We start from the raw sequence: 144179 nt of genomic DNA on the forward strand, positions 1-144179 counted from the left end.
ATTCCCATCATGGTTTGAAGGGCCAAAAGTATACATATATTGGTTAATGATTTGGAGATTCTCAAATATTCAGTAAATCTTACCAATGTAATGTATGGTAAATAATACGTGTAGTGTACTCTCTTTTTTTTTAGATAAGTGGGTGATGATGTGGTGTTTTATTTAGGTAATAGAATCTAGCTTTTTGGTCACCTTATTTCACTTTTTAGTTATATATATACACTCTTAACTCTTCTTCCCATTTCCATTGGTGCATTATGAAACTAAGTGCTTGTGATTGCCTCTCTATTCAAAGGAAATCTTGAGTTCCAATTCTAACAAGTTCTGGCTTCTTGTAAACAAACCAATGAAAGAGACTAATGTTCAAGGAGAAGTCTTCAAGAGTAATGGTAAGAGTATATAAAAATTTGTCTTGTCATAAAAATAATTAGCGTATACTATACACTTTAATAAAGCTTGATCCTTAAGAATACCATTCAAGTGTAATTTGGTTTGGTAAGCACTTCCTTTATTTCTTGTATACTATATACTTTAAAGCTAAGAAAAGTAAGAATTCTGCAGGAAACACAATTTCTGTGAAAAAGTATGCACTTTCGCCTGAAGAACATAACAAGCTTATTTATGTGATACATAAAACTCTAAATGATCACAACCATGTTATTGAGGATGACAAGCTACAGTTAGTTATAAACACAATCATGAAACATTATGTAGATGTCTTCACTGTTGGTTCTACCATAACATGTGAAAGCAATCAATGGTGGATTGGAGGCTTTCGTCCTTCTCAAATTCTTCAGGTAATGTACCAATAGAGCTACAAATCTGAATTATGCTTTCTTATAAGTACTATATGTGTTTTAATTTGGATACATACAGGTTATTCTACCTCAACTTCAACATATGTACACCCAGCAACAACTTAGTGATATTTATAATCTTGGACAATCATGTCAACAAGCAGAATATGCTCTTGCACAAGGCATGGTAAAACTAAAGCAAAATCTTGATATATCAGCAACAGCAGATGGCAAAGGGTTTCAGTTGTCGTATGTACCTCAACAACTAAGCTTCTTTAAAGAGGCTGATAATCTTCGCCAAGAATTCTTACTTCAGTTTTGTCGTCTCCTTACGATTTCTCAGCAAGCTGAATTTGTAGTTGCTCTCGAGGAACATCTGCATAATCCGCAGCCTCGGAGCTCACTGTGAGGATTCTCAAGAGTCGAGACAAGTGAAACGAAACTATATAAATTAAATAAACTTAGTTTGCAGCCAATTAATTTGGTATCAATGTGTTGCATCTAATGAATTTGGTATCCATAAAACAAATTGTATTATGAAAAATACTCTGGAGAGTGTCTTACTTGCTTACTCCTGTTTGTAATCAATGCCCATATTGAGGTTTAGTGTATATTTGTTTTTATGGTGAAATTTCATTGAACGCAAATTCTACTTTAATTAAAATTCTGAGTTCAAAATAACTAAACCTTTTCAGTAGGCATGACAATTTGACTTGCATCGGCGTGAGTCCATCGGAACCCGCACCCATCAAATATTTATGGGTACAGCAGGCAAGTTGTTGGTGGCATAAACTGGATGTAAATAAGTCGAGAGGAAATGACAGGGGAAACAAACAAGCCCCAAACAACTCAATTCTAGTATAACTTAAAAATACTCATAATGCCTTAAAAAATGTTGTCTATGCTTACTATAGAACTTGTACTAAGACTGAACTTCAAATTCTTATAGATAGTTCTGGTTTAAAGCAATCAATATTTCCGTGCTCTAAATTTTTATGGAACCTGCAAAAGGGTTATGTGCAGAAAAGCAACAAAAAAAATGCGACAAACAGACTGAACTGACCCCTCACAACTGAAAATGCAGTTTGTGTGCCATACAGATATTATTAGAGAGCTTTACTGTAAATATGCATAGGAGTAAAAAAAATTATGTCCTAGTATAACTAACTAATCACCAAAGTGTGTCAAAGGAATGTTTTGTTCCATGTTAGCATTCTTCATAAGGGGAAATAAAGAGGAACCTTGGGATGTGAAGGATAAAAAAAGATGATACTGCCAAGAATATATGAATTCTGCAAATCACTTCTCATTCAAACACATCTGAGAAACCAGTTTGATAACTTCCCACATAGGCGCGTCATTCTGCAGGAAAAAAAGTAATTTTCAAGTTACAATTAGCTACTCAATCATCTCTTACCTGGTTTTTCACTTCAATTTAACATAACGTGTTCTATGAAATAGTTTAGTTTAGTATGATGTAATTCTTCAGTATTGCAGACACACTTATAGAAGTCAATAGTAATAGGATTGTGCATACAAAAATTGGAAGATGATGGCCAAGTATTCAGTGCTCCAAAAGTTCAATCTTTGCAAGATGATTATTCATACGATGAGTATCGTCAGCTGACAATCGATCACCAACCATAAGTTTGTACTGTTCAAATTTTGCTTTTTCGCACTTCAATGCGGCGGTTTTAGAAGCCTGTAAATTTCCTGAACCAAAGTTACAATTTCATTAGATTTATACGTTCCTGAATCAAACTAATATGCAGAACATGATAGCGTGATGCATCATGAATTCTTGTTAATTGAAAAATAAAGAAAAGCAATGCAATCTGTATCTAAATGTTACAAAACACAGTCCATCATGTAGTATTTGTTCTTACCAGATAAATCAAGTAAATTAAACACCACTGGAAAATTTCCAATACTTCTAACCATAGTAATAGAAGCCCATACTTTTTCATGCTCCTCTCTTGAAGCTCTAATAATGCACACATTAGTGATTGGATTCACATACTTAACTGCACACAGATCCAAAAGTGAAAACTATCAAATACAAAAATTAGAATTTAACTCGATGACATTAGAACAAGAATTATCAGCAACAGGTTTGTTACTCACCCTGAAATGATCCTAGTGATGCCGCCAAACCACACTCCCCAAAATTCACCATGATGCTATCTTTTATAGCATTAGAGATATTAAACTGAGTAATTATAATAGAATCACCCGATGCTTGTTCTCTATTAGGATTCATAAAAACCTCCATCACCATGTACCTGTTTTTGAACACCATCGCTCTTTTTCTAGAACCCAAAAACAAAGTTTCAAACTATCACAATAAAATCAAATTTGAAAAACCGAGAATACAAACTAAACCTAACCGATGCAAAATCCAGAAAATCAAAAGCAATTGCGCAAGTAAAGACGAAGATGGCAAACCTGTGAGAATCGCACAACCGAGAAGTTTAGGGTATGGAGAATCTACTGTAAATATGGTGCACCGATTCAAATCGGTTGAGTCTGAAACATGAATAATTGTCATATCGACAGGATTTTGTAAATTGTGTGCATAATAAATGTCACGAGAATATTTTTTTTCAAAAATTATACTTTTAAAGTTAAAATTTGTTACAAAAGTAAAAATATCGAAATACCGATTTCGATTCGAAAGAGTGAAAATGGTATTTTACTAAAAAAAAATCAGATTTTTAATTTTTAAAATAGTGAAAGCAGTTTCTAAATTGAATAAGAAATCACTCATTTTTAAAAGAGGTTTTAAATTTGTAATTTGTATCACGCGAAAGCGGACAATTAGAGTTTAAAATTTGGTAATGGACACGTGAAAGCGGACTTCGATGGATACTTTGAGCTTAGTTTTTCTATTAAAACTAATTTTCTTGTTACAATAAAGTATTGCAATTTATAAGAGTAACAATGATAAATAAATAAAAAAATCATGTTCCTGTCTCTCGTCATTAGATTTGAATTAAAATGATATCTTCACTTTTACACAAACAAACAAATCACTATCGATAATTGGTATTGGTTTCTATGAGATGGATCAAATTTTTATACTAAAACCGATCCTTGCATTTATGGCCTATCTATGTTTTAATGGAAGTGCCAATAACAAAAATATTTGCACTACTCATTGCGATGCCTATCATTCTTGGCTTCTTTCCTTTTTTGGACAAGATCACTCTTGAGCTTTCTAGTCATTGATATTTCAAAACTTGGGCTAAAGAATATCATTTTGCATGTTTAAAATGGAAGAAAAAGTTTTACAAAAGCAATAAAATTAAACAGAAAAGTAAAATACAAATTGCAATGTTGATTTTGCTTTTATACAGCAAAATTATGTGGAAACTTACCCCGTGGTTCAGAGCTTTCCTTGTGCATGTGATCGTTTATACGAGAAAACACATTGAAATCTGATTCGTATTCATTGAGTAGTAAATCATTGAGTCCTAAAGTATTGAAGCAAAAATTGATGCATTCTATTAATCTGTTTGTGGCATCGTCAGTCGGGTATATATATGGACTGAATTCACAGTAGCAATTGCTTGCCATGTATTCATCAGGCTTGTGGAAGAGCAGCAGGGAGGACAATTATTGTGCATTTTCAAGATTAGGTGCAGTAGTAGGCAGATGGCTTGAGGAGATATTGACAGTGCGGGATATGTGCCAATTTTAGTCTCGGTATAAATTCATTAGCTGGAGTTTGAGCAGTGGTTGAAACAGTGCGTAGGAACTTGCGGAATTGACGGAATATCTAACTATAAGAGTTTAAATCGAAGTGTATTTCAATGCTACATGAATTACGATTTATGCTCCAAAGGTATTATTTGGTCGGTTACTTGTCTTGGATATGGGAGATTCGACCGGTTGGCGTTTGTATCATCAGTGTGCTACTCGGGTGCATTAATTTTGGGCCGGTTCTTGGCATTTCTTGTGCTTATTCATTCAGTTTGCCTGGCAGCTAGAGTGGAGTATGGTGACTGTGAATATCATACTGGATACTAAAAGCTGATTTTGCATTGAGTTGAAGGGTGAAGATATTCGGAGCTTTCTGGCTATTTTACATCAGTGTGGGTTTGGTTGATGTGCTAGCAGTTTGATTCTTAGAATTCTAAAAAACACTATTTGAAATGAGTATAAATGCTAAAAATACATTGTATCACTTCCTAGAATTCTAGAAAATTGAAGTGAAGACCAAAAGAAACTACCTGCACACTCAAAAGTAAAAAATGAACTACAATAGATTTGAATTAAAATGATATCTTCACTTTTACACAAACAAACAAATCACTATCGATAATTGGTATTGGTTTCTATGAGATGGATCAAATTTTTATACTAAAACCGATCCTTGCATTTATGGCCTATCTATGTTTTAATGGAAGTGCCAATAACAAAAATATTTGCACTACTCATTGCGATGCCTATCATTCTTGGCTTCTTTCCTTTTTTGGACAAGATCACTCTTGAGCTTTCTAGTCATTGATATTTCAAAACTTGGGCTAAAGAATATCATTTTGCATGTTTAAAATGGAAGAAAAAGTTTTACAAAAGCAATAAAATTAAAAAGAAAAGTAAAATACAAATTGCAATGTTGATTTTGCTTTTATACAGCAAAATTATGTGGAAACTTACCCCGTGGTTCAGAGCTTTCCTTGTGCATGTGATCGTTTATACGAGAAAACACATTGAAATCTGATTCGTATTCATTGAGTAGTAAATCATTGAGTCCTAAAGTATTGAAGCAAAAATTGATGCATTCTATTAATCTGTTTGTGGCATCGTCAGTCGGGTATATATATGGACTGAATTCACAGTAGCAATTGCTTGCCATGTATTCATCAGGCTTGTGGAAGAGCAGCAGGGAGGACAATTATTGTGCATTTTCAAGATTAGGTGCAGCAGTAGGCAGATGGCTTGAGGAGATATTGACAGTGCGGGATATGTGCCAATTTTAGTCTCGGTATAAATTCATTAGCTGGAGTTTGAGCAGTGGTTGAAACAGTGCGTAGGAACTTGCGGAATTGACGGAATATCTAACTATAAGAGTTTAAATCGAAGTGTATTTCAATGCTACATGAATTACGATTTATGCTCCAAAGGTATTATTTGGTCGGTTACTTGTCTTGGATATGGGAGATTCGACCGTTGGCGTTTGTATCATCAGTGTGCTACTCGGGTGCATTAATTTTGGGGCCGGTTCTTGGCATTTCTTGTGCTTATTCATTCAGTTTGCCTGGCAGCTAGAGTGGAGTATGGTGACTGTGAATATCATACTGGATACTAAAAGCTGATTTTGCATTGAGTTGAAGGGTGAAGATATTCGGAGCTTTCTGGCTATTTTACATCAGTGTGGGTTTGGTTGATGTGCTAGCAGTTTGATTCTTAGAATTCTAAAAAACACTATTTGAAATGAGTATAAATGCTAAAAATACATTGTATCACTTCCTAGAATTCTAGAAAATTGAAGTGAAGACCAAAAGAAACTACCTGCACACTCAAAAGTAAAAAATGAACTACAATAGATTTGAATTAAAATGATATCTTCACTTTTACACAAACAAACAAATCACTATCGATAATTGGTATTGGTTTCTATGAGATGGATCAAATTTTATACTAAAACCGATCCTTGCATTTATGGCCTATCTATGTTTTAATGGAAGTGCCAATAACAAAAATATTTGCACTACTCATTGCGATGCCTATCATTCTTGGCTTCTTTCCTTTTTTGGACAAGATCACTCTTGAGCTTTCTAGTCATTGATATTTCAAAACTTGGGCTAAAGAATATCATTTTGCATGTTTAAAATGGAAGAAAAAGTTTTACAAAAGCAATAAAATTAAAAAGAAAAGTAAAATACAAATTGCAATGTTGATTTTGCTTTTATACAGCAAAATTATGTGGAAACTTACCCCGTGGTTCAGAGCTTTCCTTGTGCATGTGATCGTTTATACGAGAAAACACATTGAAATCTGATTCGTATTCATTGAGTAGTAAATCATTGAGTCCTAAAGTATTGAAGCAAAAATTGATGCATTCTATTAATCTGTTTGTGGCATCGTCAGTCGGGTATATATATGGACTGAATTCACAGTAGCAATTGCTTGCCATGTATTCATCAGGCTTGTGGAAGAGCAGCAGGGAGGACAATTATTGTGCATTTTCAAGATTAGGTGCAGCAGTAGGCAGATGGCTTGAGGAGATATTGACAGTGCGGGATATGTGCCAATTTTAGTCTCGGTATAAATTCATTAGCTGGAGTTTGAGCAGTGGTTGAAACAGTGCGTAGGAACTTGCGGAATTGACGGAATATCTAACTATAAGAGTTTAAATCGAAGTGTATTTCAATGCTACATGAATTACGATTTATGCTCCAAAGGTATTATTTGGTCGGTTACTTGTCTTGGATATGGGAGATTCGACCGGTTGGCGTTTGTATCATCAGTGTGCTACTCGGGTGCATTAATTTTGGGGCCGGTTCTTGGCATTTCTTGTGCTTATTCATTCAGTTTGCCTGGCAGCTAGAGTGGAGTATGGTGACTGTGAATATCATACTGGATACTAAAAGCTGATTTTGCATTGAGTTGAAGGGTGAAGATATTCGGAGCTTTCTGGCTATTTTACATCAGTGTGGGTTTGGTTGATGTGCTAGCAGTTTGATTCTTAGAATTCTAAAAAACACTATTTGAAATGAGTATAAATGCTAAAAATACATTGTATCACTTCCTAGAATTCTAGAAAATTGAAGTGAAGACCAAAAGAAACTACCTGCACACTCAAAAGTAAAAAATGAACTACAATAGATTTGAATTAAAATGATATCTTCACTTTTACACAAACAAACAAATCACTATCGATAATTGGTATTGGTTTCTATGAGATGGATCAAATTTTTATACTAAAACCGATCCTTGCATTTATGGCCTATCTATGTTTTAATGGAAGTGCCAATAACAAAAATATTTGCACTACTCATTGCGATGCCTATCATTCTTGGCTTCTTTCTTTTTTGGACAAGATCACTCTTGAGCTTTCTAGTCATTGATATTTCAAAACTTGGGCTAAAGAATATCATTTTGCATGTTTAAAATGGAAGAAAAAGTTTTACAAAAGCAATAAAATTAAAAAGAAAAGTAAAATACAAATTGCAATGTTGATTTTGCTTTTATACAGCAAAATTATGTGGAAACTTACCCCGTGGTTCAGAGCTTTCCTTGTGCATGTGATCGTTTATACGAGAAAACACATTGAAATCTGATTCGTATTCATTGAGTAGTAAATCATTGAGTCCTAAAGTATTGAAGCAAAAATTGATGCATGCTATTAATCTGTTTGTGGCATCGTCAGTCGGGTATATATATGGACTGAATTCACAGTAGCAATTGCTTGCCATGTATTCATCAGGCTTGTGGAAGAACAGCAGGGAGGACAATTATTGTGCATTTTCAAGATTAGGTGCAACAGTAGGCAGATGGCTTGAGGAGATATTGACAGTGCGGGATATGTGCCAATTTTAGTCTCGGTATAAATTCATTAGCTGGAGTTTGAGCAGTGGTTGAAACAGTGCGTAGGAACTTGCGGAATTGACGGAATATCTAACTATAAGAGTTTAAATCGAAGTGTATTTCAATGCTACATGAATTACGATTTATGCTCCAAAGGTATTATTTGGTCGGTTACTTGTCTTGGATATGGGAGATTCGACCGGTTGGCGTTTGTATCATCAGTGTGCTACTCGGGTGCATTAATTTTGGGCCGGTTCTTGGCATTTCTTGTGCTTATTCATTCAGTTTGCCTGGCAGCTAGAGTGGAGTATGGTGACTGTGAATATCATACTGGATACTAAAAGCTGATTTTGCATTGAGTTGAAGGGTGAAGATATTCGGAGCTTTCTGGCTATTTTACATCAGTGTGGGTTTGGTTGATGTGCTAGCAGTTTGATTCTTAGAATTCTAAAAAACACTATTTGAAATGAGTATAAATGCTAAAAATACATTGTATCACTTCCTAGAATTCTAGAAAATTGAAGTGAAGACCAAAAGAAACTACCTGCACACTCAAAAGTAAAAAATGAACTACAATAGATTTGAATTAAAATGATATCTTCACTTTTACACAAACAAACAAATCACTATCGATAATTGGTATTGGTTTCTATGAGATGGATCAAATTTTTATACTAAAACCGATCCTTGCATTTATGGCCTATCTATGTTTTAATGGAAGTGCCAATAACAAAAATATTTGCACTACTCATTGCGATGCCTATCATTCTTGGCTTCTTTCCTTTTTTGGACAAGATCACTCTTGAGCTTTCTAGTCATTGATATTTCAAAACTTGGGCTAAAGAATATCATTTTGCATGTTTAAAATGGAAGAAAAAGTTTTACAAAAGCAATAAAATTAAAAAGAAAAGTAAAATACAAATTGCAATGTTGATTTTGCTTTTATACAGCAAAATTATGTGGAAACTTACCCCGTGGTTCAGAGCTTTCCTTGTGCATGTGATCGTTTATACGAGAAAACACATTGAAATCTGATTCGTATTCATTGAGTAGTAAATCATTGAGTCCTAAAGTATTGAAGCAAAAATTGATGCATTCTATTAATCTGTTTGTGGCATCGTCAGTCGGGTATATATATGGACTGAATTCACAGTAGCAATTGCTTGCCATGTATTCATCAGGCTTGTGGAAGAGCAGCAGGGAGGACAATTATTGTGCATTTTCAAGATTAGGTGCAGCAGTAGGCAGATGGCTTGAGGAGATATTGACAGTGCGGGATATGTGCCAATTTTAGTCTCGGTATAAATTCATTAGCTGGAGTTTGAGCAGTGGTTGAAACAGTGCGTAGGAACTTGCGGAATTGACGGAATATCTAACTATAAGAGTTTAAATCGAAGTGTATTTCAATGCTACATGAATTACGATTTATGCTCCAAAGGTATTATTTGGTCGGTTACTTGTCTTGGATATGGGAGATTCGACCGGTTGGCGTTTGTATCATCAGTGTGCTACTCGGGTGCATTAATTTTGGGGCCGGTTCTTGGCATTTCTTGTGCTTATTCATTCAGTTTGCCTGGCAGCTAGAGTGGAGTATGGTGACTGTGAATATCATACTGGATACTAAAAGCTGATTTTGCATTGAGTTGAAGGGTGAAGATATTCGGAGCTTTCTGGCTATTTTACATCAGTGTGGGTTTGGTTGATGTGCTAGCAGTTTGATTCTTAGAATTCTAAAAAACACTATTTGAAATGAGTATAAATGCTAAAAATACATTGTATCACTTCCTAGAATTCTAGAAAATTGAAGTGAAGACCAAAAGAAACTACCTGCACACTCAAAAGTAAAAAATGAACTACAATAGATTTGAATTAAAATGATATCTTCACTTTTACACAAACAAACAAATCACTATCGATAATTGGTATTGGTTTCTATGAGATGGATCAAATTTTATACTAAAACCGATCCTTGCATTTATGGCCTATCTATGTTTTAATGGAAGTGCCAATAACAAAAATATTTGCACTACTCATTGCGATGCCTATCATTCTTGGCTTCTTTCCTTTTTTGGACAAGATCACTCTTGAGCTTTCTAGTCATTGATATTTCAAAACTTGGGCTAAAGAATATCATTTTGCATGTTTAAAATGGAAGAAAAAGTTTTACAAAAGCAATAAAATTAAAAAGAAAAGTAAAATACAAATTGCAATGTTGATTTTGCTTTTATACGGCAAAATTATGTGGAAACTTACCCCGTGGTTCAGAGCTTTCCTTGTGCATGTGATCGTTTATACGAGAAAACACATTGAAATCTGATTCGTATTCATTGAGTAGTAAATCATTGAGTCCTAAAGTATTGAAGCAAAAATTGATGCATTCTATTAATCTGTTTGTGGCATCGTCAGTCGGGTATATATATGGACTGAATTCACAGTAGCAATTGCTTGCCATGTATTCATCAGGCTTGTGGAAGAGCAGCAGGGAGGACAATTATTGTGCATTTTCAAGATTAGGTGCAGCAGTAGGCAGATGGCTTGAGGAGATATTGACAGTGCGGGATATGTGCCAATTTTAGTCTCGGTATAAATTCATTAGCTGGAGTTTGAGCAGTGGTTGAAACAGTGCGTAGGAACTTGCGGAATTGACGGAATATCTAACTATAAGAGTTTAAATCGAAGTGTATTTCAATGCTACATGAATTACGATTTATGCTCCAAAGGTATTATTTGGTCGGTTACTTGTCTTGGATATGGGAGATTCGACCGGTTGGCGTTTGTATCATCAGTGTGCTACTCGGGTGCATTAATTTTGGGGCCGGTTCTTGGCATTTCTTGTGCTTATTCATTCAGTTTGCCTGGCAGCTAGAGTGGAGTATGGTGACTGTGAATATCATACTGGATACTAAAAGCTGATTTTGCATTGAGTTGAAGGGTGAAGATATTCGGAGCTTTCTGGCTATTTTACATCAGTGTGGGTTTGGTTGATGTGCTAGCAGTTTGATTCTTAGAATTCTAAAAAACACTATTTGAAATGAGTATAAATGCTAAAAATACATTGTATCACTTCCTAGAATTCTAGAAAATTGAAGTGAAGACCAAAAGAAACTACCTGCACACTCAAAAGTAAAAAATGAACTACAATAGATTTGAATTAAAATGATATCTTCACTTTTACACAAACAAACAAATCACTATCGATAATTGGTATTGGTTTCTATGAGATGGATCAAATTTTTATACTAAAACCGATCCTTGCATTTATGGCCTATCTATGTTTTAATGGAAGTGCCAATAACAAAAATATTTGCACTACTCATTGCGATGCCTATCATTCTTGGCTTCTTTCCTTTTTTGGACAAGATCACTCTTGAGCTTTCTAGTCATTGATATTTCAAAACTTGGGCTAAAGAATATCATTTTGCATGTTTAAAATGGAAGAAAAAGTTTTACAAAAGCAATAAAATTAAAAAGAAAAGTAAAATACAAATTGCAATGTTGATTTTGCTTTTATACAGCAAAATTATGTGGAAACTTACCCCGTGGTTCAGAGCTTTCCTTGTGCATGTGATCGTTTATACGAGAAAACACATTGAAATCTGATTCGTATTCATTGAGTAGTAAATCATTGAGTCCTAAAGTATTGAAGCAAAAATTGATGCATTCTATTAATCTGTTTGTGGCATCGTCAGTCGGGTATATATATGGACTGAATTCACAGTAGCAATTGCTTGCCATGTATTCATCAGGCTTGTGGAAGAGCAGCAGGGAGGACAATTATTGTGCATTTTCAAGATTAGGTGCAGCAGTAGGCAGATGGCTTGAGGAGATATTGACAGTGCGGGATATGTGCCAATTTTAGTCTCGGTATAAATTCATTAGCTGGAGTTTGAGCAGTGGTTGAAACAGTGCGTAGGAACTTGCGGAATTGACGGAATATCTAACTATAAGAGTTTAAATCGAAGTGTATTTCAATGCTACATGAATTACGATTTATGCTCCAAAGGTATTATTTGGTCGGTTACTTGTCTTGGATATGGGAGATTCGACCGGTTGGCGTTTGTATCATCAGTGTGCTACTCGGGTGCATTAATTTTGGGGCCGGTTCTTGGCATTTCTTGTGCTTATTCATTCAGTTTGCCTGGCAGCTAGAGTGGAGTATGGTGACTGTGAATATCATACTGGATACTAAAAGCTGATTTTGCATTGAGTTGAAGGGTGAAGATATTCGGAGCTTTCTGGCTATTTTACATCAGTGTGGGTTTGGTTGATGTGCTAGCAGTTTGATTCTTAGAATTCTAAAAAACACTATTTGAAATGAGTATAAATGCTAAAAATACATTGTATCACTTCCTAGAATTCTAGAAAATTGAAGTGAAGACCAAAAGAAACTACCTGCACACTCAAAAGTAAAAAATGAACTACAATAGATTTGAATTAAAATGATATCTTCACTTTTACACAAACAAACAAATCACTATCGATAATTGGTATTGGTTTCTATGAGATGGATCAAATTTTTATACTAAAACCGATCCTTGCATTTATGGCCTATCTATGTTTTAATGGAAGTGCCAATAACAAAAATATTTGCACTACTCATTGCGATGCCTATCATTCTTGGCTTCTTTCCTTTTTTGGACAAGATCACTCTTGAGCTTTCTAGTCATTGATATTTCAAAACTTGGGCTAAAGAATATCATTTTGCATGTTTAAAATGGAAGAAAAAGTTTTACAAAAGCAATAAAATTAAAAAGAAAAGTAAAATACAAATTGCAATGTTGATTTTGCTTTTATACAGCAAAATTATGTGGAAACTTACCCCGTGGTTCAGAGCTTTCCTTGTGCATGTGATCGTTTATACGAGAAAACACATTGAAATCTGATTCGTATTCATTGAGTAGTAAATCATTGAGTCCTAAAGTATTGAAGCAAAAATTGATGCATTCTATTAATCTGTTTGTGGCATCGTCAGTCGGGTATATATATGGACTGAATTCACAGTAGCAATTGCTTGCCATGTATTCATCAGGCTTGTGGAAGAGCAGCAGGGAGGACAATTATTGTGCATTTTCAAGATTAGGTGCAGCAGTAGGCAGATGGCTTGAGGAGATATTGACAGTGCGGGATATGTGCCAATTTTAGTCTCGGTATAAATTCATTAGCTGGAGTTTGAGCAGTGGTTGAAACAGTGCGTAGGAACTTGCGGAATTGACGGAATATCTAACTATAAGAGTTTAAATCGAAGTGTATTTCAATGCTACATGAATTACGATTTATGCTCCAAAGGTATTATTTGGTCGGTTACTTGTCTTGGATATGGGAGATTCGACCGGTTGGCGTTTGTATCATCAGTGTGCTACTCGGGTGCATTAATTTTGGGGCCGGTTCTTGGCATTTCTTGTGCTTATTCATTCAGTTTGCCTGGCAGCTAGAGTGGAGTATGGTGACTGTGAATATCATACTGGATACTAAAAGCTGATTTTGCATTGAGTTGAAGGGTGAAGATATTCGGAGCTTTCTGGCTATTTTACATCAGTGTGGGTTTGGTTGATGTGCTAGCAGTTTGATTCTTAGAATTCTAAAAAACACTATTTGAAATGAGTATAAATGCTAAAAATACATTGTATCACTTCCTAGAATTCTAGAAAATTGAAGTGAAGACCAAAAGAAACTACCTGCACACTCAAAAGTAAAAAATGAACTACAATAGATTTGAATTAAAATGATATCTTCACTTTTACACAAACAAACAAATCACTATCGATAATTGGTATTGGTTTCTATGAGATGGATCAAATTTTTATACTAAAACCGATCCTTGCATTTATGGCCTATCTATGTTTTAATGGAAGTGCCAATAACAAAAATATTTGCACTACTCATTGCGATGCCTATCATTCTTGGCTTCTTTCCTTTTTGGACAAGATCACTCTTGAGCTTTCTAGTCATTGATATTTCAAAACTTGGGCTAAAGAATATCATTTTGCATGTTTAAAATGGAAGAAAAAGTTTTACAAAAGCAATAAAATTAAAAAGAAAAGTAAAATACAAATTGCAATGTTGATTTTGCTTTTATACGGCAAAATTATGTGGAAACTTACCCCGTGGTTCAGAGCTTTCCTTGTGCATGTGATCGTTTATACGAGAAAACACATTGAAATCTGATTCGTATTCATTGAGTAGTAAATCATTGAGTCCTAAAGTATTGAAGCAAAAATTGATGCATTCTATTAATCTGTTTGTGGCATCGTCAGTCGGGTATATATATGGACTGAATTCACAGTAGCAATTGCTTGCCATGTATTCATCAGGCTTGTGGAAGAGCAGCAGGGAGGACAATTATTGTGCATTTTCAAGATTAGGTGCAGCAGTAGGCAGATGGCTTGAGGAGATATTGACAGTGCGGGATATGTGCCAATTTTAGTCTCGGTATAAATTCATTAGCTGGAGTTTGAGCAGTGGTTGAAACAGTGCGTAGGAACTTGCGGAATTGACGGAATATCTAACTATAAGAGTTTAAATCGAAGTGTATTTCAATGCTACATGAATTACGATTTATGCTCCAAAGGTATTATTTGGTCGGTTACTTGTCTTGGATATGGGAGATTCGACCGGTTGGCGTTTGTATCATCAGTGTGCTACTCGGGTGCATTAATTTTGGGGCCGGTTCTTGGCATTTCTTGTGCTTATTCATTCAGTTTGCCTGGCAGCTAGAGTGGAGTATGGTGACTGTGAATATCATACTGGATACTAAAAGCTGATTTTGCATTGAGTTGAAGGGTGAAGATATTCGGAGCTTTCTGGCTATTTTACATCAGTGTGGGTTTGGTTGATGTGCTAGCAGTTTGATTCTTAGAATTCTAAAAAACACTATTTGAAATGAGTATAAATGCTAAAAATACATTGTATCACTTCCTAGAATTCTAGAAAATTGAAGTGAAGACCAAAAGAAACTACCTGCACACTCAAAAGTAAAAAATGAACTACAATAGATTTGAATTAAAATGATATCTTCACTTTTACACAAACAAACAAATCACTATCGATAATTGGTATTGGTTTCTATGAGATGGATCAAATTTTTATACTAAAACCGATCCTTGCATTTATGGCCTATCTATGTTTTAATGGAAGTGCCAATAACAAAAATATTTGCACTACTCATTGCGATGCCTATCATTCTTGGCTTCTTTCCTTTTTTGGACAAGATCACTCTTGAGCTTTCTAGTCATTGATATTTCAAAACTTGGGCTAAAGAATATCATTTTGCATGTTTAAAATGGAAGAAAAAGTTTTACAAAAGCAATAAAATTAAAAAGAAAAGTAAAATACAAATTGCAATGTTGATTTTGCTTTTATACAGCAAAATTATGTGGAAACTTACCCCGTGGTTCAGAGCTTTCCTTGTGCATGTGATCGTTTATACGAGAAAACACATTGAAATCTGATTCGTATTCATTGAGTAGTAAATCATTGAGTCCTAAAGTATTGAAGCAAAAATTGATGCATTCTATTAATCTGTTTGTGGCATCGTCAGTCGGGTATATATATGGACTGAATTCACAGTAGCAATTGCTTGCCATGTATTCATCAGGCTTGTGGAAGAGCAGCAGGGAGGACAATTATTGTGCATTTTCAAGATTAGGTGCAGCAGTAGGCAGATGGCTTGAGGAGATATTGACAGTGCGGGATATGTGCCAATTTTAGTCTCGGTATAAATTCATTAGCTGGAGTTTGAGCAGTGGTTGAAACAGTGCGTAGGAACTTGCGGAATTGACGGAATATCTAACTATAAGAGTTTAAATCGAAGTGTATTTCAATGCTACATGAATTACGATTTATGCTCCAAAGGTATTATTTGGTCGGTTACTTGTCTTGGATATGGGAGATTCGACCGGTTGGCGTTTGTATCATCAGTGTGCTACTCGGGTGCATTAATTTTGGGGCCGGTTCTTGGCATTTCTTGTGCTTATTCATTCAGTTTGCCTGGCAGCTAGAGTGGAGTATGGTGACTGTGAATATCATACTGGATACTAAAAGCTGATTTTGCATTGAGTTGAAGGGTGAAGATATTCGGAGCTTTCTGGCTATTTTACATCAGTGTGGGTTTGGTTGATGTGCTAGCAGTTTGATTCTTAGAATTCTAAAAAACACTATTTGAAATGAGTATAAATGCTAAAAATACATTGTATCACTTCCTAGAATTCTAGAAAATTGAAGTGAAGACCAAAAGAAACTACCTGCACACTCAAAAGTAAAAAATGAACTACAATAGATTTGAATTAAAATGATATCTTCACTTTTACACAAACAAACAAATCACTATCGATAATTGGTATTGGTTTCTATGAGATGGATCAAATTTTTATACTAAAACCGATCCTTGCATTTATGGCCTATCTATGTTTTAATGGAAGTGCCAATAACAAAAATATTTGCACTACTCATTGCGATGCCTATCATTCTTGGCTTCTTTCCTTTTTTGGACAAGATCACTCTTGAGCTTTCTAGTCATTGATATTTCAAAACTTGGGCTAAAGAATATCATTTTGCATGTTTAAAATGGAAGAAAAAGTTTTACAAAAGCAATAAAATTAAAAAGAAAAGTAAAATACAAATTGCAATGTTGATTTTGCTTTTATACGGCAAAATTATGTGGAAACTTACCCCGTGGTTCAGAGCTTTCCTTGTGCATGTGATCGTTTATACGAGAAAACACATTGAAATCTGATTCGTATTCATTGAGTAGTAAATCATTGAGTCCTAAAGTATTGAAGCAAAAATTGATGCATTCTATTAATCTGTTTGTGGCATCGTCAGTCGGGTATATATATGGACTGAATTCACAGTAGCAATTGCTTGCCATGTATTCATCAGGCTTGTGGAAGAGCAGCAGGGAGGACAATTATTGTGCATTTTCAAGATTAGGTGCAGCAGTAGGCAGATGGCTTGAGGAGATATTGACAGTGCGGGATATGTGCCAATTTTAGTCTCGGTATAAATTCATTAGCTGGAGTTTGAGCAGTGGTTGAAACAGTGCGTAGGAACTTGCGGAATTGACGGAATATCTAACTATAAGAGTTTAAATCGAAGTGTATTTCAATGCTACATGAATTACGATTTATGCTCCAAAGGTATTATTTGGTCGGTTACTTGTCTTGGATATGGGAGATTCGACCGGTTGGCGTTTGTATCATCAGTGTGCTACTCGGGTGCATTAATTTTGGGGCCGGTTCTTGGCATTTCTTGTGCTTATTCATTCAGTTTGCCTGGCAGCTAGAGTGGAGTATGGTGACTGTGAATATCATACTGGATACTAAAAGCTGATTTTGCATTGAGTTGAAGGGTGAAGATATTCGGAGCTTTCTGGCTATTTTACATCAGTGTGGGTTTGGTTGATGTGCTAGCAGTTTGATTCTTAGAATTCTAAAAAACACTATTTGAAATGAGTATAAATGCTAAAAATACATTGTATCACTTCCTAGAATTCTAGAAAATTGAAGTGAAGACCAAAAGAAACTACCTGCACACTCAAAAGTAAAAAATGAACTACAATAGATTTGAATTAAAATGATATCTTCACTTTTACACAAACAAACAAATCACTATCGATAATTGGTATTGGTTTCTATGAGATGGATCAAATTTTTATACTAAAACCGATCCTTGCATTTATGGCCTATCTATGTTTTAATGGAAGTGCCAATAACAAAAATATTTGCACTACTCATTGCGATGCCTATCATTCTTGGCTTCTTTCCTTTTTTGGACAAGATCACTCTTGAGCTTTCTAGTCATTTATATTTCAAAACTTGGGCTAAAGAATATCATTTTGCATGTTTAAAATGGAAGAAAAAGTTTTACAAAAGCAATAAAATTAAAAAGAAAAGTAAAATACAAATTGCAATGTTGATTTTCTTTTATACAGCAAAATTATGTGGAAACTTACCCCGTGGTTCAGAGCTTTCCTTGTGCATGTGATCGTTTATACGAGAAAACACATTGAAATCTGATTCGTATTCATTGAGTAGTAAATCATTGAGTCCTAAAGTATTGAAGCAAAAATTGATGCATGCTATTAATCTGTTTGTGGCATCGTCAGTCGGGTATATATATGGACTGAATTCACAGTAGCAATTGCTTGCCATGTATTCATCAGGCTTGTGGAAGAGCAGCAGGGAGGACAATTATTGTGCATTTTCAAGATTAGGTGCAACAGTAGGCAGATGGCTTGAGGAGATATTGACAGTGCGAGATATGTGCCAATTTTAGTCTCGGTATAAATTCATTAGCTGGAGTTTGAGCAGTGGTTGAAACAGTGCGTAGGAACTTGCGGAATTGACGGAATATCTAACTATAAGAGTTTAAATCGAAGTGTATTTCAATGCTACATGAATTACGATTTATGCTCCAAAGGTATTATTTGGTCGGTTACTTGTCTTGGATATGGGAGATTCGACCGGTTGGCGTTTGTATCATCAGTGTGCTACTCGGGTGCATTAATTTTGGGGCCGGTTCTTGGCATTTCTTGTGCTTATTCATTCAGTTTTCCTGGCAGCTAGAGTGGAGTATGGTGACTGTGAATATCATACTGGATACTAAAAGCTGATTTTGCATTGAGTTGAAGGGTGAAGATATTCGGAGCTTTCTGGCTATTTTACATCAGTGTGGGTTTGGTTGATGTGCTAGCAGTTTGATTCTTAGAATTCTAAAAAACACTATTTGAAATGAGTATAAATGCTAAAAATACATTGTATCACTTCCTAGAATTCTAGAAAATTGAAGTGAAGACCAAAAGAAACTACCTGCACACTCAAAAGTAAAAAATGAACTACAATAGATTTGAATTAAAATGATATCTTCACTTTTACACAAACAAACAAATCACTATCGATAATTGGTATTGGTTTCTATGAGATGGATCAAATTTTATACTAAAACCGATCCTTGCATTTATGGCCTATCTATGTTTTAATGGAAGTGCCAATAACAAAAATATTTGCACTACTCATTGCGATGCCTATCATTCTTGGCTTCTTTCCTTTTTTGGACAAGATCACTCTTGAGCTTTCTAGTCATTGATATTTCAAAACTTGGGCTAAAGAATATCATTTTGCATGTTTAAAATGGAAGAAAAAGTTTTACAAAAGCAATAAAATTAAAAAGAAAAGTAAAATACAAATTGCAATGTTGATTTTGCTTTTATACAGCAAAATTATGTGGAAACTTACCCCGTGGTTCAGAGCTTTCCTTGTGCATGTGATCGTTTATACGAGAAAACACATTGAAATCTGATTCGTATTCATTGAGTAGTAAATCATTGAGTCCTAAAGTATTGAAGCAAAAATTGATGCATTCTATTAATCTGTTTGTGGCATCGTCAGTCGGGTATATATATGGACTGAATTCACAGTAGCAATTGCTTGCCATGTATTCATCAGGCTTGTGGAAGAGCAGCAGGGAGGACAATTATTGTGCATTTTCAAGATTAGGTGCAGCAGTAGGCAGATGGCTTGAGGAGATATTGACAGTGCGGGATATGTGCCAATTTTAGTCTCGGTATAAATTCATTAGCTGGAGTTTGAGCAGTGGTTGAAACAGTGCGTAGGAACTTGCGGAATTGACGGAATATCTAACTATAAGAGTTTAAATCGAAGTGTATTTCAATGCTACATGAATTACGATTTATGCTCCAAAGGTATTATTTGGTCGGTTACTTGTCTTGGATATGGGAGATTCGACCGGTTGGCGTTTGTATCATCAGTGTGCTACTCGGGTGCATTAATTTTGGGGCCGGTTCTTGGCATTTCTTGTGCTTATTCATTCAGTTTGCCTGGCAGCTAGAGTGGAGTATGGTGACTGTGAATATCATACTGGATACTAAAAGCTGATTTTGCATTGAGTTGAAGGGTGAAGATATTCGGAGCTTTCTGGCTATTTTACATCAGTGTGGGTTTGGTTGATGTGCTAGCAGTTTGATTCTTAGAATTCTAAAAAACACTATTTGAAATGAGTATAAATGCTAAAAATACATTGTATCACTTCCTAGAATTCTAGAAAATTGAAGTGAAGACCAAAAGAAACTACCTGCACACTCAAAAGTAAAAAATGAACTACAATAGATTTGAATTAAAATGATATCTTCACTTTTACACAAACAAACAAATCACTATCGATAATTGGTATTGGTTTCTATGAGATGGATCAAATTTTTATACTAAAACCGATCCTTGCATTTATGGCCTATCTATGTTTTAATGGAAGTGCCAATAACAAAAATATTTGCACTACTCATTGCGATGCCTATCATTCTTGGCTTCTTTCCTTTTTGGACAAGATCACTCTTGAGCTTTCTAGTCATTGATATTTCAAAACTTGGGCTAAAGAATATCATTTTGCATGTTTAAAATGGAAGAAAAAGTTTTACAAAAGCAATAAAATTAAAAGAAAAGTAAAATACAAATTGCAATGTTGATTTTGCTTTTATACAGCAAAATTATGTGGAAACTTACCCCGTGGTTCAGAGCTTTCCTTGTGCATGTGATCGTTTATACGAGAAAACACATTGAAATCTGATTCGTATTCATTGAGTAGTAAATCATTGAGTCCTAAAGTATTGAAGCAAAAATTGATGCATTCTATTAATCTGTTTGTGGCATCGTCAGTCGGGTATATATATGGACTGAATTCACAGTAGCAATTGCTTGCCATGTATTCATCAGGCTTGTGGAAGAGCAGCAGGGAGGACAATTATTGTGCATTTTCAAGATTAGGTGCAGCAGTAGGCAGATGGCTTGAGGAGATATTGACAGTGCGGGATATGTGCCAATTTTAGTCTCGGTATAAATTCATTAGCTGGAGTTTGAGCAGTGGTTGAAACAGTGCGTAGGAACTTGCGGAATTGACGGAATATCTAACTATAAGAGTTTAAATCGAAGTGTATTTCAATGCTACATGAATTACGATTTATGCTCCAAAGGTATTATTTGGTCGGTTACTTGTCTTGGATATGGGAGATTCGACCGGTTGGCGTTTGTATCATCAGTGTGCTACTCGGGTGCATTAATTTTGGGGCCGGTTCTTGGCATTTCTTGTGCTTATTCATTCAGTTTGCCTGGCAGCTAGAGTGGAGTATGGTGACTGTGAATATCATACTGGATACTAAAAGCTGATTTTGCATTGAGTTGAAGGGTGAAGATATTCGGAGCTTTCTGGCTATTTTACATCAGTGTGGGTTTGGTTGATGTGCTAGCAGTTTGATTCTTAGAATTCTAAAAAACACTATTTGAAATGAGTATAAATGCTAAAAATACATTGTATCACTTCCTAGAATTCTAGAAAATTGAAGTGAAGACCAAAAGAAACTACCTGCACACTCAAAAGTAAAAAATGAACTACAATAGATTTGAATTAAAATGATATCTTCACTTTTACACAAACAAACAAATCACTATCGATAATTGGTATTGGTTTCTATGAGATGGATCAAATTTTTATACTAAAACCGATCCTTGCATTTATGGCCTATCTATGTTTTAATGGAAGTGCCAATAACAAAAATATTTGCACTACTCATTGCGATGCCTATCATTCTTGGCTTCTTTCCTTTTTTGGACAAGATCACTCTTGAGCTTTCTAGTCATTGATATTTCAAAACTTGGGCTAAAGAATATCATTTTGCATGTTTAAAATGGAAGAAAAAGTTTTACAAAAGCAATAAAATTAAAAAGAAAAGTAAAATACAAATTGCAATGTTGATTTTGCTTTTATACAGCAAAATTATGTGGAAACTTACCCCGTGGTTCAGAGCTTTCCTTGTGCATGTGATCGTTTATACGAGAAAACACATTGAAATCTGATTCGTATTCATTGAGTAGTAAATCATTGAGTCCTAAAGTATTGAAGCAAAAATTGATGCATTCTATTAATCTGTTTGTGGCATCGTCAGTCGGGTATATATATGGACTGAATTCACAGTAGCAATTGCTTGCCATGTATTCATCAGGCTTGTGGAAGAGCAGCAGGGAGGACAATTATTGTGCATTTTCAAGATTAGGTGCAGCAGTAGGCAGATGGCTTGAGGAGATATTGACAGTGCGGGATATGTGCCAATTTTAGTCTCGGTATAAATTCATTAGCTGGAGTTTGAGCAGTGGTTGAAACAGTGCGTAGGAACTTGCGGAATTGACGGAATATCTAACTATAAGAGTTTAAATCGAAGTGTATTTCAATGCTACATGAATTACGATTTATGCTCCAAAGGTATTATTTGGTCGGTTACTTGTCTTGGATATGGGAGATTCGACCGGTTGGCGTTTGTATCATCAGTGTGCTACTCGGGTGCATTAATTTTGGGGCCGGTTCTTGGCATTTCTTGTGCTTATTCATTCAGTTTGCCTGGCAGCTAGAGTGGAGTATGGTGACTGTGAATATCATACTGGATACTAAAAGCTGATTTTGCATTGAGTTGAAGGGTGAAGATATTCGGAGCTTTCTGGCTATTTTACATCAGTGTGGGTTTGGTTGATGTGCTAGCAGTTTGATTCTTAGAATTCTAAAAAACACTATTTGAAATGAGTATAAATGCTAAAAATACATTGTATCACTTCCTAGAATTCTAGAAAATTGAAGTGAAGACCAAAAGAAACTACCTGCACACTCAAAAGTAAAAAATGAACTACAATAGATTTGAATTAAAATGATATCTTCACTTTTACACAAACAAACAAATCACTATCGATAATTGGCATTGGTTTCTATGAGATGGATCAATTTTTATACTAAAACCGATCCTTGCATTTATGGCCTATCTATGTTTTAATGGAAGTGCCAATAACAAAAATATTTGCACTACTCATTGCGATGCCTATCATTCTTGGCTTCTTTCCTTTTTTGGACAAGATCACTCTTGAGCTTTCTAGTCATTGATATTTCAAAACTTGGGCTAAAGAATATCATTTTGCATGTTTAAAATGGAAGAAAAAGTTTTACAAAAGCAATAAAATTAAAAAGAAAAGTAAAATACAAATTGCAATGTTGATTTTTCTTTTATACAGCAAAATTATGTGGAAACTTACCCCGTGGTTCAGAGCTTTCCTTGTGCATGTGATCGTTTATACGAGAAAACACATTGAAATCTGATTCGTATTCATTGAGTAGTAAATCATTGAGTCCTAAAGTATTGAAGCAAAAATTGATGCATGCTATTAATCTGTTTGTGGCATCGTCAGTCGGGTATATATATGGACTGAATTCACAGTAGCAATTGCTTGCCATGTATTCATCAGGCTTGTGGAAGAGCAGCAGGGAGGACAATTATTGTGCATTTTCAAGATTAGGTGCAACAGTAGGCAGATGGCTTGAGGAGATATTGACAGTGCGGGATATGTGCCAATTTTAGTCTCGGTATAAATTCATTAGCTGGAGTTTGAGCAGTGGTTGAAACAGTGCATAGGAACTTGCGGAATTGACGGAATATCTAACTATAAGAGTTTAAATCGAAGTGTATTTCAATGCTACATGAATTACGATTTATGCTCCAAAGGTATTATTTGGTCGGTTACTTGTCTTGGATATGGGAGATTCGACCGGTTGGCGTTTGTATCATCAGTGTGCTACTCGGGTGCATTAATTTTGGGGCCGGTTCTTGGCATTTCTTGTGCTTATTCATTCAGTTTGCCTGGCAGCTAGAGTGGAGTATGGTGACTGTGAATATCATACTGGATACTAAAAGCTGATTTTGCATTGAGTTGAAGGGTGAAGATATTCGGAGCTTTCTGGCTATTTTACATCAGTGTGGGTTTGGTTGATGTGCTAGCAGTTTGATTCTTAGAATTCTAAAAAACACTATTTGAAATGAGTATAAATGCTAAAAATACATTGTATCACTTCCTAGAATTCTAGAAAATTGAAGTGAAGACCAAAAGAAACTACCTGCACACTCAAAAGTAAAAAATGAACTACAATAGATTTGAATTAAAATGATATCTTCACTTTTACACAAACAAACAAATCACTATCGATAATTGGTATTGGTTTCTATGAGATGGATCAAATTTTTATACTAAAACCGATCCTTGCATTTATGGCCTATCTATGTTTTAATGGAAGTGCCAATAACAAAATATTTGCACTACTCATTGCGATGCCTATCATTCTTGGCTTCTTTCCTTTTTTGGACAAGATCACTCTTGAGCTTTCTAGTCATTGATATTTCAAAACTTGGGCTAAAGAATATCATTTTGCATGTTTAAAATGGAAGAAAAAGTTTTACAAAAGCAATAAAATTAAAAGAAAAGTAAAATACAAATTGCAATGTTGATTTTTCTTTTATACAGCAAAATTATGTGGAAACTTACCCCGTGGTTCAGAGCTTTCCTTGTGCATGTGATCGTTTATACGAGAAAACACATTGAAATCTGATTCGTATTCATTGAGTAGTAAATCATTGAGTCCTAAAGTATTGAAGCAAAAATTGATGCATGCTATTAATCTGTTTGTGGCATCGTCAGTCGGGTATATATATGGACTGAATTCACAGTAGCAATTGCTTGCCATGTATTCATCAGGCTTGTGGAAGAGCAGCAGGGAGGATAATTATTGTGCATTTTCAAGATTAGGTGCAGCAGTAGGCAGATGGCTTGAGGAGATATTGACAGTGCGGGATATGTGCCAATTTTAGTCTCGGTATAAATTCATTAGCTGGAGTTTGAGCAGTGGTTGAAACAGTGCGTAGGAACTTGCGGAATTGACGGAATATCTAACTATAAGAGTTTAAATCGAAGTGTATTTCAATGCTACATGAATTACGATTTATGCTCCAAAGGTATTATTTGGTCGGTTACTTGTCTTGGATATGGGAGATTCGACCGGTTGGCGTTTGTATCATCAGTGTGCTACTCGGGTGCATTAATTTTGGGGCCGGTTCTTGGCATTTCTTGTGCTTATTCATTCAGTTTGCCTGGCAGCTAGAGTGGAGTATGGTGACTGTGAATATCATACTGGATACTAAAAGCTGATTTTGCATTGAGTTGAAGGGTGAAGATATTCGGAGCTTTCTGGCTATTTTACATCAGTGTGGGTTTGGTTGATGTGCTAGCAGTTTGATTCTTAGAATTCTAAAAAACACTATTTGAAATGAGTATAAATGCTAAAAATACATTGTATCACTTCCTAGAATTCTAGAAAATTGAAGTGAAGACCAAAAGAAACTACCTGCACACTCAAAAGTAAAAAATGAACTACAATAGATTTGAATTAAAATGATATCTTCACTTTTACACAAACAAACAAATCACTATCGATAATTGGTATTGGTTTCTATGAGATGGATCAAATTTTTATACTAAAACCGATCCTTGCATTTATGGCCTATCTATGTTTTAATGGAAGTGCCAATAACAAAAATATTTGCACTACTCATTGCGATGCCTATCATTCTTGGCTTCTTTCCTTTTTTGGACAAGATCACTCTTGAGCTTTCTAGTCATTGATATTTCAAAACTTGGGCTAAAGAATATCATTTTGCATGTTTAAAATGGAAGAAAAAGTTTTACAAAAGCAATAAAATTAAAAAGAAAAGTAAAATACAAATTGCAATGTTGATTTTTCTTTTATACAGCAAAATTATGTGGAAACTTACCCCGTGGTTCAGAGCTTTCCTTGTGCATGTGATCGTTTATACGAGAAAACACATTGAAATCTGATTCGTATTCATTGAGTAGTAAATCATTGAGTCCTAAAGTATTGAAGCAAAAATTGATGCATGCTATTAATCTGTTTGTGGCATCGTCAGTCGGGTATATATATGGACTGAATTCACAGTAGCAATTGCTTGCCATGTATTCATCAGGCTTGTGGAAGAGCAGCAGGGAGGATAATTATTGTGCATTTTCAAGATTAGGTGCAGCAGTAGGCAGATGGCTTGAGGAGATATTGACAGTGCGGGATATGTGCCAATTTTAGTCTCGGTATAAATTCATTAGCTGGAGTTTGAGCAGTGGTTGAAACAGTGCGTAGGAACTTGCGGAATTGACGGAATATCTAACTATAAGAGTTTAAATCGAAGTGTATTTCAATGCTACATGAATTACGATTTATGCTCCAAAGGTATTATTTGGTCGGTTACTTGTCTTGGATATGGGAGATTCGACCGGTTGGCGTTTGTATCATCAGTGTGCTACTCGGGTGCATTAATTTTGGGGCCGGTTCTTGGCATTTCTTGTGCTTATTCATTCAGTTTGCCTGGCAGCTAGAGTGGAGTATGGTGACTGTGAATATCATACTGGATACTAAAAGCTGATTTTGCATTGAGTTGAAGGGTGAAGATATTCGGAGCTTTCTGGCTATTTTACATCAGTGTGGGTTTGGTTGATGTGCTAGCAGTTTGATTCTTAGAATTCTAAAAAACACTATTTGAAATGAGTATAAATGCTAAAAATACATTGTATCACTTCCTAGAATTCTAGAAAATTGAAGTGAAGACCAAAAGAAACTACCTGCACACTCAAAAGTAAAAAATGAACTACAATAGATTTGAATTAAAATGATATCTTCACTTTTACACAAACAAACAAATCACTATCGATAATTGGTATTGGTTTCTATGAGATGGATCAATTTTTATACTAAAACCGATCCTTGCATTTATGGCCTATCTATGTTTTAATGGAAGTGCCAATAACAAAAATATTTGCACTACTCATTGCGATGCCTATCATTCTTGGCTTCTTTCCTTTTTTGGACAAGATCACTCTTGAGCTTTCTAGTCATTGATATTTCAAAACTTGGGCTAAAGAATATCATTTTGCATGTTTAAAATGGAAGAAAAAGTTTTACAAAAGCAATAAAATTAAAAAGAAAAGTAAAATACAAATTGCAATGTTGATTTTTCTTTTATACAGCAAAATTATGTGGAAACTTACCCCGTGGTTCAGAGCTTTCCTTGTGCATGTGATCGTTTATACGAGAAAACACATTGAAATCTGATTCGTATTCATTGAGTAGTAAATCATTGAGTCCTAAAGTATTGAAGCAAAAATTGATGCATGCTATTAATCTGTTTGTGGCATCGTCAGTCGGGTATATATATGGACTGAATTCACAGTAGCAATTGCTTGCCATGTATTCATCAGGCTTGTGGAAGAGCAGCAGGGAGGATAATTATTGTGCATTTTCAAGATTAGGTGCAGCAGTAGGCAGATGGCTTGAGGAGATATTGACAGTGCGGGATATGTGCCAATTTTAGTCTCGGTATAAATTCATTAGCTGGAGTTTGAGCAGTGGTTGAAACAGTGCGTAGGAACTTGCGGAATTGACGGAATATCTAACTATAAGAGTTTAAATCGAAGTGTATTTCAATGCTACATGAATTACGATTTATGCTCCAAAGGTATTATTTGGTCGGTTACTTGTCTTGGATATGGGAGATTCGACCGGTTGGCGTTTGTATCATCAGTGTGCTACTCGGGTGCATTAATTTTGGGGCCGGTTCTTGGCATTTCTTGTGCTTATTCATTCAGTTTGCCTGGCAGCTAGAGTGGAGTATGGTGACTGTGAATATCATACTGGATACTAAAAGCTGATTTTGCATTGAGTTGAAGGGTGAAGATATTCGGAGCTTTCTGGCTATTTTACATCAGTGTGGGTTTGGTTGATGTGCTAGCAGTTTGATTCTTAGAATTCTAAAAAACACTATTTGAAATGAGTATAAATGCTAAAAATACATTGTATCACTTCCTAGAATTCTAGAAAATTGAAGTGAAGACCAAAAGAAACTACCTGCACACTCAAAAGTAAAAAATGAACTACAATAGATTTGAATTAAAATGATATCTTCACTTTTACACAAACAAACAAATCACTATCGATAATTGGTATTGGTTTCTATGAGATGGATCAAATTTTTATACTAAAACCGATCCTTGCATTTATGGCCTATCTATGTTTTAATGGAAGTGCCAATAACAAAAATATTTGCACTACTCATTGCGATGCCTATCATTCTTGGCTTCTTTCCTTTTTTGGACAAGATCACTCTTGAGCTTTCTAGTCATTGATATTTCAAAACTTGGGCTAAAGAATATCATTTTGCATGTTTAAAATGGAAGAAAAAGTTTTACAAAAGCAATAAATTAAAAAGAAAAGTAAAATACAAATTGCAATGTTGATTTTTCTTTTATACAGCAAAATTATGTGGAAACTTACCCCGTGGTTCAGAGCTTTCCTTGTGCATGTGATCGTTTATACGAGAAAACACATTGAAATCTGATTCGTATTCATTAAGTAGTGTCATACGGTGAACTGGACTTTATTGGATTTTTAATCGCAATGTCGCGGTTAGCAAGAGTCGCCACCGACTTTTCTTTTATCCCATAAGGAAAGGTGGAAAAGAACAGGAAAGACCTTAATTTTAAATTCTTAGGTTCGGGAGGTACTTTATACAAAGGGAAGGTATTAGCACCCTTTGTATCCATGGTTATCCATGGGCTCTTAATTGCTCAATCATTTATGTTTTCTAGTTTGAAAAAGGTGGTTGAGAAATGTGTGAAAAATGTTTTGAAAATGAGAATTTAACTTTGTAATGATTCTTGCATGAATGTATACAAAGTGGTTATCTCGTATAGTTTTTGAAAGTAGTTTAGAAAAATATAACTCGGCAATGATCCTAGTACGGATGTATGCTAAGTGATGATTTTCCAAAAGATGTTTGAAAGGTGTGAGGTGTGAAAAGTATTTTTTTGTTATGAATGAGCAATTAAGGTTACACCTGTCCGAGGTCTTTCCGGGCATTTCCTATCCTTATGAGGGTAAAACTGTCCTGACTATTGAGAAGTAAGTAGTTTTATCCTTGGGATGTAGAAGGGTCATCGTAGGGTCATTGATAGGTCATTGAAGGCAACAGTAGTGAGGATACCTTAGCATTCGAAGGGACGATCATCATTTAACCGTAGGCTACACCGAAGGGTCATCGAGGGACAAAATCGTATTTTCGAAGGCAACATCCGAGGGACTATGATGATTTAACCGAAGGGTCTTTGCTAAGGATATCCCCATATTCGCGGGACATGACCGTATTACGTAATCGTGGGGTAATAAAGAGAGGTCCGATATCATTTATTTAAAGTCCGGATTTTAACAATTAATTAAATAGCCGTAATCAGTTAGGTAATTAGGTCCACAGGAAATCAATGAAATCAATACATTAAAAATCAAGCTTGGTGATTCAAGATGAATCTCCATATTAAACTTAGGTCATCCAAAAGCCATCTCCTCAAGAATGTCCACACCTAAAGCGGCATGCCTAGCCGGTTATTTCTTTGGAAGTATGCTAGCCTTTACATCATGCAACACACGGATTAGAGCATTGAGGCAAAATACAATTGGAAATTGCCCCATAAAATAAATATAACAGTCAGAAATTTAAGCCAAATAATGCAGAATCATGATTAGATGAACATAAAATGGACAACAAAGAGACAAAACAGCCACTGTCCCGTTCGCCTCTGCTTCGCCTAGCGAAGGCTCGCTGCAGGCTCGCCTAGCGATGAGCTAGCGAGCGACCACGGGTTTGGAATTTGAGAACAGTATGACCTCAGCCTGCGGCATGGCTTATGACATCCAACACATAATTACATGGTTCAGCATTCACAATATTCAGGCACACTTAAATTCACATGCAAAACTTCAAATATGTTTATGAATTCAATTATAATATCATCCACAAGTTAAGAACATGAAGCGGTACCACATGCCAAATGAGAACACAAAGCGATATCACATGCAGATTAAGAACCTAAAGAGGTACCACATGCAAAATAAGAACATAAAGTGATAATCACATGCAGATTAAGAACCTAAAGCGGTACCACATGCAAAATAAGAACATAAAGCGATATCACATGCAAATTAAGAAAATAAAGCGATAATAGTGATGCAAACCTGTTTGCAATCGAATTGCAACCTTGAATTGGCGAGCCGGATTGAGTTGGGCGGCGGTAGCTTCAGAGCGGGTGAGCGGCCTTCAGGGTTTCCGTCTTCCGAATTCTCTGGATCAGCAGGGTTTCAGTGTTTCTCCCTCTGGGTCTGTGTGTGTGTTCGTCCGTCCGTCTGTTTTTCGTGGCAGAGGAGCTGGTATTTATAGTGGTAGTGGTGGTGACCTAATGGGCTTAAAATGAGGTCCAAAACTTCAAATTTTCGCAAGCTTCGCTAGGCGAAGGGATTGCTCGCCTAGCGAGCAAGCTAGGTCTGGGCTTTTTCTGGACCTGGTGCTTCGCTGGGCGAGTGGCATGATGAGATATTCGCTAGGCGAAGGAATTGCTCGCCTAGCGAGCAAGCTATTTTGGGCCACTTTGGATTAGGCCTGTTGTGAGCTGGGCTTTTGTCCATTTGATATCAGTGCCTTGCAGATCAAGTCAGAGGGTCTTGGAAAATGCTTTGTAATATCAACGGGCAAATTTTAGGGTATGACAGCTGCCCCTGTTCAATATTCTTGAACCGAGAGAGTAGAATGGTATGTGCCGTTCGTGATCTGGAGGTGAAAGATTATTGAACACTAGAATGCCCCTAAAATTTGCGATTGTCAATCAGGAGCTAGTCTTGAGGGAGATGGGCTTAGAGATGCCATCCAGGAAGTTTGATGACGAGCTTCCGATGGTGTCGTACGTTAGACGATGTCTGAAGCCATGGATGTCATGCCGGGTCATACGCTACGCCGTATAGCGAATCATCCATCATGCTGTTGACTTCGTTGGGGAGTCAGAGTATGCTATACACTGCTAGGGATGAGGGATCAGATTGGATCGTATATTAGACCGTGTCTGAATACCAGAGTGAGTTATTCATTAGGCGGATGACTTTGCTGGGGATGAAAGATCAGAATGGATCGTACGCTAGATCGTATCTGAGTTGAAGATCCAAATGGGCCTTATGATAGACTGTATTGGATGAGCCGTCCATTAGGCTGAATCTGATGATAAAAGGGGGTAGTCGTACACTAGACTACACTTCAGAAATGTACCGTACACTAGGTAGCATCTGAGAAGATGAAGGTTTAACTTGGTCGTACATTAAACCATATCTGAGCAGAATGAGCCGTCCATTAGGCTGAATCTGCTGAAAAGGGAGTAGTCGTACACTAGACTATGTACCTGTTCGAAGGTAGCATCTGAGCAAGGGAGTAGTCGTATACCAGACTACCATTCAGGAATGTACCTGTCCGAAGGTAGCACCTGAGCAAGGGAGTAGCCGTATACCAGACTACCATTCAGGAATGTACCTGTCCGAAGGTAGCACCTGAGCAAGGGAGTAGTCGTATACCAGACTACCATTCAAGAATGTACCTGTCCGAAGGTAGCACCTGAGCAAGAGGAGTAGCCGTATACCAGACTACCATTCAGGAATGTACCTGTCCGAAGGTAGCACCTGAGCAAGGGGCGTAGCCGTATACCAGACCACCATTCAGGAATGTACCTGTCCGAAGGTAGCACCTGAGCAAGGGAGTAGCCGTATACCAGACTACCATTCAGGAATGTACCTGTCCGAAGGTAGCATCTGAGCAAGGGAGTAGTCGTATACCAGACTACCATTCAGGAATGTACCTGTCCGAAGGTAGCACCTGAGCAAGGGGAGTAGCCGTATACCAGACTACCATTCAGGAATGTACCTGTCCGAAGGTAGCACCTGAGCAAGGGGAGTAGCCGTATACCAGACTACCATTCAGGAATGTACCTGTCCGAAGGTAGCACCTGAGCAAGGGAGTAGCCGTATACCAGACTACCATTCAGGAATGTACCTGTCCGAAGGTAGCACCTGAGCAAGGGGAGTAGCCGTATACCAGACTACCATTCAGGAATGTACCTGTCCGAAGGTAGCACCTGAGCAAGGGGAGTAGCCGTATACCAGACTACCATTCAGGAATGTACCTGTCCGAAGGTAGCACCTGAGCAAGGGGAGTAGTCGTATACCAGACTACCATTCAGGAATGTACCTGTCCGAAGGTAGCACCTGAGCAAGGGGAGTAGCCGTATACCAGACTACCATTCAGGAATGTACCTGTCCGAAGGTAGCACCTGAGCAAGGGGAGTAGCCGTATACCAGACTACCATTCAGGAATGTACCTGTCCGAAGGTAGCACCTGAGCAAGGGGAGTAGTCGTATACCAGACTACCATTCAGGAATGTACCTGTCCGAAGGTAGCACCTGAGCAAGGGGAGTAGCCGTATACCAGACTACCATTCAGGAATGTACCTGTCCGAAGGTAGCATCTGAGTAAGGGAGTAGCCGTATACTAGACTACCATTCAGAAATGTACCTGTCCGAAGGTAGCATCTGAGTAAGAGAGTAGTCGTATACTAGACTACCATTCAGAAATGTACCTGTCCGAAGGTAGCATCTGAGTAAGGGAGTAGCCGTATACTAGACTACCATTCAGAAATGTACCTGTCCGAAGGTAGCATCTGAGTAAGGGAGTAGCCGTATACTAGACTACCATTCAGAAATGTACCTGTCCGAAGGTAGCATCTGAGGAGATAAAGGTCTAACTTGGTCGTACATTAGACTGTATTTGCAGAATCTGACTTGAAGGTCTAACTTGGTCGTACGTTAGACTGTCTTTGAGTGGTATTTGAAGATTTAAAGGTCTAACTTGGTCGTACATTAGACTGTCTTTGAGTTATTGAAGGTCAGAATGGATCGTACGCTAGATCGTATCTGAGTTGAAGGAGTCATGTGTTGAGATGAATCAGGGTGGACCGTATGCTAGGTAGTACCTGAGAAGTGAAGGTCCAACTGGGTCATACATTAGACCGTGTTGGGAGTAGTTGAAGATCAGAATGGATCGTCCGTTAGATCGTATCTGAGTGGAAGGAGTTATATGTTGAGCCGAATCAGAACGAACCGTACGCTAGGCTATATCTGCTAGTATTTGTATATGTTGTATTTGCAATGAATATTTGGGATGGGCTTATAGATGCCATCGTTAGGAGGATGTCAGAATGGATGTTGACATGGAGCAGATCTGGAAGATGTATCTGAAGAAGAAAGTAGTCGTACGCTAGACTACACCTCGGAATGTACCATATGCTAGGCAGTATCTGAGGGATATAGTTAAATCTTGAGTGTAATTGATAAAGATGTCCGCCTGAATGGACCTTTGTTTTGACTGTGTCAGGAGGATGATTAACCTGAAAAGTAAAGTTAGCTTCATGCCATGTCATGATGCATGAGATGCAAATGTTGTATGTATGCGGGTGTTGTGAAATGATGTAATGAGTGAATTATGCGTCTGGAATAAATGAGAGCATTGTATGATGTAATGCATATGATGCGGAATGAAAATTGTAGGTAGGTATGTGATGTGAAATGATGTAATGAATGCACTATGCGTCTGAAACGTTCTTCCAGGGGACTCTACTGGGGGAATAAATCTCAGTCTTCTGGTCGGAGATATTTGTATTGATGACCCTTCCTTAGCTAGGGGTATTTGACTTCTGTCTGATGGCAGAGATATTCAACAGAGCCTGGCTGGGGGTAGAAGAGATGACCAATTCGTTTAGTGATGCCCATTTCTTCTGGGGAATAACTGGCTTTGGCGGGGAATAGAATTGGCAACGGATTCATTGGGAAGCGTGATTAGACCTTCTCCTTGATCCTAAAGTCCTTTCGTAATTGCTATTGCCATTTTAGGCATGCATTTTTTTGTAAACATTGATCATATTCAAAGGCATATATCAATTCAAGTTAAATCAATGGACGTTTACGCAAACAAAGCAGAGAAAGTAAAACAAAAGCATCTTTTTGGATTGTATTGATTTTGAAAGAGGGCCCATGAACAGGCAAATCGTGTACAAGGAGATAGAAATCCTAGTAAGAGGAAATTGCCGAGAAAACAAAGAAAAAGCTATGCAGGAAAAGTCCTGTTGATTTTAAATCCACTACCGTCATTATGTCTTCAAGCATCTCATCTCCTGCTGTCGGATAGAAGTGATTGGCTTGTTCGGTCCCTTGAAACTTGGGTGAAGCTGACAGAGAACGGGACATAGTCATACGCTTTAATCCCTAATTTTTGCCTGGACCGCCTTTTCAGGTTTTCAGTCCACCAGGATACCCCTTTTTGCCCAAGCCGCCTTTTCAGGTTTTCGACTTGCCGGGTGTACATTTGTATATTTTTATCCCTAATTTTTGCCCGAACCCTTTTGGTTCGCCGGGATGCCCTTACTTTTGCCTAGGTACGTCGACCTAGCGGGTCTCTTTTATGCGTAGTATATTTTTTTTGACTATGTCTGCATTCACGGAGTGCGGGAAATCTTCGCCATCCATTGTAGCAAGTATCATGGCTCCACCAGAGAATACCTTCTTAACTACACATGGCCCTTCGTATGTGGGAGCCCATTTGCCCCTGGGATCACCTTGCGTTAGAATGATACGCTTGATAACTAAGTCGCCGATTTGGTACACTCGTCTCTTGACCTTTTTGTTGAATGCTTGGGTCATGCGCTTCTGATATATCTGCCTATGACAAACAGCCGCGAGTCTCTTCAATCAAATTTATCTGATCGAGTCGAGTCTGAATCCGTTCATCTTCATCTGAGCTTATCTCTTTCCTGATTCCTAGAGAGAGAATCTGAACTTCCACTGGTAAACGGCTTCCATTCCATAGACTAAAGAGAAAGGGGTTGCCCCTGTCGAAGTGCGGTAACCATGAAGAGCAGAAGGTAACATCATGCCAGTCTTTGTATGTTACTGCTATATTCTTGATATTGTTAGCAGCCTCCACGGCGCCGTTCGTCTTTGGCCGGTACGGAGAAGAGTTATGGTGTTTTATTTTGAACTGCATGCAGCGTTCAGTTTAGTACCATTATCAGTGATAACTCTTTCAGGAGACAGCAGGTTTCTCGAATGTATATTTGATAAGATCCATCTTAGAAATCAATAAAGTGGTATGATTCAACATATACTGTCTTAGTCGGCGAGCAGCCCAAGCCAAAGCGCAGCAAGCTTTCTCGAGCTGTGAGTATCTTGTTTCACAGTCGGTACCTTTTGCTAAGGCAGTGTATGGCATGCTCTTTTCGACCAGACTCGTCATGTTGCCCCAGCACACCCTATTGAATTTTCTAACACGGTCAAATACATAGTTAGAGGTCTTTCTTCAGCTGGTGGCATCGGAACTGGAGGTTCTTGGAGATCATTCCATACCATCTCTTGATTTTTCCTTTTTAGTAATTTGAAGATGGGTTTGCAGGTAGCAGTCAAGTGTGGAATGAATCGGGCAATGTAATTCGAGTGCCCCAAGAAACTTCTGACTTCTCTCTTGTTTATTTCAGTACCCAGATTTACAATTTCAATTGATTCCTCATGCGGCTGTATGGTCCTTTCTTCTTGTGGTAACAGTCTGGCAAGTTCTCCAGGGACTTCACAATCTTCCTCACTTCCATCCTCGGCTTGGTAGATCGGATTTTCAAAGTCATAATGAGCAGTAGCAGAGCTATTATCAACAGGATCCAGAGTGGATATGGATCGGAAAACTGTTACGTGCGTGTGTGCAAGAAAACATAGCTTGTTTTGAAAAAAATGACAGGAAAGATAAAGAGCGCAATATTTGAATGCAAAAAGTCCATTGATTTATTGAATATGAATATGCTTATGAAATGACAAAACCCTTGAAAAATTAGCTATTATGCCCCGGGTATAGACACAATGCTTTGAAACACAAAAATAGCAATAACAATTACTCCTGACTAAAGGAAATCGGGATAGTGTCTTCAGCCTTCCAATTATTGGGTCCGTCACCAATTGTTGGGAAAATCCAGCTATCCAAGTCATAATCGTTATCAGTATCCTCCACAGCATTGACAGTCTTGTCATGATTAGGCAGAGGGGCAGCGATGACATTAGGAGTCTCAGGCGGATCAAATTCAAATTCTCCGGCGTCGATCATATCCTGAATTTTGTTCTTCAACGACCAACAATCGTTTGTATCATGCCCGGGGCTATCGGAGTGATAGGCACACCTGGCATTGGGATTATAACGAGGAGAAGTAGTGTTGGGTTTTGCAGGAGGATCTCTGAGGGTAATTAAATTTGCTTTTAGCATACCCTGCAGTGCTTGTGCTAAAGTCATATTGATCTTCGTAAACTGCCTTCTTCTCGGGTTAGTGTGCCTCACAGATTTCTTGTCTTTTTTCTTCTCGAGCAAAAGAGCCTTCAGTTCCTTCTGCCCCCTGGATAAGTTCAAGATTATCTTCTGGAGTTGAGCATTCTGAGCCTGGAGGTCTTTGACAATTTGTTCGAGGTCCATTTTTCTGTGTGGAGGAAAACCGTGAGAACACTGATCCCTTTAGAGTACCTGTTATGCTATGTTATGCTATGCAATGCATGAAATGTTTTCAAGGACTTTTGGACTTTAACTTTGCATAAACTACCAAAAAAGGAAACTTTTTTTTTTGTTTTTTTATTTTTTTTTTATATTTTTTTTTATACAAAACAGAGCAAAGTTAAATCCCTAAGTCCTTGAAATGGTTAGTACAATGTTATGATGTCATGATGTTATGCAAGCACAAGCATGTCACACAACAATTATAACTAGGTTTTAAGGCTTGCATGAGTTCCATAGGTAAGTACCCTCCCCACTGAAGTTTGGTTGGTTCAACCTGTCCTAGAATAGTAACCGGGTTCTAGAAGGATCTCAGATCATCGACCTTTCTTTAAGTCCACTTCAGTGCAACGCCAAGTGGTTGACCGAAGCTTCCCTAAAGTCCAATCTCAAAGAGTGTAGTATCGAGTATCAACCAACCTCAGTCGGAACCGAAGCCAGTTATCTCACTACTTTCTAATGGCTAGGATGAGTCAATTAGGGTTCTAAAGGTCTGGTTAATGCTTTGATGACACCACGCGGAAGCCAAATTTTTCCTCAAGTAACATGAGGAACATCAGGACAACCAAAGTGTCACATTAACCGTAGCCATCATTTTAACCATTCCAGTATACGCCGGATAGTCGCGATGATCTATTGCTACTTACCTAAGGTACACTAGATCCGGGTGTAGGATCTTTCACTCAAACAATCCCTTAAACGAAGGAACAATTTAAAACATAAATGATTTTTTTTTTAAGATGGACCTCTCTTTAATCGTCCCCAGCAGAGTCGCCAGTTCTGTCATACGGTGAACTGGACTTTATTGGATTTTTAATCGCAATGTCGCGGTTAGCAAGAGTCGCCACCGATTTTTCTTTTATCCCATAAGGAAAGGTGGAAAAGAACAGGAAAGACCTTAATTTTAAATTCTTAGGTTCGGGAGGTACTTTATACAAAGGGAAGGTATTAGCACCCTTTGTATCCATGGTTATCCATGGGCTCTTAATTGCTTAATCATTTATGTTTTCTAGTTTGAAAAAGGTGGTTGAGAAATGTGTGAAAAATGTTTTGAAAATGAGAATTTAACTTTGTAATGATTCTTGCATGAATGTATACAAAGTGGTTATCTCGTATAGTTTTTGAAAGTAGTTTAGAAAAATATAACTCGGCAATGATCCTAGTACGGATGTATGCTGAGTGATGATTTTCCAAAAGATGTTTGAAAGGTGTGAGGTGTGAAAAGTATTTTTTTGTTATGAATGAGCAATTAAGGTTACACCTGTCCGAGGTCTTTCCGGGCATTTCCTATCCTTATGAGGGTAAAACTGTCCTGACTATTGAGAAGTAAGTAGTTTTATCCTTGGGATGTAGAAGGGTCATCGTATGATAGGTCATTGAAGGCAACAGTAGTGAGGATACCTTAGCATTCGAAGGGACGATCATCATTTAACCGTAGGCTACACCGAAGGGTCATCGAGGAACAAAATCGTATTTTCGAAGGCAACATCCGAGGGACTATGATGATTTAACCGAAGGGTCTTTGCTAAGGATATCCCCATATTCGCGGGACATGACCGTATTACGTAATCGTGGGTAATAAAGAGAGGTCCGATATCATTTATTTAAAGTCCGGATTTTAACAATTAATTAAATAGCCGTAATCAGTTAGGTAATTAGGTCCACAGGAAATCAATGAAATCAATACATTAAAAATCAAGCTTGGTGATTCAAGATGAATCTCCATATTAAACTTAGGTCATCCAAAAGCCATCTCCTCAAGAATGTCCACACCTAAAGCGGCATGCCTAGCCGGTTATTTCTTTGGAAGTATGCTAGCCTTTACATCATGCAACACACGGATTAGAGCATTGAGGCAAAATACAATTGGAAATTGCCCCATAAAATAAATATAACAGTCAGAAATTTAAGCCAAATAATGCAGAATCATGATTAGATGAACATAAAATGGACAACAAAGAGACAAAACAGCCACTGTCCCGTTCGCCTCTGCTTCGCCTAGCGAAGGCTCGCTGCAGGCTCGCCTAGCGATGAGCTAGCGAGCGACCACGGGTTTGGAATTTGAGAACAGTATGACCTCAGCCTGCGGCATGGCTTATGACATCCAACACATAATTACATGGTTCAGCATTCACAATATTCAGGCACACTTAAATTCACATGCAAAACTTCAAATATGTTTATGAATTCAATTATAATATCATCCACAAGTTAAGAACATGAAGCGGTACCACATGCCAAATGAGAACACAAAGCGATATCACATGCAGATTAAAAACCTAAAGAGGTACCACATGCAAAATAAGAACATAAAGTGATAATCACATGCAGATTAAGAACCTAAAGCGGTACCACATGCAAAATAAGAACATAAAGCGATATCACATGCAAATTAAGAAAATAAAGCGATAATAGTGATGCAAACCTGTTTGCAATCGAATTGCAACCTTGAATTGGCGAGCCGGATTGAGTTGGGCGGCGGTAGCTTCAGAGCGGGTGAGCGGCCTTCAGGGTTTCCGTCTTCCGAATTCTCTGGATCAGCAGGGTTTCAGTGTTTCTCCCTCTGGGTCTGTGTGTGTGTTCGTCCGTCCGTCTGTTTTTCGTGGCAGAGGAGCTGGTATTTATAGTGGTAGTGGTGGTGACCTAATGGGCTTAAAATGAGGTCCAAAACTTCAAATTTTCGCAAGCTTCGCTAGGCGAAGGGATTGCTCGCCTAGCGAGCAAGCTAGGTCTGGGCTTTTTCTGGACCTGGTGCTTCGCTGGGCGAGTGGCATGCTGAGATATTCGCTAGGCGAAGGAATTGCTCGCCTAGCGAGCAAGCTATTTTGGGCCACTTTGGATTAGGCCTGTTGTGAGCTGGGCTTTTGTCCATTTGATATCAGTGCCTTGCAGATCAAGTCAGAGGGTCTTGGAAAATGCTTTGTAATATCAACGGGCAAATTTTGGGGTATGACAAGTAGTAAATCATTGAGTCCTAAAGTATTGAAGCAAAAATTGATGCATTCTATTAATCTGTTTGTGGCATCGTCAGTCGGGTATATATATGGACTGAATTCACAGTAGCAATTGCTTGCCATGTATTCATCAGGCTTGTGGAAGAGCAGCAGGGAGGACAATTATTGTGCATTTTCAAGATTAGGTGCAGCAGTAGGCAGATGGCTTGAGGAGATATTGACAGTGCGGGATATGTGCCAATTTTAGTCTCGGTATAAATTCATTAGCTGGAGTTTGAGCAGTGGTTGAAACAGTGCGTAGGAACTTGCGGAATTGACGGAATATCTAACTATAAGAGTTTAAATCGAAGTGTATTTCAATGCTACATGAATTACGATTTATGCTCCAAAGGTATTATTTGGTCGGTTACTTGTCTTGGATATGGGAGATTCGACCGGTTGGCGTTTGTATCATCAGTGTGCTACTCGGGTGCATTAATTTTGGGGCCGGTTCTTGGCATTTCTTGTGCTTATTCATTCAGTTTGCCTGGCAGCTAGAGTGGAGTATGGTGACTGTGAATATCATACTGGATACTAAAAGCTGATTTTGCATTGAGTTGAAGGGTGAAGATATTCGGAGCTTTCTGGCTATTTTACATCAGTGTGGGTTTGGTTGATGTGCTAGCAGTTTGATTCTTAGAATTCTAAAAAACACTATTTGAAATGAGTATAAATGCTAAAAATACATTGTATCACTTCCTAGAATTCTAGAAAATTGAAGTGAAGACCAAAAGAAACTACCTGCACACTCAAAAGTAAAAAATGAACTACAATAGATTTGAATTAAAATGATATCTTCACTTTTACACAAACAAACAAATCACTATCGATAATTGGTATTGGTTTCTATGAGATGGATCAAATTTTTATACTAAAACCGATCCTTGCATTTATGGCCTATCTATGTTTTAATGGAAGTGCCAATAACAAAAATATTTGCACTACTCATTGCGATGCCTATCATTCTTGGCTTCTTTCCTTTTTTGGACAAGATCACTCTTGAGCTTTCTAGTCATTGATATTTCAAAACTTGGGCTAAAGAATATCATTTTGCATGTTTAAAATGGAAGAAAAAGTTTTACAAAAGCAATAAAATTAAAAAGAAAAGTAAAATACAAATTGCAATGTTGATTTTTCTTTTATACAGCAAAATTATGTGGAAACTTACCCCGTGGTTCAGAGCTTTCCTTGTGCATGTGATCGTTTATACGAGAAAACACATTGAAATCTGATTCGTATTCATTAAGTAGTGTCATACGGTGAACTGGACTTTATTGGATTTTTAATCGCAATGTCGCGGTTAGCAAGAGTCGCCACCGACTTTTCTTTTATCCCATAAGGAAAGGTGGAAAAGAACAGGAAAGACCTTAATTTTAAATTCTTAGGTTCGGGAGGTACTTTATACAAAGGGAAGGTATTAGCACCCTTTGTATCCATGGTTATCCATGGGCTCTTAATTGCTCAATCATTTATGTTTTCTAGTTTGAAAAAGGTGGTTGAGAAATGTGTGAAAAATGTTTTGAAAATGAGAATTTAACTTTGTAATGATTCTTGCATGAATGTATACAAAGTGGTTATCTCGTATAGTTTTTGAAAGTAGTTTAGAAAAATATAACTCGGCAATGATCCTAGTACGGATGTATGCTAAGTGATGATTTTCCAAAGATGTTTGAAAGGTGTGAGGTGTGAAAAGTATTTTTTTGTTATGAATGAGCAATTAAGGTTACACCTGTCCGAGGTCTTTCCGGGCATTTCCTATCCTTATGAGGGTAAAACTGTCCTGACTATTGAGAAGTAAGTAGTTTTATCCTTGGGATGTAGAAGGGTCATCGTAGGGTCATTGATAGGTCATTGAAGGCAACAGTAGTGAGGATACCTTAGCATTCGAAGGGACGATCATCATTTAACCGTAGGCTACACCGAAGGGTCATCGAGGGACAAAATCGTATTTTCGAAGGCAACATCCGAGGGACTATGATGATTTAACCGAAGGGTCTTTGCTAAGGATATCCCCATATTCGCGGGACATGACCGTATTACGTAATCGTGGGGTAATAAAGAGAGGTCCGATATCATTTATTTAAAGTCCGGATTTTAACAATTAATTAAATAGCCGTAATCAGTTAGGTAATTAGGTCCACAGGAAATCAATGAAATCAATACATTAAAAATCAAGCTTGGTGATTCAAGATGAATCTCCATATTAAACTTAGGTCATCCAAAAGCCATCTCCTCAAGAATGTCCACACCTAAAGCGGCATGCCTAGCCGGTTATTTCTTTGGAAGTATGCTAGCCTTTACATCATGCAACACACGGATTAGAGCATTGAGGCAAAATACAATTGGAAATTGCCCCATAAAATAAATATAACAGTCAGAAATTTAAGCCAAATAATGCAGAATCATGATTAGATGAACATAAAATGGACAACAAAGAGACAAAACAGCCACTGTCCCGTTCGCCTCTGCTTCGCCTAGCGAAGGCTCGCTGCAGGCTCGCCTAGCGATGAGCTAGCGAGCGACCACGGGTTTGGAATTTGAGAACAGTATGACCTCAGCCTGCGGCATGGCTTATGACATCCAACACATAATTACATGGTTCAGCATTCACAATATTCAGGCACACTTAAATTCACATGCAAAACTTCAAATATGTTTATGAATTCAATTATAATATCATCCACAAGTTAAGAACATGAAGCGGTACCACATGCCAAATGAGAACACAAAGCGATATCACATGCAGATTAAGAACCTAAAGAGGTACCACATGCAAAATAAGAACATAAAGTGATAATCACATGCAGATTAAGAACCTAAAGCGGTACCACATGCAAAATAAGAACATAAAGCGATATCACATGCAAATTAAAAAATAAAGCGATAATAGTGATGCAAACCTGTTTGCAATCGAATTGCAACCTTGAATTGGCGAGCCGGATTGAGTTGGGCGGCGGTAGCTTCAGAGCGGGTGAGCGGCCTTCAGGGTTTCCGTCTTCCGAATTCTCTGGATCAGCAGGGTTTCAGTGTTTCTCCCTCTGGGTCTGTGTGTGTGTTCGTCCGTCCGTCTGTTTTTCGTGGCAGAGGAGCTGGTATTTATAGTGGTAGTGGTGGTGACCTAATGGGCTTAAAATGAGGTCCAAAACTTCAAATTTTCGCAAGCTTCGCTAGGCGAAGGGATTGCTCGCCTAGCGAGCAAGCTAGGTCTGGGCTTTTTCTGGACCTGGTGCTTCGCTGGGCGAGTGGCATGATGAGATATTCGCTAGGCGAAGGAATTGCTCGCCTAGCGAGCAAGCTATTTTGGGCCACTTTGGATTAGGCCTGTTGTGAGCTGGGCTTTTGTCCATTTGATATCAGTGCCTTGCAGATCAAGTCAGAGGGTCTTGGAAAATGCTTTGTAATATCAACGGGCAAATTTTAGGGTATGACAGCTGCCCCTGTTCAATATTCTTGAACCGAGAGAGTAGAATGGTATGTGCCGTTCGTGATCTGGAGGTGAAAGATTATTGAACACTAGAATGCCCCTAAAATTTGCGATTGTCAATCAGGAGCTAGTCTTGAGGGAGATGGGCTTAGAGATGCCATCCAGGAAGTTTGATGACGAGCTTCCGATGGTGTCGTACGTTAGACGATGTCTGAAGCCATGGATGTCATGCCGGGTCATACGCTACGCCGTATAGCGAATCATCCATCATGCTGTTGACTTCGTTGGGGAGTCAGAGTATGCTATACACTGCTAGGGATGAGGGATCAGATTGGATCGTATATTAGACCGTGTCTGAATACCAGAGTGAGTTATTCATTAGGCGGATGACTTTGCTGGGGATGAAAGATCAGAATGGATCGTACGCTAGATCGTATCTGAGTTGAAGATCCAAATGGGCCTTATGATAGACTGTATTGGATGAGCCGTCCATTAGGCTGAATCTGATGATAAAAGGGGGTAGTCGTACACTAGACTACACTTCAGAAATGTACCGTACACTAGGTAGCATCTGAGAAGATGAAGGTTTAACTTGGTCGTACATTAAACCATATCTGAGCAGAATGAGCCGTCCATTAGGCTGAATCTGCTGAAAAGGGAGTAGTCGTACACTAGACTATGTACCTGTCCGAAGGTAGCATCTAAGCAAGGGAGTAGTCGTATACCAGACTACCATTCAGGAATGTACCTGTCCGAAGGTAGCACCTGAGCAAGGGAGTAGCCGTATACCAGACTACCATTCAGGAATGTACCTGTCCGAAGGTAGCACCTGAGCAAGGGAGTAGTCGTATACCAGACTACCATTCAAGAATGTACCTGTCCGAAGGTAGCACCTGAGCAAGGGGAGTAGCCGTATACCAGACTACCATTCAGGAATGTACCTGTCCGAAGGTAGCACCTGAGCAAGGGGCGTAGCCGTATACCAGACCACCATTCAGGAATGTACCTGTCCGAAGGTAGCACCTGAGCAAGGGAGTAGCCGTATACCAGACTACCATTCAGGAATGTACCTGTCCGAAGGTAGCATCTGAGCAAGGGAGTAGTCGTATACCAGACTACCATTCAGGAATGTACCTGTCCGAAGGTAGCACCTGAGCAAGGGGAGTAGCCGTATACCAGACTACCATTCAGGAATGTACCTGTCCGAAGGTAGCACCTGAGCAAGGGGAGTAGCCGTATACCAGACTACCATTCAGGAATGTACCTGTCCGAAGGTAGCACCTGAGCAAGGGAGTAGCCGTATACCAGACTACCATTCAGGAATGTACCTGTCCGAAGGTAGCACCTGAGCAAGGGGAGTAGCCGTATACCAGACTACCATTCAGGAATGTACCTGTCCGAAGGTAGCACCTGAGCAAGGGGAGTAGCCGTATACCAGACTACCATTCAGGAATGTACCTGTCCGAAGGTAGCACCTGAGCAAGGGGAGTAGTCGTATACCAGACTACCATTCAGGAATGTACCTGTCCGAAGGTAGCACCTGAGCAAGGGGAGTAGCCGTATACCAGACTACCATTCAGGAATGTACCTGTCCGAAGGTAGCACCTGAGCAAGGGGAGTAGCCGTATACCAGACTACCATTCAGGAATGTACCTGTCCGAAGGTAGCACCTGAGCAAGGGGAGTAGTCGTATACCAGACTACCATTCAGGAATGTACCTGTCCGAAGGTAGCACCTGAGCAAGGGGAGTAGCCGTATACCAGACTACCATTCAGGAATGTACCTGTCCGAAGGTAGCATCTGAGTAAGGGAGTAGCCGTATACTAGACTACCATTCAGAAATGTACCTGTCCGAAGGTAGCATCTGAGTAAGGGAGTAGTCGTATACTAGACTACCATTCAGAAATGTACCTGTCCGAAGGTAGCATCTGAGTAAGGGAGTAGCCGTATACTAGACTACCATTCAGAAATGTACCTGTCCGAAGGTAGCATCTGAGTAAGGGAGTAGCCGTATACTAGACTACCATTCAGAAATGTACCTGTCCGAAGGTAGCATCTGAGGAGATAAAGGTCTAACTTGGTCGTACATTAGACTGTATTTGCAGAATCTGACTTGAAGGTCTAACTTGGTCGTACATTAGACTGTCTTTGAGTGGTATTTGAAGATTTAAAGGTCTAACTTGGTCGTACATTAGACTGTCTTTGAGTTATTGAAGGTCAGAATGGATCGTACGCTAGATCGTATCTGAGTTGAAGGAGTCATGTGTTGAGATGAATCAGGGTGGACCGTATGCTAGGTAGTACCTGAGAAGTGAAGGTCCAACTGGGTCATACATTAAACCGTGTTGGGAGTAGTTGAAGATCAGAATGGATCGTCCGTTAGATCGTATCTGAGTGGAAGGAGTTATATGTTGAGCCGAATCAGAACGAACCGTACGCTAGGCTATATCTGCTAGTATTTGTATATGTTGTATTTGCAATGAATATTTGGGATGGGCTTATAGATGCCATCGTTAGGAGGATGTCAGAATGGATGTTGACATGGAGCAGATCTGGAAGATGTATCTGAAGAAGAAAGTAGTCGTACGCTAGACTACACCTCGGAATGTACCATATGCTAGGCAGTATCTGAGGGATATAGTTAAATCTTGAGTGTAATTGATAAAGATGTCCGCCTGAATGGACCTTTGTTTTGACTGTGTCAGGAGGATGATTAACCTGAAAAGTAAAGTTAGCTTCATGCCATGTCATGATGCATGAGATGCAAATGTTGTATGTATGCGGGTGTTGTGAAATGATGTAATGAGTGAATTATGCGTCTGGAATAAATGAGAGCATTGTATGATGTAATGCATATGATGCGGAATGAAAATTGTAGGTAGGTATGTGATGTGAAATGATGTAATGAATGCACTATGCGTCTGAAACGTTCTTCCAGGGGACTCTACTGGGGGAATAAGACACAATGCTTTGAAACACAAAAATAGCAATAACAATTACTCCTGACTAAAGGAAATCGGGATAGTGTCTTCAGCCTTCCAATTATTGGGTCCGTCACCAATTGTTGGGAAAATCCAGCTATCCAAGTCATAATCGTTATCAGTATCCTCCACAGCATTGACAGTCTTGTCATGATTAGGCAGAGGGGCAGCGATGACATTAGGAGTCTCAGGCGGATCAAATTCAAATTCTCCGGCGTCGATCATATCCTGAATTTTGTTCTTCAACGACCAACAATCGTTTGTATCATGCCCGGGGCTATCGGAGTGATAGGCACACCTGGCATTGGGATTATAACGAGGAGAAGTAGTGTTGGGTTTTGCAGGAGGATCTCTGAGGGTAATTAAATTTGCTTTTAGCATACCCTGCAGTGCTTGTGCTAAAGTCATATTGATCTTCGTAAACTGCCTTCTTCCCGGGTTAGTGTGCCTCACAGATTTCTTGTCTTTTTTCTTCTCGAGCAAAAGAGCCTTCAGTTCCTTCTGCCCCCTGGATAAGTTCAAGATTATCTTCTGGAGTTGAGCATTCTGAGCCTGGAGGTCTTTGACAATTTGTTCGAGGTCCATTTTTCTGTGTGGAGGAAAACCGTGAGAACACTGATCCCTTTAGAGTACCTGTTATGCTATGTTATGCTATGCAATGCATGAAATGTTTTCAAGGACTTTTGGACTTTAACTTTGCATAAACTACCAAAAAAGGAAACTTTTTTTTTTGTTTTTTTTTTTATTTTATTTTTTTATATTTTTTTTTTTATACAAAACAGAGCAAAGTTAAATCCCTAAGTCCTTGAAATGGTTAGTACAATGTTATGATGTCATGATGTTATGCAAGCACAAGCATGTCACACAACAATTATAACTAGGTTTTAAGGCTTGCATGAGTTCCATAGGTAAGTACCCTCCCCACTGAAGTTTGGTTGGTTCAACCTGTCCTAGAATAGTAACCGGGTTCTAGAAGGATCTCAGATCATCGACCTTTCTTTAAGTCCACTTCAGTGCAACGCCAAGTGGTTGACCGAAGCTTCCCTAAAGTCCAATCTCAAATAGTGTAGTATCGAGTATCAACCAACCTCAGTCGGAACCGAAGCCAGTTATCTCACTACTTTCTAATGGCTAGGATGAGTCAATTAGGGTTCTAAAGGTCTGGTTAATGCTTTGATGACACCACGCGGAAGCCAAATTTTTCCTCAAGTAACATGAGGAACATCAGGACAACCAAAGTGTCACATTAACCGTAGCCATCATTTTAACCATTCCAGTATACGCCGGATAGTCGCGATGATCTATTGCTACTTACCTAAGGTACACTAGATCCGGGTGTAGGATCTTTCACTCAAACAATCCCTTAAACGAAGGAACAATTTAAAACATAAATGATTTTTTTTTTAAGATGGACCTCTCTTTAATCGTCCCCAGCAGAGTCGCCAGTTCTGTCATACGGTGAACTGGACTTTATTGGATTTTTAATCGCAATGTCGCGGTTAGCAAGAGTCGCCACCGATTTTTCTTTTATCCCATAAGGAAAGGTGGAAAAGAACAGGAAAGACCTTAATTTTAAATTCTTAGGTTCGGGAGGTACTTTATACAAAGGGAAGGTATTAGCACCCTTTGTATCCATGGTTATCCATGGGCTCTTAATTGCTTAATCATTTATGTTTTCTAGTTTGAAAAAGGTGGTTGAGAAATGTGTGAAAAATGTTTTGAAAATGAGAATTTAACTTTGTAATGATTCTTGCATGAATGTATACAAAGTGGTTATCTCGTATAGTTTTTGAAAGTAGTTTAGAAAAATATAACTCGGCAATGATCCTAGTACGGATGTATGCTGAGTGATGATTTTCCAAAAGATGTTTGAAAGGTGTGAGGTGTGAAAAGTTTTTTTTTGTTATGAATGAGCAATTAAGGTTACACCTGTCCGAGGTCTTTCCGGGCATTTCCTATCCTTATGAGGGTAAAACTGTCCTGACTATTGAGAAGTAAGTAGTTTTATCCTTGGGATGTAGAAGGGTCATCGTATGATAGGTCATTGAAGGCAACAGTAGTGAGGATACCTTAGCATTCGAAGGGACGATCATCATTTAACCGTAGGCTACACCGAAGGGTCATCGAGGAACAAAATCGTATTTTCGAAGGCAACATCCGAGGGACTATGATGATTTAACCGAAGGGTCTTTGCTAAGGATATCCCCATATTCGCGGGACATGACCGTATTACGTAATCGTGGGGTAATAAAGAGAGGTCCGATATCATTTATTTAAAGTTCGGATTTTAACAATTAATTAAATAGCCGTAATCAGTTAGGTAATTAGGTCCACAGGAAATCAATGAAATCAATACATTAAAAATCAAGCTTGGTGATTCAAGATGAATCTCCATATTAAACTTAGGTCATCCAAAAGCCATCTCCTCAAGAATGTCCACACCTAAAGCGGCATGCCTAGCCGGTTATTTCTTTGGAAGTATGCTAGCCTTTACATCATGCAACACACGGATTAGAGCATTGAGGCAAAATACAATTGGAAATTGCCCCATAAAATAAATATAACAGTCAGAAATTTAAGCCAAATAATGCAGAATCATGATTAGATGAACATAAAATGGACAACAAAGAGACAAAACAGCCACTGTCCCGTTCGCCTCTGCTTCGCCTAGCGAAGGCTCGCTGCAGGCTCGCCTAGCGATGAGCTAGCGAGCGACCACGGGTTTGGAATTTGAGAACAGTATGACCTCAGCCTGCGGCATGGCTTATGGCATCCAACACATAATTACATGGTTCAGCATTCACAATATTCAGGCACACTTAAATTCACATGCAAAACTTCAAATATGTTTATGAATTCAATTATAATATCATCCACAAGTTAAGAACATGAAGCGGTACCACATGCCAAATGAGAACACAAAGCGATATCACATGCAGATTAAGAACCTAAAGAGGTACCACATGCAAAATAAGAACATAAAGTGATAATCACATGCAGATTAAGAACCTAAAGCGGTACCACATGCAAAATAAGAACATAAAGCGATATCACATGCAAATTAAGAAAATAAAGCGATAATAGTGATGCAAACCTGTTTGCAATCGAATTGCAACCTTGAATTGGCGAGCCGGATTGAGTTGGGCGGCGGTAGCTTCAGAGCGGGTGAGCGGCCTTCAGGGTTTCCGTCTTCCGAATTCTCTGGATCAGCAGGGTTTCAGTGTTTCCCCTCTGGGTCTGTGTGTGTGTTCGTCCGTCCGTCTGTTTTTCGTGGCAGAGGAGCTGGTATTTATAGTGGTAGTGGTGGTGACCTAATGGGCTTAAAATGAGGTCCAAAACTTCAAATTTTCGCAAGCTTCGCTAGGCGAAGGGATTGCTCGCCTAGCGAGCAAGCTAGGTCTGGGCTTTTTCTGGACCTGGTGCTTCGCTGGGCGAGTGGCATGCTGAGATATTCGCTAGGCGAAGGAATTGCTCGCCTAGCGAGCAAGCTATTTTGGGCCACTTTGGATTAGGCCTGTTGTGAGCTGGGCTTTTGTCCATTTGATATCAGTGCCTTGCAGATCAAGTCAGAGGGTCTTGGAAAATGCTTTGTAATATCAACGGGCAAATTTTGGGGTATGACAAGTAGTAAATCATTGAGTCCTAAAGTATTGAAGCAAAAATTGATGCATTCTATTAATCTGTTTGTGGCATCGTCAGTCGGGTATATATATGGACTGAATTCACAGTAGCAATTGCTTGCCATGTATTCATCAGGCTTGTGGAAGAGCAGCAGGGAGGACAATTATTGTGCATTTTCAAGATTAGGTGCAGCAGTAGGCAGATGGCTTGAGGAGATATTGACAGTGCGGGATATGTGCCAATTTTAGTCTCGGTATAAATTCATTAGCTGGAGTTTGAGCAGTGGTTGAAACAGTGCGTAGGAACTTGCGGAATTGACGGAATATCTAACTATAAGAGTTTAAATCGAAGTGTATTTCAATGCTACATGAATTACGATTTATGCTCCAAAGGTATTATTTGGTCGGTTACTTGTCTTGGATATGGGAGATTCGACCGGTTGGCGTTTGTATCATCAGTGTGCTACTCGGGTGCATTAATTTTGGGTCCGGTTCTTGGCATTTCTTGTGCTTATTCATTCAGTTTGCCTGGCAGCTAGAGTGGAGTATGGTGACTGTGAATATCATACTGGATACTAAAAGCTGATTTTGCATTGAGTTGAAGGGTGAAGATATTCGGAGCTTTCTGGCTATTTTACATCAGTGTGGGTTTGGTTGATGTGCTAGCAGTTTGATTCTTAGAATTCTAAAAAACACTATTTGAAATGAGTATAAATGCTAAAAATACATTGTATCACTTCCTAGAATTCTAGAAAATTGAAGTGAAGACCAAAAGAAATTACCTGCACACTCAAAAGTAAAAAATGAACTACAATAGATTTGAATTAAAATGATATCTTCACTTTTACACAAACAAACAAATCACTATCGATAATTGGTATTGGTTTCTATGAGATGGATCAAATTTTTATACTAAAACCGATCCTTGCATTTATGGCCTATCTATGTTTTAATGGAAGTGCCAATAACAAAAATATTTGCACTACTCATTGCGATGCCTATCATTCTTGGCTTCTTTCCTTTTTTGGACAAGATCACTCTTGAGCTTTCTAGTCATTGATATTTCAAAACTTGGGCTAAAGAATATCATTTTGCATGTTTAAAATGGAAGAAAAAGTTTTACAAAAGCAATAAAATTAAAAAGAAAAGTAAAATACAAATTGCAATGTTGATTTTGCTTTTATACAGCAAAATTATGTGGAAACTTACCCCGTGGTTCAGAGCTTTCCTTGTGCATGTGATCGTTTATACGAGAAAACACATTGAAATCTGATTCGTATTCATTGAGTAGTAAATCATTGAGTCCTAAAGTATTGAAGCAAAAATTGATGCATGCTATTAATCTGTTTGTGGCATCGTCAGTCGGGTATATATATGGACTGAATTCACAGTAGCAATTGCTTGCCATGTATTCATCAGGCTTGTGGAAGAGCAGCAGGGAGGACAATTATTGTGCATTTTCAAGATTAGGTGCAGCTAGGGCTGGACAACGGGCCGGGTTGGGCGGTTTCGGGCCTAAAAGCCTCACCCATCCCAACCCGCGGTTAAGCCATATAAGCCCATTTTCGCCCATTTTTGTATTCGGTTTGGACGGGTTGGGTTAGGACGGGTTGCGGGTTATGCAATCGGTTTAATCGGTTTTATTGGGTTGATATTATTTTGAGCCCAATAATACATTTTGATAATATTTTGAGCTACAAATTACTACAATTTAGATTCAAAATAAATTCAAAGTATCAAAAACTTCAATCCAAAATAACAAATGTTATGCTACTTCCACACAATGAGAGGTTCATGTGTTCTCCAGTCTAGCATCCATTGAAGCATCCATTGACGCTTGACGAAAGAGTTCTTCAATAGCTCGAGGAATAATCCCTAACTGCTCATTTGTACCATCCTAAAATTAATCATATACAATCAGAAACCACAACATACATTGGATAACATTAAGAAGAAAGAAGAAAGGAGGATACCATAAAAGATCCATTAAAATAATAGATCTTGCATCCATTGTTATGGGCCTTTCAATCTTCTTTATCTGTTCTACTGAATGGATAGATCTTCCAATGCCACCATGCATACATATAATTTTCTTTTCAATAAGTGCAGCGAGTGGAAGATGGTTAAAAAGTTGATTGAATCTTGTCCACGCCCATATGCCGTCATTTTCACCCTACAAGCACCTAGTTAGCTGCAGAATTGAATCTAAAAACACAATCAAAACAAGTATGTCTTCGCCTTTACCATTCGTTTAATGCACTCTATACGAAAACCAAATAATGCATTTATGTCAGCAGCTTCATGATTTCCACATATCAAGTGAACATTGTCAGGATATTCAATCTGTACAATCACAAGAACAACAGTAAAAGTCAATTATAACGACAATGGATGCTTAAACGTTAACGTTAACTAGAAAATGAGTTATTTACACGACAAACTGAAACAAACCAAGGCTGCATTTGGATTGGCTTATGAACAACGTATTTTAACTTATCTATTGACATGGGCACTTGTTCGATAGTAGTTTATGAAAATAGGAGGTTGTGACATATCCATAAGATGTTTACATTTTATTTCAATAAGCACACCATTATAGGTTATAGGAAAACAATTTAATTATGTTTTCTCTTGGATTATAGAAATGGCTTATACATAAGCGTTAATCCAATCAACAATTAATTAAGTTGTTTATCCAAATTCACCTCAAGGGATGAATTAAACTATTGTGTTAAGAAACAAACTGCACATATTAACTTAACACACAACATCACCCTGCATGTTTTACTGCAAATCACAATAAAAGTAAACATTTCTACAAATGGTTTTTGGATGGAAACATTTTTTGACATGTTGTAGAGTGCAGATGCAACAAACCATTCAGAAGAAGTGCATGTTGAAATCCACATTTCAAAGGAAAGGAATATTTTTAGAGCCAATCAAATAGGGCCTCAAGTGCACAATAACTGTATTTTAAAGGTTGAAATTGAAACCCTGATACTAAGTGCACAATAACATCCACCAGGGCCTCAAGTGTATCTAACGTAAAATTTCTTGATGTATCTATAAGATGTACCAACAAATACTCTTAACAAGAATCTGATGATCTGCTTTCCAAGGAGTTGTTAATTGAAAAAAAGATGTATGGTTGACATTTTATAATATGATAGTCTAAGACTCGAATGTTCGATCTAAATTCTAATTGACGCACAGGAATGAAAATATCCATGATTAGATAGTGTAACAGAGATAGAGAAGGGCTGACTAGTACCATAAGCTATTTTGGCAAAGGAATGTTAATCTACCCATGTATACATGTAATAGACTTACGTGATGTCTCCTGCGGTTGAAGGAAATCCATATTCATCAAATAGTCGCATCAAATCACCAAACTGACCATGAAGATCACCAAATACTTTGACAGGAGCTTTCAGCTGAAGAACAGTTGGTTCGTGCATAAATATTTGCTCAGCAGCATAACAAAGCTCACCCACTTCATAAGAATCCAAGAAGAACCGCCTATTTGCAGGCGCTTTCCAGTTGCGAGGCCTGAGCAAATTTGAAATTATCTGGCAAGAAGAGAATGACAAAAGTGATTATCTAGTATACTATATGATAATTAAATGGGTAGCCGTGTTAGGTTCAAACAATATAAAGGAAGAAGAATGTGCATCAGATAATGCTTGCCTTTTTATGTAAACCCTGAGGGGATTTCTGCCTGGTGAACTTTTTTGTAGGATATGGTGAATCACTGTTTATGGGAAGCATGCGTCTGCTTTCATTTTCAAATTGATCGAGTGACAATTGTCTCACCATTCCACCTAGGTTACCTATAGCCTCTTTAGCAACTACAACCTGCAATAAAATTATATTAATTTGCATCCTTGAGAGATATTCCATCAGTTATAAGCAAGGATTCCAAGCACATACAGCTCTAGGATGAAGGTGAACATCTCCCTTTGTGTCACTTCCATCTGCAACTGTGTCTGCAGCATGTGAGTTGTCATCTGACACAGATGTTTCATCAACGGGACCAGTTGATATAGCTTGCACAGATTGCCAAACAGCACTAGCTGCCTCAGCTTCAGCAGCTGATGCCTCCCTCAGTTTCTCCAGAGAATATTTGTCAAAGCTGGTAAAATCAACACATATCAAATTGTCATAAAATTTAAATAGTCCGTGCACAAGAATGATAAGCTAGAAGTGTTTAGCTTCTAAAAAAGAAAAACAAATAACATACCCTGCATTCCCCCAATAGGCAATCAACAAGACCCCATACACCAATCTTTCTCCATGACATGTTGAAATGATCAAACCCAAAATTGTAGTAGTTTTTCAACCAGGCAATGTCTAACCAGTCATATAGTATCACCCCAATTCGGCAAAGCTGTAGCAGGCAAATAGGTTTCAATGTTTTCCCATCTTCCGACCTGAAACAATAATAGATACTAGCTTAGCACCTAATGGTAATTAACTTTAAAAACAAAGGGGAGTTTTGGCTTTTATTAACATGTTGCTTGCTGAAAAGCTCATAAAATTCAGCTGATGAAAGAAAGCCATAATCTGCTAAAACAAGAAGTATAATAGCAGCATTCTTAATGTACAATCCCAATTACAGATCTTTTACCATTCCATTTTTTACCCTAGGAACTCTTTCATGTCTTAAACACCCATTTTCAAGCCAACGATGTTATAATAAGAAAGCTATTTAAAGTCAATATCTCTAAATAGTTTTATATGTTTAAGCAGAAACTAAAGTTAGGTAGAACTCACTGGATGCCATCAAAGTAGGTTCTTGTAGTCCCATTAAATGCTCCAGATAAGGATGTGATGCTTATCAAAAAAAATAAAAAACAAACATAATTAAACACAACATTTTGTGAGCGTTTGCCAATCAAAATGTTGAAAGAAAAACATAAAATTAAGACCAATACCAATACCAACCTTATCAGCAAGCATTTGTTGCAAAACACGAACAACCTGTGCTCCAGCAGAATGTCCCACAAAATGAAGAGGGTGATCCTCATCCCACTCAGAATAATGCTCTTTATGTACCAAAATAAAGGAACATTAAAAAAACACACATAGGTAAAGTGAAAAAAAAAAGCTACAAACAACAAACATAACATGAAGATCTCCAATGTCCAGAAAGTCCAAACCTTGTTCATAGATTCTTCCAAACTGCGAGTGTCCACACTCCTTGCTGTGTTCTTCACCATAATCAACCTGTCCTCCTTTTAAATAATAGAACAATTCCCTTGCCCTGAGAAAACAAAAATTACAAAACCCTTTCAAGACTTTTCACAAACACAAAGCATGCAAACAAAACCATTAAGATAAAACCTACCAAAAACTCTAACCCTTTAAACCCTCACCTATCATAGATACTTGTTAAAGACCCTAGATCAGGAACAAGAACCCTCTCATCTTTCTTCTCAGCTCCAGCAAAGTATGACAAACCACCCAACCTCTGATAAATCAAAAAACAACATTAACAAAACCGAAACAAACAAAAAAAAATGTAAATTTTGAGACAGAATTACAGAAACAGAACAATTGAGCATTACCCCTTTGCCAAATCCAAAAATTCCATGCACCAAAACAATAGGAGGAAGATCATCCCCAACTTTGGAGGTGCGGCTGTGAGTGAGAGAACAAAAAATGCTTTGGCTGTGAGTGAGAGAACACCGTGTGAGTGAGAGAACAGGAAATACAGAATGAACTTTCTGCTGGAAAACCCTAGGTAGGAGGTATCTCAATTGGGCGGGTTAGGGTATCCGCGGTTCAGAATTTTGAACCCGATCCGCCCATATAAACCCAATTGAAACTGCTATATTTTAATCACTGGCCCGATAGACCGTTTGAACCCGCCCATTTCGGTTTTCTTTTTCGGTTCCCTGCGGGTTTGGCCGGGTGAACGGTTCTTGTCCACCCCTACGTGAGATCATATTACTGTTTTGTTTCAATAATAAATGGCGAAAGGAGATGCACCATTAATGGTTAAAGACTATGTTGAATGATAGCTACATAATAAGAAAGTGACTCATAAGAATATACTAAATTGGATTCTTTGCACTCATAATAAAATATTTGAATAACAAATATTCCGAATCTTCACCATAGCATGGAAAGCAAAAGAAACACATGGTTCCACGAAGGTAGCTATGAATTTACGGTGATGTGAATTGTGCATCGCATGATATATTATATATATATATATATATATATATATATATATATATATATATATATATATATATATATAATATATATATATATATATATATATATATATATATATATATATATATAGATATATATATATATATATATATATATATATATATATAATCTATATATAATATATCTATATATATATATATATATATATTATATATATATATAAATTTAAAATAAAAGAAAAAATTTGAATTTTTTTTTCATATTTAAAAATAAAAAATTCATCTTTCAATTAAAGGTAATTGTTGGTTAAAATAAAATATATATTGTCCTGATAGTGATCCATAAAATTAAAAGTTAATGGTGCGCACTATTATTGAGTGATATTCAATTTTATATAATATAAAATGTTTTTAGACACACATGACAATTTGTAATATCTTATTTAATTGTAAAATAAACAATTATCATATAAAGTCAATTATATTAAATAATCACATAAAAAAAAAGACCCGCGAGATGGAGAAAGGAAAAAACAATTCACATTTGAAAATGAAAAATTGTATCTAAAATAAAATTAGATATTGTCCTGAGTATAAAATGTATTTAAGTACACATGTCAATTTCAAATGAGTTATTTAATTATAAAATGAACAATAATCATATAAATTAGAATAAGTTTTATATATAATAATTACAAAATAATTATGTTTTTATTTTAGATGAATTTTGTGTTTTAAAAATTCAATAATTTTTTTATGTTCTTCTTCATTAAATTAAATTGAAAAGAAATTTAAATTTTGTTATTTATATTTTAAAAAAATAGAAAAAAGAAAATGGAAAGAGAAAAAATTAAAATAAAAGTGAGAAAGTCTAAAAAATAAATATGGAGGAAATTTGAAATTTGAATTAAGAGAAAAAAATGAATAATGGGAAAGTGAAAAATGAATGAGGTGGCAAAAGGGGATAGTTTCAATTTTTTAGCGTTTGTAAATTACAAATATATCTTTTTTGCTAATATAATTTAATTATTTTTAAAAGAATATTTAAGAATTTAATGATAAATTATTTTAATGGATAGATATTTGACTATTTAATATCTTAAGATTTTATATAAATATGCAGTATTTCTGTCTCTTGTGCTTTCAAGCACTAACTCTTTGTTGATTGTTGCAATGCCTCAAACTTCCAAATATTTGGTATATCTAATTTAAGTATAAAGTTTTTCGTATTACTTTGTGGTTTGTGGTTAGTAACATGACTTGAGGCACGAATTATAATTTTCATAAAGTTGTAATGTCAATTTTTTCAAGTGTAGTAAAACACGACAAAAAAATTGATGGAAGAATTTATTTTGATTCGTAGAAAATACAAGTGAAAGTCCTCGACATAATTAGGATTTCATAAAACATCGAAAAGAAATATTTTCAACATTGACAACAAAAAGTGGGATGAACTAGATTTTAGAGTTGCAAGCATAATTCATGTGTGACTAAAAATATTCTTGTGATTGTCCTTGATGCGTCATTAGCCAATGAACTCTGAAAAAAAAATCACTACAAGAAAAATAATATTTAGTGTCGACTCAAATTCGATGCTAGAAGTAAAAAAAACAATGTTACATTAGAATTAATGTCAATGTATCGTCGATGAAATTTTTTAGAATGACCATTTAAAAAATAATATTTTGAGGGATTAAAAATGAAATTTGATATATTTATTATGACCACAAACATATTTAACTCAATTAAAAATGATGCTTTAAAAAAGGACAAAGAAAAAAATATATATTTAAAGAGGGAGAGAGAGGTCCTATAAGTGAGATAGAACATTTATTTAATCTTATTGAGGATGCAAACTATGTGTATTAGAGTAGAAAAAGAGATGACTCAGAAGTTGTGAGAGAGATACTTTGGACTCATCCCGATTCAGTTAAATTGTTGAATCTTTTTTCTATTGTGTTAGTTATGGACATCACCTACAAGACAAACAAATATAGACAACCTTTGGTTGAAATTGTTGGCATGACAGCAACCGAGTTGATTTTTGCTGTCACATTTGCGTATATGGAGTCTGAGCAGACATAGAATTTTTGTTGGGTGTTGGAGAAGCTTAAACAATTGTTTATGAAGAAAGATTTGTGTCCACAAGTGATTTTGATAGATATAGATCTTGCTTTAATGAAAGCAATTGAAATTGTGTTTCCTAGGTCGATTAATTTGCTATGTAGATTTCACATTAACAAAAATGTTGGTGTAAAATGCAAGCAATATGTGGTGAATGACATGCAAAAGACGATCGACGCATTATGGACGAAAGTTGTATGAGCTAGTGATGAGGTTGAGTATGATCAACGGTTGCAAAAACTTGAGCCGACATGTGTTGATTTTAGTGGATTTATTAATCATGTGAAAGACACATGGTTGACTCCATATAGACAGAATTTTTTGGAGCATGGGTTAATCAAGGGCTACATTTGGGTAACACACCGACTACTCGATATGTGTTATTTTTAATATTTTCAATATGTATTATTTTTAGGGTTGAATCTGCTCATTGGAAGTTAAAGCAGATGTTGGGGAACAATATAGGTGACATGGTCAAATATTGGGAAGCTATGAATAACAACTTGAGGTTACAATTGAGCAACATTAGAGTTTCTTTTCAAAAAAGTTTTTACGAAGTTGAGCACGCCGACGACCGCTCCGCCCAGGCTCGCGCCCTGGGTTTTGCAGCGACCGCCGCGCCTTCCTACTCATCAGGGCTTGGCCCTTGCCCCAACGGCCGGGTATAGGTCATAAGTCTATTTTATGGTAATCTGCATGGTTCAGTGTCTCGAGCTGCTTTGAGACGTATTGCTGAAGAGTTATTGAGAGTTGATTATGTTGGAACTAACAGAAAAATATGTGGGTGTACTCTTAGAACATCTTATAGGTTACCTTATACTTGTGAGTTAGGAAGATACACACTTGGTGGTATATCGATACCAATAGATGTTGTTCATGTTCATTGGAGAAAACTAAGTATGGAAGTTGAGTTAGAGGTTGACGTAGATGATGGATCAGAGGTGGATATGAGTTATGCAATAAATGAATTATGGAAATGGTTTAGGTCATTAGATGTGTTGGGAAAATGACATTAAAAAATAGGGTTTGTGAACTTGCCTACCCCACAATGATTTCATTGTGTCCACCACCTGAGAAATTAAAAACCAAATGAGGAGTGAAGAAGAAAGGAAAAAATCCAGTGGGATATGATATTTATAGGGACCCTTCGTATCATGAGTATGTTGATCAAGCATTTCAATCTTCACAGAGGAAATCTCAACCATCACAGACTTCAAAGAAGTTGAAATTATCAAAAGAAGCAACCATAATCAAAGAAACATTCCACTCTTTAATTTCCTAATCAATTAGGTCATATATTAAAGATGTAGTTAATGTTGTATCAGATGGTAATTGTGGATTTAGAGTCATTACATCATTACATGGATATGGCGAGGATAGTTGGTCAATGGTTTTCCAAGACTTGGAGTTGGAAATAATAGACAAGAAAAGATCAAGTTTGTATAACAAGTTGTTTTGTAATCGATTAGCAGAAGTGAGAGAATCTTTGATGATAGTATCCTTTATCCACAACCACCACAAAAATGGTTGACTCTACGATATATGAGTTACTTGATAGAGAATCGCTATAATGTTGTACTTGTATGTTTAGGAAATTTGTGCATGACTTTCCGTTGGCACCAATCACATTAGATTGGAAGAAGTTTCGTTGTCAAGCAACAACGTCTTGGATGTTAGGATTTGCAGGACGCCTACAACATTGACAATTACTTACGCCTATATTACCATGAATATGTAATCTAAACATGAATATTATATTATGTCATTTAGTTTTAATTTCACATGTCTCATATTCACATAATTAATAAGAAATTAAACATAACTCTAAAAGTTAATACATAGGCAAAAGCATAAACATAAATCAATGTGAACGAGAAATGTGCAAAGCTTCAAATAAATTAGCAAACTGCGGGTCATCCTCTTCAGCATTAACTTGTCTGAGGTGACAATGAATCAATGTAGAAACACGAGCCTAATTAGTATCAGATGATCCTGCTTCGTAAATAGGAATTGGCACCTCTCACGGTGCATCACAATGGGGCGAGACCAAACGAGGATACGAAACACGATAATACCACTCCAGGTATCTATCATCTATATCAGATGGAGTCGTGGTCAATGTTGTCAGACGAATCACATCAACAACGCTCTAATGGTAACCAATCGACTCAACATCAATATCATCAACCATCATATAATAAGGAGGTGGAGGTGGAACATATTGTTTGTATCCAAACTGACGTATACATCTATCAAGCAAGTATGAAACAAACTATGTCACCCCACTTTATACACCCATGTACACATAACTCATCAAACTGACGCCATAATCTATGATCCTCGAATGGACGCCATATCACGTTAGTAGGTGCCAGCTTATCCAAAATAGGTCGCAAGTCATCCACCTTTAGGACTCCTTGCTTATAACGTCATCTCATCTCTCGAGAAAGACCAAAATTATCAACTGGTTTCCAATTCTCTCCTCTTTTTCTAACTTTTGGAAAGTACTCGTGAATCCAACACTGTTATAAAATTAAAACATAATAAACAAAATAAGTTAAATTAATATACTAAATAAAATTAAATTAAATACATGTAGGAGAGTAGGATATCCACCGAGTTACTTGCAATAAACATGGAAGCATCTCCAATGTATCTGTAAAGGGTAACTAATGCAACTGCTTCCCAACTGTATCCCGAACATCTCTTGAAGTCGGTAAGTAGTAAGAGGTATCGTGCCTCTACAAGCGTAAAGGTCTTGTCGACAAAAATTATGGAATCCACCAGCATCAACAAATACGCTCTAGTCGCATATGCCCAACTAGAAGCAGCTTTATGCGCTATGAATAAATCGTATAACCACCCCCAACTTATAACAAGAACCCCTGCAGCTACGAACATCTGATTGTACATCACTTTGTGACACTCCTGAGTAATCAACAACAAGTTCAACAACAACCTCTTCAGTGACATCTTAAGGGCTCAAGAACACTCCCCTGATGGGGAAGTGAAGTAGACAAGAGACCTCATCTAGAATAATGCTCATCTCACCAAACGATATGTGAAATGAAGATGTCTTTAGATATCATCTCTCCACAAATGCGGATACCAAGTTTGTGTCTATCTTTGTCAAACTGGTTCTCTAAAGTGAAGATAATCCAGACCTAGAAACCCAACTCTCCGTCTATTATGGAAGAGCTTGTGGAACTCTCGATGTCAGCTTAAGCTCGTGTCCAGTAACCTTCAACTCTTTCTTCGGACCTCTCTCCTGAAAACAATTAAAACACATATTATAAAACACAATATAAAAAATTCAAATATTATTCAATATAAAATATACGTTGTTTACTTACCTCACCGAACCATAAATGTCGAGCAACATGTTGCTCATACTTTACCAAAAGAGATGTATTGTATGACCCTCCTAGAAAGTCAACCGACTCTACTTTGGATGTGGATGCGCCCCATCCAAAATCACGATTTGGAACCGTCCTTACCTCATGTTCGAGTCCCTATAAAAGAAATTAAAAAATTATTAAAAAAACCACACCAGAACACTTAAAAGAGTTCTTGTGTGAAAAAAAATCACAAATTCGGAACACTTTTAAGAAGACTTCCGGTGAAAATAATGAAAAATTGGATGTCTTTTAAGAAGAGTTTTGATTCAAATTTTGAAAATCGAATGTCTTTTATAAAAAGTTCTGGTGAACTGGAGAGAACCAGAATACTTACTAAATGTGTTCCGGTATGTTAAATGTGAATTGGAAAACTTCCAAAATATGTTCAGGTTTGCAACGATGAATGTGTTGTTTTGAAAGTCTTGAAGCGAGAATGAGGTCAAAAATAATTTTTTCAAAAATATAGCTTATTTATATGATGACATTTTGGTCCAAAAAATAGGGATAGAAGGATAATCGATGGAATATGGAGTAAAATTTTCCCTCATTACTCATCTCATTCTTAACTATTGATATCATGAAAAAACTTAAATTAAGATTCAAATTCAATCAAAATAATTTTTTCCATTAAATTCTAACTAGATTGAAGCTACCCACGAGTACGAAGTATGTTACTATTTATAGATGTAGTACTATTAAATAAATGTTTCACTTAGAGCTATCAAAATGGACTACCTGATCCTAAACGGGTCGGCCCTGGTGGGCCTCAGGCTTTTTAGAGATGGGTCAAAAAAATCTTGTTGTAATATGGGTTCGAAAATTACTATCTGAATCCGGTCCTAGATGGACTTCGGACTACCCAGTCTTAAGCAGGCTTTTCTAAAATAAAAACTCCATATTATTTATTATAAATGAAATTAAAAATTATATCATTTTAAACCTAACACATCGTTAACTACTATATTATCTTTTATAAATACTATAATATGCTTTTAAATATAACACATGTTTAAATTATATAAAATAATACTCGAATATTTAACATAAGAGAAACTAATAAAAGACGAGGAAAAAGTGTTGATTATATTAATATATAAGATTTAAAAGAGAAAGATTGAATAAAATAGAGATAAAATTTAATGAGAAGAGAAAAATTAATGTGTTATTTTGGAGTAAGATTATATAAATATTAATATATTTTTTTAAAATTTATAATTATGCGGGTGTAATGGGCTACCCACGACCCATATGGATTAGTCCTAATGGGTAGCGGATTTTTTAGGACTGGATTAAAAAAGCCCCGAAAAATATGGATTTTAATTTTAAGACCCAAACCCTATAATTTTTCGGGTCAAACGGGCCGGTCCATATGGATTAGCCCACACCATCTCTAATTGGGGACATGGCAAAACATTAAGTGATGATACTTATTCCCATCATGGTTTGAAGGGCCAAAAGTATACATATATTGGTTAATGATTTGGAGATTCTCAAATATTCAGTAAATCTTACCAATGTAATGTATGGTAAATAATACGTGTAGTGTACTCTCTTTTTTTTTAGATAAGTGGGTGATGATGTGGTGTTTTATTTAGGTAATAGAATCTAGCTTTTTGGTCACCTTATTTCACTTTTTAGTTATATATATACACTCTTAACTCTTCTTCCCATTTCCATTGGTGCATTATGAAACTAAGTGCTTGTGATTGCCTCTCTATTCAAAGGAAATCTTGAGTTCCAATTCTAACAAGTTCTGGCTTCTTGTAAACAAACCAATGAAAGAGACTAATGTTCAAGGAGAAGTCTTCAAGAGTAATGGTAAGAGTATATAAAAATTTGTCTTGTCATAAAAATAATTAGCGTATACTATACACTTTAATAAAGCTTGATCCTTAAGAATACCATTCAAGTGTAATTTGGTTTGGTAAGCACTTCCTTTATTTCTTGTATACTATATACTTTAAAGCTAAGAAAAGTAAGAATTCTGCAGGAAACACAATTTCTGTGAAAAAGTATGCACTTTCGCCTGAAGAACATAACAAGCTTATTTATGTGATACATAAAACTCTAAATGATCACAACCATGTTATTGAGGATGACAAGCTACAGTTAGTTATAAACACAATCATGAAACATTATGTAGATGTCTTCACTGTTGGTTCTACCATAACATGTGAAAGCAATCAATGGTGGATTGGAGGCTTTCGTCCTTCTCAAATTCTTCAGGTAATGTACCAATAGAGCTACAAATCTGAATTATGCTTTCTTATAAGTACTATATGTGTTTTAATTTGGATACATACAGGTTATTCTACCTCAACTTCAACATATGTACACCCAGCAACAACTTAGTGATATTTATAATCTTGGACAATCATGTCAACAAGCAGAATATGCTCTTGCACAAGGCATGGTAAAACTAAAGCAAAATCTTGATATATCAGCAACAGCAGATGGCAAAGGGTTTCAGTTGTCGTATGTACCTCAACAACTAAGCTTCTTTAAAGAGGCTGATAATCTTCGCCAAGAATTCTTACTTCAGTTTTGTCGTCTCCTTACGATTTCTCAGCAAGCTGAATTTGTAGTTGCTCTCGAGGAACATCTGCATAATCCGCAGCCTCGGAGCTCACTGTGAGGATTCTCAAGAGTCGAGACAAGTGAAACGAAACTATATAAATTAAATAAACTTAGTTTGCAGCCAATTAATTTGGTATCAATGTGTTGCATCTAATGAATTTGGTATCCATAAAACAAATTGTATTATGAAAAATACTCTGGAGAGTGTCTTACTTGCTTACTCCTGTTTGTAATCAATGCCCATATTGAGGTTTAGTGTATATTTGTTTTTATGGTGAAATTTCATTGAACGCAAATTCTACTTTAATTAAAATTCTGAGTTCAAAATAACTAAACCTTTTCAGTAGGCATGACAATTTGACTTGCATCGGCGTGAGTCCATCGGAACCCGCACCCATCAAATATTTATGGGTACAGCAGGCAAGTTGTTGGTGGCATAAACTGGATGTAAATAAGTCGAGAGGAAATGACAGGGGAAACAAACAAGCCCCAAACAACTCAATTCTAGTATAACTTAAAAATACTCATAATGCCTTAAAAAATGTTGTCTATGCTTACTATAGAACTTGTACTAAGACTGAACTTCAAATTCTTATAGATAGTTCTGGTTTAAAGCAATCAATATTTCCGTGCTCTAAATTTTTATGGAACCTGCAAAAGGGTTATGTGCAGAAAAGCAACAAAAAAAATGCGACAAACAGACTGAACTGACCCCTCACAACTGAAAATGCAGTTTGTGTGCCATACAGATATTATTAGAGAGCTTTACTGTAAATATGCATAGGAGTAAAAAAAATTATGTCCTAGTATAACTAACTAATCACCAAAGTGTGTCAAAGGAATGTTTTGTTCCATGTTAGCATTCTTCATAAGGGGAAATAAAGAGGAACCTTGGGATGTGAAGGATAAAAAAAGATGATACTGCCAAGAATATATGAATTCTGCAAATCACTTCTCATTCAAACACATCTGAGAAACCAGTTTGATAACTTCCCACATAGGCGCGTCATTCTGCAGGAAAAAAAGTAATTTTCAAGTTACAATTAGCTACTCAATCATCTCTTACCTGGTTTTTCACTTCAATTTAACATAACGTGTTCTATGAAATAGTTTAGTTTAGTATGATGTAATTCTTCAGTATTGCAGACACACTTATAGAAGTCAATAGTAATAGGATTGTGCATACAAAAATTGGAAGAAACAAGGAATCCAAGGATATGTTATCATTCATCTAATCAACTTACCACTAAAACAACATCAAAAGCTTCTTTGTAGATGCTAAGTGAGTTCTCAACATTGTGGTTCCTGCAACAATTCAAAATGGCAGAAAAAGAACCAGGGATCAGGTCACATTCATAAATTTCCTATCGACATTAATTGAACTCAAATTTACGTATTATCGCAGCAAGAGTATAGCAAATATTTTACTTACAAAAATCCCACAGAAATTCGAGTATCGTAATTTAAACCATCGGACATTCCTAAGTCTCCAGTGTGATCACCAAGAAGGAGAACATTGGTTCTCTTCTTGAGCAAATCATTGTCATCGGTTGGAACATCGATATCACCAAAGTGTTCGAGAACAGGTGCAGCCATATCAAGAGCATGCTCATTTTTATTTAAGCTGTGAATCAATTTTCCTGTGATAAAAATTTAGAAGAAAAAATCAAGAACCGGTTCTTGTCAAGTACTTTATCTCAAATACCCCAGTTCCATTCGAATTATCAACAAACACAGGTATATGAAATGTTTCTTTTCAATTCAGCCATAAGCTTCAAAGTTCCAATTCGGGATATGTGAAAGCCAATATCAAATTACAGAACTACGGTTAGACATTTATTAATTTTTTATGGCGCAAGATTCTCGGAGCAAAGACAATCTGCAATTTTTTGAGGTTACTGTAGCTGAATACCTTGTTAACTTCTGTGAATGATGAAGGAACTAGCATGAGACAGATTTATTCACACTAATTGGTGTTGGGTTGGGAATATCATAACAAATTTCCATCTCGATGTAATTAAGAAGGGAAAAACACATAGTAAAGAAGAACAGCATCATAAAAATTTAAAGGCGGAAAACCTATTTAAAGGTGGAAAACCTTCCGAATGTGAAAGGGAAAAACTACATAACCTTGTTCTCTTCCAAGGAAAGCAACTCTATATGAAAGTAAACAGTTAACCTTCACATGTTTCAAAATTTTCCACCTAACCCTTACTGACATTTCATCACTTAACCTCCTTGTTTGTTAGGAAGTCATAACTCATAATGAAAGACATTGTAGATCATGTCATACTTTTTTCCAGACTCATTCACCGGGGCTTAAACAGAAACAAATAAATAAACATTGTAATATAAATGTGTTTATCTCTAATAATAGCAAAACCTAAGGGCAATTAAGTAATGTTTCAGCCTCTGAAAGATGTATTTGGACACGAACATCAAGATGAAAAGCAACATAGAATCACCTTTAAAAGATACAAGTTGACCATCATCATTAAAAACCATCCTGTTTGATACTATCTTCACATTTTTGAAGGATCTCTTAAGCTTCTGTCTTAGAACCTGTTATTATTAGAAAAAGCAACAGATAGAGATTGTGATGCACAATCAATAACAGACAAGAAAGTAAAGAGAAATGTTTAGTAACCTTGCTAACATAAAACAAAATTAACTTTTCTGACCTCTTCAATGATATCAGCAAGCCCCGCAGAGAATATTAATACAGGAATGTCTTGTTCCTGAAAATAACAAAAATGGAAAATGGGATCCAATATCAGAAGCAATTGAATCTTCACATCAAGGCCATCTTTGAGAGAGTGCAAGGCGGACTACCGCACAGGGCCTAAATTTTTTCACATTTAACTCGTGGCTAAATAGGGCCCTATTAAATATTTGTCACGGTTAAACTTTAGCAAAATAAGATCCAATATCAGAAGCAATTGAATCTTCACATCAAGGCCGTCTTTGAGAGTGTGCAAGGCGGGCTACCGCACAAGGCCCAAAATTTTTCACATTTAACTCTAGCTAAATAGGGCCTCATAAAATATGTCACGGCTAAACTTTAGCAAAATAAGGCCCCGGATCGTTATGCCATAGTTAAATCTTGAATAACTTATTCAAGACCTCCAAAAAATTAAGACGGCTCTGCTTCACATACATGCATATTTTAAGTTTCATAAATTCGCCTGATATTAGATGAACACATGAAGATGTAAGAACTCATATTTGCCAAAGCAGGATAGATAATATACCTCCAAAAATTCAAAAAACTCAGAAACACCTTCCCTAAAAGCTATGTTACCATTAGCAACTGACTGTTTTATTGATTCATACGTAAGTCCTCCCTCCATAAGAAGACCGTGCGTCCTTCCCCACCTAATAAAAATCAAAATTTAAGTTTCAGCAGCAAACATTAATGTCAATATTGAATATCACTATACCACCGGGGTCTAGTGCTAAAGGTCTATGTGTAGTGTGTGTGAGTATTACAAATTCTGGTCTAGGGTACTGAATTTGATTTCTACTAAAAAAACCGAGTAACTTACCACTCTTCCATGAGTTTCCTTTTTTCTTCAAGTCCAAGAGTAGGAGAAAATTCCAATGGATGGTAATAATCATATAACTGCTGTCTTTTGGCATTATATTCTGGATTATCCTGCTGCAAAAGGCCATGACTGCCTAGAAATGATTTGATTAGGTTAATATAATACATAGCAAATTTCCTAGTTTTCAACTTAGAGGAAATATATATACAGGTAACATACTTTGGCCACGAGTTCCATTAACCCAAAACTTAGTTAATGTGGCATCAAAATCAGCAATCACCTACAAACATGAAAATACAAGTCTTATCTCACACTTCTCAACACATCCCAAAGCTGAACATCTAGAGTGTGTCCAATTTTATGTTATGCAACTACAATGGAGTATATGAAATACAAAATGTGAGAAATTTGTTTGCATGAAACCGAATTATGAATGAAAAGGGGGTTAGAAAACCTGAAGCTTTTGAGGACCAGCGGAACGAATTGCGTCAATTTTTGCGTGGAGCAGAACAGGATCAGCCAGAGTCAATTCCGAACCCGATTTGACATCTTCCATTTCCCCAGAAGAAAATGTAGGAAACGAGGCCCTTTAAAGAAAAAAAAACAAGATTAATGAAGAATGAGACATGCAGTATTAGGGAGAAAAGTGGTATAAAAGAGAATGAACCTTGGTGTGTAATGAGAGAAATGGCGTGGGAGAAAATTGGGGGTGAAGATGGATTGGAAATGGAGGCGTAAACTCATTTGAGTGTGAAAAAAGGAGTGGTTACATTATAGTTGAATTCATTGAACGAAGTTGGTGTTACCATAAAAAATGGGAACCTGAATCGTGCGCCTCATCCTCTGCATGAATTACAGCTCATAAGTAAATGTATGGATGTTGCCTATCCCCAAATCAGACGTGTTAGTCATTCATTACGTCTTTGCCCGCTACACTCCTCACATTTAATTGGGTCCTTGATGTTTTTTTACCAAATAACCGATGGATATCTTGCATTCATATGAGTAACGATTTCTTATGTAATTTATGTTGAGAAAGATTTGAAATAAAAAAGAAAAAAACAAAACAAATAAATTTTTAATAGATTTGATATTTAAGAAGAATTGAATATTAGTATAAATCAAAATAGTTAACAGAAATTTGATGAGTGGTGTAAAAACTACTAGAGAAAAGATTAAGAGATGGGTATGATTAAAAGAATTAAAGAATATAGCAGGGATGTAATAGAAATCAGTGGTAAAGAGTTTTTTTTAGATGGTATGAATTTTTAAAGTGGTGGAATAAGAGGAAGTCTGCAAGGTTAACACTCTTATGCCAAAGTCATGTTGGTCAAAGAGATGTAAAGAAGTGAGAATGAACAAATAATACATATTATGATGCACAATAGTGCTTTATATATGAGTGATGGTTAAAACCGCTCTGGGTTGACTCGATGTGAGGTATGGGAGACTGTCTGATTGAATCTGGCGGTTGGTGATGGGCAGGCAGACTAGATATGACGCGTGATTTTCTGGCGAGGATCGACTTGTTTGCGTTCCACTTTGAGTATAATTTGGATTGAGCCGCTCGAGTTAGGTCGACCTTATCGAGCCATTGGGTCGTCCTGGAACCATCCCCCCCCCCCCCCGAGTCCTTACTATCATTTGAGAAGTTAGGATTAAGATGAAAATGTTGTGACTGGTCTCAATATCAACTTTCCTAGGTGCCTCGATGCACTTAAGTCAGTCCTCATCTCGAAGTCGAGGTTGGAGATGTGCTGCGTGGGAGTAGGTGGCATCAGGAACATGAACATTAAATGTTTGTCTTGTAGCCGAAACATTTCATAATTAATTTCCTCCATGTAGCCATAGGCCCTTAGGATAGGGAGTAGCAACATTGTTATAGAACTCGAGTGTATTCAAGTGTCGGGATTGCCTCAAAGTTAATCCTAACTTGTTGATTTTGCCTCTTGGTATTCTCTTGATTCTTAGTCATAGATTTGACTTATTTGATTACCTGTAAAAGGGGTTTATTACCATAGTTTGTTCTTTTTGCTTCTTTGTCAAAAGTCGTGTATTTCTTTTCTCCTAGTTATCCTCTCTTGCATTTTGTTTTAGGTCGGCCAAATGCCAATTCATCTCAAATCCACTCCACTCAATCCAAAATATAAAGGCAAACCTCAAAGAAACAAGGTACACTTTTTTGATCTTCATTTTTCATTATACTCATATTGAACCATGACCTAAGAAAAAAGTTTTCAAGAGCTCAAGAAGAAGTTAACGTTAACACCAATTTTGATTTTGCCATATCCGAGTGAATCTTTTGTGGTGTATTATAATGCATTTGAGATGGGTTTAGGTATTGTGCTTATGCAAAAGGGTCAAGTTATGGCTAACGCTTCTAGACATCTCAAGACTCCTGAGAGAAATTATCCTACCCATGATTTGGAGTTGGCAACAGTAGTCTTCGTGCTTAAGGTTTGGATACATTATTTGTATGGTTCGAGGTTTGAAGTTTTCAGCGATCATAAGAGTCTGAAATAGTTGTTTGACCAGAAGGAGTTGAATACGAGGCAGAGAAGGTGGCTGGAATTTTTGAAGGATAATGATTTTGAGTTGAGTTACCATCCTGGTAAAGCTAACATGGTAACAGATGCATTAAGTAGGAAGTTCTTGCATATGTCGGCGCTAATGGTTAGAGAAATGGATTTGATTGAGCAGTTCATAGATTTTAACTTGGTGTGTGAGAGAACGCCAAGAAGTGTGAAGTTGGATGTGTTGAAGCTAACTAGCAATGTTCTGGAGGAAATCAAGGAAGGTCAAAAGTCGTATTTGGGATTGATTGATTGACTGGTATTGATTAATTAAGGTAAATAAGTGGACTTCAAGGTAAATAAGATGGGAATTATGAAGTTTTGGGACAAAATTTGTGTGACATGCGTATCAGAGCTTACAAAGAGAATTTTAGAAGAAGGTCACTTGAGTAGTTTGAGTACTCATCCAAGAGCCAATAAGATGTATCAGGACCTTAAGAAAATATTTTGGTGGCCGGGTATGAAAAAGGATATTGCAGAGTTTGTGTACTCTTGTTTGACTTGTCAGAAATCAAAGACCGAACATCAAAAGTCGTTTGGATTGATGCAGCATTTGAGTGTTTCTGAGTGGAAGTGGGGTAGTATCTCTATGGATTTTATATTGGGGTTGGCCAAAACCACTAAAGGGAGTTACTCAATTTGGTTTGTTATAGATATATTGACGAAGTCAATTCATTTTATTCTGATAAAGATCAATTGCCCCTTGACAAAGCTAGCAGAGATTTAAATCAGTGAGATAGTGAGACTACATGGAATTCCTTTGAGCATTGTTTTTGATAGAGATCCAAGGTTCACGTTGAGGTTTTGGGAAAGTTTGTAAGTATCCATGGGAACCAAGTTGAGGTTGAGTTCTGCTTACAATCCGTAGACGGACGGTCAGACAGAAAGAACCATTCAATCGTTGTAAGATTTGTTGAGGGCTTGTGTCTTTTGAGCAAGAAGGTAATTGGGATAGTTATTTTTCACTGATTAAATTTACCTATAACAACAGTTTACATTATAGTATAAGAATTTTACCTTTTGAAGCTTTGTAAATATGAGGTGTAGAACACCCTTGTGTTGGTATGAATCAGGGGGAAATTTGTGCTTGGACCAGAGATCGTTCAACAAACTACCGAGAAGATTAAGATGATTCAAGAAAAGATGAAGGCATCGCAGAGTAGACATAAGATTTATCATGATAAGCATACAAAGGTACTTGAACTTTAAGAAGGGGACAATGTGTTATTGAGAGTCACTCTAATGTCTTTCATGTTTCTCAACTTCATAAGTATGTTCTTGATCCGTCCCATGTGATTCAAATGGATGATGTGCAAGTGAGAGATACTCTGACTTATGAAGTGTCTCTCTTGGGAATTAAAGATCGTGAGGTGGAGCACTTAAGGGATAAAGAAATTCCTTTGGTGAAAGTTGTGTGGGGAGGATCCGTTGTAGGGAGGATGATGTGGGAGCTAGAGATCCAGATGAGGGAGTCCTACCCAGCGTTGTTTCTGTTAGGTAAATTTTCGAGGGAGAAAATTATTGAAGTGTGAGAGAGTTATAATGCCCTGGTTTTTTATTCTAAATTTTATTTATTTTTATTTGAGCTTTTTGAGGTGTCTTTTATTTAACTAATTATTATTATTTAGGTTAAGAATAATTGAGAGAATTTAATTATAATGGTTAATTTTGAAATTATTAGTAATTGTGATTTTGGTGCAACAATAAAGAATTTAATTAAATATAGAAAGGTGAATAGGATTATCGAGATTTGAGGAAATTGGTAGAAATTATTAAAAATAAAATAATTAGGTTTTATTTAAATTGAGGAAAGAAGTCACGTAGAATTTGGTGGAATAGAGACTAAGAATTTGGTGGAATTCATTAAGGATTCCTTAACCCATATCTTTTCGTTTTTTCTCCATTGTCATGGGACTGGAATCTTGAGATGGTTTGTGCAAAACATCTATAGATTATTATTGTCAAATTTTGAATTGTGCTCTGATAACGCTGTGAATTTTATGATTATATATGTTTAATTCAAATTCTTGATTGTTCATGAATATGTGTGACGCTTTTGATGAATATGATTATGACTTTATGTTTAATTGATGTGATAAAAGTTAAATTGATGTTTTGGTGTGCAGTATATTGTTATAATGTGTAAATCGAATGTTGGGTATTTGACTGGTATGGAATTGGTTGAAGAAATTGAAATTAGGAGCGATTCAATAATGAAAACACAAAAGTCATGTTCTCTGTAACACCCGAGGTCGGAGAGGCCGAAGAGTGGTTACATGTGACACCCGAGGGCGAGGGAGTGGTTGTTTATGCATGAGGCATGACAATGAGACACTCCTAGCAGCTTCTAGGGGAAAAACCGAATTCACATCGGAATGAGAGGGATCCTGAGGCTATGCAGGTATGAGACTGCATGGTTGAATGAAGGCTTATAAGGATTAATTGGTACTACCTATACCAACAAGATGCATCTTCTTTTCGGTAGCCCAATAGATAAGAACTCCATAGTTAAGCGTGCTTGACTTGGAGTAGTATTGGGATGGGTGACCTTCTGGGAAGTTTCCCGGAAAGTGTGTGAGTGAGGACAAAACATGCCGAAAAGACCCGTGTTGGTTTGTGGGGTTAGTCGATAATCCTGAAAGCAGTTTGGGCTGTTACAAATGGTATCAGAGCCAAACCTCTCCCAGTACGATGTGGTTCGGGGACGAACCAAGCGGAAGTTGGTGGGCATGTAACACCCGAGGTCGGAGAGGCCGAAGAGTGGTTACATGTGACACCCGAGGGCGAGGGAGTGGTTGTTTATGCATGAGGCATGACAATGAGACACTCCTAGCAGCTTCTAGGGGAAAAACCGAATTCACATCGGAATGAGAGGGATCCTGAGGCTATGCAGGTATGAGACTGCATGGTTGAATGAAGGCTTATAAGGATTAATTGGTACTACCTATACCAACAAGATGCATCTTCTTTTCGGTAGCCCAATAGATAAGAACTCCATAGTTAAGCGTGCTTGACTTGGAGTAGTATTGGGATGGGTGACCTTCTGGGAATCTTCTTTTCGGTAGCCCAATAGATAAGAACTCCATAGTTAAGCGTGCTTGACTTGGAGTAGTATTGGGATGGGTGACCTTCTGGGAAGTTTCCCGGAAAGTGTGTGAGTGAGGACAAAACATGCCGAAAAGACCCGTGTTGGTTTGTGGGGTTAGTCGATAATCCTGAAAGCAGTTTGGGCTGTTACATTCTCCATGGCGGTGATGGGCGTCACCAATGCGATGGGCCAACCGTCACTGCATTGGGGAAGAAGATGCCAAGTCGTCAGCGATGACAGGCGTCAGCCGAGTGACAGTTCAATCATCAACTCTCCAGAATTAATGTACGACCCTAAACCATTAGCGATTGACAGGTGACAGTCCCTAGAAGGTGACGACTGTCATGCCTGAGAAGGTCTGACCATAAAATGTGTAAAATGGCTGTAGTGAGGCGTTCGACTCAGTTATTCGAGTAATTCCTAATTTTCTGACTTGTGTGCTATTGTTTGATGTTGATTGATGAATACCTCATGATGTATTTTCTGACTTGTGGCGATGATAAAAGTGTTTGAGTTGTTATAATCTAGTTAATTGATGAATACCTCATGAAGAGGAATTATTGATGTTGAGATAATTAGGTATGATGGAACCAATGACATGGCCATAAAATAACAATAATTATTTGATGTTGATGATGTGTTAAGGTTTGAAAGAGCCAGTAACGTGTAGGACTTATGTCTAGTGACGAGGATTGGAATTGGAGGATTGTGGATGTTGGTTTTCATATTAATTATAGCATTCATGCATCATGTATATCGAAGATAGGTAGGACTTTGGTCTAGTGACGAGTAGGACTTCAGTCCAGTGACAAGTAGGACTCCGGTCTAGTGAAGAGTGGGATACGTCAGAAACATACCTCTGAATATCCTAGAGATTGGTATCATATGCATTGGAGTGGAAGAGATGAACATTGTATACATACTTGCATTTGTTGTTGTTGTTATATTAAGTTTATGATTGTGATTGATGAATTATGATGATTAAAACTAGCCTTGTTATTTTATGCACCGTTTATATATGTAACATATTTCTCACTCGTTTCTGTTTCCAAGTTGTTTTGTATGGACACTATGCAAATACTCAGGTAGAGATTGAGGAGCGTTAGATATTACTTATTTTGGAGAATGACATAGTTGGCTTACCCGCTGTTTTATTTTCCTATTTTATTTGTCGTACCTTATTGACTGTTTGATTTTCCGTGGTATCGCTCTAATAGTGTAACACTGGATAGGGAATACCTTATTTTGCTTTCTGAGTTATTTCATTAAATACTTTATACTGTGAATGAGGTTGTTTTCTAAGTTGCTTACTTGAATAATAATGTTATGTTGTTTCGAAGTTAATTCGCATTTTTAATTGAACATTGAATATTGAGAGATATGTGTGACACCCTATCTTTTTTATCTTCATATTTTCCGCATGCGTCTGTATAAAATATAATGTTCGGGTTTAGGGTGTTACATCATAGGTCCTCGCCTCCTCTCGTAGATAATCAACAAGCTCGGCCTTCTTTTGCAGCTCATCTAGATCCTTTTGAAGAGCATAGTACTTATGCTCTATAGTTACACATTTCCACTTCCTTGGAGGGATTTTTAGAAGCCAGGACGTCTCCTCTATCAGCATCGACAAGGGAGAACAAAAATGCATCTCGATATATGTTGTGAGTGACCTTATAAACAAGCTTCATCTTCCCCCTTTTGTAGAGATTTGGACAAAGGACATGTCTGATGTCGACATGGTAGCAGCAACCTCTCCATGAGTACGCGAAAAGTAAGACGAAAATACGTCCCTACAAGAAGGGAGTTACCCCCTTGAAGAATCATCCCCTTAGAGACGAGCCCACTTAGGAAAACATTCTTACATGGGAGACGACTGGACTTCCTCTCGACTCCACTTGAAAAATTCAATTAATTCATATTTGACTTTGTTTGTCTTTGTCGACCTTCACTTAATTGAGGAACCTTCGATAAATCCTAAAATCATATGTTTGTAGATTTTAATTTACACTAATTATTTTTCGTGCAAACAATTTAAATTGATCTTTATAATATTATTTTAATATTTATTTTAAGGATTACAAAATTAATTATTTTATACATAGATAAATATTAATACAAATAAAATTTCAAAATAATAAAGACAAAAAATAACTTTTATAGATATGAAAAATATATATATATTATATATATATATATATATATATATAATATATATATAAATATGTATATGTATGTATATGTATGTATATATGTATATATATATATATATATATATATATATATAATATATATATATATAATATATATATATATATGTATGTATATATGTATGGGTGTATATATATATATATATAGATATATTATATATATATATTAATATCTATATATATAATATATATATATATATATATCTATATATATTATATATATATATATATATATATATATATATATATATATATATATATATATATATATATATATATTATATATATATATATATTCAAATTTATTATTTAATAAAAAATAAATAGTAACTAATATTATAAGGACATTTTTAAAAACTTAAAAGAATAAATTCATTTATTCATTCAATATATTGAAAATTAAATTAAGTCAACAATTCTTTTTTGGAAAAAATAGAAATTAAAGAATTTAACTTTTTTAAATAATAATTTCTTTATTGAAAATTCTTAAATAATGCGTCTTAATTAAATTACCTATGCAATATAATAAACTTTCAATAAAAATGAACAGTGGGTTACTTCATTAGTCAGCTCCGAGTAATTTTTGGTAAAAAAAAACAAAATTTCGACAATTTTATATCTTTATTATATTGAACTGAATAAACTGTTTATTCATCTCTGAACACGTGGCAATATTTCATTGGGTTTTTTTTCTAACGCTTTGAATAAAAAATGCGCTCGATATTTTTATAGCCGTTAGAACTCTTTTCTATCACTCATCATTTTCTCCGCATTCTAGAACACAAAACAACACTCACTGGTTTCACATTCTTCAACCCTAATTTACAAAAACTCATTTTTTTTTTAATTTTACAGAAAATTCCGTTGAAAAATCTCACAAAAATGAAGGGAGTGAAAGGAAAATTGCTGAAGAAGCTGAAATCAATCAAACAGATTGGATATCTAAAGCCAGATCGAATTCTTCAGGTGAAATCCAGTGATGGGTATGTAGATTTTCTCCCAAAGATTTCATCTTTCAACATATCGAATCCGTTTGTTTCTGGAGAAAACGAGGGTAAGAAAACTGTGCAGAATTGCGAGAATTTGAAGGAAGGAGAACCGGAGATCGTTGATGTGTCAGAGCTCATGAAAGGTCTTGAAGAAGATGAAGAAATGGAGGAATTGGATGATGATGGTTGCGAAGATAACAAAGAGAATGTCTGTTACAAAGGAACAGAGTCGAAACAGAGTGAGGTTTTGAGAGATAAGAAACCACCACTGTTGCCGAGAGGTAATTCTGATAGGAAAAGGAAGTTTTCTTTTTCGGAGAGTGATGATTTGTCGTTCCGGAGACCGGATTTGAACTCTGGTAGCTTGTTTGATCCGAAGCTACTCGCTGCGTTCGAGGAAGCGGTGAAGGAGCATTGTAGAATGACAGAGGAGCAGAGAAGGGCTAGAGTTGAAGAAGAGTCTTTACAGAAAGTAAAATTTGTTGAAGATGATGAAGTTGAAGTTGATCCTTTGTTGTTGTTTGAAGAGAAATGTCCACCAGGTGGTGATGGAACTGTGATTTTCTACACAACATCGCTTAGAGGAATCAGAAAGACTTATGAAGACTGCAACAAAATTCGTTTCTTATTGCAAAGTTTCAAGGTTTTGTATCTTGAAAGAGATGTATCAATGCATAGAGAGTTTAAGGAGGAGTTATGGAGCATTTTGGGTGAGAAAATTGTGCCTCCGAGGCTTTTTATTAAGGGGAGATATATAGGTGCAGCTGAAGAAGTTATGAGTTTGCATGAACAAGGGAAGTTGAAGAAAATTCTTGAAGGGGTTCCATTGGATTGGTCAAATGGTCCTTGTGATGCTTGTGGTGGTTTAAGGTTTGTGATGTGCTTTAAGTGTAATGGTAGCCATAGGATTTTTGCTAAGGAAGAGGTTAATGAGTGTTTGGAGTGTAATGAGAATGGATTGGTTGTGTGTGCTTATTGTGGCTAGATGATGGAGAATGTTGTTTGTTCAAACTTGTGTTTTGTGATTACATTGATAGAGTTTTTTTGGTAAGTGCTATAAGCACTTATTTCATTGGATGTTTGCACTGTTTCTTGGCTAAAGTCTATAGTTGTTTTAATATCAGATTCTGTGCCTATAATACATTTTTACTTTGATGATTTTTTCTCACTATTTAGTCTTATCTCTATGTATTCTGTAACGTTAGAATCATCAATAACTATTAATAATCTCATTTCATCTTAAATACATGGTTACATCACTTCCACTTCTACATTTCAAACCTATCTCTTCATAGCTATCTTTCATCTATCTCTTCTCCAAATATCAAAATGTTGCAGCCTCAAAAATACCCTTTTGTTCTCTTACTTTCATCGTTGTTTTTAACATTCCTCTATCAATGTTGTGTTACTCAATTCATAGTGGGGGATTCAGCAGGTTGGATTATTCCACCATATCCAACATACTACACTTGTTGGACAGATTCCCATTTCATTAGAGAAGGAGACTCTCTAGGTAACGGCCTAATCAATGAATATTTCGATTCTTAAGTTCTTGCTTTGATATATGTATATTATGCTAGCTAAGAACATTTTCATTATATATTTTTGTGATGTTATTGTTAACACAGAATTCAACTTTGATACAAAATTCTACAACCTAATTCAAGTATCAAAATCTGAGTATGAGCATTGCACAGCACTTGAACCTCTGAAGGTATTCAATACAAGCCCTATAAATTTCCCATTAAAGGAGATAGATGTCTACTACTTCATATGTAGTGTCTCAAATTATTGTACTTTAGGCCAAAAGATTATGATTGATGTCCATCGAATTTCCTTACAAATTACACCAACACCATCAGCATCACCTCCAAAGATATCTCCGCGATCATTACCAAATGGTTATGCTCCTCAACCAAGTGGTGCAATGATTAACCCTTCAGCGTCTATAGATGTACCGTCTCCTACACCTTTAGAAGGTCCTGCTTCACCATCTTCAAGTCATGGGGTGAAATATGATTTTGATATGGCATTCTTGGTTTGTGTTATGTTTGGTACATTCCTAGAATTTTGGATAATGTATTAGAGCTTGATTCTATTTAGGGACTTGGCAGGGTTAATTTTGGGTTTGATTAACTTAAAGTGTGATTCGCATTTACTTGTTATCTTATGTAATGGGGATGTTTTGATATTTTTCTGTGAAAGCTTTCTTGTTGTGCAAGTTATCACCAAATTTTTTATGCTCTTAATGGTTACCTGATAAACCCCTATGACTTATTCTGTAACACTTGCCTTTTTTCCAAATACACTCTTAGGGATTTCATCATACTTTGGATATAAGGATGCTACCAAAACAGACTTCAAAACAAATTATTCTCACAAGTGCAATTTATTCTATAAATCATCTTATCAACTAAACAAACGATGAGTCAAACAAACAAACAACTAATCAGCTGATCACACATTTGGTCAACCGAGTACCAAATTTGGCACGATAACTGCAAATACATATATAATTATTATTGATGTACATATCACAGAAAGACATTGGTCTGGATTATACAGATCGGTATATCTTCCTACAAACCGGACAAGTCAAATTCATTCTCAACCAAGGATCAACACAAGCCACATGAAAGAAATGTCCACAACCAGGAAGCATTCTCAACAAATCAGCTTCTGTATAATCCATCAAACATATGGAACAGCAACAACTACTAACCGAATTAATATTATTGCTGTTACACAATTTAACTTCGGATAAACGCGGAAGAGTACTAATTTGATCATAGCTTCTACACAAATTTGCAGTATTTTGATCAGCTGGTTCCACTACTACAGTTATTGTATTGTGGTTGTTTGTTTCACGTGCAATAGTAGGGTGTGGAGGTTGAGGTGAAAAAGTTGGTAGAGTGCATAGATAAGAGGCAATTGTAACTATAAGGGTTACAATTATTAAGCATACAAGAAATAAAATGAAATAACCCATTTTTCTAAACTCTGCATCATGAGTGTTCATGTCTTGTGGGGACAATATCATGAGATAATTTTAAGCATGGTTTTGTTTATATATATGTTAATTTACGTTATGGAAAAACTACTGTAAAGTGACTTTTTGAATTATTTGTGGTGTTTTCCGTAATGGCAAATCTATATGTCCTATAATTTATGTTAATGTTGGAGCTTTAATCTGTCCTATTGGAAGAAAAATATTCTAGTTATATACTGCAGCTGCGTACCGTGAGGATCAAAGAATCTTTGAATTAAAATTGCTTACTTTGAATTAATTTAGGTGACTAAAACTTTGTCTGTGTCATTCTCTTAATCAATTATGCTCTCTCATCCACTCAGGAATACTGGGATGGGATAAAATATGATAGAAACTTAGCTTCTTTCCGTTTAACCAGAAATTTAGATTTGAATATAATCTTAAAAATGTAGATTATTTTTGTCTATTAAGTTAATAGTTAGAATTTCAATCATTAAATATGATTCTCTTTTAGTGGAAAAAATCATGGTTTGCACGGGTTGGATTAAATCGGGTTTACCTTAACCCGTTATCTAATCCGTTCAAACTTTAATCCAATCCGCAATTTTATTGTCAAAACCGACCCGTTCATTTATGCGTTGAATTCGTGGGTTGTGTTTCATATAAAAAAATATTTTTTATGATTATTTTTGTCTATTTAAAAAAATGTAATACAACTCAATACAATAATACTCATTTATACCATTCAAATTCGATGAAACACATCATCTAATATCTAATAAAAGGACATAACACGACATAACACTTAATAATAAAATAAAATTCAACTAAACGCGTTGTTTTCATAAAATACATAAGGTAGAAATAATACAACGAAAATAAGAAACATTATTGGACCAGGTAATGTAACGAAAGAAGGTAGTTCTGAAATCTTCTCGAGAGTTTTTGATTTGACAAACATCTTGGTAGCTTTACTTATGTCCTTGGAGGTTTTGCTTGAGGTTGCCATTGTTGTTAAGTTTTGAAGGAAAGGAGAAGATTTGGGTTTCCTTGAAGGTTGTTTGAGAAGATGAAAATTAGAGGGTTTGAGATTTCAGAAAGCGTAAAAAATGAAATTGGTATGAGTTGTGTCTTTTATAAGCGTTTTTGGAAGGAAAAACGGTTCAAATCAACATTGATAGTTGACAAGTTAGCGGGACACGTGTCTTTCCTGGATTGTACGTTGAAGATGTGGTAATTAATGCCTAAACCTATGATCTCCTAGGATCTAGGAAATGTGATGATTAAAAAGATTTGGGTGTGGGCTGAAAAGATGTTGTTAGGAAGAAGGTAATGATGATTATGACATCGCAAGACAACTGGGAGAAATTGAAAAGTTTTTTGTAATATTGGGACATTTAGTGACATGCAAGAATGGTCCAAGGCGTTGAAGCATGTTCTTAGAAAATGCCTTTTTCTTCTATGTGTCGAAAATGACATTTTTGGAGGGCAATTTGTTAGCTCCTAATTTCGACGCCCATATTATAATTAAGAAATGGAGTTCCCCGTGGATATGTTTCGACTAGATCAGATATTGGAAGTTCTAGTCGAAGATGCCTTGATGAGAGAGTCAAGATGCTGCAGGGGCTTAGAAATATTTTTAGTGTTTGAAGACGTTTTCTACGAGAGATTCAAATTCAAATAAAGGAGAGAATTTTTGTTCTTATCTGAATTGCTGAAGATACACGTGAAGCATAATGGATAATTGCATCCATGTAAAGAGCCACTTGTCTCGATATGATAGAAAGGCTGTTAGAAGCAATTATTTTGATTAGTATAAATAAAAGGTCTTAGTGCTAGGGTCGGGGGTGTTCAAAGTGTGTACAAAATCTGTAAAATTTATCAAGTATCCATGTGCAAAGAAACAATAAATTGAGAAATGTACGTTTGATTTACACCATTGTCATTTACTTTGAAGTAATTCAATTCATCTTTTATTCCAGAAATATCTCTTTATTTAAAATTCATCTTTGTTTCCATTTATCTTCGTTTTTCAACATTCTCTTTACTTTATGTTGTTAGTTTCCTTTTTTTTAGTATCTTCACGAATCACTATTATTATAAACACTGTCAAAGTATTTATGTTCATTAGAATTCACTTTAACAAATAATTAGCACATGTCCTAGGATCAATCTGATCGATCCTGGAAGTAACCAAATTTAGTAATTTGGAAGATCAGCGGTTGCTTACCAATTTTCACGGTAAACAATAGGCAACATGATAGAGCTGCAACTGCTGCTGTGAGGGCTCGTCCGATAGGAGATGACGTTGGGGACTCGCATATCCGGGTGGGAAGAGTAACTCAGATCGGTTCTCACAGGAGACGGATAGCGACCGAACTGTTTCGCGCACCCCGCAGTTTCTGAGGTAGGTGATCTAGAGCAACTGATGGATGAAGCAGAGATCCAGATGATAAGGTAGTTCATGCGGGTGTTGAGGATGTAGTGGGTCTGGGTGAAAGGAAGATGATGATTTTACCTAATAGATTTTTTAATGTTTTGTGAAAAAATCCAGGACAACATAGTATTTTTTTTAAAAACGAAAATTTTTTCCATACAATGATTATTTTTTTAAAAAATCGCTATAAATACCTGACTTTTTGCTTACACTATCAGATTTTGTGATTTGTATCGGAAAATTTCATTATTTCTACTAAATATTTCGTTGGAACATTTTAGCTAAAATTTTGTCAATGGTAAAATTGATATGAGTTTTTCTAACCGGGGTCATTAATACACCACTTTCTTCGATATAAACTACCATATTAATTATTCTTTTCTTGAATTTTTTTTTTATTTCCTCTCTCTCCCACTCAATCAATAGACCACGGTAAAGTAATTTTTATTTTCCTCTCTCCCCATATTAACATAGTATTTATTGTATATGTAAAAAACTAAGAAACTAAAAAGCCATCTTTTAAATAAAATATATTTTAGTTAAGCTCTTTTCCTTTCTTTATTTTTATTACACTTCTTTTTCTCATTCAGTATTGAAATACTGTCAAGGAAATGGCAAGTGGACAAGACTCATCCATTTTCTCATTCAGTATTGAAATACTTTGTCAAGGATATGGCAAGTGGACAAGACTCATCCATTTGTACTGCTATAGCCGTTGCACCATAGTAAATTATTATACTTTCTTTCAATGGTACTCACACATTCATTTATATAAAGACATGCACTCATGCAGACAAGCTTATAATAACCATGATGCATTCACGCGCACCACTAATCCACTTTTTAGAATTGCAATAATAATATTTTATGGTAGCTACACAAATATTGATAATATTATATTATTTTATTTTTTTTATCAATCCAGTAAAAATATAAAATTTATTTATATAGGTTGAGGGTCACAGATTAGGGTCACAGATTCGATTAATTTATACAATCTTTCAAACAATAAAACATGTGATAATGCAGCATATGAAGTAATTGATTTAAGTAATTTTATCAGAAAACAGTTACTATTGAGAGTTGTTTTGAACCTTCGGTCATTAAATATCAAAAAAAGGAACAATGAATCTCAAATACAACAAAATTTAAATCATATTTTTTATTTAAAGTCTTAGTTAAATTTTTTGAATCTCATTTAAAATCTTAGTTTGAATCCAAGTTTCTAATTTATAATGGTAATTTGAATTCATGTTCGATGTTGTTTGTTACTTGCTTTACCTAACAATGGAAGATGAAATTGAAAATTTTGATTATTTATGTATGTTAAATGTTCTGTTTGATTGTATGATGCTTGGAAGTATTTTTATTTGTTTTTATTCATAAATATTTTCATTTATTTATTGCTTTACAGAACATCTTTGTTCACGATTTCAAAACAACTTTGACAACGACTTCGACAACTGCAGATGTTAATGCTCACACTTTTGCCGACCACGTCGTAGTTTCCTTCACTCACAGTCGCATAAACATAAACCAGAAATAAATTTTTAGAATATATTGATCATTTTATCAGCAACATATATTCCTTTACGTCGTTCATGAAATCATCAATATACTCTATATTTTTACTGTTTTTACAAATATTACTCTATTATTATAATATAATAATTACACCTCTTGAATACCAAAGAAAGACGCAAATAACGTTATAATAAAATAATAATTAAATTAAAAGACGAAAAGGACATTATCAAAAAATAAAGATATAGACGCAAAAGAACATGCCACTTGATTCATTTAAGTATATACTCACATTAACTTCATCTTTTGATCTTTGCATTAAAATTAATTACTAAGTTTCGGATGAGATTAGCTTCTTGACCAATATAGATTCTTTGTCCTACCTTGGATGAGACCTGAATGTCTTGAGTTACGAATTAAATTTGGTCACTCATGACCCGTACCTTTTATATTTGACTCAATTTCCTCTAAACTCGAACCTTGAGCATGGTACTATGTTGACATAGATTTAATATTCTGCATCATTACAGTTTTTTTGTGAGGCCTAATTGCAAGGAACATGCCGCCACCACCACCATTGTAATTTAGCGGTCTAATCACAAGAAAATGTGCAATCTTTTTAGTGGCCAGCACATAAAGTTTATTGTTCTAACGATCCAAGAAGAAGATTCAATAAGAATTGTTGAAGAAGAAGACACATACAACATATGAATTTTCGCCAATCACGTTCTCCATCATATTTCTCACAATTGAGTTTAATCGAAGGTCAATTTGTACAAGATAGTGACTACATGCAAATGATTTTAACTCTCCATACTATTTAAAGATCACTTTATACTATTTAAAGTATTCAATCCATTCTCACTTTAAACTATTCATCTTTCATTTATTGACTTGGACATTGTAGTGTTAACATTGCAGATTCATTCATTCTCCATTACACTGGAAGTCTGATCCACCACATCAGAAGATTGACTCATCGCGTCTGAGTTTTATTCCATCACTTAATCACCTATCTTTGGTTCCTATACGGAACAATGACGCCATCTTTGGATATAAACTACTGATTCCTACCATTTTTCCACGAAAAAACACAGTCTATTCGGTGAAGATTCAGATCACTGATCTCTTTCTCAAACGGATCAAATATCGAACTCACAAAGCCTTGGTGACATCAAAGATAACAATATTCGCCACTCAATGTTACGTCGTAACTCCAATTGTTGAAGCTAACAAGGCTTCACCCCTTCCTCTAGTAGAAGATAATCCTGTTCTAGTGACCTCTTCATCTGTTCCCGCAGAATAAAATTTTGTTCCTTCGAGAGCTGACCGATGAACTTTCTAAGCCCTTTCGTTTTTCCAACCTCTGCATCAGCTTTTCCAAGGCCATCCTTCAAAGCAACCTCTTTCACAACTATTAATATCTGGACTAGAGATGCTCCTAAATATTAAGCAACTGCAACCTAACATAGGCATGCAAGGAGTTGCTGATCTGCCGAACAATGTATATAACTTATTACAACAATAAAGCTCTTAAGCCTTGGAGGACATGATACTCTGGATTGAAGATAATTTGTAGTGCACTCCTCCGAAAACAAGTAGCATGCACGAGTCAGCTTCATGCAACAACTAATGACTCATGCCGCAATTCACTCCAATAAACGCAACTTCACCGCACAAAACAATCCTGAGATCGCTACATCGTAACTGAAACAAAGGAAATCAGACTCCTCCACACTACTCTAGAGTGAGAAGTGGCATCTGTACTCCACTAGAGGTTTGACGTCCTCATAGCTTGCTAACATGTCACTCTCAGAGAGGAGAAAGACACAGTACAAATACACCAGTCTCTGAGCGAAAGAGGAATGTAATCTCCATACACATTCTTGACATCAAGATTCTGAGGTCCCTTGAGAAACCCCTAAACCTAGAATATTACGACAATTTTAGGGATTCAGATGAACACATAGAATATTTTGACAACATATTGGATTATTACCACACCCAAGGAGTTGTGAAATGAAAATTCTTCGCATTAACCCTCAAGAGAGCTTTTATGACCTAGTTTAAATCCCTCCCAGACAGGAATATAAATTCAAGGAAGAAACTAAGTTACTTGTTTACTGCTCAGTTTACCCCTTGAAAGAGACAACTTGCTACTATGGTCGTACTCAACAGGATCACACAAAAGAAGAAAGAGACCCTACGAGACTACATAGATCGGTTTAACAAGGTAGTTGTGGAAGTATGAGGTATAGATGATAGATTAAAATGTTGAATATTCAAAAGGGGATAAGGTCAACTTGCATGTTCCGAGAAAAATTAGGACTGGAAGGAGCTTACAACTTAAGTGACCTACTGGGTAGGGCTCAACCCTATATCAAATATGAGGAAGTCCTCTTAACTAAAGAGAAGAACCATGGAGCGAGAAACCACGGATACGACTGAGTGCTAAAAAAAGACAGCAATCTTCGTAGAGACAATGGAGAACGAGGGCCCTGAGCCAGATTTTTGCATACTCTCATTTCAAAACACATCCATAGAGAAAATCTGGCGAGCATACAAAAAATACTAAATTCAAAGAAGTCGGGATCGAGAACCTATATCTTGTGAGAGATTCAACTAGGACAAGTAAGTCAAGATATTTTCGTTTCCACAATAATCAAAACCAAAATACTAATGAATGTATCCACCTAAAGGTTGCATCTGAAGAACTGGAAAAAAAAGGAAGATTTACTGGGTATATTCAGAAAGAAGGTCGAAGAGACGGTCAGGGCCGAAAGAGAAATCATAAGGGCCATGATGAGTTGCCAAGGAAGAAATGGTCATATCATCGAAGAAAACATTCCCCAAGAAAATTGTCGAGGTTGTGAGTAGAGCCAAGGGAAAGAAAGATAGTAGCAACGAGGAAGAGGAAGATCGGAAATGGAAATGGCAATATATCACTTCCATTACTTAAGACCTCCCTAGAGAGAAAAAACCTTTCAATGGGAATTTGGAGAGGAGGATCACCGAGTTAATGGCATTCAACAAGGAGTGAGAAATAACTCCTGACGGGAAGCCGAAAAGGCTTATCCTCGAATTCTAGGATAGAGAAAAGGTAGGTTGAATCCCAAAGGATATTCCCCATTGATGATAAGGAAAACCATGACCAACTTTAACATATACATGATCTTCATTGATGGGGAACTCTTACAACATTATGTACATATAGAGATTTTTGAAAAACTTTAACGAAACGGTAACTCACCCCATGGGGTATACTGAGTTGACGGTTATCCTGAGAAAAAGGAGAGACACTAGGAGGGTCGACCTACAATTCCTAGAAATTTCCTACAAAAGTGCCCATAACTGCAACTTAGGCAGGCCTTTTACGACAATGATGGATGTGATGGCTTCCCTAGTACACCTTGAGTTGAAGTATCACAATTTTTATGACGAGAAAGCAAAAATATGAACCGAATTTTTAGGATCACAAAGAATACATAAAGCTATGAAGTGCGACCAAAAGGGGAATACTAAGAGAAGTTGATGATAATCAACATGGCCTCTCTCACCAAGCAGTTAAAAGAAATGGTGATCAGACCCCCAAAAGAAAAGGCCAAGGATCCTTGTAGGTATGATGTGAATACTTTTGACTTGATAGATGTAGGTATGACTCTGAATAAAGAAAAAGGTTGGCCATGTGTTCGCTGTGAATTTTGGTGAACAACCTCTAGTTTACCAAAACTTGTAGAATTGGGTTACTTGCAGGATCAACCACACAAATCCTAGGACATGTGCAGATCTAGATGGTCTTTGAAGATGTTTAGAACGACTTTTGTATCTTTCATTTTGGTTCTCTAAATGTTTTATGTCGAAGAAATGTTGATTAAAGCGTTTAAAGAGATGTAAATTTGACGAAATAAGGTAAAATGGCAGAAAATAAACTGACGAAATGTAAAGTGTCGAAAATAAAGCGTAGAAAGGTAACAAACTGGAAAGCGTAAAGGGAAAATATTAAGAACTTTGTTTTCTATGAAATATAACTTTGAAAGAAATTGGTGTTCGTTACACATACATGTTCCAAATATGACTCTTTTCTCTCACACGGGTACTTTGAGTGTTTTCAGGAATTCTGTACAAGTAATTTTTCACACACTTTTTCCGATAACAACTACTCTATTTATATACAAATAACATAACTGTTACTAACGACCAAATCCTAAAACTGTGACACATGGCTTTCTTCCTTTCACCAGATGCTTCCACGCGTCTTCTGTCAAACGTCACAACTCTTTTGAATTTGAATTTGTACTTTAAGTCGAAATGACGTCTTCCTTCAGGCTTTTTGTCGAATTGTCGATATACTACAATGTTCTCCATGTATGTCAAAGGTGTCTAGCTGCAGATATTTTGTCGAAATGTCGAAACCTCCATTTTGTCGAAGTGTCGAACCATACTTATTAGCCGAATGTTTATCCCATGTCGTTATTTGTCGGAAGAAACATTTTGTACACCAAATCCCATGGCGTCGAAAACGCATGTATACAAATTGCCCCCCAGCAAAGACGTTTCGACTGTGTTTTCTGGAGAAACAATCATTTGTTGGCAACCAATGTTTTGATGCCATGTCATTTAATCTTTATTAAATCCAAGTCTGATAATCTCAATTTCCAATGCAGATCCATCATTACACTTTCTTCACAATGTCACGTCTAGCCCACGTTCACAGCCTACTACCATCATTTCCTCACATCATGGTCTCTTTTCAACTTCCACCTCTTTATCATTTCCATCAGAAATGGCCACGTGTCCCACTAACATCATTACCATCCTAAAACGTTTCAACATCTTCTTCCTATAAATACCCATAAACCTTTCCTTTAAACCCTTTTCCGCTTCAGATTTCCTTTCTTCATACCCATTTCTCAAGCTTTTCACATTTTTCTGAGAAATCTTCTTAAGTTCTTCCTAGCAATGGCGCCTCAAAAACCTTCAAGCAGCAAACATTCCAAGAAGAAACAAGACTCAGCTTTCTCTCCTGTGCATGATTTAAAAGGACCAATGACGATTGGAAACCAACAGTATGTTCCAGAACCTCCAAATGAGAAAGAAAAAGAATGCATCTATAAATCTCAGGTACTAATCCCTGTTCTTATTTCTGGGAACTGTCATGCTATGTTAGGTCCCCTTCCAAATTTAGAGATAAAACCAGATCGCTTAAAAGAATTTTTCCCATCTTACTTTCACACAAAAACCCATAGGCGCTGGAAGAAAACCTCAGCCTAAAGAGAAAGTTGTAGAACAAAAAGACTAATCGAGTTCGACGGATAGTGGAGAGTTGGACTTAGCCTATTTGAACTATCCCAGGATATTTAGAACTTGCCCATGGTCGAAAGACCCTTCTGACTACGTATCTTGGTTAGATAAAATCGAAAAAGTTAAAGGGGCTTTTTGGAAAGAGGTAGGCCTTTTCGACCTTATCCAGTTGTCGAGAGTAAGACCCAATATTTGTCCAAATATGCTTTTAACTTCTCTCTACTTCTGGGATAGTACTTACAACACCTTTCACCTCCCTTGTGGGATGGTTACGCCTACCCTTTTCGACGCAGCAGCCATTGTTGGTCTTCATCCCAATGGTATAGATTTCGACCCTACTGTCTTAAATGAAGATACCATTGCTTTCGAGACTAGCCTTGCACCCTACTCCTTATTCATGTCCTATTATCACGATAAGAGTACTACTGAAGTTTCAGATGTCGAACACATAGCTTTTCTAACACTGTGGCTATCCAAATATGTGTTTTGTTCTCGCTCTCTCCAGGTTGCTAAGAGATTCATTACCATAGCCAATCAGCTTCATGCAGGCACAAAACTATGCTTGAGCGAAATGATTCTGGCGAACCTTTATGAGTCTCTGAGTGAGAGCGTACATCTTTTAAAAAACACCAAAACCCAAGGGAAAATCAACTTATCAGGACCTTTCTGGCTCTTGCAATTATGGCTCAATGCCACATTTGAAGCCAATCTTCCTGTAGCACTAGAAATAGATGAAGAAGAAGTAAAAAATAGGACTGTCGAATGGCCAAGGTTAGTGCTAATAACGCCAACTGATGAAGGAATCAGCCTTCGACAAGCTTTTAAAAGCTATGTTATGATGTTTGCTAAAAGGTATCAATTTACTTCGACCATGGCACCTTTTGCTGATAGAAAGATCGGACCTAAGTGGTTTACCCAACAACTGCCTTTGGAGATGCAAAAGGATGAAAATACATTTCTGAATGTTTGGGAATCATTCTTAACCCCTAGGCTCCTTTTTTCTTACCGTAACACCACTAAAAACCAAATTGCTTTGATAGTTTATCAACCCAACCTTGTTTCTAGACAGTTTGGCCTAATCCAGATAAAACCTCGACCTATATTTCCCAAGAAAGGATCCATCATCTTTTATAACTCCCTTCATACTGAAGACGAAGGCAAAGAGCTGTCGAAGAAACTAGCTGATGATTCTCTCGACATTCGACCAGTTATATTTCGACCATCATTCTTATGCACTCCTGAGTTTGATGAATGGTGGAAAGATTACTACTCCAACAGATTTTTCGACGTAACTGCCTTTACTACACATTTGACAAATGCTTTCGCTTTTGTGCAGGATCGGACCAAAAAAGGTATTCAAAGACACATTAGGGAAATACAAAAATTTCAAAAGTATTTCGAAACTGCGTATAGACCTGATGATCTTAGTCGAACCATACACGAAGCAGCAGTAGAATTGAAACGCAAACTGACGGAGAAGTTTGAAAAACTGTCATTGCCTTCAAACCTTTGACCAGAGGCGCGTTATGACCTGGCTTTCAGCTGTCATCCACCAAAATTCCCTCCTTTGCCAACCGCTGAATTTGGGGTGGCATTTAGCCCTCCATTTCCAAATTGGTTTGTTTGTGGGGACTTTATGAAAATTCTCCGTCAACAGTACAAAAAACCTGCTGAGCGTGTGGTTCCGACTAAGTATCATCTGGGCGAATACCCAGGACACCTTCATATTGGAATAGAACACGTTCGCGTGGAGGATCCCATTCTTAAAGGTGTTCACAAAAAAACACGATTTTTTTTCTTTTGTTATTCTAAACTATTATCATGTATCTCTTACACTTATTTTTTAATCTTCTTTCTTTCCTTAGCCGTGAAGATCCCTGCTAAGAAAGCTGCTGTCGAAGCGTCGCCCAGTACTGCTAAGAAGCCTTCGACAAAGGTACACAACTTTTTCTCTTCTTATTATTCCTCTTCCCTTTTTCAAAACTAACTGGCTTTGGCCTGCATGACTAGGTAAGTCGAAAACCCCCAACAATCCAAAAGAAAAAGAGTGAAGAGGAGAGAGGCGAGGATAAAGTCCCTAATGAAGAGTCTGGTGACGAATCTCCAGAGTTAATCCCTCCCCCTCAGAAGAAGAAGAAACTCACGAAGGTCTCTTCCGAAAGATCCATCGTTAACCCAATTAGGAAGGATTCTGCCAGTACTCCTCCTGCTAAGCCTCAGTCGAAAGACACGGGGAGTGGGAAATCCAACTTTAATACTGAAATTCCTGAGGTAATTTTTTATTTCGACAGCATATGTCCACCTTTCCTACATCTTTTCTTCTAAATCTTAGAATTTATTTTTAGGAACAAGTGGCTGTCGAAAGAACGCCTGAGAAAATTCTGGAGGAAACAGCCCCAGAGGAAGATATCCCCACAAGTGACCATGACATGCAAACCGTAGCAGAATTCGACACTACAGTGGGTGAAGCTTCTGAAGATGAATCTCCTCCTCATCCAGGATTAAATGTTGCACCTCAGGGTGATGACATTGACATGGAGGTTGTGGTCGAAGATGATCCTGAAGATGGAGCTGCCAGAGATGGGGACAACCAGTCGAAACAAACAGAGGCTGAGCATACTTCGGTGCGAAACACTCCACCTGCTCCTGACCGGACCCAAGGGAGTGGCAAATCAACTGGTTCGACCAGCTTCTCTCGCGAGGAGCTTGAAAATCTCAAAGTGCAAAGACCTTTGGAGTATCTGAAAGCCATGCTTAGCACCCGTTTTAATTTCCAGGATTCTTCGCAGAGTAGTTCGACCACTTCTGGGGCAACTTCTGAAGCACCATCACTTGGAAACATCTTGACCAAAATTAAAACGAAAATCCTTGATGTCGATTTATTTAAAGTCTTGGAAGAGAATTCCCTTGCTCATATTGATCTTAAGAAAATTTTGAAGCAAGTGAATGTCCTGGAAGCTTCTGCTGAGATTGGAAGTTTTGTGATGGAGCTGATGACTCTCATTGACTTGGCCACTGCAGATCTCCATCGTCAAAGAGATCTCACCAATCAGATCTCCTCCAAGTCTGAAACTCAAACTGCTGAATGGGATGCCGTTTCGACTTCGACTGACAAGGTTTCAAAATTGCAAAAGCTTTCTGAAACTTATGTCAAAGAAGTTGCTGCTTGTGATGACAATATCCAAAAATGGAAAAAACAGATAGCAGCACTTCAAGAAAAGATCTCTCAAGAGGAGAAACGTAAGGCATCCATACAGCAACCCAAGCAGAGCGAGATTGACGAAGAATTGAGGGTGGGTATTCGACATGCAGAAAAAGCCCAGCAACTTAGTCAGGAGATTGAGACTCTCTCTACTCACAAGAGTCTTTGTGATCATCGACTCCAGTTTCAGAGGCAGAAATTCGCCACTTTGAAGGATACTTTTGCCAATTTTAATTTGTAGTCGAATTTATTTAGCAACTCTCAGCCCTTTGAGGCTTTCTTTGTAATAACTTTTGAATGCCATTTTTATTTGGCCCATCTTATCACAATTATGTTTGCACTTATTCTGTTACTACTTTTACTTCCTGTAATATAGGCTTATACTTTTTCAAATACTTGCCATTTATTCTTAGGATTCTCTTATCCTTCTCTATTTCTTCTATTTCGTACGCGCCGTTTGAAAATGTTTTCAAAACCTGGAAAGGTCCTTCCCATTTAGGAGACCACTTTCCCATTAATTTATCCTTTCTATCCATAGGAAGGATTACTTTCCACACAAGGTCACCTATTAAGAAGGTCTTGAATCTTACTTTCTTATTGTAAAATCTTTCGACTCTCTCCTTTTGTCTTCTTATTAGGTCTAGCGCGCGCAGCCTTTCCTCGTCTAAATCAACTAGTTCGTCCATCATCATACTCCAATATGTATCTGATGGGATTTCATGATGCCTTTGCACTCTAACCGACTGCAAATATATTTCGACTGGCAAAACTGCATCATGTCCGTAAGTCAACTTGAATGGAGTCGAATTCGTTGCCTCTTTGGGGAACGTTCGACAAGCCCACAAGGCTTGATCCAAAGGCTTATGCCAATTTCTAGGTTTTTTCCCCACATGCTTCTTAATCAAGTTTATCATTACCTTGTTGGCTGCTTCAACTTGCCCATTGGCTTGAGCGTAGTAAGGTGTCGAAGTAAGGAGCTTAAAACCTGTTTCTTGTGCAAATTTCTGCATGTTTTTACCAGTGAACACAGATCCTTGATCTGTTGTTATTGTCTCAAGTATCCCAAATCTGTAAATTATGTATTTTTGGATAAAGTCTATGACTGCTTCTTGATCCACATTCGCCAATGGTATAGCTTCAGTCCATTTTGTGAAATAGTCTATCCCGACCAAAATGTACCTTTGTCCTTTTGAGGAGGCTGGTCGAATTTCCCCAATTAAGTCCAAAGCCCATCCTCTGAATGGCCAAGGTTTTATAATTGAGTGCAACTCACTTGCAGGGACATGGGGTATGCCTGCATGTACTTGACATTCCTGACAACCTTTTGCGAATTCGACATAGTCTTTCAGCATTGTTGGCCAATACATTCCTTGTCGAAATAATAGCCACTTCATTTTGTGACCTGCTTGGTGTGCGCCACACGCTCCACTGTGTACATTCGAAAAGGCTATGTAGGCTTCGTCTTCACTCAAGCATTTCAACAAGACTCCTTCTGCAGTCTTTTTGAACAATTCATTTCCCAAAAGTACATAACTCAAAGCTCTGTATTTTATCCTTCTTTCTGCTTTCTGATTTGGGTCTTGTAGATAATTCTTGATAGGCTTTCTCCAGTCTGTAATTCCTGAATCATCTATGTTGAATATCTCAAAGTTTTCTTCGTCACCGTATCCTAATCTTATTGACTCCAGATCTGATGGGGACAACTTGGTGGATACGACTCTTCCTCTGACTTCAATGGCTTCTTCTAACTTTTCCTTCGACACTTTGTATCCGGATGCTAGTTGAGCAAGATCGTTCGCTTCTTGATTCTCCAACCTGGGAATGTGCCTGAAGACGACATTGTTGAACTCCTTGAGAAGTCTATTGGCTATTACAAAGTACATGATTAAATTTTCTTTCACGCACTTATACTCTTTCGTCAACTGCTTTATCACCAGTTCGGAATCACCCATTATTTCGACTCTCGTTGCCCCCAATTTCAACAAGATTTCAAGTCCAGCGATCAAAGCTTCATATTTTGCTTCATTGTTTGAACACAGACTTTCAACTTTGTACTTGAATTTTGTTGGAATTCTGTCAGGAGAAATAATCAACATCCCCACTCCCGTTCCTTTTTTATGACTGGAACCGTCGAAATACAATTTCCAAGGTTCTAATTCGACATACTCCACATCTTCGTTTATAGAATGGTCGGCTATGAAATCAGCGACCACTTGTCCTTTCACCGCTTTTAAAGGCAGATATTTCAAGGAGTATTCTGTTAACGCTAAAGCCCACTTTCCAATTCGACTATGTAAAATAGATTTAGATAACATATACTTTATTACGTCGAAATGGGAAGAAATATATACATCGACAGGTTTTATATAATGCTTCAATTTCATACAAGAGAAATATACACATAGGCATAGCTTTTCTATAATGCTATATCTAGTTTCGGCATCATTCAGGACTCTACTGAGATAATAAATGGCTCTTTCGACGCCATTCTCGTCTTCTTGACACAACATACTTCCTAATGTTTTGTCTGACGCCGAAATGTACAATCTCATATTTCTTTTTCTGCAAGGAGACATCAGGATTGGGGGACTAGCCAGGTACTCCTTGATTTTGTCGAAAGCCGCTTGTTGTTCTTGCCCCCATGTGAAGTCTTCCTTCTTTAGTCGAAGTAGAGGAGAGAAAGCTTGTGTCTTCCCACTGAGGTTGGAGATGAACCTTCTGAGAAAGTTGATTTTCCCTAGCAGAGACTGCAACCCCTTTTTGGTTGATGGCGCTTTCGCTTCCATTATGGCCTTGGCTTTATTTTCGTTTATTTCGATCCCCTTCTTGTGGACCACAAAGCCTAAGAAATCACCCGCCTGCACACCAAAAGCACATTTAAGTGGGTTCATTTTCAAACCAAACTTCCTCATCCTTTCAAAGGATTGTCGAAGATGATCTATATGACTTTTCCTTGAAACAGACTTAATCACAATGTCGTCAATATACACTTGCATGAAAGTTTCGATAAAGTCATGAAAGATGGAATTCATGGCACGTTGGTAAGTCGCTCCAGCGTTCTTTAAACCAAAAGGCATTACTACCCATTCGTACGTTCCTATTGCTCCAGGACAACGGAAAGCCGTTTTAGGAACATCTTCTTCAGCGATAAAAATTTAGTTATAGCCAGAGTATCCGTCTAACATACTTAAGTACTCATGGCCGGCTGCAGAATCTATGAGCATTTCTGCCACTGGCATAGGATATTCATCCTTTGGGTTAGCCGAGTTTAAGTCTCGAAAATCAATGCATACCCTAAGTTTGCCATTTTTCTTAATTACTGGAACAATATTTGCAATCCATTCGACATACCTGATTGTGCGGATGAACTTGCATTTTAGAAGTCTTTCGACCTCTTCTTTTATTTTCGACAGGATTTCTGGTGCGAAGCGTCTCGGAGTCTGCTTTACTGGCTTCTTTTCTTCCATTATCGGCAACTGCATTTCGACCAAACTTCTGTCAAGACCAGGCATCTCGTCATAATCCCATACGAAACAGTCTTTGAACTCTTTCAGCAACTCGACTATCTCGACCTTGAACTGGGGGTCCATTTTTGCACTTATGTAGGTTGGTCTATTCTCTGCCCCCACTCCTAAGTTTATTTCTTCTAATGGGTCCTGCGCCACCATCTTCTCGTTAGTTGACACTGGATCTTTTTCGAACCCTAGAGGTTCGTCGTCATAAATGGCGTCAAGCTTTTGGTGTTGCCATCCGCCCATTTGGTTGTTATCGTGATCTTCCGCAACGTCTTCTTGGGGACATTGTTTTTTGGAGTTTTCTTGGTTGGCTTTGACAGCCATATATTTTACTTCAGCCTCGAGGGCCTCTTTGAGTTTGTTTTCGGCTATGTAAGCCGTAATCTTTTCGATTGCTGATTGTTCACTCGTCATCGTCAAATTCGCTTCCCCATCCCGTCGGCGCTATATGAGTGGTTCCCCATATGTAAGTTTCGCCAATTACTTCTTTATCCCACTGGAAACCATGTGTAGGATGCAGGTACATGGAGCAATAGGCATTGTCTGTCGTCTTCAAGTCGAATTCTGCTGGGCTGCAAGGAGGTATGTGAGCCAGGTTCTTGTCGAAGCTTTGGCTGTTGACACTGTTTACCTCTGTCATGAAGTAGCTTTGGTCAGCCTCAATGTTTTCGACGATCCCATATGGCCTCCATATGGCTATTCGCTGATGCATTGAAGAGGGTACAACTCCTATGCCGTGAATCCACTCCCTACCAAGCAGTAAGTTGTAGTTGGCCTTTGAAGCGATGACTATGAACATTGTAGGCCTTGTTATGGTTCCCACAGTTAAGTTCACTTGGATGACTCCCATAGTTGTTCCTATCTTCCCTTCATAATTCGACAGCACCATGTTGTGAGGTTTCGCGTCTGAATCGTCTTTTCCAATCTTCTTCAGCAGGTAATGGGGCATCAAATTCACTGCCGCTCCCCCATCCACCAGTATCTTATTCACACCGACATTTTCCACTTTCCCTTTTATAAACAAAGGTTTCAAATGCGCTTTCATGGAGTCGTCTGGTCTTTCGAAGAAAGCGTTCTGCTCTTCGACGCACCCGTTATTCATCACGTAGTAACAGACGGGCTTGTGTGCCATTGTTTCCTCTTCCATCTCGTCTTCTTCATCTTCGACCTCCATGACTCTATCATAGTCTCTGGGGAGAATAGAGACCACGTTGCAGATCACGTTGAAGGATGATTCTGAGTCAGAGTTGAAACTGTCAGTTACTTCGTCATCTTCCTGCATCTTCGCCTTCGACGCCACTGATTCGACAACTCTGCTAGGATTTATCTGGGGGGGAGTCTCTTTTCTGCTCCTTGTCTGACGATTGTTGCTAGATTCTGCTTCGTCTTTTCCATTCACGTTCTTCTTTGTCACCTCTATTTCTGCTCTCTTTTGCCTCTGGAACCTCCTCCATTGGGATCTGGACATGGGGTTTTTGCCTTTGTAATTCTCTGAAGGGTATGGTCTTGGCTTGTGTTTTTCCATTTCCTTCTTGCCCTCCATCGACGCGCCTCTCTGAACCTCAAACTTTCCCCATTTCTTCTGCCCCTGGGCGTCTCTAATGGGTTGAACCCATTTGTCGTCCGTTGCTTTGTCAGATGGTTTATAGGTGTTCTGGCGTCTCTCTCCGTGCCTCCACTGGTGGTGATCACTTCTCCTTGGGTCATATCTCACTGTTCCCCAATTCTCTTTCCTCTTGGTCTTATCCACCGCTTCCAGGTTGGTTGCTGCCTTCTTGTCGAAGACTGCACTGCAGCGTGGGCACAACATCACTTCGGTTTTCATCCTTTGGCACCTCTTGATGAATTCCATTAAGTTTTCCTCCTCTCTAGGATATGCCAGCCTTTGGTACTCTTTCCGACGACGATCTTCGCCCTCTTCGGCATGGTCCTTCTGAGATATTTCCACCATATTTACCCCAACATTTCGTTCGTCGGCGATGCTTAATTCGTTCATCTTTCTAATGAGTCTCTCTTCTTCGCCTTCGACGCCTTTTGGTGTTTGGTCGAACTCTTTCTCTGGGCAGCAGCACCAAGATATGGTCCTGGGACCATGTTTGCAACAACATTTGTTCCAATTTCTTCTGGGGTCTTCCATTGTCCTACGCAAAATCCCACTGATCACGGGCTTCGAAGGACCGTTAGCGGCTTCCGCTTTGATTTTTGTGACTTCTTTACTGAGAGGCCCCATAGTGTTGACGCAGTTGGCGATATCACCTTTCTTCGTTTGGTCAGAATCAAGGCCTTCAGCAGCCTTGTTTTCAATAATGAGGTCTTCAGTAACCTTCTCTTTCGTATTAAGGGAATGCTCAATTGCGTCGACTGTTTCTTCATTGTTGTCTGAAGAAGCATCTCCCCAACCGCTTGGTTGGATTGTGTTGATGTCGATCTGAGAGCTTACCGGCGCATTGTACTTCACAAGATAGTCATACTTCCCACTTGGCTGTCCCAAGCGGTCCCAATTCTCCTCTTGTCGAAACTCCACATTCTCGACAACATTGTCACCGTCCTTCTTGTCGAAACCTTCAGTAGTTTCCATTATTTTCTGGCTTGCAAGATCCTCAGCAATCTCGACCATGTTGACATTTGCGTCGAAACTTCCAGGGGCCTCCACCATTTCCAAATTGCCATCAGGAGCAACTTCGGCCTCCACCATGTTCACGATGGATGGTTCAGCGTAGTGGGCTTCGACTGCCTGCATAGGATTCGAATCGATCTTCATCTGTTGTTTTGGTTTGTCACCAAACTTCAGCCTTCCGTCACGGATAGCATTTTGAATGAGATCCCTGAAAAGGAAACAACGAGACGTCTTATGGCCCAAAAAATTATGGTATTTACAAAAACCTCTCTTTTTCTGTTGTTCCATAGGCGGTTCTTTAGCGCCTGGAGGTTTTATTAATTGACCATCTTTAACCAACAGATCGAAGATTTCGTCACATTTGGTGATGTCGAACGTATAAGTCCTTTTGGGGAACTTATCGTTAGTTTCGACTGGGTTTCCGTTCGACGGAGTTAGTACTTTGCACGAATAAGGTGGGCCTTGCTTTAGTTCTGCTAGGTCAATCTCTTGTTCGTCGAAGTTACTTGGTTCGTTTTCGTCGTACTCATCATCTTGGCGAACCCCTACGTAGGTTACCCTCTCTTTTTTATTCTTATTTGCCCTGAATTTTTCGTCCCTTAACCTTTCGACCTGTCTCACTCTATCTGCTAATTGTGCCATATCCCTCAGATACTGGGTATCTAGTTTCTTCCTTATAGAATAATCTAGTCCCCCTGCGGCCATTTCGACCAACTCATGTTCTGGCACCGGGGTGAAACATCTAGCCTTTAGCAATCTGAACCTATTTAAATAATCATCTATTGGTTCGGAGTGTTTTCTCTTAACACTGGCTAATTCTTCCAGACTTATTTTTGTTTGTCCCATGTAGAATTGTTCATGGAACAGCCTTTCTAATTGGGTCCACGTGTATACTGAGTTTGCAGGCAAAGATGTAAACCAAGTAAACGCGTTTTTTGTTAAGGAACTAGGGAAATATTTTATTTTCAAATTTTCATTACGGGCTATTTCCCCTGCCTCGATCAGATAACGTGCCACATGTTCTATAGTGGACTCACTAGTGTCCCCTGAGAACTTTGTGAACTTAGGGACTTTCCACCTTGGTGGAAGTTCTTCTTGCAGAATATATTCCGATAGTGGGGATGCGTAACTAGGCCTTTGTAAACCCATGTTTATCCCATTTTGTGCCATTATCGTTTCGACCATGGCTGCCAAATTGTTTTCGACAGGCGGATTATTATACCGTATCCGTTGTTGCAATACAGCATCCGCGTCTTGGCCTCTCTGGATTACTATCCTTCTAGGCTCTTGTGGAATAGGGACTTCGACACGAGGCTGTTCGACTACATCCTCTTGGTTTCTGACGTTTGTTTGAGGATTATCCAACGGTATCTGGTTTATCGTAGGCTCTTCCTGGACCGCTACCACTGGGTTATGAATCACTTGTTCTCTGTGTCGAGTTTGAGGGACTCCAAAGAAATCAGCAATGCGCGTCATCTGCGCTGCCAATAATTGGTTTGTTTGGGTGGTGTTTTGTATTAGAGGGTTAAACACCGCTCCCATTTGTTGTGTCAACATTTGGACCATATCATGATTACTCTCGTCCATTTGTTGTCTAATTACCTGCGCAGAATTATTTGTTATCGGCGGCATATAAAGTGGTTGTTGATTCAGTCTACTCATGTTTCCACCATATCCTGACCCTTGTAAGGGTGAAGACACGTTGGCCATCGAATCCGAATATATTAACGGGGAATTGTGTAAATTTTCCATTACCGAAGTTGGCATTCCAAAGGGTTGTTCCCTACCAGGCAGAGGCATGGTGAAATTTGTTACAAAAGGCCTAGAAGTGTTTCCCACAGGAGGGGGTGTCCCAACGGGCATCTGTTGTGCCCTGAAGGACGAACTAGGCGCGTTTTGCGATATCGAAACCACTGGCATTGACCCTGTTGACGAAGGTACAACCTCTGACACATGGACCGATCCTATATTGCCTTCTGTCGAAGGGGCAGAGTTGGATACTGGGATGGATTCGTTTGGATTATTTGGCTGGTTCACCATTTTCCTTACTCTTGTTCTTTTAGGTATTTCTACGTCGGATACGGCTAATTTACCGCTTCTCAGTCTCATACAACGAAGAACAAACTTTGACTAGTGATTATCTAAATTTCTAGATTTCTGCACTGTCCCACTGGACGTGCCAATTTGTTCGCTGTGAATTTTGGCGAACAACCTCTGGTTTACCAAAACTTGTAGAATTGGGTTACTTGCAGGATCAACCACACAAATCCTAGGACATGTGCAGATCTAGATGGTCTTTGAAGATGTTTAGAACGACTTTTGTATCTTTCATTTTGGTTCTCTAAATGTTTTATGTCGAAGAAATGTTGATTAAAGAGTTTAAAGAGATGTAAATTTGACGAAATAGGTAAAATGGCAGAAAATAAACTGACGAAATGTAAAGTGTCGAAAATAAAGCGTAGAAAGGTAACAAAATGGAAAGCGTAAAGGGAAAATATAAAGAACTTTGTTTTCTATGAAATATAACTTTGAAAGAAATTGGTGTTCGTTACACATACATGTTCCAAATATGACTATTTTCTCTCACACGGGTACTTTGAGTGTTTTCAGGAATTCTGTACAAGTAATTTTTCACACACTTTTTCCGATAACAACTATCCTATTTATATACAAATAACATAACTGTTACTAACGACCAAATCCTAAAACTGTGACACATGGCTTTCTTCCTTTCGCCAGATGCTTCCACGCGTCTTCTGCCAAACGTCACAACTCTTTTGAATTTGAATTTGTACTTTAAGTCGAAATGACGTCTTCCTTCAGGCTTTTTGTCGAATTGTCGATATACTACAATGTTCTCCATGTATGTCAAAGGTGTCTAACTGCAGATATTTTGTCGAAATGTCGAAACCTCCATTTTGTCGAAGTGTCGAACCATACTTATTAGCCAAACGTTTATCCCATGTCGTTATTTGTCGGAAGAAACATTTTGTACACCAAATCCCATGGCGTCGAAAACGCATGTATACACCATGGCACACCATACTCGTACACTTGAAGGACAATAAGCAGTGGTTACACCACTCGGTTAAATTTCCCTTTTATTCCATGTGTAAAGCACACATTTCCTTACAATGTAATACCTTTTATTCATCATCAATGAATAAAATTTCACTAAATTATCTTCCTTGTGATCATAACGGATAGTCACCAAATAGAGATGATGTTGCAAACACCACAATCGTACGACTAAAGCAATCAAAATCCCACGACGAACGAAATACAGGGGTTCTCGCAAACGCTGCAGGATAACGACTAAAGCAATCAAAATCCCACAACAAAAATAACATGGATAAAGATAACTGACCACAAAGTGGTGATTAAGGGGTCACCATCTCTTGGTACCTAACCACTCAATATTACAAGTGATGATTCCATACTATGCTATCCTCAAACCAAGTATTAACTTGGGGTAAAGGTAAGAGAAACACACCCTTCGTCTAGCATGTTCCTCAAAGAAGTCCAATAAAAAATCGATGAAAACCTCAGAAAACGAGTTATTTCTATAGAAACACACTAAAGGCTCAAAACAACGTTGTAACGAGTAAAAACAACAATAAGTAAACAAAGTAAGATATATACTCCAAGCGGGGACCATGCAAATAATTTATTCAAAAAAGTTACACCCGATAAGAACATCTCAAATTTTAAAAAAGAGATAGGAGGTTATAAACTTGTCTCATATTCGACAAAGACTGGATTCCCATTCACCATTTCTTAATCAAGAAATATATGTTCTCAAGAAATATGCACCATGGGGTGAAAGTATTCCACATGCTACAATGAATTTTCAAAAGATATTTGTAGGATGGAAAAACAATCTTTCAACATTTTTGCATACTCTCTAGATAAGGCATGGTTTTCATGTCGCATCTCCTAAAGGTCGTCTTTAGCCTTTTCCAACTTTCTCGAGCCTCGCTTAGAGAAAACTCCAACTTCTTCACCGTCTTATAGGGATGAATCCAACGCCTGGTTCACTACAACAAGAGAAACCTTGGTCTTGAATAGGTTCGTCCGAGTAACGGTTGGAGCTTCATCCTTCATTTTCATCGCTTGCACAACTGAATGCTCCTTCTCATCCAACAAGCCAGAATACCCAAAATTCTTTACATCATTCCATATTTCTGACAACAAGAAGACGACCTTTTGAGCTCCTCCAGGTATTGTCCCCGTTCAATGGTAAAAGCACCGACACGTTTCTGAAGCGCTTCTTTTTCTTTCTAGAGATGGTCAGGCAAGAAAACATTCCCCCTTCCGGTGAAACCAAAGGACAAAATGGTTGACGGCCGACGAGTTTAGTACGCCAGTTCAAAAAACTACTCTTGATGAATAACCTCAAACTTTCCTAAAAAATATGTGTATTCCTTCTCATAAATAGAAGTTCGAAACGCCATAGCCATCTGTGGACCAAGACGTGCTAGAAGTGAATGTGGTAATAGATTCGTGGTCGACAGTGAACATACACCAAAAGTAGGCCTTCCCAAGTCTTACTCGATCATCTGAAGTAGGACATATAACCCTTCCCCATGATTCACCTCAACAAAAAATCGTCTAATTTATAAACATAAGACTCGAGATCCGCCAAGAAATGACTCTGGGGCCAGAACTTAGGGAATTTATATGAACATCGATAAAAACGGTTCGAATGTATGTTGCATATGTTAGCATAAGCCACCTCGATAAGGGGCACTACTATAAATAATATATTTCATGACAAAATTTTCACCTCATCCTACCAAAAACCGAGGTAAAAGGTCAAGGCGCGCCATGTTTAATATTATTTTTTATTAAATATAAGATATTCCCTCGATTTCTAAATAAAACCGAGGGAAAAATATTTCAGGACATGCTTCGAATCCCAACATCAACAATTTATATTTTTATTTCTTTAAAATTGGTGTTTTTCTTTTTATTTTATTTTTAATTTATAAATTAATAAAATATTATTTCGGTTTTATTTAATAACCGAGAGATTAGATTATCATATTTTACTATAAAAACACTTGTTAATCAAATTTTACCATAAACCTAACTTATATGTAACCGCTCCAAAGTCTTGCGCATCATTCTCTCGGATGGATTGCAAGACATAAAAAATGTTCGATGTTCTTCAATATTGAACAAAACATTTTTTCTGCCCTTGCAATCTATCTCACATAATGATGTTGATGTTGATGTTGTTGTTTTATTTTTGTAATAAACTTCATATGTTGTCAATCAAAGAAAACATTGAAAATTTTATCGCTTTCCTCGGTTGATAACACTGAGAAATTTATTCGTAAAAATAATCATTCATTTCTCTTTCTTGTTCTCTGTCATGTGAAAGCACTTTCCATGAAAAACATTTGTTCAAAATAATGAAATCTCTATGGGCACTACGCCAAATAAGGGAAAAGAGGGCACTTTTTTTGGCCTATAACAGCGCTTTAAAGCGCCCTCTAATCTGGCGCTGGCATAGGTAAAGACAGTGCTTTTTTCCTGGTGAAAGCGCTCTCTAAAGTGGCTCTTTAAGTCCTTTAAGGGCCACTTTAGAGGGCGCTTTTTAAAGAAAGCGCCCTCTAAAGTGGAAACTTTTAAGGGTTTAGAGGGCGCTTTTACTAGAAAGCGCCCTCTAAAGTGGAAATTTAAAGGGTTTAGAGGGCGCTTATTTTGGAAAGCGCCCTCTAAAGTGGGTGGTTATTTTTTTTTATTTTTAAAAACGCTATATTTATTTATTTATTTTAGACAACCTGTATATTGAAGCAGTACACCTAAAACTGTATAATTTGAAGCCCTTTTTCACACATTGCATTCAACAAGCCTTATATACAACAATCCATACATATACAACAATCCACTGATATATAATCGTTTAACTTCTAAAGATTCTAAATATACAACCAATTCATAACTTAAAAAGAAATAAAACTAAGTAGCAAAAGCATCTCTGAGATGTATGTTTTTTTTGCTAGCCGCAGTCTTCTTAGCAACAACCTCTTTTTGTTCAATATCCATAGCATGAACCTAAAATATCATAAAATTAGTTAGGTGAAGTATAATATCAAGAATTAATATTTTCTATGCATAAATATCATATAATTGTGTTTATACCTTTTTTTTTATGCAACTGACTCGATTTGCTGTAATAAAAGCCATTTTACCTGTAATAAAGAAAACAATTAAAATCATTTGACCTGTACCTTTTTCACTAAGTTCTCTTTCTTTTCTTGGTTGGAATATGTTCTACATATCTCTTAATAACACGGACGGTTGGATTGATCCAAATACCCTCATTATGATCATTTCTAATATATGAATCATTTGATATAATATTCTCATCTTGATCATTTCTGGTAAACGATTCAATCTCAACATCAATATCACCTTGATCTCCAGTGTTTTCATCAATTACTTTGTTGGAAAAAAGAACTATAGACCATTTCGTACTTTTCGGATCATTGACATAGAACACTTGTCTAGCTTGAGAGGCTAGAATAAAAGACTCATCTTTGTATCCCACCCTATTAAGATCCACTTGCAAAAATCCTGACTTATCCATTCGAATGCCGTTATTATTTTCAACCCACTTGCAACCAAATATAGGAATCTGAAACTTCTCATAATCAAACACCCAAATGCGCTCGATAACACCAAAATACGACAGATTTGCAAATTTGGGGTTTAAGTCCTTCACACTTGATATGTGCATTGCTTCAGCTACCACGGTGACACCACTATTCTGCATAGTACTTTTATCATCTTGTTCTTTGGTATAAAATGTGTATCCATTAATCGCGTATGCACTATAAGAAAAAACATGGAAACTTGGACCATATGCTAAGCATCTCAACCTTTCTGTTATTGAAGCGGGATCTGAATAATACTTTGAATAAATATGATCCTTAAACCAAGGTATAAAACATCGATTGTGCTCTCGTACTATCCAATTTTCATTTCTATTGGGATTTAAACCTCGGAGAACATCCTTGTGAATTTCAACATACGGCTCAACCTCATTCTCATTGTGCAGAACATACAAATGCACTTGATCCCGTTCGACCCTTGATACTGCCACGATTTTATTTCCAATTAGATTTTTTCCTTCTTTCTTTTCGACAAGCTGAGACTTGGGGAGTCTGATTGACTGAACATTAGATAAATATTCAGTACAAAACTCAGTCGCTTCTTCAACAACGTATCTTTCAACCATACAACCTTCTGGTCGACTTCGGTTCTTCACGTACCCTTTTAATATTTTCATATAACGTTCAACAGGGTACATCCATCTCATATAAGCTGGTCCACACAATTGTGTCTCTTTCATAAGATGAACAACTAGATGTACCATTATGTCAAAAAATGATGGAGGAAAAAACATTTCAAGCTCACACAAAGTAATAACGATTTCTTTTTGCAACATTGGTAAGATCGCAGGATCGATCACCTTACTGCAAATTGACTTGAAGAAAGAACACAACTTAGTTATAGAGCTTCTTACTTTTTCTGGAAGAATAGAACGTATACCTATTGGGAGAAAATGTTCCATTATAACATGGCAATCATGGGTCTTTAAACTCTTTAACTTGAGGTCTTTCATAGACACAAGTCTTCTAATATCTGAAGAGTACCCTTCTGGAACTTTAACTTCACTTAGAAACTTACACAATGTTTTTTTCTCCTTTCTAGATAGAGTATAAGCAACAGGCGGTAGATATGTTCGTTTTCCTTTCTTCAAGGGTCCTAATTCAGTTCTTATTCCCATCGCTATCAAGTCCTTTCTTGCCTTAAGGCCATCCTTAGACTTTCCTTGTATATTGAGTAACGTGGCAATAACACTTTCAAATACATTTTTTTCAATATGCATAACATCAAGAAAATGTCTCACATACAAGGACTTCCAATACGGCAATTAAAAAAAAACTGACCTCTTCTTCCACCCACTTTTGACAAGTGTGTGGGCAAAAGGCTTGCCAAACTGAGTATCCAAATCTTTCACCTTTTCAAAAATTTGATCACCCGTCAATATAGGTGGAGCTCTGCCTTGTTCTTTCTCTCCATTGAACGCCTTTCTCCATCCACGGTAGTGATGATTTGAATTTAAGAATCTCCGATGACCGAGAAAGACATTCTTCTGACCAAACTCCAAGCGCTTCCAATCTGTTTTATCTTCACAAATAGGACACGCACATTGACCTTTTATGCTATACCCTGATAGATTTCCGTATGCTGGAAAATCATTAATTGTGCCAAACAACATCGCCCTCAAGTTGAAACTTTCTTTCCTATATCCATCATAAACCTCCACACCGGTCTCCCACAAAATCTTTAAATCTTCGATTAAGGGCTTCAAGTACACGTCTATGTCATTCCCTGGTTGTTTAGGTCCAGAAATCAACATAGACAACATCATGTACTTACGCTTCATACATAGCCATGGAGGTAGGTTATAAATCATAATAATCACAGGCCATGTACTGTGTGAGATACTCTGGATACCGTGTGGGTTCATTCCATCAGTAGATAATGCCAAGCGAAGGTTTCTTGATTCTTCTCCAAATTCAGGATAATCATTATCAATTTTCAACCACTGTGGTGAATCTGCCGGATGTCGATACTTTCCATCTATAATTCTTTCATCTGCATGCCAGGTCAAGTGTCTTGAATCGGTTTCACTACGAAACATGCGTCTAAATCTCGGAATAACAGGAAAATACCACAAGACTTTTGTTGGAGACAACTTGTTCTTATATCGCGAGACACCGCATTTAGGACACTCATTTAACGATGCATACTCATTTCGAAACAAAACGCAATCGTTTGGACATGCAATAATCTTATCATAGCTCATGCCAATAGAGCACAACATCTTTTTGGTCTCATATGTTCGATTGGAAAGAACATTATCCTCAGGAAGCATATTTTTCAAAAGGGCTAATAACTCTGTGAAACTTTTATCCGACCATCCATTGCCCGCCTTTAAGTTGTACAACTTTAATACCACAGACAATCTTGTGAATTTAGTGCAACCATCATACAAAGGTTTCTTTGCATCACTTACCAACCTCTCAAACATTTCGGGACAATCCTTAAGATCTCCTTCAAGTGCTTCTGCAATCTCCTCAACTTGATCACAATCGTATGTATCTGCGCCACTATAGTTTGAGGCATAGGTCGTACTATCCCCCGGTTCAACATTCTCGTTACTTTTCTCACCATGCAAATTCCAACATGTATAACTTCGATCAATTCCATGCCTCATTAGATGCGATGTCAACTGAACTGCGTCAACCCGTTTCCCATAACAACAACCCAAGCAAGGACATATCATTCTACCGGGGTCTTCGGCGTGCGCAACGGCAAACTTAACGAATTCTGATACCCCATTCTCATACTCTCTCGACAATCGATTGGAAGACATCCATGTATTATCCATTACTAATTAGAATAAACAAAAAACAATTTCAGAAGAGAAACAAAAAATGGGACGAGACAAAACAATTTCGCTTTATTGAGTTAGTCTCTGTGCAGGGCATTCATGTCTCCAACAACAACCCAAAACCAAAACAATTTTGGTTTATTGAGTTAGTTTCTCAACATTTTCAGATATCTCTGACTTCAATAGCATGAGAATGTATGAACCATGCATTAAGCATTAGTGGTATGCACTAATTTGTAGCATAGTTATATATCATCATATAGTTTTTACAAAAGATAAACATTGACTAGAAAATATATATGTAGAATTGTATAATGGTCTAACTGAAAGCTAACAGAAGAATAGTCGACTCTAATTTACTCTATCAAATAACATCCATACCTAAACTTCTTAAGTTACTAGCTACGCTATGTATGCTAGAATAAATACACTCATAAGCTGCATAGTGTACCTTTGATTGGTAGAAGGTGTTTTAGATATTGCTGCCTCCTTTTTCTACATCGAGAAACAAATGGAACAGTTGGTGAAATTTAACCCATAATGCCTAGTCTCCATTGCTAGCATTGCAACACAATAATTATTGTTGAGAATACTCAATAAATGTATGAACCAAGAAAAATGAAACCAAAAATGAACAATAGCGAACGTCAGAAGAGAAACTAAGTAATATGAAGATTAGAAAAGTACCTATGGTGTCAAAATCGAACAGCTAACAACGAATTAATAGAAGGAGGAAACGTCGTAGATCTAACAGAGGTGAAGGAGAACGCCTTAGAAGTAGCGAAAATCGTAGCAGTGAGAACCCTAACGTGAAAAAGAACGAAAATAACAGAGAGTGAAATAACAAAACGCGCAGTATGTTATAATTTTAATGTTTACTAAAGGGGACCTTAGAGGGCGCTTGTGGAAAAAAAGCGCCCTCTAAAGGGGGCCTAAGAGGGCGCTTATGAAAGCGCTCTCTAAGACTTTCCAAAAGCGCTTTATAAACTGGAAATGCACATGGACTTATAGAGCGCTTTTTTAAAAGCGCCCTCTAAGGGTAACCTTAGAGGGCGCTTTCTAAAAAGCGTCATGTATTGTTGTCCCTCTATCTCCTCCTTATTTTTTCGCTTCACCTTAGAGGGCGCTTTATTACAAAAGCGTCCTCTAAAGTGCGCTGTCTATTCCAGTTGTTCGCTCCTTATTTTTTCGCTTCACTTTAGAGTGCGCTTTTGTAATAAAGCGCCCTCTAAGGTGCGCTGTCTATTCCAGTTTTTGGCGTAGTGGGGATGGATTGCAAGTACAATTTTTTTTCCTCTTAGTTGGAACATATAACTTATTAGAAATTTGGAAAGATATGTTATTCTCTAAGAATCCATTGTCAAACTATTGATTTGTTTGAATAATTTATTTTATTATTCTGTGTAAACAATGTAAATATATATATAATATATATATATATATATTATATATATATATATATATATATAATATATATATATTATATATTATATATATATATATTAATATATATATATATATATATATATATAATATATATATATATATATATATATATATATATATATATATATATATATATATATATATATAAGTTTTTCACCTCGGTTTTTAACAGAAATCAAGAGTTATGTGGTGTTTGGGTTGTAACATATTTTATTGTTTTTTATCTAAAAAGAAATAGATTTTAACTCGGTTTTTAGTAATAACCGAGGTTAAATAATTTATTGGAACATATTTTATTGAGGTAAAATGTAAATGTATTTCTTCACCGTCCTTAAACAAATATTTGTCGTCCATTTAATGAGTATCAACACTCAAGATATTGTCATTAGTGATCCTCGGGAAACCTAAAAGTCTCATTATAAAAACATTTTGAATATTAGTGATTCCACAAGAAATTCAAACGTTGTAAAATTCTCTATGTTTAATCAGAGCGTTGTATCAATGTGATAGATTGAAAGAGAAAAAATTTAGATTTTTAATATGTGGTTGGTGAGAGTAATATATTTACTTTGCAAAGGATGGATTGTATGTGTAGAAAATTATTTGGGGTCAAGGTTTGTGTTCTTATATAATCATATAACTGAATATTTATTTTATTTATCTAACATTTTTTTTGTTTTATATCAGAAACAAATGAATGCAAAACCCATATAGAATATATTGAATTCAACATTTGATCTTCCTCAAGATCAATAAAAGGAGGATCCCCAATATTTGCTCTTCTCCAAGAGATCCAACATTTGTTCTTCACCGACAACGATGACAATGAAGAAGAATATTTTTACTTTAATATTATGTGTAAACAATGTAGTTCGTAAACAAATTAATTTAGTAATATTTTGTGTAAACAATGTAATATATATATATATATTATATATATATATATATATTATATATTATATATATATATATATATATATATATATATATATATGATCGAGAGGAATATGATGCTAGTTTGGAAAATATAAAAATCTATTGTTGTTGTTCAAACCCATGACCATTTAAACTAACCCCTTGGTTATTTTTAAATCGAGGGGTAAAGGTCCCACTTTTCATATCACTCTTTGTTACCTCGGTATTGTAACCGATGTGAAATTCATTTCGCGTATGACATGACATGTGTCATTTGTAATAGTGGGGATAACTAGATAGTACCAGTTCTTAAAGTTATCAACACTCTCCGAATAAAACTCAAACATAGTAGTATTCTACTTAAGATATAACAAACCTTGAGATCTAGATGAATCAACATAACTCCATTGGGCTTTAAAGAGGTGGAAGAAGAGTATCAAAGATAACACCTTTTTCTCGTATTCACATAAGTACTAAAAGACTTTGATATAATCCACACTCCCTAGGTGCAATTTTGAAGGAGCACTTTAAGGGGGACTTATCAAAGAAAACAAGAATTTGTGGAGAGGTATGACACATTCATTGTACTTGCTAAAGATCCTCTTCTCAGTCTAAGGAGGGATCCACTTCAACAAAAAAGTTATCCATTCTTTCTTGATCAACTCACATGACAATCACCTGTCACCTTCTGGACTATGAGTTGAGAGTTGCGCACGTCAAAAAAGACTGTCATCACATGAAATAAATAACCATAAGTAGAAACATATGGCCGATATAAGACAAACTTTGCACCCCAACCAAAGCTCATCTATGTCGAGAAAAATTTCCAAATTACAAAATATAAAATATTAAAAATCCACAACCCTCCTCATAAACCCTAATAAAGCAATCAAGTATGAAAATGAAAAAGAGAGTATGATTCAAGTGTTACCCTGGAAAACATGAATTTTGTTACCAACACATTGTATGCTCTATCTATTTGAAGAGGTGGCACAAGTACGTCAAAAATAGTGGTTTATGGGAGGAGGTTGGCGAAGACAGTGAAGGTTGCAGACATGAGAGAAAAGCTCTTAAAGATTGACAAATGGCGAAAAAAGGGAACATGGTCACACCAAAGCTCCTTATGTATCTTCCTAAGAAGATAAACCATGCAATCCAAAACGTTAGGAAGTGTGAACTACACCACTAACGATCAAGATCTCAGTTCAAGAGCACTCAAATGTCATATTATTAGAAATAATCATTCCCGTCAGATGTAGGATATAATGCACATCTTCCCATTGACATCAATGTCTCATCAAGGCTATTTTATTTCCTTCTATTAGAAGCCAGACCAGAGAGGAACCCGAATTACACAATGTAGGAACAAGCACTGAAGGGGGGATGCTCTAGGCTGCTCGCAAAACCCACCGAGAAGGCTCGGTAACGAATATTAAAGATGTACGCACATATAACAGGTGGATCCTTGCCCCTTCCGAGGCACACGATCACACCCTCGTCACATCTCTCACCTTTTGATCTAATTGAACAATAACTCGCACAAGACGCCAAATCACATACAAATAATTTTAACAATCCATACCATATGAAGATCAGTTTGTGCCATTTCAAGTATTATCTATTCCAACTTTAAAATTACTCTTCACTCATTCAATGATTTGAGCGTTGAAATGTTAACTTTGCATGTTCAGTCCTCCTACCGTATCAAAAGTGAGTCCCGCTGCACCGAAAGACGTAAACCTTATTCCATCACTTCATCACCCATCTTTAATTTCTGAACGGAACAAGGGCTATGCTAGCTTGTCCACCCTGTTTAATCCACTGAGCATAAACTTGCATATTAAACGATGGAGGAAAAAATGTGATGATTCAAATTCAAAATTTGATATTTTACCTAAAATGTTTTTACAACCAAACCAACGACTCCAGATAATACACCGTATAAAATTTGATTTAAGTAATCTTAAGATATACAGAGTGTCATATCCCTTACAAAAGCATTGCACATTTTATACTTAATTGATATTTAAAATGGAAAAAGAACACATTAAATCTATCAATTAAAACATGAATATACACACAGAAAATTAAAGAGTGATTTGATTGACTGTACGACCTCTTAAAATTGAAGAGAGACACTAGGTTGAAGGTAGCAAAGATTTTCTACAAATGGGACAATTGGAGTGTAGCCTAAGCCATGGATCAATACAAGCAGCATGATAAAGATGACCACAATTTGGAAGCAACCTCAACATGTCACTTTCTTTGTAATCCCCTAAACATATAGAGCAACATGAAGAAGTTGAAGAGCCACCTATATTCTTCTGAATTTGAGAGTATAATAGCTTGGTATGTCCTTCAATATTTTTGTCCCTACGACGACCTAGTCCTTGTTCCGTGGTTGATTCTTCCTGACGATGTAGTGGAAAACCAGACAAAATATTGAGCATGCTTCGATTTTGTGACATACGATGTCGAACACAAGCAACAACTATTGCAAGAATCAAGAATACAAGACTAAATACAAATGTTAGAATATATGTGAATCTATTTGCGTCAAAACTGTTGTGTAGGGGTTGTGAGGTGCTGTTATTGTTCATCGTCTCGATGAAAATTTGGAAATGGATTTGGTTTGGAAAGTTGTTAATTATATTGGTCCTCTATTATTGTTAATTTTCTGAGCAATTGTAGTACATAGTTTAATTCCGTAGTCAACGTTCATAATGTCATTTTCATAATTTATTTCCATGTACTATCCATTACTTAACAATAATATTAGTTTACTCTATTTGCCTATTGGCTTATCTTTCTGTGTTGCGTATGGTCGACCAAATTGACTTTAAATTAATATTTGTTTATTTTCTGAAGATATATTTATAAATTGAACTATTGTGATGGAAAGAAGGTAAAGTATTCTTGAAGGAGAAATCTTTGACAAATTTAACTTGTGGAAGATAAAGGAAGAGAGTTTAACAGATAGAAAAATTAAATATTTGCAATTAGATGATGGGAGAGAGTACACTAGTTTGATTTTCAAGAAGTTCTATGAAGATCACGTCATTTTTCATTTTGAAAGACACCAATTTTTCATTTTGAAAGACACCATAGTAAAATGATGTATCAGATAGAATGAATAGATCTTTAATTGAAAGAGCAAGAGGTATGTTGTTAAATGCTAGACTGTCAAATGGTTTTTGGATAGAGGCAATTATCATGGTGTGTTATCTTATCAGCATGGTGTGTTATCTTATTAACATGTTGTTTACCGTGAAATTTAGTAAATAAAAATAAATTTGATTTGACTTTAAACTCGAAAAGATCTCATGACAAATTGTGTGAAAATCATAAATTTAAAATGAATTTAACATCAAAGTCGAAATTGACAAGAAATGTAAAAACAACTTTGGAAAGTAATAAATGACTTGAAAAGAAAGACTTTTTAATTCATAAAATGAAATGCAGATACATACATTCTCACAACTCTTTTCTCACCAAACACAGATACCGAGTTTATAAAATTTGTGTACAATCGCGGACCTTTAAAACTATAAGTGATCGCTACTTATATACTAGTCATAACTTAATCGTCTGCAACGATCGACGAAGCAAATTATGCCACGTCTTCGTCTCCATGTAACCTTCATCTTCGACAGGCTTCTATGTATTCTCAAATAAGTATATGGTCTTATCCATTTGCACCTCATTCGACTGCGTGGAGAATAAACATTTTTAGAACTTTAAAATTTACTAAGTCCAAAAACTAACAATCTTTGATCTTTAACTAAATGGTTGGAATCTCGACCAAGGTCATTAATATCATTCGATGGAGATGTCTCGTCGAAGAACCACAAATTTTAAACTGCATGGTCGAATAACCATTTTGACCTAAGTTGAAGACTTAAATTATTAAACAATCTTCAAAATTATTAAATCTTGATAAAGGCTTGTATCGAAAATTCGAGGTAACAAATTGCCCTCCAAAATGCCATATTTCGACATTCCTTTTAATCAAAAGGAGAAAAGTGGCATTTTTTATTTTATTTTCGACACTACTCAAATCATCTTGCTGACGCTAGTGTCATCATTACATCTTTAATGAAAATTGTCATTTTCCAAAATTTTCCTCATAATTCCATCATTACTCCTATTTCCTAGGAGTTCATGGGTTTGCATGATTTCTCCAACTTCTCAACTTCTGTCAACTCTCCCACTTCTTTGAGAAATGAAACGTCTTACCTCAAACACACGTCTGCCATGTTTCTGTTAATGGAAGGATCGTCACTTCTATAAATACTCATTTCATACTTTCTTTCCATTTTCTTCACCCTCACTTCATCATTTTAAACATAGAAATAACTTGTCTCGTATCAAGCTTCTCAAATTTAGAAATTGAAACTTCCACTTCATCCTCCAAACTAGACACCGGTAAAAATCCGTTGACATTCATGATTCTGACATCAGAAGATAACGATGGAAGAGATTTCATACCTGAACCACCAATGGCCAAAGAATAAATCGTCATCTGGGCTAAATAGGTACTCATCCCTTTCACGCTTTTTGATAAAATTTTGGCGTTCTTAAGATCGTTTACCGACGACTAAGTCACAACCTAAAAAGGTAAAAGACTTCTTCCCATGTTACCATGTTGTGATGCCTTCTATGTTTGAAGAACACTCCCTCGACCTATCCTTCACGGAAACACCTATGTGTGTCTTCCGATAAGCACCCCCGTCTCAAAATAAGGAGTACATATAATTGCTCTAAAGGGTCCAAAATAGTAGGAAAAAAAATGAGAAGACCTGGGTATCTTCGACGTAATCCAAATTTCTAGAATTGGCCCTAGGTATAACTCTATCATGTTACTTGCGTCGATCTTCTTTTGGGAAGGTTCAACCAACACATTTCATTTTTCTCATGGAATGCTTCCGCCGACTCTATTCGACATAGTAGCTATCACTGGGCTTAACCCTATAGGTGAAACCTTCACCCCCACAATAGAAACTGATAATGAGTTCGTCTTCGAACGTCCCAACTTTAACAACTACATATCCAATCATCATAATAAAAAGACTGAAGAGGTCTCCGACTAAGAACATATAGCTTTTTTGACTATTTGGCTTTCTTACTTTTTATTTAATTCTAGTTCATTACAAATAGCCAAAAAATATGTCTCGTTAGCAATCCAACTCCATAAGGGTTGAAGGATTTCCCTTAGTAAGTTACTCTTAGCCATTTTGTATCAATCTATAGGTAGAACTTCCTACAAATTCAAACATCTCTCTGAAACCAATAAAAAATACATTCTTTATGGTCTCTTCTGGGTTATATAGCTTTGATTGAATGTCATATTCGAACCAAAGCTACAAATAACCAGTTCAAAATCTTTGATGGAAGAAAATGACTGTAGGAGCATCAAAGGCACTAGACTTTCCCTAACCACTCCATATGATACTCCCTCAGAAATAACTTTCATGAAGTACATTAATATGTTCCTTGAGTTAAAAACTTTTGTTCGACCAAGGCCCCTTTTGTGGATAGACGTGTTGGCCCAACTTGGTTTTGAAACAGATTTCTTGGCGTAACTCCCTCGGATGCTGCGATATCGAACTCTATTTGGGCATCTTTTTTAACTCATACACTTCTCTCCACTCAAATTGAGACAGGGATTGATGGCTTTGGGTTCATTAGCTACCAACACAATTTAGTGGCAAGGTAATTTAGTCTTAGCCAAATGCTGCCAAGGTCACTCTATACTTGGGAGAATGACATTTGTTAGTCGAAAAGGAAACTCTCTGCTCTGGAGTATAGGGATTGCATGGAATTTGCTCGAAAACAATTCCTAGAACTTCCTACATTTCAATACCAACCCTCCTTCTACTCCAAAATGGAGTTCGATGGTTGGTGGTCAAACCATTTTGAGAGTAGTTTTTTTGAAGAAAATTTTCGAAAAAGACTATTGACCGCCTTCTCCACTTTGCAAGAAAATATAGAGAAGAAAGAAGGTACATACCAATCACTTATTATTTTTATTATTTCTCCTTTCTTAATTCATTCTACTTCATGTATATTTTTGTTACAGGTGAAATGGAAACAAAATACGAAACCAATATCGAAGGTCCCTCCAAATGTACCCGAGGTTAACAAAGAAGAAGAATAACCTCCAAAGAAAAGGTAAATCTTTTCTCCATCTATAAATTAGCTAATTTCGAAGTGACTCTAACATGTCATTTTCCTTCAGAATCGAAAACATGATCCAGACAACCCATCGACCACCAAACTTAAGAAAATGAAGAAATCCATAAAATCTACCTCAACATAGGTACGCATCTGATTCCCTTATTTTATAGCTTCGATAATTAAGTAATGTTAACCAATCAACCTTTCAGGCTGCACCAAAACCAATCGAAACCTTGGTTGAGGTCGAGAGTTCAGAGGATAGTGAGAAATTTGTTATCTTTATGAGACCTAAGCCCAAGGTTTCTCCCAAACCAGGTGTCAGCGGGACGAAAGGCGCCACTCAAAAAACAAATCCCCCAAAGGAAACAACAACCTCAACTGCTGGTATTTCTGATAAAGGAGAACATTTGTCTACTTTTAATGCCAAAGTATAGGATGAAGAACCCAAGGATCTTCCAGTTGAAGAAAAATAAATTAATGAACCTAAGGTATTTCTCTACACCATGATTTTAGGAAAACTAGACTTCTAGATTCTAACTAACTTCGACTAATCATTGCTTTACTTTTTAAGGACCTCCACAGTTGGACGAGAATGTGGTGGGCGAATTGATAGGTATCCCCCATTCGATTCCCACTGAAACTTTTTCTCACATCTACTAGTCAGATTTTATTGATTCCAGTCTTTCGTCCGTTCATCCAGAGAACAAACCAATTGGTCAAGATGCAGGTGCTTCTATAAAGCTGCATCCTACAACAAAAGTTGACCTTAACCCATCATCTCCCCAAGGAACTGAAGAATTTTACGACACCATGGCTCCTGTCCATGATAACTTGTCTCAGGACGATCCAAAAACTAAGAATTCTAAGAAAAAAGATGATGAACAAGCTGCTTCGGGTGACGAGAACGCTTTAATAGAAGAAAAAGGTCGGCCCACCACTGTTGGAAAGAATCTGGCTCAGCCTACTATTCATGATTCATCATCTAACATTTCGTTGAGCTAAGAAGAAATTTTGTCCATTAAAAAGAAGAATCCGACAGGGGCCTTGAGGAGACTTCAAAAACTGCGCAATCTCTCAACCGGCACTAGATCTTCCAATTCTTCCGATGCTTTGTTGCATGATGCAAGTGAAGGCTCAGTGAACCTCTTGATCCAACAAATGAAAGCTAATATCTTTAAAGTCAATCCCATCAATGCCATCGGAGGAGACACTCAACTTGGCATTGACATTCAAAAGTTGTTATATGAGCTTAACAAACAAAGGGTCTTAGACTCCATGGTCCAATTTTTGTTTGAATTCGAAGCCTATTGCGACCAATTTTGTTGAGATATCGATCTTAGAAAGACCTACAACGCCCGAATCCAGCAAATAAGAGAGTAAATGATTGTGGTGTGGGACTTAAGTGGTGTTTTCAAAAAGGAGGTCGATATGCTTGAAAATTGACTTCAAGAATACTTGGACAAGATGGCTTCACTTGATGAACAAATTTCAAATCGTTGCACCTGGATTGCTGAGCTAACCAAAGAAATTGATAATTTGGAAAAACAAAAAGTTGAGCTTGCATGGGAAAAATCGTTGCCCACTAGAGAAATTATTGATCAAAAGGTGACTAAAGGTGTCGAACACAGTGAAACTGCACTTTGACTAGGAACTAAAGTCGATTCCTTAGAATAGGTTAGCAACTGTCTGAACACAAGACTTGAATTTTCCACTACCAAGCTCAAAAACTTCAAATCTAAATTTCCTTCTTAAGTGTTTACTTTACATTCTATCTTTATTTTGTGATGCTTTGTAATGACTTGCCATTTTGGCACCTTTTGAATACCATTTTGGCGTTTCGCCTTTATGCAACTTATTTGTAAAAAATTATATTTCTTGTAGCATTGGTTTGTATCTTTTCAAATACTTACCATTTACTCTCATAATTCGATGATCAAGTGCTAACTCTTCTGTTTCGTACACATTATTCTAAAATACTTGAGTAATTCGAAATGGGCCTTCCTAATTAGGGGACCATTTTTCCAAAGTCATATCTCTTCGATCCATAGGTAAAATAATTTTCCATACATAATCTCCAGTTGAAAATATTTCGACCTTAACCTTTTTGTTATATGCCTTAGCTACTCGCTCTTTCTGCCTTATCAAATCATCTAAAAGCAACCAACCTTTCCTCATCCAAATCGATAAACTCATCCAACATCATACTCCAACATTGTTTGAACATAATCTCACTTTGCCTTTGAATCCTAACTGATTGCAAATATATTTTGACGAGTAAGACAACATCATGTCCATAGGCCAGTCAAAAAGGAGTAGCATTCGTCGCTTCCTTTGGTGATGTTCTACATGCCCACAAGACTTGGTCCAAAGTTTTATGCCAATTATTTGGTTTTTTTTCCCAAATGCTTCTTGATTAGACCAATGATGATTTTATTAGCTGCATTGACCTGGCCATTTACTTAGGCATAGTAAGGTGTTGATGTTAAGAAGTTTATTCCCGTCTATGAAGCAAACTCTTGCATCTTTCGACCAGTAAACATCGATCCTTGATTGGTCATAATGGTCTCAAGAATTTCGAATCTATAAATAATGTGTCTTTGGATAAAATCTATTACTACATCCTGGTCGAAATTGACTAGGGGTATGGCTTCTAGCAACTTAGTAAAATAATCAATACTAACTAAGATGTACTTCAACTTCTTGGATGATGATGGTCGAAACTCACCAACCAAATCTAAAGCCTAATCTCTGAACGACCATGGTTTCTCAATTGCATGTAACTCACTTGCAGGAACATGTTGAATGTCCACATGTATATGACACTGTTGACACTCCTTGGTGAATTTAATACAATCATTTAGCATTGTTGGACAATAAACACATTGTCGAACTAACAACCATTTCATTTTGTGTCCGACTTGATGGGCGCCACAAGCCCCACTATGGACATTCGACACTGCCAAGTATGTCTCACCTTCACTAAGACACTTAAGCAAGATACCTCGAGGCATCTTTTTGAATTGTTTGTTCACATGACAACATAACTTAAAGACCTGTATTTGAACTTTCGATCGGTCGATCCTTTTAGGTACTCTAGGCATTTCACTATTAGTTTTTTCCAATCAGTATCAATCAAATCATCAATGGCAAAAAACTCAAACATTCTCAGGATTTGCAAATCCTAATTTTGTCATCAACAAATCCGAAGAAGATAGCCTCGTTGACTTTACTCCTCCTCGGAACTTAATTAACTCTTCTAACTTCCCTCTCGATACCTTGTATCCTGATGCAATCTATGCTAGATCATTTGCCTCTTGATTTTTAAGTCGAGGGACATGTCGAATGTTCACATAATCAGAACACTTAAGAAGTCAGTTTACTATAACAAAGTACATTATCAAATTCCCCTTAATAGACATGTACTTTTTTGTTATTTTCTTAACAATCTACTCTGAGTTACCTCTGACTTTAACTCTTCTTGTCCCCAAATCCAACAAGATTTCAAGGCAAACTATTAAAGCCTCATATTCAGCCTCGTTATTCGAGCAAGAGCCATCAATTTTGTACTTAAATTTTGTCGGAATCTTATTAGGAGAAATTACTAAGATTCCAATTCCATTTCCATTTTTATGGATGGAACCATCGAAATATAATTTCTAAGGTTCTAATTCCAAATAATTTTGAGGTGTCTTGACTATCGCATGATCTACGATGAAGTTGGCGACCACATGTCCCTTCATTTCCTTTAAAGGAATATACGTCATGGAGTATTCAGTAAGGGCGAGAGCTCATTTTCTAATTCGACTATGCAAAATTGACTTGGATAACATATGCTTAATGATATCGAAATGCGAAGAGCCGTAGACATCAATGTGTTTTATATAATGTTTTAACTTTATACAAGAGAAATACAAACAAAGGCGCATATTTTCTATTAGACTATACCTAGTTTCTACAACATTCAAGACTCAACCGAGTTAATAAATTTCCCTTTCGACGCCATTATCATCCTCTTGCGCTAACATTCTTCCTATGGTCGAGTCTGAAGCAAAAATATACAACATCATGAACTTATTCCTAATAGGAGGAGACAATACCTTAAGGTACATTAAGTACTCCTTTCTTTCGTTGAAGACTTTTTGATGCTCTTGTTGCCATTGTAACTCTTCCTTTTTTAGGAGAAGAATTGGCAAAAGCGCTCGAATCTTTCCACTAAGGTTCGAAATAAACCTCAAAAAATTGATTTCCCCAATAGAGTTTGGAGCTCTTTCTTGGTCGAAGGAGGTCGAGTCTCCATGATGACTTTAGTCTTATTCTGGTTTATCTCAATGCCCTTCTTATGGACCACCAAACCAAGGAAATCTCCAGTCTGCACACAAAAAGCACACTTAAAAGGGTTCATTTTTAGTCTGCGCTTTCTCATTCTTTCGAACGACGAAGGTGGTCAAGATGTTCACTTCCTGATACGGACTTAATGACTATATCATTAATGTATATTTACATAAATTTTTTGATATAGTCATGGAAAATAGAATTCATTATCCTCTGGTATGTTGCCCCAACATTCTTTAAGCCAAATGGTATCACCATCCACTCATAATTGCCTAAGGCTCCTGGACATCAAAATCTCGCCTTCGGCACATCCTCATCTGCAATAAATATTTGGTTATAACTAGAATAACCATCAAGGCATACTAAGATAATAGAAACCCATTGTTGATTTGACTAACATCTCAACGAGAGGCATTAGGTATTCGTCTTTTGGGGTTGCACCATTCAAATATTTGAAGTCTATGCAAACCTCAACGTTCTGTTCTTCTTAATTACCAGAACAATGTTTGCAAGCCACTCGACATACCTTGTTGTCCTTATGAACTTGCTTCTCAGGAGTCTTTCGATCTCCTGTTTTATTTTTGACATAACCTCATGTGCGAACCATCTTAGCGTTTGTTTGATCGGCTTTTTACCAGGCTTTATCGACATCTTGAGCTCCACCAATTCTCTACTTAAACTTGGAATTTCATTATAATCCCAAGAAAAACAATCTTTATACTCTTGAAGTAAATTAATCACCTATATTCTCAAACCTGGGTCGATGTTGGCGCTGATGCACGTCGACCTCTTATTAGATCTATCACCCAAGTCGATTTCCTTTAATGGACCCTGGGGCTGCATCTTCATACCTGATGCTATGGGATCCTTTTTGAAACCCAAAGGGTCATCGTCGTAGGTGCAGTCAAGCCTCTGGCCTTTTGTGCCACCGTTTTCCATGCCTATTAAGTCCGACTCGTCGTGTGGTTTCAGTTCAATATTTACCCTTTGCCCCACTTCAAACATGTATACTTCATTAGCTTCGACATCCATATATTTTACTTTAGCTTCTAAGGTGGCTTCTAATCTATTCTCGGCTATATAAGTCGAAATTCGCTTTAAAGCGTCGAACTCAGACATCATCGTCGAATTCGTCCCCCCAACCAGTCAGTTGGATGGTGGCATAACTTCTATCACCGATAATTTATCTATCCCATTTAAATTCATGGTTCGAATGAAGCCTGAGAGAATAAAATTCCTCCTCTAAAGGCATGTATATAAACCCTGCTAGAATGCAAGGTGCAATGTTAGCTAAATTCTTATCAAAATTTCTCCTATCTACATGATTGACCTCCGCCATGAAATACCCTTGATCTTCCTTTATGTTCTATATAGTTCCATCATTTCTCCATATTACAATCCTCTAATGGATTGATAACGGCACCACCCCTATACCATGAATCCACTCTCGACCAAGGAGTAGATTGTAACTTGCCTTCGATGCAATCACCGTAAACACAGTAGGTCGGGTTATTAATCTGACTATCAAATCAACCTGGATAATTCCCATAGTATGCATTATCTTTCCTTCATAATTCTATAACACCATGTTGTGTGGCCTTAGATCACTATCATACTTTCCTATTTTCTTTAGCAAAAAACGGGGCATCAGATTAACAGTGGCCCTCCATCAACCAAAATCTTATTAACAGTGGTATTTTCGACCTTGGCTCTTATGAAAAGAGGCTTCAAGTGACTCTTCTTTCCCTCATTAGGTCTTTCAAAGAACGCATTATGCTCCCCAATGAAGCCATTATTCATCATTAAGTAGCATACAGGTTTATCCCTTGCCATTTCTTCCTCATCACAGTCTTTTGGTTCCACCACGTCAGTGACACAATAATACTACCTTGGAAGAAATGAAACTACATTACATATAGCATCAATCATCCCCCGACCCTGAATCAAAATTATCAGTTTCCATCTCGTCATCCTTGAGTGGCGTCTCCTCCTTCACTTTACCTTTTGCCTTGATTGCCTTTATGGAAAACAATTGGCTTCCTACTGGTTTCTTAAGTTGATCACTTACTTGGTCTTGATACAGTTTATTGCTACTCGACTCCGCAACCTTCCTCTCAGCTTTCTTATTCCTTTGGAATCTCCTCCACTGGGTTCTCGACATTGGGGTTTTTCCCTTTGTAGTTGATGGGCCCATATGAGCTCTTCTCAAACACTTAGAATTTCTCTCGGCACCTGGAAGTTCTCGACATTGGGTTTTTCCCTTTGTAGTTTCTTGGAGATAAATCTTGTTTCTTACCACCTAAATTGGATATGAACCTTCTCAGGAATTTTTTTTCCCAACAAAGATTTGAGTTGTTTCTTTATCAAGGGACGCTTGAGATCCAAGATTGCTTTGGTTTTTCTATTAATCTCGATGCCTTTTTTTTTGCACCATAAACACCGAGAAGTCTCCTGCATGGACACAAAAATCACATTTCCATAGATTCATTTTTAATCCATATTTCCTCATCCTCTCAAAGGATTGTTGAAGATGGCCTAAGTGGCCATTTTTTACGAGGACTTTATAATTATGTCATCAATGTAAACTTTCATGAATGTTTCAATGAAGTCATGATACATCAAATTCATAGCTCTTTGATAGTTTTCCCCTACATTTTTTAAACCAAAGGGAATTACTACCCATTCATAGGTTCCTAAAGCACCTGGGCATCGAAACTCCATTTTAGGTACGTTTTCTTCAGCTATAAAAATCTGATTATATCCTAAATATGCAATGCAGATGAATCTACTAATATTTCTTCCACATGCATTGGGTACTCGTCTTTGGGTGTAGCATTATTCAAGTCTATGAAATCTATACATATTATAAGAGTTCCATTTTTATTAATAACAAGCACAATATTTGCTAACCATTCGACGTATCAGGCTGTTCTAATGAACACACTCCCGAGTAGCCTTTCGATCTCCTCTTTGATCTCTTACATGATTTCTGGGGCGAACCTACTTGGTGGTTATATCACCAACTTTTTACCAGGTTGAATTGGTATTTTTAGTTCCACCATGTTTTGACTAAATCTTGGCATTTCGTTGTAATCCCAGGAGAAATAATCCTTGAATTTCCTAAGCATCTCGACCACCTTTTTCTTCAAGCTTGGTTCGACCTTAGCGTTGATGTAGGTTGGTATTTTTACTGCTCCATCACCAAGATCCGTTTCCTCCAAGGGATCCCGGGCTTACATCGTCTTTGTGAAATCCATTGGGTATTTTTCAAACCCCAAAGGCTCGTTTTTGTTAATGAAATCTAGCCTCCGGCTTTTCGAAACGGTTGTTTATCCAAAATGGCCATCTCCAAATTTCTCAGAATCTTCCACAATGGCTTCAAGAGCCATAATGTTTCAGCCCTAATGGTTGATTTTAGTTTGTTCTCGGCCATATGGGCCAAAATATGAGCCAAAGCATTCGACCTAGTAGTCATGGTTATCGACCATTGTCCACCTAGTTGGTGTGACGCTTCCATCTTCGACAGTGTGACCTCCCACGTCTTCCTTATCCCAGATAAATCCATGGTTGAAATGTAAATTTAGAAAGTACATAGCGTCTTTCTAGGGAGTGTTTGTATCTATCATACCCTAATTTTTAACACTAAGATCCCACATATCATTTGCATCCTTGCATACAAACAAGGTCACATCTTTGTCCTCTCCCTCTCATCTTTGGGTTTGCCTTTTGCAGGGATCATCAAGCACCTATTTGTTAGTGTTTTATATTTGTGTTTATATGTTCATTGCTTATCTAATCACTAATTAAAATAGCAAAAAATATGTTTTGTTTTCTTTAAGTTTATTGTGCAAGGTAGGGTTTTTCATCAAGAGCATTGAGCATGGTTCCTCAGTTAGGGTTTGTGTTGATTCCTCAAGTCAAAGTGGGTTAAACCATTGATTATCAAGGGGCTTATATCTCAAAATATGATCTCTAAAGTTATCAAGCTTCTTTCAATCTCATTTTGATCAAGAGCATCTCAAAGTTTTGTGGCCCATTGCTCAAGAGAAGTCAAAGGTTCATGTGTTTATTTCCATGCCTTCTTCAACAAGTTACCTCAAAATTTGAGCAATTTAATCAAAAGACATTGAAGGAAACCTTATTTTGAGTTCATATGATCATCTATGTACCTTGAAATGCAAGAAAAGTCCAAGTACACAAGCTTATTCCAAGAGGTTTGACCAAAAAGTCAACACTTGAAGTCAAAGTTCAAAGGATCACAACTACCTCAATTCTCAACATTTTTGAATGCTTCTTTTTGAATATGAATCTTATTAATATCCTATACAACTTATCTTTACTTGACAAGAGATAATTATGCTTGGAGGATTATCAAAAGTTTGAAGACATTATAGGTCATTTGTGGACATAGTGAAATTTGACCTATTTTCAAGTGACTTTTTCTCAACTTTCAATGATTATAACTTCTTAAATTTTCAACATTTGAGGCTGATTATTTTTTCATAATATCATTTGTGATGTCTTATACAAGTTTGCTTCAAGAAATAAAGTCAAATTATGCTTGGAAGGCCGTGGATTTCTTTGAGACATTACAGGTCATTTTCAGCCATTTGGGACTTATAATTTTCCAAGTTACATTACCAGATTTTCGTGCCAACTTCAACATATCATAACTTTGTGATCAAGCATCCAAATGCAACATTTTTTTAGCACATTGTGATCTTTGATATGATGTCAACAAATTGCAAGAAGAATGGGATCAAAAAGCCTTTTGCACAAGATACCCCATTGAGTTGAACATGGTGACTTGGAACTGAATAAATCACCATGATCAGAGTTTTGAACTTCATTAATCCTTAATTGCAAGCCAATTTACCACGCATTTTGGACCTTAACATGTTTAGTCTAGTCTCCAGAAGTTAAATGACTCATAAAATGCATGATTTGGTTGTTTTTTTTATGGTTCTGCAGTCACACTTTTCTCACATCGTGAGCAAATTCGTTTTGCACGAATTGAGCATCATTTGGCACGTATGAGATCACCAATAACTTCCCTAGACACAGAGCAACATGTTTGTTTCATTCACAAGCTTTGGAGATCCAAGAAACCTCTGCTTCACTCCGACAATTTTCTAGAAAATTGAGCTATTGTGTTTTGATTCTTAGCTTGTTTCAATCCAATTTCTTGATTCCATTAGCACCTTTGGTCTTCTATGAATATTTTGCAACTACTCGCAAGCTCTAAGACCTTCTGAAGTGCCCTGACCATATCAAGCTTCCTCAACTTCTGATCATCATTTGGACAAGGTAGTTCTGAGCATCATTTAAACTCAAACAAGTTACCACAATATAGTCATTCACTCTCTGATGCTTTCCCATAACTTATCTGGTGTTGATTTATCATGTTCATCGTTTAATTTTACTTTTTATGGCTTGCTTGTTTCTGAAACTTCTCTAAAATTCTCCATGCTCTGTTTAGATAAATGAATTTTGAGCATGTGGTTGAATTCGTGATTAAGAGGCGATCACGTTGGTGGTAGTCTCATGTTCTGAATTTGTCAAACAATAAAACTCTGATGCGGGATCACCGAAGAAGATGACCGGAGTATTTCAGGTCATCTGAGTTGGCCTTACACGTTGGCATTTTGAAATGTTCTGGTTGGTTCGTTTAGAATGTGATCCCGTGTTTTATTTTAGCTAATTTCCACCATGCACCCTAGCCTGATGGTTGTTGGATCTGCCACGTCAATTAATAAAGCCAGATCCAATGCCTCTGTGTTTTTCTGATTTTTATTTCTTTTTCTTTTTTTTTATTTTAAATTGCATTTTCTTTAAAAATTCATAGTAAATTCATTTTTCATCCAAAAAATCCCAAAATAATTTCTAAAAATTTCTTTTATTTTTCTTCATCTAATTTTTATTTTTCCATATTTTATTTTCTATTTTTCTTGGATTTTCTCTTTTTTCCTTTATTTTAATTGGTTTAAAAATACTTGTATGCATTTAAAATTTTTGAAAAAAATATTTTATGTTTGTTATTTTATCTCCAACATTTCATAATTTTCTTGGTCATTTATTTGGTGTTTTGAAGGACTTTATGGATTGTCTCTTTTATTTCCCTTTTAAAATTCATTTTTAAAATATTTTTGATGCATTTTATGTTTGTTTGACATTTGTTGACTTCTGTTGGCCTTGAATCTTGGTTATTTTGATCATAGGTCTCATCAAACTTAATGGATCTTGGATGTTAATGGGGTGAAAACCCTAATCCACTAAAATAGATGATTGATTTTGATGATGATGACTTGATCAATCCTTTGAACCAATTAGGATTTGGTATCTCTTGTCTTCTTCTCCTTCATCTCTTTCTCTCCCTTTTTTCAATGGATCAAGTAGATGGTTTGTGTCAATCTTGTTCATGATGTGTGGATTGGTACTTGATGAAATTTCATCATTTCAAATCTACCTCCTAATTGATAATGGATCACTTAAGGTACTTTGGATTGATGCATAAGTTTGTCCTAAGTACCATGAAGTATGGATTGATGTAATGGACCACTCTCCTAGCCTTTGTGCTTAATCCATACTTTTTTTTGTGGTATAGCTTTAGGAGAATGATTTACATATCATTTCTCTAGCATGTATTAACACAAATATTATTATTGACCAATCTCAGATAGTTGTGACTTTTACATAAGTCCAATTATGATTGCTTAATATAGCGCTAAATTTGTCCTGAATAGAAAAATAAGTCATTTTGATAAGTGAGATTGTAAGTCTCCTACTCCCCATGGTATTGTGTGAAAATATTGTTTCCTTTTCACCTAAGAGAGCTAGTGGCATACTTTTTTATTTTATCCAAGTTGGAGCCCTTCTCATGGTGATGTTGAGGTCCATATTTTCATACCTGTGGGTGAATAGTTACGTGTTCTCCAAAAAATGACAAATTTTCTTTCTATTCTTGATTACTAACAATCTTACTAACATATTATTGCCTTAACTTTACTTTAATGTCATTTATCTTATGCCCTTTATTTTTGGTATTTACTTTATGCTTTTATTTTAGCATCTCATATCATATTGTTTGTGTTTATGCTCTTTTTTTTTCCTTTGTCCATTGAGACTTATTTTTCTTTTAAAGACATTACTAAAGGAAAAAAAACCTAAAAAATTGGATCTCTTGATTCCTGGACTTGAGGCTACTATCATTAGCATTGTTGTGGAGCTATGGACTTAGAACTATGATCTTGACCCTTGATTTGGGAGTTTGTGATTTGAGACATTGGGATTCATCTGGTACCTTTGACTTTGGGATTCTTTTGAAGACTTGGCTTAGTTACTTTGGTTTCATCTAATACATGAATTATTCTTTGCTTATTTGGCTTGCTTGAGGCTTAATCCAAAGGAGGAAATTCTTGCTTGACTCATGTCATAAAGCTTTCTATGTCTTGGTTAGATATTTCATTCCTAGCTTTTACTTTATGTTCTAGGATTGTCTCTTCATCTCCTCCCCTTCTTTGATTTTCAAAATCTTCTCTTTTTCAATAAACCTTCTTGTTTTCGAACTTGAATCACTTTTTCAATAAACATTGATTTTTGTCAAGTGATTTCCAAAATCTTTTTTTAATAAAGGCTAATACATCTTAAGCATATTCAAACCAATTTCAAAATACTTAAAAAATACATGACTCATTCAAACCATTTTTTTGCCTTTTGTGCACTATTTCTTTTAAAAAAATTTCTCAAAGTTTAGACATGAGTCATTTCCATAGTTGATATGTTATTCTCCTATCCCCATAGTATTAATGATAATTCTTTTCCACCTAAGAGAGCTAGTGGCATACTTGTTGATTTTTATCCAAGTTGAAGCCCTTCTCTGTTGTGATGTAAAATTCTCATACTTGTGGGTGGCTGGTTGAGTGTTCTCCTAAAAATGAAAAAAAAATGTATTTTCATTAAAAATGAATAAATACAAACATCTTTGTCATTTTTACCATGAACTACGAGGTTTTGATACCCCATTGCATTTTGTTGGTACGTAGGCATGAGGCTCAGGAAGTCTTGGCAAACACAAAAATTATGAAAAACATTTCTCTTCTCATCTCCCCAATCTTTTGCAAACAACACCATTTTAAAGCCAAAATATATAGATTTTCAAAGAGGTTCCTTAGAGTACTATAGATGTTTAGGGTGTTAGTATCTTCCTTTTGCATCCCCGGACCCTTATCTCTTTTTATTAGTTTTGTTTTAAAATTTCTTTGGGTTTTGTTCGTTCTTTTTCCATTTCCTTTGGAAATAATAAAAGCGTGATGGTGACTCTTGCTTTGTGAGTTAAGTTAATCAATAACTTAATCTCAAAAAATTTACCGCTACAGAAAAATGGCGACTCTGTTGGGGAGTAGTCCCTAGTGGGTTTAGCCCATCATTGTTTATCTGTGTATATTCTGTTTGTTGTTGTTTGTTATTGTTTGTTCTGTCTAGATGCTTGGTGGTCTCTGTGTGGTGAGATAAGTCCTATACTCGGACTTAAGTGCTCTTATGATAAGAGGGTGGTATAGTCTTGTTTGGCTTACATGGAGTTAATCCTTAATGAGCTGACTTGAGATCCCCCACTCAGTGGAGGCCCCTTTGGGATTACTGATGTCTTACGAGTAGTCATAATTGGCATTACTTTTTCCGACCTGGGAGCCCAAAAAGCTGAGGACCTTAGAACCTTTAACCCATCTTGTCCTTTTAGGACATAGTGTGGTGGCTATTCAGGTGTAGACTTGAATTAGTTGTTATGTGATACTACACTCAAGCGAGTGTCTATTGAGAATATTATTGGTTGGAGACTAGTCGTTTAAGCCAGTAATATTCGAAAGATGGAATTATGACTGTGGGAACTTTTTTTAGAACCTTGTTCTATAGGTGACTATACCCTTAGTACATACCTTGTGGGTTGGTTCTTACCCCTGACTCCATGCTCGTGACTCTGAAACTTTGGACCTTGCTTGTGTGCCTTGTGTGATCTTGTTTCTGGTTATTACATCATGCACTCATTGCATTCATGAACACTTTTTCTCAGTTTTCAAGGAACTTAGAGATTCTCTTTGCAAACATCGCAGATATTTTGACCATGGATACTGGAAGAAGGAATACTCGGAAATACAGTTTCTGATGTCATGATCTTAATGAATTGAGAAAGCTAGCATCTTTTATGGATGATCCTAAGGATTTCGAAGACCATTTTGGAAGACTTTTGTTTGTTCTATCTACTGATGTTGAAGATTGTCTTCTTTGTACTCTGGTTCAGTTCTACGATCCTGTCTACCAGTGTTTCACTTTCCATGATTATCAGTTGTTGCCTTTCATGGAGGAGTGTGCTTATCTTTTGGGTATACCAATTTATGATATGGTTCCTTTTTGAGGTTTGGAACTAATTCTGGAGTCTCAAGTTATTGTTGGAGCTATTCACCTTAAGAAATCTTACGTAGATGCTAACCTCACTGTCAAAGCAGGTACCAGAGGGTTGACTTTAAAGTTTCTGATTGAGAGATCCTTTTCTTTTGCTAATATTGATAGAACGGTGGCCTTTGAAGCTATTCTTGCCTTACTAATTTATGACTTGGTCTTGTTTCCCAACATTGACAATTTTGTTGATATTAATGTTATTAGGATCTTTTTGGTTTGGAATCTTGTTCCAACTTTTCTTGGTGACACCTATTTATCCATTCATCATATGACTTCTAAGGGAAATGGAATTATTGTCTATTGTGCACATTTGTTGTACAATTGGTTTATTTCACACTTGTCACAGTCTCCTATCTACAAAGAAAACAAGGGTTGTTTAAGGTGGTCTCAAAGACTGATATCTCTCACCAATGATGATATCACCTGATATTCTTATGTTTATGACAACGTCGAGATTATTCATAGTTGTGGGGAGTTCTCTAATGTGCCACTTCTTGGTACACAAGGAAGAATCAACTACAATCCGGTTTTAGCAACACGTCAACTTGGGTTCGCTATGAAGGACAAACCTAATAACACTTTGTTAGAAGGTTTGTTTTTCCAAGAAGGGAAATACACTTAAGGATTGAAGGATAAGATGGTGCATGCTTGGCACAATATTCATAGGAAAGGAAAAAGTGAGCTTGGATTGAAGAATTGTATAACTTTGGAGCCTTACACTGGTTGGGTGAAGAGGAGAGCAAAAGAATTTAAGATGCCTTACGCTTATGAGAGACCTATGTCTTTAGTGGTGGTCAAATCGCCCACTATTCATATTAAAGGCATAGAGGAGTTGCAAGAAGCTTTGGATAGGATGAAGCAATATAAGGATGCTTGGGAAGATAAGTTTCATGCTTCAAACCTTGAGAAGATAAAATTGCAGAAGCAGTTGAAGGAAAAGGATGACTTGATAGAGTTTCTTGAACAACGTGCTATGAAGAGGGTAAGGGACCAAGAGGAATTATTTTCCTCTAACATTTCATCATCTACTCATCTTCCCACTTCCGGTGTTTGGAAAGGCATTGCAGATCAGCTTGTGATGGAGAAGGACGCCATGAAGAGCAACTATGAAAGAGAAATCAAAATACTTCACAAGAAGTATCAGCTTGGAGTTGGGTCATCATTGGATATGATTCCATAGACCTAACTTCTTTGCTCTTATGTTTTAGGATTGTTGAGATTGTATTTCATATTGTAATCCTTCCCATTATTAATAAAATGAGATTTTTAGTACTTAAAAATGTGTTATTTCCTTTATGATGTTTGTAGTTTTCTTTATATCTTGAGGTTTCTTGAAACTTTTGCATTAGCATTTTCATATCAAGCACCATGTTGCATCTTGGTCTTGCTTTTTGTGAGTTTTCCAATTGTCTTATTTCTTCCTTTTCTTGGTCTTCATTCAGACAAGTTATCTCACCAGTGCAACACTCGTGCTAATCAACAGAAGAAGATGGATTGTTTAGAGAAAGAGAATCGTGAACTCCACAAAGAAGTGACTACTTTGAGGGAAAGCTTGGAAAGACTCTCTGCTATGATGGAAGCTCTGGTGGCTTCTCATAATCAACTACCTCCTCCCCAAACTCCACTTCAGAGGACTATGATTTCTGAAATCACTTATGCACCCATTTTTGTAGCTCCTGTCAGTGTGCCGCAGCACCAAATGCTTCCTGGTTTCCCTTGGGGCATGCCTCATAACTTTGTACCAGAAGGATATCAACCGGTTATTGAAGTTCCCGTTGCTCAACCTGTTATGTTTGTACCACCTCCCATGGTCTATGCTACTCCTTATATGGAAGGACCTGTTTTCCATGCTGATCAGAGTGAAAGTGTTGGTGTCTATGAAAGGATGGATGAATTTCAAGATCAGTTTCAAGTAATGCAAAAAGAGATTCAAGCTCTGGGGGGGGGGGGGGGGATTGTTTGGAAAGAACGCTCATGATCTTTGCTCAGTTCCTAATGTAAAGATACCTCATAAGTTCAAAGTGCTATATTTTGAGAAATATAAGGGAAACTTTTGTCCTTTGAGTCACTTGATGATGTATGCTCGCAAGATGTCGACTCAAACTAATAACCATCAATTGTTAATTCATTACTTTCAAGATAGTTTGACTGGTGCTGCATTGAAGTGGTATATTGGACTTGATAGCACCCAAATCCGTACTTCCACCGATCTAGGTGGAGCTTTTATTCGCCAGTACAAGTATAGTGTTGACATGGCGTCGGACCGAGATCAACTCTATGCTATGTACCAAAAGTATAAGGATACTTTCAAATAGTATACATAAATATGGCGCGAGATTTCTGCACAAGTCAGTCCTTTGTTAGAAGATAAAGAGATGACAAATCTTTTCTTGAAGACTTTGAGTCTTTTTTACTATGATAGAATGGTTGCAAGTGCTCCCAATGATTTTATCGAGATGGTAAACATAGGGATGATACTAGAAGAGGGCATTCGTGAGGGAAAATGGTGAAAGAGAGTGGTTCATCTGGAAGTTCCAAGATATATGGGATTGGTTTATCCAAAAAGAAGGAACATGATGCTAATGCTATTTCACAAGAAAAGAATAGGATATCTTCGAGAAGAAATCAACGTCATCAGCATGTGGAGTCAGTTACCCCTGTTACTAATCTTGCTCCAGTTGTTCAAGTAGCACCACCAACCATATTTTCAAAAACATACCAATCAACAAAATCATCAACACAACTGTGCCCAAAGATAAGCTCAATTTGATCTAATTTTGATGTCCTATATGGAATTATATCCTACTTTGATACAAAATAATTTGGTGCAGACTAGGACTCCACAAACTATTCCAAAGGAACTTTCATGGTGGTATGAATTTGATCATCATTGTGAATTCCATCAAGGTGCACTTAGTCATGACATTGAAAACTATTTTGCTTTGAAAGTTGAGGTTAAAAGACTAGTGCATAGCGGTATTTTGTCTTTTGAAGACTCTGGTCCTATTGTGCAAGCCAATCTGTTGCCTAAACATGGTGGTGCAACTGTGAATATGGTTGAGGGGTGTCCTGGAAAGTACCATGTCTTTGATGTCAATCTGATTAGAAGATCATTGGTCGAGATGCACGCAACTTTGTGTGAGCTGAGTTATTACGAGTACGATCATGTTTCTTGTTGTATCTGTTCAAGAAACCCTCAAGGGTACGTTGTGGTAAAGAGAGATTTACAATAAATTCTAGATGAAAATCTTATTCAAATTACCAGAGATAGCGATGAAGATGAGCATGGTGTGAATGTCATAGTTCCCCATTTCAATATCCCCGAATTAGTTGTGATTGCCTACAATAATCAAAAGTCTGTTATTTCTACTTTGGTTATTCTCCTGGCGGGTCCAATACCCTATGAATCTAACAGAGTTGTTCCTTACAAATACAATGCTACAATGTTGGAAGATGGAAAAGAAGTCCCTATCCCTTCCTTTTCTTTTGTTGTGAATATTGTTGATGTAAGCGGTGTAACCCGAAGTGGTCGAGTATTTCCTTATGTGCCCTCTAAAAGAGTTGAAGATACTTTGGTGGGTAAGCAAGATCAGGTGGAAACTCCTGTTGTGCAGTTTGGCCAGTCCACTGGTGTAAACCAGAAATCTGATCATGATGAAGTACTGAAGTTGATTAAGAGAAGCGAGTATAATGTGGTCGATCAATTTATTGCATACCCCGTCCAAAATATCTGTCTTATCTTTGTTGATGAATTCTGAAGCTCATAGAGAGGCTTTGCAGAAGGTATTAGAGCAAGCCTATGTAGATCATGATGTAACAATTGGTCAATTCGATGGCATTATGGACAACATTACTGCGTGTAACAACCTGAGCTTTAGTGATGAAGAATTTCCTAAGCAAGGGAGGAATCATAATTTGTATTTGCATATTTACATGAATTGCCAAGAAAATGCTTTGTCCAATGTGATGGTTGACACTGGCTCTTCTCAGAGTGTTATTCCAAAGTCTAATATGTCTAATCTCTCTCATCAAGGTGCTCCGATGAGGTTTAGTGGGGTTGTTGTGAAAGCCTTTGATGGCTCGAGGAAAACTGTGATTGGAGAATTTGATCTCCCATTAAAGATAGGTCTATGCTCATTTCAGATTACGTTTCAAGAGATGTACATTCATCCTACCTATAGTTGTCTCTTGGGTCATCCAGGAACGTCAACTCTCCATCAGAAGTTAAAATTTGTGAAAAATAGAAAGTTAGTGATTATGGGTGGCGAACAGGCCATATTGGTGAGTCATCTCTCTTCATTTTTGTATATTGATGCTGACTAGGCTGTGAGAATACACTCTAAGATCTTTATGTCGTTGATAATGTTTCTAAGAAGAATGGGGCATCCTTGACTTCTTTGAAAGATTCTCAACAAGTTGTGGAGAATGGTTAATCTGTCGGATGGGGTCAAGTTATTAAACTTGCTTAAAACAAAAACAAAGTTGGTTTAGGCTTCTTGCCGGGTTCAACTCGTAGAGATTTAAAGTGTATTCAAGAAGTTTTTCATAATGCTGGTTTCATTCACTCCGCATATCAATCTGCTACTGCAATCCTGGAAGATGATCAAGAACAAGAAGTACCAAACTTTGTGATGCATAGATTGATGTGCCAGAACTGGACTGCTATTGATGTTCCCTCTATTGTTCACTTGTCAAAGTAATATGTTTTTGTTATTTTCAAAAAATCCTTTCACTATGCTCAAGGTGAAAGTAAATCTATGTGGGCTTTGTTTCAAGTTTTATCATCATTAATAAAATGTTATTTTGTTTATCCATATTATGTTTTATCTTTTTTCTTTTTCTGAAAAATGGTAACATAAAAAACCAAGATAATAATCATTTTTTATATTTGCATTGTACTTGTGCGTTTATTTGTTCATATTCTAAAATCAAGCATAAAATCATTGTGTAGATTGATTGTTAAACCCATTAAAATAATGAATCTATGCCCTCTCCCAACTTTGAATTACCTGTGTTTGAAACAGAAGAAGAGGATGCTGAAGACATTCCTGATGATATTTCTCATTTGCTTGAGCACAGGGAAAAGACCATTCAGCCTCATAAAGAGCCATTGGAAGTGATTAATTTGGGTTCTGAAGAAAATAAGAAAGAAGTCAAGATTGGGGCACTACTTTTCCCAGATGTTAAGAAGAGGATGGTAGAGCTTCTTAGAGAATATGTGGATGTGTTTGCTTGGTATTATCAAGATATGTTAGGTCTTGATACTGATATTGTGGAGTATAGAATACCATTGAAGCCAGAGTGTCCTCCAGTTAAATAGAAGTTGAGAAGAACTCGTCCTGTTATGGTTGTTAAGATCAAAAAGGAGGTTCAGAAGCAGATTGATGTTGGTTTCCTTACTACTTCTAAGTATCCTCAATCGGTGGCTAACATTGTGCCTGTTCTAAAGAAGGATGGCAAAGTTCAGATGTGTGTTGATTATAGAGATTTGAATAAAGCTAACCCAAAGGGTGATTTTCCTCTGCACACATCGATATGTTGGTAGATAATACAGGTAAGTTCAATGTCTTGTCCGATAATAATCAGATCAAGATGGCACCCGAGGACATGGAAAAGATAACATTTATTACACCCTAGGGAACATTTTTCTATAGGGTGATGCCTTTTGGTTTAAAAAATGATGGTGCAACGTACCAGAGAGCCTTGACTACTCTTTTCCATGGCATGATGCTGTTTACTGTGGAAATTGGTAAACAACCGCTGGTCCTCCCTAGGCCTTAAAATAAAGGGTTACTTGCAGGATCGACCAGTTGATCCTAGGGCATGTGCTAGTGCAGGTGAGGCTTGTCCAACTCGACGAAATAACTTTGTAAGGAACGGCTCCTAACAGAGTGTCGAACAAGCGTAGGATATTCCACACTAACGGTTTAGACAATGCTACAGCCTATAGGTGACTCGTGACCGACAATGCTATAACATTCAAAAGAGGTATACGACGAACACGCTTTTGGTAAACTCTATTATCGTAATAGAATCAGTGTCGACAGCATAAACGACAACGTAAAATGATAACTCAAAAGTAAATGAAATTAAGATAAAATGTTCAACGAGAAAAATTGAAAAGTAAGGAAGTTACATTGAAATAAATGTGGTGATTCACGTACATAACACTCTCAAAAAACTCTTGCTTCCTCGCGCTGGGAATGGGAAGTTTTTTTACAAGTAATTTTCAGTACAAAGTGAACACCCTGAGCCCCTCGTGGGATCTTCTATTTATACTAAACTAAAGGAACTGCTCCTAAGCTAAAACTCCTAGAAACCAGCAGATGTTATGTCACATGATCTGCCAAACCGCTGCTCTCACGTTTTGCCAACTGTTCCAAATTCTGGCGCTCTTTATTCTTCTGGTAACCGCTGGCTATTCAAATTTCAATTTTCTCCCGCCTAGATGCTAGGAAGACGCTGTCTTCTACGCCTTTGGCATAAAGGAAAAATTCTTTAAGTCTGGCTTCACCTCAATCGACAGAATGGCCTGTCGACCAGAACATGCCCTCCTGTCGACTTCGAACCTTGACTTGTGTTTTTCTCACTCTTATCTGCTTCAAACACCTCTTCATCCCTAGATGGGGTACAACCCCAAATTCACAGGACTCTATCACTAACTCTTCTTTCAACATCCTTTAGAGATTTTTCGTGGCAACAGATGCACAAAGAGATAGAGGTCTATGTTTATGATATGATTGCTAACTTTAAGACTACAGAAGATCATGTTGAGTATTTATTGAAGCTGTTTTAGCATTCGAGAGAGTTTAAACTCCACTTGAATCCTAATAAGTGTACTTTGGGTGTCTGTTTAGGAAATTTGTTGGGCTTCATTGTCATCCAGAAGGGTATTTAAGTAGATCCTCACAAAGTCATAGCTATTCAAGAAATACCTACACCAAAGACAGAAAAGCAAGTCAGAGGATTCCTCGGGCGTCTGAATTACATCTCCAGGTTTATATCTCACATGACTGCCACATCTGGGCCAATCTTCAAGCTTCTATGTAAAGATCAAGGTTGTGTTTGGATAGAAGACTGCTAGAAAGATTTTGATGACATCAAGGAATATCTTCTTGAACCTCCTATCTTGTCTCCTCCAGTGGAAGGAAGACCATTGATCATGTACATATTGTGTTAGAAGAGTCCATAGGTTGTGTACTAGGACAACAAGATGAAACTGGTAGAAAGGAGCACGTTATATACTATCTGAGCAAGAAGTTTACAGACTGTGAGTCTCGGTACTCCATGCTTGAGAAAACTTGTTGTGCTTTAGCCTAGGCTTCCAAATGTCTACGCCGGTATATGATTAATAATACCACTTGGTTGATATCCAAAATGGATCCAATCAAGTATATTTTTGAAAAGCCTGCTTTAACTAGGAGGATTGATCGTTGGCAGATGCTATTTTCGGAATATGATATTAAGTACCGTACTCAAAAGGCAATTTAAGGAAGTATTCTTGCAGATCATTTGGCTCACCAGCCAATTGATGATTATTAATCTATCAGGTTGGACTTCCCTGATGAAGATGTTATGTACTTAAAAACTAAAGATTAGGATGAACCATTGCCTAAAGAAGGACAAGAACATGGATCCTGGTGGGGTTTAGTGTTTGATGGAGTTGTTAATGCTTATTGTAATGGAATTGGGTCAATCATTATTACTCCTCATGGTTTTCATATCCCTTTCACTGCAAGATTGATACTTGATTGCACGAACAACATGGCAAAATATGAAGCTTGTATCATGGGTCTTGAAGAAGCCATTGATTTGAGAATTAAGATCCTTAATGTATTTGGAGATTCAGCCTTGGTGGTTAATCAAATTAAAGGAGAATGGGAGACTCGCCATCCTGGCTTGATTCCTTACAAAGATTATGCAAGGAGGTTGTTGAATTTTTTCAACAAAGTTGAGTTTCATCATATACCTCGCTATAAGACCCCAATTTTGACCCTAAGATCCCTCATGCAATTTCATCATATGCATTGGCATTGGGATCATACCTTGGCACCCTCCTTACCCCTCTTTCATTGGGTTTGCTTTCAGAGAGATCACCAAGCACTATGTGATTGCATTATACTTGTATATCATCATTTTACTAACCAAAATACAAAAAATATGTCTTTGCATTTGCCTAACTCTTTTGTAGGTAGGGCATGATCATCATTGATTTATCAAGTTCATATCTAGGGGTTTAAGACCCTCATAGATAAGAGCACAACCAAGGATTGATTCACAATGTCTCAAAGCATCATAAATGAGTCCCAATGATGTCTACATGTTATATCGATCAAGCATTCTTCAAGAATTTGGAAGTGATTTGCCTTGGAAACCATAGTTTGACTAGGTATCTTAAGTAACTTCTCCAATAAGCTATCTCACCAATTGATCAAATTTCTCAAGGGACATTTCAAAATTCATCATCTTATGCATATATGATCTACCATGATCCTAGAAAGTCAAGAGAATTGGAAGTTAGCAAGTTGGTTGATGGTGGTTGGCCAGATGAATTCATCTAATCAAAACTGGGTCTCCCTAGACCCTATCTCCTACAAATTCCATGATATGAAAAGATTCCAAGAGAAAAGGTACTCTAAATGACATTACAAACAACTTTCATGTTAAAGTCTAGAGCTAATTTTTCTTGGAAAGTCATTTTACATGTTGAAACATTATATGTCATTTTGTCTAAACCCTAATTTCAAAGTCAACTTCTCAAGACCATAACTTGCTCAATTTTTATGAGATGAAATATTTACAAGTTGAAAAATAAAATTCAAGACGTCTTATTCAACGTTTATGTTTGGAGTGAGAGCTATATCAACTTTTATGAGCATGTGATATAAGGATACATTATAGGTCATTTTTGCCCTATACCATTGAACAAATGATTTTCCTCAACTTAAAAAATTCATAAATCAATCATTATAAATAAAAATGACATGAAATTATTGACCATTTTTAAGGTCTTTGAAATAGCTACAACTTTTATGAAGACACTTTTCTCATTTGGAGCTCACATAAAAAGTTAAGCAAGGTGGAATATTGAGATATATGACTTAACACATAGAAATTTTTTCAATATTTGAAATTTCTAAACTTCCACTTCAAAATTCACAATGATCCAAGTCTCAAATGGAAAAATGTCCAACATAAAAGTTGTTCCCATTGACCTAAGCTTTCTAAAGAGTCCTATTTCATGCATTTTGGATAAGGTTTGCTAGGGTTGCACATGGTCTTAACAGGTCTGCATCAAGTGGAAAAATCAAATGTCCAAAACTCCATTTCACATTGCCTTGCCATTCAAGGATCATTTGAACTTCAATACAGTTGCAATTGGATCAAAATGGATTGCTTCATGGGCCTGTACACGCCCATGCAAGCTTGTGCATCACATTGCCAAATTTAGCAAATTTTCAAGTGTGTAATTATCAATCCCAAATGCTATAAATACAAGGCCTCTGAGCTCATTTCAAAGACACCTTACGCGCCAGCTTTGCCCCCCAATTAAAACCTTCATAATTCAAAGGAAAACCTGAGAATTTTCAACTTGAAAATTGAGTTTGAATCTCACTGTTTGGAGATTCAAAACCTTCAGGATTCAAAGCTTTGTTCCATTTCCAAACCACTTCTGCAAGCTCCTCGAGTGTGATCAAGTCAAGTTTGAAGCAAGCAAGATCCAGTTCTGCACAGCATTGAAGGTAATTTTCAAAAATCTTCTTCTCTTTGATTCTCACTCAATTCTCATTAATTCTCTTGTATCTTTGGTTGTCTGAAGTCCTACCAATGTAGGCAAGAAGATTGAGTTGCTTTGAGGTCAAATTGAAGCAACTCAGTTGACACACCTCAAAATTCAACTCCTCATATCTTTCTATATATTTGGAGTTAGTTGAAATTGAGGTTAGATTCATGCTCTACGCCATTTTTTTCTTTCAGATCATGTCCTCCTTTTTCATTTTTTTGATGGTGATGACTGGACCAGTCCGGTGTGCCTCACCTGAGAAGGTGACCGGAGTTCCAACGTCGGTGGTGTGCTGGACAGGTTCTGAGCCATTGATCTCATTTGAAATGTTTTAATCTCACACGTTGGTTCTGATTTCCATTGGTGTGGCGCGCTGACTCAAGTGTACCATGGAGCGCGCAATTTCATCCACTTGATCTGCCACCTCAATTAAATAGGGAGATCAAGTGATTCACGTTTTTTCTGATTATTTGAATTTCATTTAATTTGTTTTATTTTCATTAATTCATATTAATTTTAATATTGATCCAAAAAATATGAGTTTCACCCAAAAAAATTAAATTAAATCCTCTTTCATATTTTGAATTAAAATTATTTTTTGGATCATTAATAATATTTTTCAAGATTTAATTGATTTTGTAAATATTTTTAATTATTTAAAAATACTTTTAAATTTCCAAAAATTCTGAAATTTTTTCTCCAAGGTCCTTTGACCTTGTTTGACCTACGATAAATCTCCTGGCCATTTCTTTGGAGTTTTGATGAGATTTTATAAATTTGACAAACCATATTTAATTTGATGCATTAGTTTTAGTATTTTTAAATTGAATAAATGTCAAATAATTGTGTTAAACCATTTTAATTGTTTGTATAAGTTTGACTTGGGTTGTTGGGCCTTGGTCAAGGTTTATTTGACTTTGCTAGGTTAAGATCATTGGATTTAGGGGAATGATGGAATGTATGTTCCATCTTCCAAAATGAATGAATGATCTTAATTTGGTAAAGTCATCCTTTGTCCAATTTGAGTTTTGATCTATTCCCCTCCCTCTTCATCTACTTCCCCTTATTTATGCATCCATTTCATTTGGCCTATGATATCTCAAGGTCCTAAGGCTAGTTGATTGAAAAATCAACATAAGTATGGATGAGATTAGGCCACCTCTTTTGCATATTCTTTTTGTGTGTGGTATGTTTCATGAACATAGTCCATTATATTATGTCTCTAACATGCATTAACAACAAAATTCTTTTGCCCGACATCAAATAGTTGTGACTTCTACATAAGTCCAATTATGATTAACATAGCGCTAAATTTTTGACACAAAAAGGCATAGCATTCTAGTTAGTGAGATTGTAAGTCTCCCCTCTTTCATGGTATTGTGTGGAAACTTGGCCTTTTTTCCTTCCTTAGGAAGATGTCTTGGTTCAAGGATCCATACTTGTGATAAGTGGGTTGAGTGTTCTCCAAAGAATGATTAAAAAATAAAAAGCAAAAGCAATATTAACTTCTAATTCATTAACAACTAACATTTAATTTCAAGCCATTTACTTTTAATGCCCTTTTAATTTTAAGCTCTATTCATTTACCATTATTCATATCATTCTAATTGTTTATACTAAGGCCATTTTCACTTAGTACACTTGGACCATATTGTGTGATATATCTTGTTTGTGCATATTTTGTTTGCTTGTGTGGTCTTTGACCATTAATGTACATAATAAGAACAAAACTCTTAAAAAACTATTGTGTGGACTGTTGGTTTGATCTTGGACAATCGGACTTATAATTTAGACAACATCCCTATGCAAAAGGACTTGGCCAATGCCAACTTTCATGTAACCAAGTGCTTGCAATTTGAAACTTCATATGATACATCATTGAAGATCCATCTGAGTTCATCTGCAACATGATCATTGTGAAGCTGTTGTTTTAAACCCGTGACTTGTGGAATTCATCTGCTACATAGGCCAATTTGAAGAAGATTTTGGAGTGGCTAAAGCTTGGATGTGGTCATATTTATTTGATGCCTTGCTCTTCAAGTTAATATTGTGTGCATTGGTTGTTGCTTGATTCTAATATCCAAGGGAATTTGGGGTTTCTATATGACATTCTTGTCTATTGGATTGCAGCCCATTGGTCAGATCTTTTCAACTCTTAACTTTTAAATTTATGCTTAGGATTAGTCTCTTCATCTCCTCCCCATCTCTTTAATTTCAAAAAATCTCTCCCTCCTTTTAAAAACTTCTTTTCTTGTGCTTGTTTTTTTTTAACTAAGACTCTTTGCAAATTAGAAACTTTGGCCTTATGCCATTGCATTTCAAAACTTCTTTTCTTAAATCAAACTTGTAAATATACTTAACTATACTTGACTTAAAATGTTCAAAATCCAAAAAGAACCAACTCATCCAAACCATTTTCTAGGCCCTTGTGCCTTTGAAACTTAATTTTTGACTAAAAGCAATGCACCCACTTTGAAATTTGTATCACGAACTACAAGGTTTTGATCCTCATTCTTATGTTGGTACGTAGGCACAAGTCCGAAGGTCTTGTCAAACACAAAAATATAATTAATAAATTCTTTTCTCATCCCGCATTCTATTTGTTTGTAAACATCACTTTGTACAAAATACATATGCACACAAGAAATGGCTCCCTAGAAGTACCTATGACACTTTGGGTGCTAACACCTTCCCTCTGTGTAACCAACCTCCTTACCTGTAATCTCTGGCATTTTATTAGTTTTGATTTGAAAACTTATTATTTGTGGGTTTTGTTCATACTTTTCCCTTTTCCCTTGGAAACAATAAAAGCGTGGTGGCGACTCTTGTTATTTGATGTCGTGCTTATCCATAGCTTGATGATCATAAATTTACCACTACACTCGTGAAGAGAATCATATGGCGAATGCTTTAGCTACTTTTTCTTCTATGTATAAAGTAAATTATTGAAATGACTTGATTCATCCCTTGACCTTTGTTTGCTTGCCTTTTCTGTGATCCCTTATCTATGATTGTTGCATTCATCCATTCATACGCATCATAACATTCATCACACGAAAATTTCAAGGAACTGAGGTATTATTTGCAAATGTTTTCAGACCATGGATTATGGACGAAGGAACACTAAGAAGTACAATTTCAGATGTCCCAACTTGAAAGAGTTAAGGAAGCTAGCATCTTTTGTATTAGATCCCTTGGACTTCAAACAACGCCATGGGAAGCTTCTGTCTATCTTGTTTGTTGATGTAGCTGAAGGACTTTTGAATGTGTTAGTGCAGTTTTATGATCCTCTCTACCGTTGCTTCACTTTTCCGGATTATCAGCTTGTGCCTACGTTAGAGAAGTATGCCCATCTCTTGGGAATACCTATTTCTAGCAAGGTACCTTTTAGTGGGTTGGAAGAGATTCCCATATCTCATCTTATTGCTGAAGCTCTTCACTTGAAGAAGTTTGAGATAGAGGCTCATTGGGTGAAGAAAGGAGGATTGTTTAGGTTGCCATCTGATTTCCTCATCAAGGAAGCTACTGCCTTTGCTCAAGCCGGTAGTGTGGACGCTTTTGAAGTTATCTTTGTGTTGCTCATTTATGGATTAGCTTTGTTCCCTAACATTGACGGTTTTGTTGATGTTAACGCCATTAGAATTTTCTTGATTGGGAATCATGTGCCTACATTGTTGGGTGATGTTTATTTCTCTTTGCATCTAAGGAACTCTAAAGGTGGTGGAACTATTGTCTGTTGCATTCCTCTTCTGTACAAGTGGTTTATTTCGTACTTGCCTCAGGCACCTGCTTTTGTGGAGAACAAACAATGTCTATGGTGGTCTTAGAGACTTATGTCTCTCACTAATGATGATATAGTTTGGTATGATCCTTCTTTGAGCAATTTGGAGATTATTGATTATTGTGGTGATTTCTATAATGTGCCTCTCATTGGTACACAAGGAGGAATTAACTACAACCCTGCTTTGGCTCGTCATCAACTTGGGTTCCTCTTGAGAGACAAACCTAATAACACTCTGTTAGATGGTCTTTTCTATCAAGAGGGTAAAGATCGCCAACATTTGAAGCAGAAGATTGTGCATGCTTGGCATAATGTACGTAGGAAGGGAAGATCCGAGCTTGGTCCGTGCAATTGTGTAGCTTTGGAAGCTTCCACTCTTTGGATGAAGAAGAGAGCTTTGGAAATGAAGATGCCTTATCCTTGTGAGAGACCTATGTCTATGGTTGTGGTTGAGCCATTAACTCTCCCTAACCAAGATGTAGAGGAGTTGGAATACACACTCGCCAAGATGAAGCAAGAGAAGGATATGTGGGAAGAGCATTTCCGTGCTTTGAGCAAAAAGCATGAGGAGTTGCAGTTGGAGTCTAAGGACAAAGATGCACTCATTGAGCTACTTGAAGACCGAGTGACAAAGAGACAGAGAGAGCCGGGGGTCTCATCTTCCTCTAGCATGCCTCAGCCTTCCGTTGCTTGGAAGAAGATTGCTGATCAGCTTGTCCTCGAGAAGACTCAGATGAAGGCTTCTTTCGAGACCGAGATTCGACACATTCGAAGGAAGTACGCGCCCACAGCCAGATCTTCTGATATTGTTGTTAGGGATCCTTAGGATGA

General features: G+C 36.9%; 10 protein-coding genes across 10 annotated transcripts; 4 read left to right on the plus strand and 6 right to left on the minus strand.

The window, feature by feature from the left end:
• Positions 1 to 222: 222 nt before the first annotated feature.
• On the plus strand, positions 223 to 2159 carry LOC127098328 (transcription factor TGA4). The gene is made up of 3 exons (XM_051036887.1): positions 223 to 389; positions 562 to 797; positions 877 to 2159. The coding sequence occupies exons 1-3, from the start codon at positions 347 to 349 to the stop codon at positions 1204 to 1206; spliced, it is 609 nt and encodes a 202-aa protein (XP_050892844.1). The 5' UTR covers positions 223 to 346; the 3' UTR covers positions 1207 to 2159.
• Positions 2160 to 2334: 175 nt separating this feature from the next.
• LOC127098330 (probable ribonuclease P/MRP protein subunit POP5) lies at positions 2335 to 3399 on the minus strand. Its single transcript, XM_051036889.1, has 4 exons — positions 3243 to 3399; positions 2922 to 3106; positions 2684 to 2821; positions 2335 to 2510 (listed from the first exon to the last, which is right to left on the minus strand). Exons 2-4 carry the CDS (start codon positions 3094 to 3096, stop codon positions 2362 to 2364), a joined length of 462 nt encoding a protein of 153 aa, XP_050892846.1. The 5' UTR covers positions 3097 to 3106; positions 3243 to 3399; the 3' UTR covers positions 2335 to 2361.
• A 48109-nt stretch (positions 3400 to 51508) lies between these two features.
• LOC127095729 (serine/threonine-protein phosphatase BSL1-like) lies at positions 51509 to 54352 on the minus strand. Its single transcript, XM_051034378.1, has 8 exons — positions 54345 to 54352; positions 53958 to 54147; positions 53648 to 53914; positions 53405 to 53572; positions 53048 to 53286; positions 51962 to 52060; positions 51691 to 51890; positions 51509 to 51614 (listed from the first exon to the last, which is right to left on the minus strand). Exons 1-6 carry the CDS (start codon positions 54350 to 54352, stop codon positions 52033 to 52035), a joined length of 900 nt encoding a protein of 299 aa, XP_050890335.1. The 3' UTR covers positions 51509 to 51614; positions 51691 to 51890; positions 51962 to 52032.
• A 213-nt stretch (positions 54353 to 54565) lies between these two features.
• On the minus strand, positions 54566 to 60996 carry LOC127095730 (uncharacterized). The gene is made up of 6 exons (XM_051034379.1): positions 60648 to 60996; positions 60532 to 60545; positions 55285 to 55485; positions 55093 to 55187; positions 54877 to 54980; positions 54566 to 54762 (listed from the first exon to the last, which is right to left on the minus strand). The coding sequence occupies exons 1-6, from the start codon at positions 60994 to 60996 to the stop codon at positions 54581 to 54583; spliced, it is 945 nt and encodes a 314-aa protein (XP_050890336.1). The 3' UTR covers positions 54566 to 54580.
• Positions 60997 to 63072: 2076 nt separating this feature from the next.
• Positions 63073 to 64278, plus strand: LOC127098329 (transcription factor TGA4). Its single transcript, XM_051036888.1, has 3 exons — positions 63073 to 63239; positions 63412 to 63647; positions 63727 to 64278. The coding sequence occupies exons 1-3, from the start codon at positions 63197 to 63199 to the stop codon at positions 64054 to 64056; spliced, it is 609 nt and encodes a 202-aa protein (XP_050892845.1). The 5' UTR covers positions 63073 to 63196; the 3' UTR covers positions 64057 to 64278.
• A 409-nt stretch (positions 64279 to 64687) lies between these two features.
• Positions 64688 to 68494, minus strand: LOC127098327 (uncharacterized). The gene is made up of 10 exons (XM_051036886.1): positions 68211 to 68494; positions 67998 to 68130; positions 67763 to 67823; positions 67544 to 67676; positions 67250 to 67373; positions 66680 to 66736; positions 66464 to 66560; positions 65431 to 65638; positions 65243 to 65303; positions 64688 to 65009 (listed from the first exon to the last, which is right to left on the minus strand). The coding sequence occupies exons 1-10, from the start codon at positions 68285 to 68287 to the stop codon at positions 64947 to 64949; spliced, it is 1014 nt and encodes a 337-aa protein (XP_050892843.1). The 5' UTR covers positions 68288 to 68494; the 3' UTR covers positions 64688 to 64946.
• A 7660-nt stretch (positions 68495 to 76154) lies between these two features.
• On the plus strand, positions 76155 to 77568 carry LOC127097149 (uncharacterized protein At3g28850). The gene has a single exon (XM_051035659.1). The coding sequence runs from the start codon at positions 76294 to 76296 to the stop codon at positions 77383 to 77385; it is 1092 nt and encodes a 363-aa protein (XP_050891616.1). The 5' UTR covers positions 76155 to 76293; the 3' UTR covers positions 77386 to 77568.
• A 161-nt stretch (positions 77569 to 77729) lies between these two features.
• Positions 77730 to 78570, plus strand: LOC127097150 (cucumber peeling cupredoxin). Its single transcript, XM_051035660.1, has 2 exons — positions 77730 to 77913; positions 78029 to 78570. The coding sequence occupies exons 1-2, from the start codon at positions 77730 to 77732 to the stop codon at positions 78484 to 78486; spliced, it is 642 nt and encodes a 213-aa protein (XP_050891617.1). The 3' UTR covers positions 78487 to 78570.
• A 369-nt stretch (positions 78571 to 78939) lies between these two features.
• On the minus strand, positions 78940 to 79419 carry LOC127097901 (putative RING-H2 finger protein ATL71). The gene has a single exon (XM_051036384.1). The coding sequence runs from the start codon at positions 79417 to 79419 to the stop codon at positions 78958 to 78960; it is 462 nt and encodes a 153-aa protein (XP_050892341.1). The 3' UTR covers positions 78940 to 78957.
• Positions 79420 to 111823: 32404 nt separating this feature from the next.
• On the minus strand, positions 111824 to 112464 carry LOC127093322 (RING-H2 finger protein ATL70). Its single transcript, XM_051032233.1, has one exon. It carries the CDS (start codon positions 112419 to 112421, stop codon positions 111960 to 111962), a length of 462 nt encoding a protein of 153 aa, XP_050888190.1. The 5' UTR covers positions 112422 to 112464; the 3' UTR covers positions 111824 to 111959.
• Between the last annotated feature and the right edge of the window lie 31715 nt (positions 112465 to 144179).

This window comes from Lathyrus oleraceus, chromosome 6, assembly GCF_024323335.1.
Source record: "Lathyrus oleraceus cultivar Zhongwan6 chromosome 6, CAAS_Psat_ZW6_1.0, whole genome shotgun sequence".
Classification (NCBI taxonomy): domain Eukaryota; kingdom Viridiplantae; phylum Streptophyta; class Magnoliopsida; order Fabales; family Fabaceae; genus Lathyrus; species Lathyrus oleraceus.

Excerpts from the sequence above, each read along its gene's own strand:
- LOC127098328 (XM_051036887.1), top strand. The coding sequence starts at position 347 with ATGAAAGAGACTAATGTTCAAGGAGAAGTCTTCAAGAGTAATG. Across the intron at positions 390-561 it reads AGAAGTCTTCAAGAGTAATG|GAAACACAATTTCTGTGAAA; the intron begins GTAAGAGTATAT and ends AGAATTCTGCAG. Across the intron at positions 798-876 it reads GTCCTTCTCAAATTCTTCAG|GTTATTCTACCTCAACTTCA; the intron begins GTAATGTACCAA and ends GGATACATACAG.
- LOC127098330 (XM_051036889.1), bottom strand. The coding sequence starts at position 3,096 with ATGGTGTTCAAAAACAGGTACATGGTGATGGAGGTTTTTATGAATCCT. Across the intron at positions 2,822-2,921 it reads ATCACTAGGATCATTTCAGG|TTAAGTATGTGAATCCAATC; the intron begins GTGAGTAACAAA and ends ATCTGTGTGCAG. Across the intron at positions 2,511-2,683 it reads TAATTTACTTGATTTATCTG|GAAATTTACAGGCTTCTAAA; the intron begins GTAAGAACAAAT and ends ACTTTGGTTCAG.
- LOC127095729 (XM_051034378.1), bottom strand. Across the intron at positions 53,915-53,957 it reads GCCTATTGGGGGAATGCAGG|CTTATCATTCTTGTGCACGG; the intron begins GTATGTTATTTG and ends AAACACTTCTAG. Across the intron at positions 52,061-53,047 it reads TCAACCGCAGGAGACATCAC|ATTGAATATCCTGACAATGT; the intron begins GTAAGTCTATTA and ends GTGATTGTACAG.
- LOC127095730 (XM_051034379.1), bottom strand. The coding sequence starts at position 60,996 with ATGTCACTGAAGAGGTTGTTGTTGAACTTGTTGTTGATTACTCAGGAG. Across the intron at positions 55,188-55,284 it reads TTTTTGGATTTGGCAAAGGG|AGGTTGGGTGGTTTGTCATA; the intron begins GTAATGCTCAAT and ends TTGATTTATCAG. Across the intron at positions 54,981-55,092 it reads TTAACAAGTATCTATGATAG|GGCAAGGGAATTGTTCTATT; the intron begins GTGAGGGTTTAA and ends TTGTTTTCTCAG.
- LOC127098329 (XM_051036888.1), top strand. The coding sequence starts at position 63,197 with ATGAAAGAGACTAATGTTCAAGGAGAAGTCTTCAAGAGTAATG. Across the intron at positions 63,240-63,411 it reads AGAAGTCTTCAAGAGTAATG|GAAACACAATTTCTGTGAAA; the intron begins GTAAGAGTATAT and ends AGAATTCTGCAG. Across the intron at positions 63,648-63,726 it reads GTCCTTCTCAAATTCTTCAG|GTTATTCTACCTCAACTTCA; the intron begins GTAATGTACCAA and ends GGATACATACAG.
- LOC127098327 (XM_051036886.1), bottom strand. The coding sequence starts at position 68,287 with ATGAGTTTACGCCTCCATTTCCAATCCATCTTCACCCCCAATTTTCTC. Across the intron at positions 66,737-67,249 it reads AGTTTTTTGAATTTTTGGAG|GAACAAGACATTCCTGTATT; the intron begins GTATATTATCTA and ends TGTTATTTTCAG. Across the intron at positions 65,010-65,242 it reads CTTTTGATGTTGTTTTAGTG|AATGACGCGCCTATGTGGGA; the intron begins GTAAGTTGATTA and ends TTTTTCCTGCAG.
- LOC127097149 (XM_051035659.1), top strand. The coding sequence starts at position 76,294 with ATGAAGGGAGTGAAAGGAAAATTGCTGAAGAAGCTGAAATCAATCAAA.
- LOC127097150 (XM_051035660.1), top strand. The coding sequence starts at position 77,730 with ATGTTGCAGCCTCAAAAATACCCTTTTGTTCTCTTACTTTCATCGTTG. Across the intron at positions 77,914-78,028 it reads TAGAGAAGGAGACTCTCTAG|AATTCAACTTTGATACAAAA; the intron begins GTAACGGCCTAA and ends TTGTTAACACAG.
- LOC127097901 (XM_051036384.1), bottom strand. The coding sequence starts at position 79,419 with ATGAACACTCATGATGCAGAGTTTAGAAAAATGGGTTATTTCATTTTA.
- LOC127093322 (XM_051032233.1), bottom strand. The coding sequence starts at position 112,421 with ATGAACAATAACAGCACCTCACAACCCCTACACAACAGTTTTGACGCA.